At 38.3% G+C, this 144179-nt stretch overlaps 1 protein-coding gene across 1 annotated transcript; it reads right to left on the bottom strand.

Moving 5' to 3' along the window:
* Positions 1–56611: 56611 nt before the first annotated feature.
* SPINK5 (serine peptidase inhibitor Kazal type 5) lies at positions 56612–124962 on the bottom strand. Its single transcript, XM_068979646.1, has 28 exons — positions 124908–124962; positions 123607–123632; positions 119744–119871; positions 117841–117913; positions 107709–107836; positions 105560–105623; positions 104332–104459; positions 102521–102587; positions 96052–96179; positions 94348–94429; positions 92889–93016; positions 91612–91693; positions 90393–90520; positions 89872–89953; positions 89412–89539; positions 85889–85937; positions 72497–72624; positions 70770–70854; positions 69776–69903; positions 69127–69190; positions 66725–66852; positions 65087–65183; positions 63489–63616; positions 61760–61832; positions 60663–60790; positions 60440–60518; positions 57496–57623; positions 56612–56696 (listed from the first exon to the last, which is right to left on the bottom strand). The coding sequence occupies exons 1-28, from the start codon at positions 124960–124962 to the stop codon at positions 56612–56614; spliced, it is 2727 nt and encodes a 908-aa protein (XP_068835747.1).
* Positions 124963–144179: the final 19217 nt, after the last annotated feature.

Raw genomic sequence — 144179 nt, 5'->3', positions numbered from 1 at the left:
AGAATACTGGAGTGGGTTGCCATTTCCTTCTCCAGGGGATCTTCCCAACCCAGGGATTGAACCCAGGTCTCCCACATTGCAGGCAGACGCTTTAACCTCTGAGCCACCAGGGAAGAACCATCTCCATTACTACCCTGCAAATAGGCTCATCAGTACCATCTTTATAGATTCCATATACATGTGTTAATGTACGATATTTGCTTTTCTCTTTCTGACTTATTTCACTCTCTCTAATAGGCTCTGGGTTCATCACTTCATTAGAACTGACTCAGATGCATTTCTTTTAATGACTGAGTAGTATTCTGTTGTGTGTACACACACACACACACATACATACATACATACATATGTATACATATATACATATATATATATATATACCACAGCTTCTTTATCCATTCATCTGTCAAGGGGCATTTAGGTTCCTTCCATGTTCTAGCTGCTGTAAATAATAGTGCTACAGTGAACACTGAGGTACATTTGTCTTTTTCCGTTTTGGTTTCCTCAAGGCATATGCCTAGAAGTGGTCTTACTGGGTTGTATGGTGATTCTATCCCTAGATTATTTTAAAAAGAATCTCCATACTGTCTTCTATAGTGACTGTATCAATTCACATTCCCACCAGCAGTGTAGGAATGTTCCCTTTTCTCCACACCCTCTCCAGTACTTGTTCTTTGTGGATTTTTTAAATGATGGCCATTCTGGCCAATGTGAAGTGATATCTCACTGTAGTTTTGATTTGTATTTCTCTAATAATGTGTGATGTTGACCATCTCATGTGTATATTAGCCATCTCTGTGTCTTCTTTGGAGAAATGTCTGTTTAGGTTTTTTGCCACTTTTCGATTGAGTTGTTTGTTTTTCTGGCATTGTATGAACTGCTTGTATATTTTGGAAGTTAATCCTTTGTCAGTTGTTTCATTTGCTAATATTTTCTCCCATTCTGAGAGTTGTCTTTTCACCTTGCTTATAGCTTCCTTTGCTGTGCAAAAGCTTTTAAGTTTAATTAGGTCCCACTTGTTTATCTTTGTTTTTATTTCTATTATTCTAGGAGGTGGGTCATAAAGAACCTTGCTATGATTTATATCATACAGTGTTCTGCCTATATTTTCATCTAAGAGTTTTATAGTTTCTGGTCTTATGTTTAGGTCTTTAATCCATTTCAAGTTTATCTTTGTGTGTGATATTAGGAAATTTCAAGAAATGCTGGAATTTTAAAGAGATCTTTTAACCCCTTCCCATTATCTTATAAATTGCCCAAGAATTCATGACAGATATGGGAAAAAACTAAGCTCTTCAATCCTTGAAGCCAGATTTCCCCACATGACTTCTCTAAAAAGGACACAAAAGTTAATTACCCACTCAAATATATGGCAAAAAATTTTTGTTAAAAGTTCTGAATTTTTGTGGTGCACCGTGGTGAAGGCTTATTGCCAGTCATTTTCACATGTTATTTCACCCAGTCATCCACACACGTCATCCCTATGAATTAGGTCTCATAATTTGCATTAACAGATGGGCAAGTTAAGGCCCCTGCCCTTTGGCTCAGGGCCTTTTTTATTTTTTTTAATCACACTTCATTGTATCTTTCTCTATAGACACAGATATATAAACATAGTAAAATGAAACACTTAAATAAAAATGTAAGTAAGAATTTCAAAGCATTCTCTTTCAGATTATAATGTCAGAGTCCAGCAATCAACCTTATTACATCCTTGCGCAAAACAGCTGCCTTACTTACCAGAAGGTAACGCCAAATATATTGGGATAAAGAACAGTTGTGAGCAGAGTACTCCAAAGGGTATGGCCATTTTCCCTCCTGGCATGTCCTCAAAGTGATGCTCTGAGATATTGTTTCAGGATGTTGTTACCTTTTGATGTAGTCACCAAAGAAGGGGTTATCAGGATATTGAGACCACTTTTGAAGTGAATATTCATCTCCAGTCTACCCATTGCATGCTACTTCCCCAAGGACAAATGCTCATGAAAAGTTGAACTTTGATGAGTCATAAATAAATATAGAGCTCTCAGTGACAGATCTGTGACTCCTTAGAAGTAAATGAGAGGATACTGTTTGGGAATAATTGTATTATTTTAGTGTGGAGATATTTTAAGCGTCTTGAACAGGCATCTTACCTGACGATTCTCTCTCTCTCTCTCTCTCTCTCTCTTTTTTTTTTTTTTTTTGTTGTTTGAGAGGATACAAAGAAAATGATGAGGCTGCTAGAAGCTTCTGGAGAACAAGAGCTTCTCAATAGAGGAAGCAGATCTGTACTCAGTCATAAAGCAGAGATTGCCTTTTGGGATTAACACAGGGATTTGTAATACAGCAAATCTAGGCCTACTTGGCTGTGCTGAGAATCTTCTGGCTTGGAAAGCTAAACTTTCCTGGAGCATTCTGAGAGTGCATAGGGAGAAAAAAAGAATTATTCACATGGGAGTTCCAGAGCTATTTTCCTCCATACACAGCAAGGGAGAATGCAGTGAGCAAATCCTCCCTTGGGGTTTCCTGTCTTTGTAGCAGCCTTTCCAACCCTAGAGAATGGTGTATGGAGGTTCCAGGGTTGACTAAGGACCACACTGAACTCTCCCCATCTTCCTAATTCTGCAAAAGTGAGCTAGTCCTCCCTACTGTCCCAGAGGCCTTAATCTCTGCTTTGTAGCATATGCTGATTATATAATTTACATAAACTCTTTGCCTTTATGTTACGGTGTGATATTTGTTATCAAATATCACTGAAATGTCTCTGAAGTACTCCACTCTCAAGGGTGGCTGAAGGCTCTCGGCACTGTGTCCAGAGCTGTCTACTCGGCCTGCTTCTGAGTCAGCCTGTGACTCCATGTTTTGCTTAAGTGGACCCCCATCTCTTCCTGACGTCTTCCCTGGCTTCCTTCAGGAGTGGAGCTTCACAGTGGAAGATCCAGGTGCACTAGAACACAATGCCCACTCTCCCTACAGCGTGTACCCAGGTTGACTTACCTCAGAAAGGAAGAGAGATGTAATGTGCTCCTTTGTGGCTGATGCCTCTCCTTTGAGGAACACATGTTAGAGCCTCGAGAGGGGGATAGCTTAGCTGCGTAGGAGAGAGATGCACTGATGCATTGTGTGCTGGGCTGAGCAGACCCTGGGAGGCCAAACACTTAGTGTGAGTTAAAGGCAAACTCAGCAGGAGGTACTGGGAAGGGAGCACTGAGACGTGTATAAGACTTGGCCAAATGGGAGTGGGGGGTGGGGGGGAGGAGGTAAGAACAGATCACTGACCAAGGTAGCCCTGGGCAGGCAATCCAAAGAGGCAGGAGCAGAAGGAACGTACCACAGAAAGAAGAAGCATAGCAGAAAAAATATAGGATGTTCCACAGAAAAAACGTAGGAACAGTTGAGAAAGAGAGGAGGTTGTGTGACAGATTAGGTCTGTGGATACCATCTGCAGTGGGTCCAGCCATGTCCTGCAACATTCCAGATCTTTGCAGCTTTGTAACAGGGAAGATACCTTGTCATGGTGGGTTTCCTCCTGCTTTCTGAACTTCTTGCCCTTTTGTTACATTTTGTAAAAAAGCAATACTTCTTATATCAAGGAAATGCAAGTTTATTCTAGAAAAGTCAGAAAGCAAAAATAATGGAATAGAACTAAAAGACAAGAAACCTCAACACCCATAAATAACTGTGAAACATACACTGCATTGAATTGTATCATTCCAGTTTTGTAAAAAAAAATGTATATATGCATACACAGAGATCCACATGTATACATGATCTTGTCATATTTAATCAGATTTTTGTAGTATACTTTATTTTCTGCTTTTTTGACTTAGAAATGTCTTGATGTTCAAATACATATAGAACATGTCATCATATAGAACATGAATTTAGATGCCTAGTATTGTGTTCTGTCATATATATGGATTTTTATTATTTTAAAATTCTGCTATAGTTGCTCAACTAGTTTGATTCCAATTTCATTATTATTAGCAATGCTGGGATGAACAAATTTTTATTTACCCAAGTTTATTTGTCTCATTGTTTCAAGAAAGCCTAACAACCTACCGGAAATTTCCAGAAAGGATTGGGGTCAAGAATATGAAAGAAGTGGTTTTCATCCAACCTGTAGGCTCTGTACTTGTAAGTCTAATAGGGAACATTTGGATATACCCTGTCACTTTCCTAAGTAAGTCATGCATCTTGCAGTACACAGAGGTAGAGGCACTCCATTGTTGAGAAAGAATTCTGGACTTAAAAGCTGAAAATTAAGTTACAGTATTTTGTCACCTTGAAAACTTAATTTCTCCTCTCTGAACAGAATTTTCTCATTTGCACAATGGGTTAATCAAAGCTTCCCTAAGAAACTCTTTGGAGGTTTAAGTGAGCTAACATTTAAACAACCTGAAAACTGCCTGCCTCAGGCTACTGATATGGGCACAGATTCATTGCATTGTATGCATTTTCAAAAGTAATAATCAGTGTGAAATTACTTCCCACCTGATAATAATAAATAATTTCCATTTTCAGCTTTGCTTTGTCACAGATTTTTTTGATTTTTATAAAATTTCTTTATCTTAATGTTAGCTTTTGTTTATTATTTTGTTTAATTATTTATTTTTAGCTGCATTGGGCCTCAGTTGTGGTGCAAGGGCTCTTCATTGCAATGTGTACGATTCTCTATAGTTGAGGCTCAGTAGCTTTGGCATGCAGGCTTAGTTGCTCCACGGCATGTGGAATCTTCCTGGACCAAGAATCAAATTCAAGTCCCCTGCATTGGAAGGCAGATTCTTAACCACTGGACCACCATGGAAGTCCCAGGTCACAGATTTGTTATTAGTAGAACATCACTGGTTAAATGAGTTCCTGCAGGCCTTTTGCTGTCCAAGATTCTGGTTTCTCAGGAGTTGTATGGGCATAGTACTTCCCTGGTGGCTCAGCGATGGAGACTTTGCCTGCAATGCAGGAGACACTGGTTCGCTCCCAGGGTTGGGAAGATCTCCTGGAGAAGGAAATGGCAACCCACTCCAGTATATCTAGATATACACTCCAATATCTGTCTCCATCTGACAGACAGAATGGAAGCCACAATTACAGAAAATCAACCAAACTGATCACTTGGATCAAGGCCTTGTCTTACTCAATGAAACTATGAGCCATGCCATATAGGCCCACCTAAGATAGACAGGGCATGGTGGAAGTTCTGACAAAACGTGGGCCACTGGAGAAGAGAATGGCAAACCACTTCATTATTCTTGCATTGAGAACCCCTTGAACAGTATGAAAAGGCAAAAAGATAGGACACTGAAAGATGAACTCCCCAAATCAGTAGATGCCCAATATGCTACTGGAGAAGAGTGGAGAAATAGCTCCAGAAGCAGTGATGAGGCTCAGCCAAAGCGAAAACAGTGCCCAGTTGTGGATATGACTGGTGATGGATGTAAAGTCTGATGCTGTAAAGAACAGTACTGTATAGGAACCTGGAATATTAAGTCAAAGAATAAAGATAAATTGGAAGTGGTCAAACAGGAGATGGCAAGAGTGAACATTAGCATTTTAGGAAGTAATAAACTAAAATGGACTGAAATGGGCCAATTTGATTCAGATGACCATTATATCTACTATTGTGGGCAAGAATTTCTTAGAAGAAATAGAGTGGCCCTCATACTCAACAAAAGAGTATGAAATACAGTACTTGGGTGCAGTCTCAAAAACCACAGAATGATCTCAGTTCATTTCCAAGGCAAGCCATTCAGCATCACAGTAATCCAAGTCTTTGCCAAGCCACTAATGCTGAAAAAACTGAAGTTGAATGGTTCTATGAGACCTTCAAGACATTCTAGCACTAATGCCAAAAAAGATGTCCCTTTCATTATAGAGGACTGGAATGCAAAAGTAGGAATTCAAGAGATACTTGGAGTAACAGGAAAGTTTGCCCTTGGAGCAGGACAAAAGCTAACAGAGTTTTGCCAAGAGAGTGCACTAGCCATAGAAAACACCCTCTTCCAAGAACACAAGAGACAACTCTACACATGGACATTACCAGGTGTTCAGTACTGGAATCAGATTGATTATATTCTTTGCAGCCAAAAGTGGAGAAGCTTTATACAGTCAACAAGAACAGGAGCTGACTGTGGCTCAGATCATCAACTTATTGCCAAATTCAGACTTAAAGTGAAGAAAGTAGGAAAACTGCTAGGCCATTCAGGTATTTTCTAAATCAAATCCCTTACAATTATACAGGGGAAGTAAGAAATAGATTCAAGGGATTAGATCTGATAGAGTGCCTAAAGAACTATGGATGGATGTTCATAGCATTATGCAGGAAGCAGGGATCAAGACCATCCCCAAGAAAAATAAATTCAAAAAGGCAAAATGGTTGTCTGAGGAGATCTTACAAATAGCTGAGAAAAGAAGATAAGAGAAATGCAAAGAAGAAAAGTAAAGAGGTATCTATCTGATTGAGGAGTTTCAAAGAATAGCAAGGAGAGAAAAGCCTTCCTAAGTGATCAATGCGAAGAAAGAGGTAAAACAGTAGAATGAGAAAGACTAGAAATCTCTTCAAGAAAATTAGAGATACCAAGGAACCACAGCCTTGTCTAACTCAATGAAACTATGAGCCATGCTGTGTAGGGCCACCCAAGATGGATGGGTCATGGTGTAGAGTTCTGACAAAACGTGGTCCACTGGAGAAGGGAATGGCAAACCACTTCAGTATTTTTACCTTGAGAACCCCATGAACAGAATGAAAAGGCAAAAAGATAGGACACTGAAAGATGAAGTCCCCAGGTTGGTAGGTGCCCAGTATGCTACTGGAGATCAGTGGAGAAATAACTCCAGAAAGAATGAAGAGATGGAGCCAAAGCAAAAACAACACCCAGTTGTGGATTTGGCTGATGATAGAAGCAAAGTTCGATGCTGTAAAGAGCAATATTGCCTAGGAAATAGAAATGTTTAGTACATGTATCAAGGCAAATTGGAAGTGATCAAACAGGAGATGGCAATAGTAAATGTCGACATTTTAGGAATCAGCGAACTAAAATGGACTGGAATGGGTGAATTTAACTCAGATGACCGTTATATCTACTACTGTGGGAAAGAATCCCTTAGGAGAAATGGAGTAGCCATCATGGTCAACAAAAGAGTCCAAAAATGCAATCTCAAAAATGACAGAATGATCTCAGGTCATTTCCAAGGCAAACCATTCAATATCACGGTAATCCCAAGACTATGCCCCGACCAGTAATATTGAAGAAGCTGAAGTTGAACAATTCTCTGAAGACCTACAAGACCTTCTAGAATTAACACCCAAAAAAAGATGTTCTTTTCATTATAAAGGACTGGAATACAAAAGTAGGATGTCAAGAAATACCTGGAGTAACAGGCAAATTTGCCTTGGAGTACAAAATGAAGCAGGGCAAAGGCTAACAGAGTTTCACCAAGAGAACACACTGATCATAGCAAACACCCTCTTCCAACAACACAAGAGAACTCTACACGTGGGCATCACCAGATGGCCAGCACCAAAATCATATTGATTATATTCTTTGCAGCCAAAGACAGAGAACTCTATACAGTCAGCAAAAACAAGATCTGGCTCAGATTATCAACTCCTTATTGCCAAATTCAGACTTCAATTGAAGAAAGTAAAAACCACTAGACCATTCAGGTATGACCTAAATCAAATCCCTTATGATTATACAGTGGAAGTGAGAAATAGATTCAAGAGATTAGATCTGATAGAGTGCCTGAAGAACGATGGGTGGAGGTTTATGACATTGTACAGGAGGCAGGGATCAAGACCATTCCCCAAAAAAAGAAATGCAAAAAGGCAAAATGGTTGTCTGAGGAGGCCTTACAAATAGCTGTGAAAGAAGAGAAGTGAAAGGCAAAGGAGAAAAGGAAAGATATACCCATTTGAATGCAGAGTTCCAAAGAATAGGAAGGAGAGTTAAGAAAGCCTTCCTCAGCGATCAATGCAAAGAAATAGAGGAAAGCAATAGAATGGGAAAGACTAGAGATCTCTTGAAGAAAATTAGAGATATGAAGGGAACATTTCATGCAAAGATGGGCACAATAAAGGACAGAAATGGTATGGACCTATCAGAAGAAGATATTAAGAAGAAGTGACAAGAATACACAGAAGAACTATACAAAAGAGATCTTCACAACCCAGATAACCACAATATGTGATTGCTCACCTAGAGCCAGACATCCTGGAATGTGAAGTCAATTGGGCCTTAGGAAGCATCACTACAAAGAAAGCTAGTGGAGGTGATGGAATTCCAGTTGAGCTATTCAAATCCTAAAGATGATGCTGTGAAAGTGCTGCAATCAATATGCCAACAAATTTTGGAAAACTCAGCAGGGGCCACAGGACTGGAAAAGGTCAGTTTTCATTCCAGTCCCTAAGAAAGGCAATGCCAAAGAATGCTCAATCTACCAAACAATTGTACTCATCTCACATGCTAATAAAGTAATGCTCAAAATTCTCCAAGTCAGGCTTCAACAGTATGTGAACTGTGAACCTCCAGATGTTCAAGCAGTATTTAGAAAAGGCAGAGGAACCAGAGATCAAATTGCCAACATCGAAAAAGCAAGAGAGTTCCAGAAAGGCATCTACTTCTGCTTTATTGACTATGCCAAACCCTTTGACTGTGTGGATCACAACAAGCTGTGGAAAATTTTGAAAGATATGGGAATAGCAGACCTTCTGACCTGCCTCTTGAGAAATCTGCATGCAGTTCAGGAAGCAACAGTTACAACTGGACACCGAACAACAGACTGGTTCCAAATAGGGAAAGGAGTAAGGTCAAGGCTGTATATTGTCACCCTGCTTATTTAACTTATATGCAGAGTACATCATGAGAAACACTGGGCTGGAGGAAGCACAAGCTGGAATCAAGATTGCTGGGAGTAATATCAGTAACCTCAGATATGTAGATAACACCACCCTTATGGTAGAAAGTAAGGAAGAACTAAAGAGCCTCTTGATGAAAGTGAAAGAGGAAAGTGAAAAAGTTGCCTTAAAACTCAACATTTAGAAAATTAAAATCATGGCATCTGGTCGCATCACTTCATGGGAAATAGATGAGGAAACAGTGGAAACAGTGATAGACCTTTATTTTTGGGAGTTCCCAAATCACTGCAGATAAAGTAACTACCGCCCTGAAGTTAAAAGATGCTTGCTCCTTGGAAGAAAAGTTATGACTCACCTAGACAGCATATTAAAAAGCAGAGACATTACTTTGCCAACAAAGTTTTGTCTAGTCAAAGCTATGGTTTTTCCAGTAGTCATGTATAGATATGAGAATTGGACCATAAAGAAAGCTGAGTGCCGAAGAATTAATGCTTTTGAACTGTGGTGTTGAAGAAGTCTCTTGAGAGTCCCTTGGACTGCAAGGAGATCTAACCAGTCCATTATAAAGGAAATCAGTCCTGAATATTCATTGAAAGGACTGATGATGAAGCTGAAACTCCAATACTTTGGGGCCACCTGATGCGAAGAACTGACTCATTTGAAAAGGCCCTTCTGCTGGGTGAGATTGAAGGTGGGAGGAGAAAGGGATGACAGAGGATGAGATGGTTGGATGGCCTCACTGACTCAAAGGACATGAGTTTGAGGAAACTCTGGAAGTTGATGGTGGACAAAGCGGCGTGGCATGCTGCAGACCATGGGGTCACAAAGAGTCAGACATGACTCAGCGAGTGAACTGAAGGGAACACCATGCAAAGATGGGCACAATAAAGGACAGAAATGGTATGGACCTATCAGAAGCAGAAATTATTAAGAAGAGGTGGCAAGAATACACAGAAGAACTATACAAAAAAGATCTTCATGAGCCAGATAACCACAATGGTGTGATCACTCACCTAAAGCAAGACATCCTGGAGTGTGATGTCATATGGGCCTTAGGAAGCATCACTACGAACAAAGCTATTGGAGATGATGGAATTCCAGCTGAACTATTTCAAATCCTAGAAGATGATTCTGTGAAAGTGCTGCACTTAATATGCCAACAAGTCTGGAAAACTCAGCAGTGGCCACAGAAATGGAAAAGATTCATTTTCGTGCCAATCCCAAAAAAAGGCAATGCTGAAAAATGTTCAAACTAGCACGCAATTGCACTCATCTCACCCACTAGCAAAGTAATGCTGAAAATTCTCCAGGCTAGGTTTCCATAGTATGTGAACTGAAAACTTTCAGATGTTTAAGCTGAATTTAGAAAAGGCAGAAATACCAGAGATCAAATTGCCAGCATCTGTTGGATAATAGAAAAGGCAAGAGAATTCCAGAAAAATATCTGCTTCTGCTTCATTGGCTTTGCTAAAGCCTTTGACTGTGTGAATAGCAATAAACTGTGGAAAATTCTTCAAGAGATGAGAATACTGGACCACCTTACCTGCTTCCTGACAAATCTGTATGCAGGTCAAGAAGCAACAGTTAGAACCAGACATGGAACACCCTACTGGTTCCAGATTGGGAAAGGAGTGCGTCAAGGCTGTATATTGTCACCTTGCATATTTAACTTATATGCAGAGTACTTCATGCGAAATGCCAAATTGGATGAAGTATAGGCTGTAATCAAGATTGCCAGGAGAAGTATCAATAACCTCAGATACTCAGATGACCCTACCCTTATGGCAGAAAGTGAAGAGGAACTAAAGAGTCTCTTGATAAAGTAAAAGAGGAGAGTGAAAAAGGTGGCTTAAAACTCAATATTCAAAAACTAAGATCATGGTATCTGGTCCTGTGACATCCTGGCAAATAGATGAGGAAGCAGTGGAAACAGTAACAGACTTGATTTTCTTGGGCTCCAAAATCACTCCAGATGGTGCCTGCAGCTATGAAATTAAATGATGCTTGCTCCTTGGAAGAAAAGCTATGACACACCTAGACAGCATATTGAAAAGCAGAGACATTACTTTGCCAACAAAGGTCTGTCTAGTCAAAACTATGGATTTTCCAGTAGTCATGTATAGATGTGATATTTGGAAAGAAAAGATAGATATAAAGAAAGGTGAGTGCTGATGAATTGATGCTTTTGACCTGTGGCATTAAAGACTCTTGAGAGTCCCTTGGACATCAAGGAGATCAAACCAATCAATCCTAAAGGAAATCAGTCCTGAATATTCATTGGAAGGACTGAAGCTGAAGCTGAAGCTCCAATACTTTGGCCACTTGGTGCGAAAAGCCGAGTCATTTGAAAAGACCCTGATGATAGGAAAGATTGAAGGCAGGAAGAGAAGGGAATGACAGAGGATGAGATGATTGGATGGCATCATTGACTCAATGTACATGACTTTGAGCAAGCTCAGGGTGTTGTTGATGGATAGGGAAGACTGGTATGCTTCAGTCTATGAAGTCCAAAGAGTCAGACACGACTGAGCAACTTAACTGTGCTGTATTGGCTTTGAAAGAACAGCGGTGAAAAAGAATGGCATCTTCTTTACCATAATGGAGCTTATACCTTGGCAGGAGAATATCATTAAACAAATAATCACTCCTGGAAGGCAGATTTGAAGAAGAAAATGTAATATTTGAGGTTCCTGAATTTTGTAACATTCCAGTAATAATCATCACCCCTCAGACTCTCATCCATATCAGCACTGATAAATCAGCACTGAATTCCACAGTAACACAACATTGTAAGCCATTATACTCCAGTTAAAAAAATAAATCCCACAAGTCTAATACATTGATTAGGTAAAAGTGAAGCAAACTTTCCTGATAAAAATGAAAGTTTCTCAATCGTGTCCAACTCTTTAAGACCCCATGGACTATACAGTTAAATAAAAGGAATTGGGGTTGCAATGGTATTCTCCTGCCAAGGTATAAATTCCATTAGGGTAAAGAAGATGCCATTCTTTTTCACTGCTGTACTTTCAATGCCAATACAGTACAGTTCAGTCTCTCAGTCATATCTGACTCTTTGCAACCCCATGTTAAATAAAAGGAATTGCATGTTATCACCGTGTGACTCTGTTTAATAGATGCAAAAATAAGATAGAAAGGTCTACAAACAGTATTTAAACCTAAAGCTCATAGAAGAAAAAGTAAAACATAGGAAAGAAATCAGACTGAGATATTTTTAGTTTTTTCAATGACTGCCAAATTCCAGTTGAACTAACATTACTAGTCAAAGAATCCTTAGTCTGTGACTTCTTCACCTTCTGTCATACCCATGGTTTACTTCCAGAAGCCACAATTTGGGGCTTTGTCCCTGGATGTCAGGCCCCTATTCGTAGCTAGGAAATCATTCAGTTTGTTTGTTCCAATATCACCTCAAATGAATACTTTAAAAAACTAACTCCTCACTCACTCTGTAGTCCAAAGCAGAGTCTTTTTTTTTTTTTCCACTGAAGTATAGTTGATTTACAATGTTGTGCTAGTTTCAGGTATACAGCTAAGTGATTCAATCATATATCTATCTATATATATCTGTATCTATATAATAGAATACATAGAATATATATATATACATTCTTTTTCAGATTTTTTCCATTATAGATTATTAGATGATATTGAATATAGTGTGTATCTGTTAGTCTGAATCTCCTATTTTATCCCTCCCTCCTCCTTCCCCTTTGGTAACAGTAACTTTGTTTTCTACATCTGTCTGTTCAGTTGTTTTAAATAAGTTCATTTGTATATATTTTTAAGTTTTCACATAGGAGTGATAGTATATTGATCTGATAGTTATCTTTCACTATCTGGCCTGCTTCTTTTAGTATGATAATCTCTAAGTACATCCATGTGGCTTTCAGTTCAGTTCAGTTCAGTCGCTTAGTCCTGTCCAACTCTTTGCGACCCCATGAATCACAGCATGCCAGGCCTCCCTGTCCATCACCAACTCCCGGAGTTCACTCAGACTCACATCCATCGAGTCGGTGATGCCATCCAGCCATCTCATCCTGGGTTGTCCCCTTCTCCTCCTGCCCCCAATCCCTCCTAGCATCAGAGTGTTTTCCAATGAGTCAACTCTTTGCATGTGGTGTCCAAAGTACTGGAGCTTCAGCTTTAGCATCATTCCTTCCAAAGAAATCCCAGGGCTGACCTCCAGAATGTGGCTATAAGTGGTGTTATTGCGCTGCTTTCCGTGTTAATGTAGGCTGCGCAGGATTCCTTTGCATGCGTGTGCCACACCTTCTTTATTCACTCCTCTGTCAGTGGGCGTCCAGATTGTTTCCATGTTTGGGCTACTGTGAATAGTGCTGCTGTGAACATAGAGGTGCATATGTCTTTCTGAATTATAGTTTTTTCCAGATGGATGTTCAAAACTGGGATTGCTAGATCATATGATCGATGTATTTTTAGTTTTTTAAAGAGTCTCCATATTGTTCTCTATGGTGACTGCGTCAGTTTGCACCCCCACCAACAGTGTAAGTGTGTTGTTGTTGTTTCTTCCGCTCCATCTCCAGAGTTTTCAATGATGGCCATTCTGTCTGGTGTGCAGTATAGAGTTTTTAACGATGGCTATTCTGACTGGTGTGAGGTGATGGCTCATTGTAGTTCTGATTAATTTGTATTTTTTCTAATGATTAGCAGTGTTGAGCATCTTTTTATGTGCCTGTTGGCTGGTCTATTTATGTCTTCTGCCCATATTTTGGCTTAGTTGTTTGAGTTTTTAAAATTATTATTAAGCTGTATGAACAGTGTGTATTTTGGAAATTAATCCATTGTCAGTTGCATCATTTGCAAATATTTTCCTCCATTCTGCAGGTTGTCTTTTCATTTTGTTGGTGCTTTTCTTTCCTGTGCAAAAGCTTTTAAGTTTACTTAGGTCGCATTTGTTTATTTTTGCTTTTAATTCTGTAGCTCTAGAAGAAGGGTCCAAAAAAATATTGCTGAGGTTTATGTCAAAGAGTGTTCTGCCTATGTTTTCCTCTATGAGTTTTATAATATCCAGTCTTACATTTAGGTCTTTAATCCATTTGGGGTTTATTTTTATACATGATGTTAGAGAATGTTCTAATTTCATAATTTTACACATAGCTGTCCAATTTTCCCACTTAATGAAGCAGTTGTCTTTTTCCATTGTACATTCTTGCCTCCTTTGTTAAAGATTAATTGACCAGATGTGTGTGGCCAAAGCAGATTCTTACTACCTTTAGGGATGTAAAAATCCTTCATAGTATTTAACCTAAGATTCCATGTTCTCCAGTAGAAAGGAAAGTCTCGATTTCCTCTGTCTAAACCATAGAATTGTCACAATCTAGCCCATTCTCTAGTCAGTTATAACACCACTGCAATACTAAGCTGCCTTCCTTTAGGTCCCCAGAGGTTTTCCTCCCATCAGAGAAAAGGCACCACATAAGTAATCAGTCTCACTCTGGGCTGTAGGGTAAAGGCTTTCCCTTCTCAAGTGTTTTATGGAAGCCACAGGACAACATTGTCCAGACTTGCATATCTGCCTAGGAAAATTTTGTTTAGACAAAAACAGAGTTTATGTAAGTAAACTCACTTTTTCAGCTTATAGATTAAAAAAGAAAATTATGTAACTATTTTATAATTGTTGTTTTAAAACATAAGTAATGCACTCTATAGTCTATCTACCATATACTACACTCTACAATATGTTGTTGTTCAGTCACCAAGTCATGTCCGACTCTCTGCGACCCCATGAGCTGCAGCATGCCAGGCTTCCCTGTCCTTCAACATCTCCCTGCATTTGCTCAAATTCATGTAAATTGACTCGGTAGTGCCATCCAACCATCTTATGCTCTGTCACCCCCTCTCCTCTTGCCTTAAGTCTTTCCCAGCATCAGGGTGTTTTCAGTGAGTTGGCTCTTCGCATCAGGTGGCCAGAGTATTGGAGTTTCAGCTTCAGCATCAGTCCCTCCAATGAACATTTAGGGTTGATTTCCTTTAGGATTGACTGATTTGATCTCCTTGCTGTCCAAAGGACTCTCAAGAGTCTTCTCCAGCACCACAGTTCAAAAGCATCAATTCTTTGGCGCTCAGCCTTTTTTATTGTCCAGCTCTCACATTCATACGTGACTACTGGAAAAACTATAACTTTGACCCTATGGACCTTTATTGGGAAAATGATGTCTCTGATTTTTAATATGCTCTCTAGGCTTGTCATAGCTTTTCTTCCAAGGAGCAAGTGTCTTTTAATTTCATTTTGTGGCTGTAATCACCGTCTGCACTGATTTTGGAGCCCCCCACCACTAAAAAAAAATCTGTCACCATTTCCAGTTTCTCGCCATCTGTTTGCCATGAAGTGATGGGACCAGATACCATGATCTTAGTTTTTGAATGCTGAGTTTTAAGCAAGCTTTTTCACTCTTCTTTTTCACCTTCATCAAAAACTTCTTTAGCTCTTCACTTTATGCCATTAAAGTGGTATCATCTGCATATCTGAGACTGTTGGTATATTTCCTGGCAATCTTGATCCCAGCTTGTGATTCATCCAGCTCAGTATTTCACATGGTGTACTCTGCATATAAATTAAATAAACAGGGGGATATACAGCCTTGACATACTCCTTTCCCAATTTTGAACCAGTCTGTTGTTCCATGTCCAGTTCTGACTATTGCTTCCTGTCCGGCATGCGAAGGCAGGTAATGTGGTCTGGTATTCATATCTCTTTTAGAATATTTCACAGTTTGTCATGATCCACACAGTCAAAGCCTTTAGCATAGTCAATGAAGCAGATTTTTTTTTTGAATTCCCTTGTTTTCTATGATCCAGCTTATGTTGGTAATTGATCTCTGGATCCTCTGTCTTTCCTAAATCCAATCTGGAAGTTCTTGGTTCACGTACTGGTGAAACCTAGCTTGGAGAATTTTGAGCATGTGAAATGAGTGCAATTGTGTGATAGTTTGAACATTCCTTGGCATCGCCTTTCTTTGGGATTGGAATGGGAACTGACCTTTTCCAGTCCTGTGGCCACTGCTGAATTTTCCAGATTTGCTGACATATTGAGTGTAGCACTTTCACAGAATTTGAAATAGTTCAACTGGATTTCCATCACCTCTTCTAGCTTTGTTCTAGTGATGCTTCCTAAGGCCCACTTGACTTCACACTCCAGGATGCCTGGCTCTAGGTGAGTGACCACACCATTGTGGTTATCTGGGTCATTAAGTAGAAAGGAAAGTTTTGTGGGGCTTTTTTTTAGTTTCTTAAGAACTTTTTTTGTACAGTTCTGTGTATTCTTGCCACCTCTTCTTAATCTCTTCTGCTTCTATTAGGTCCTTGCCGTTTCTGTCCTTTATTGTGCCCAAGTGCCAAAGTCACTCAGTCATGTCTGACTCTTTGACACCCCTTGGATTATATGGACTGTACAGTCCATGGAATTCTCCAGGACAGAATGCTAGAATGGGTAGCCTTTCCCTTCTCCAGGGGATCTTCCCAATGCAGGGATTGAACCCAGGTCTCCTGCATTGCAGGAGGCTCATTACCAACTGAGCCACAAAGGAACCCCTTATTGTGACCATCTTTGCATGAAATGTTCCCTTGGTATCTCTAATTTCCTTGAAGAGATCTCTGGTCTTTCCCATTCTATTGTTTTTCTCTATTTCTTTGCATTGTTTGCTTAAGAAGGCTTTCTTATCTCTCCTTGCTCTTCTTTGGAACATTGCATTCAGTTGGGTGTATCTTTCCCTTTCTCCTTTGTCTTTGCTTTTCTTTTCTCAGCTATTTTTAAGGACTCTTCAGACAACCACTTCGCCTTCTTGCATTTCTTTTTTTGGGGATGGTTTTGTTCACCTACAAACCTCTGTCCATAGTTCTTCAGGCACTCTATCAGATCTAATCCCTTGAATCTATTCATCACCTCCACTGTATAATCATAAGGGATTTGATGCTGGGAAAGATTAAAGGTGGGAGGAGAAAGGGACAACAGAGGGTGAGATGGTTGGATGGCATCACCAACTCGATGGACATGAGTTTGAGTAAGCTCCAGGAGTTGGTGATGGACAGGGAAGCCTGGCATGCTGCAGTCCATGGGGTCGCAAAGAGTCGGACACGACTGAGTGACTGAACTAAACTGATACCTGAATGGCCTAGTGGTTTTCCCTACTTTCATCAATTTGAGCCTGAATTTTGCAGTAAGAAGCTGATGATCTGAGACACAGTCAGCTCAAGGTCTTGTTTTTGCTGACTAAATAGAGCTTCTCCAGCTTGGGCAGCAAAGAGTATAATTGATCTGATTTCAGTATTGACAATCTGGTAATGTCTATGTGTAGAGTCGTCTCTTCTGTTGTTGAAAGAGGGTGTTTGCTATGACCAGTGCATTCTCTTGGCAAAACTCTGTTAACCTTTTTCTGCTTCATTGTGTACTCTAAGGCCAAACTTCCCTGTTATTCCAGGTATGTCTTGCGTTTGCATTCCAGTCCCCTGTGGAGACTCTTGCATTCCAGTCTCTGTGATGAAAAGGACATCATTTTTTGGTGTTAGTGCTAGAAGGTCTTGTAGGTCTTCACAGAACCGTTCAGCTTCAGCTTCTTTGGCATTAGTTGTTGGGGCATAGACTTGGATTACTGTGATGTTGAATGGTTTGCCTTTGAAACAAATGGATATCATTCTGTGGTTTTTGAGACTGCACCCAAGTACTGCATTTTGGACTCTTTTTTTTGACTATGATGGCTACTCCATTTCTTCTAAGGGATTCTTACATGCAGTAGTAGATATAATAGTCATCTGAATTACATTTGCCATTCCCATCCATTCACTGTTTCCTAAAATGTCAGTGTTCACTCTTGCCATCTCCTGTTTGATCACATCCAATTTACCTTGATTCATGGACCTAACATTCCAGGTTCCTATGCAATATTATTCTTTACAGCATCGGACTTTATTTTCACCACCTGATACATCCACACCTGGGTGTCCTTTCTGCTTTGGCTCAGCCTCTTCATTGCTTCGGGAGCTATCTTTCCCCTCTTCTCCAGTAGCGTATTAGACACCTACTGACCTGGGCGACTCATCTTTCAGTGTCTTATCTTTCTGCCTTTTCATGCTGTTTATGGGGTTCTCAAGGCAAGAACACTGAAGTGGTTTGCCATTCCCTTCTCCAGTGGACCACATTTTGTCAGGACCTAACTACCAGAGAGTGCCCTTCAGCTGCTTCACTTAGGTGGAAGACATGCCCAGTGCCCTGTTGCTCCCACTGCTGGTCCTCTTGGGTCTGTAAAGCTTCACGGGCCGCCAGGTGTTGGTCAACATGCGGCCCAGGGTCCAGGGCAAAGGCCCTGCTGCTGATGTTGGCTGAAGCTGATTGAAGTTGGAGGTTGCCCAGGGACAGAGGGCTCTCTGGCCTGACCATTGCCATTGGCTTCCCTGGGGCTGATCCGCCTCCCAGGAGCCTACAATATGTAGACTTTGTCTTATTGTTGTTATCAGTTAGGTCAATTACTTATTCTTATAGGCTCAACCCCCATGTACCCACCATTCCAGTCATGACCTAGAATGCCCATCAACCTTTAAGTCTCCCGTGTGTTACTGCCTGAATGTTTGTGTCTGCCCCGGCCCCCCTCTCCAGCTCCAAATTCATATGTTGAAGCCTAATCCTCAGTGTGATGGTGTTAGGAGGTAGAACTGTTGGGGGATGGTTAGGTCATGAAGGCACAGCTCTCATGAATGGAATTAGAGGCCTGGTGAAACAGTCTAGAGATCACCGTTACCCCTTCTACCACAAGAAGACAGTGGCCTGTGAATCTGGAAGTGGGCTCTTGCCTGACACCAAACCTTCTGTGCCTTAATCTTGGACTTCCCTGTTTCTAGAACTGTGAGAATATAAATTCCTATTGTTTAAGCCACTCAATCTCTGCTATAGACAGCTTCTTAACAATTTTTTGACTTTATGGTGATGTGAAAGCAATACACATTTAGTAGAAACTTTACTTTGAACTTTTATATTTTCCTGAGCTAGTGATAAGTTGGAGGAGGTGATGGCACCCCACTCCAGTACTGTTGCCTAGAGAACCCCATGGACGGAGGAGCCTGGTGGGCTGCAGTCCATGGGGCTGTGACTGAGCAACTTCACTTTCACTTTTCACTTTCATGCATTGGAGAAGGAAATGGCAACCCACTCCAGTGTCCTTGCCTGGAGAATCTCAGGGACGGGGGAGCCTGGTGGGCTGCCGTCTATGGGGTCGCACAGAGTTGGACACGACTGAAGCGACTTAGCAGGAGCAGCAGTGATAAGTAGTATAGTATTCTCTTGTGATGCTGGGCAGTGAGCTTCAGTGCCTATTCAGCCAGCCAGCCAATCAATCACCAGGGTAAACAGCTCATATGCTGACAAACATTCTGTACCCACACAGCCATTCTGTTTTTCACTTTTGCAGGATTCAGTAAAGTACATGAGATATTCAGTGTTGTTGTTTAGTCACTAAGTCATGTCTGAGTCTGCAACCCTATGGATTGTAGCCCACCAGGCCTCTCTGTCCATGGGATTTCCCAGACAAGAATACTGGGATCTTCCTGACCCAGGGCTCGAACCTGTATCTCTTGCATTGGCATGTGGATTCTTAATTTCTGAGCCACCAGGAAAAAGATATTCTATACCTTATTATAAAATAGGCTTTGTGTTATATAACTTTCTCCAACTGTAAGCTGATATAAATATTCTGAGCACATTTAAGGTAGGTGAGGCTGGTAGGTATGGTGTATTTTCAATGTATGACATTTCCAATTTATGATGGGTTTATCAGGATGTAACCCCATCCTAAGTGGAGGGAGATCTGTATTTTGTTATGGCTTCTTGGGCATACTAATATACAAGCTTATTGTGTGATTAAGACTGTCCCCCACCCCTTCAGTTCTTACTGGAATTTTATTAATTCTGAAGTATACTGTTTTTATCTTTAGTAATCAGCTCTTTACAAAGTCTATCTCTTTGACTAGCCTACAAGTTCCTTAATGCCATGCATGCTTCTCTTTGCCTCGTTGTATTCCCTCTCCCCACAAAACGCATTGCTTGACCTCTAGTGACCTTTCTATATGTGGTGTTAGAAAAGTCACACAAATATTTACAGCATAGCTGGCAAGTGTTTAACCACTCCTTGCTAAAAATACATTGTGCTTTGGAAACATGAACTAATAGGGCATCACTGTGTGCTTATTTGCAGACTCGCTATTAGAAAATTCTTTACCAAGTTAAATATTTATCTCTGCACACTGTATTCAGCTGAGTACTCTGTGGAGACACAGCCATGAGAAAGTTCTTATATCTCTACTTCCTGAGAGTCCAGCACATAGCCTCATATTTCTCAGGCTTTGTTAGTGATTTCACCATTTAGAGTATATAGAATCTCTTCCCCAACATAAGGTACCTTCCTTTGCAGATGCCCACATGTGACTAAGTTCTGTTTAGATGGTGATACATAAAGTATTATGTTATTCCTAGCCTGTTCTGATTCTTTCATAGTGTTAAGGATTCTCACTCTATCTTTCTCCAAATCTGGATTTTCCACTTTTCATTAGTGTAGCTAAAGCTAATGTAATAGTAATGGTCAGATACACACTTTGATCCATGTTTACTTAAAAAAAAATATTTTTTAAATGGGATGCTGAGAGCAGATTCTTTTTTCACCATTGTGTATATAATCTTTTCTAGCTTCCACCTTGAATAGAAATAGAGGAAATATTTCTGTATGACTTATCGTTTAGGGAAAGGACCATAGGTATGAGAAGAACTACATCCACAGAGATAAGCCTGACAATTTTTCTGCTGAGAATCTTTTATTGAAGAATCAAGTTCCATATACTTGTCCCCATGGCCATCCTAGAGAAACTGGTTCACTGCCAAAGGAAACTTGGTACCATCGAACATCAGGGAGACTCAGAGCATGGTCCATATTTTACAAAATAAAGTGTGCCATGGCTCATCCTACAAGAAAAATAATACATTTAAAAGGGGGGCTCTGGAAATCTTAAGTTGAAAGTTACATCATCTTAGATCAAGCCAGCCTGATGAATACATAACATGAATGCTGAACAATTAATTACCAAGCTTCAGCATGGCGGAAAAAGGGAATTCAGTGTACCAGTAAAAGCCAGTGTTAGGAGCCAAAAATTCTGTAAGTTTCTCTTTTATCTGCCACTGAATAATATTATGATGATGATCAAGTGTCTCTTTCCCTAACTTCAATTCTTATTCTTAAGCATTTTCTTTCTCTTTCATTTTCTCTCTTTTTCCTTCTTTTTGTAAAATATTATGATTTTCAGTCAGCTATCTCTTAGGCTTCATAGCAGCAGCTGACTTATGTAGCTAAGATGGTTTCTGGTTCTGTGTGTACAAATAAAATACTGAATTAAGCACTTACACAACAGCATTGCAAAATAAACATCTGTTGCCATATACTCTCCCATTAGATCCACAGTGAGGTATGTACTCCATGGTGCATATTTCTGAATATGTGGTGCACTCAACCTCCCTCTGTTCAAAAAAAAAACAACAACAAACAAACATTAAATCATAGAAAAGAAACTCTTTTAAAGCCTTGAGAGGATCATTAGTTCAGAATCCCACTTGCAGAAATATGTATTTTCTGCAGTTTACATAGCCTGACCCAACATTGGAGAGAATACCATCACAGCAAGAGATTGCTCAGCCCAAGTTCAAGGCTGCCCTCTCTCTCATTCCCCAGTGTAGCTAATGAACAGAATCCATCCTGTGGATTATGAATAAAGGAGTATAAATAAAGTTTCTGAAGTTTTCTGGGTCAAGAAATTATATTTCAGATTTTCTGTTTAGGCTGGCCAGGTGTGTTACCTGTGACTACTCATAATCGTAGATAATTTGTAGAATAAATATCTTAAAACAGTTGTTATTGATGAAAGGGAGGAATTGTTGAAACATTTTATATTAAGGATATGTAAAATTTTTGTGAATACTTACGCATTCATTATCATGAAGTTTCCTGAGTTGAGATCCTTTATCTCTGAAAAAGAAGATTTTACTGAATGTGTAATTCAGTAATTTGATATTTCTTAATCTACAGAGTAAAACATGATCATATGTCATTCTCTGTTGTCTGACCTGAACTAAGTTCTGGTTAATATTCTTCCCAAGTTAGTTAATATTTGTCATTAACATCTTTGATAAATGATCATTTTGCGAACAAATTAAAATATAAAAAAATAAGATCAACACTAAAAAGGAGAGTAGATTGAGCATTTTTAAAATAGTCCATGAATACACAGATGGAAATCAAAGGTATAATAAAGTATGTGGATATTTTTGCAGTTTTAAAATAGTCACATATCCATATCTGGCACTTATAGTATGTGTAATTTTGTTATACACTTCTCCTTTCTAAGTATTAGATCTCCTCCTTCTAAAAAGACATGAGATAATATAATCAATCCCATCTCAGTGTTTAGTCTCTGGCATTGCATATTCTGAGGGGTTTTATTTGAATAACACTTGCTATTATATTTGACTAACACTTGCTATTATATTTGACTATGAAATTTCAGAAAGGCTAGAAAAGAATGAGGAAAATGATTAAAAGGAAGAAGAGCCCATTTCTGAGTATTCACTGCGTCAGCTGCTTAGTTAAGATTTGACGTGTTTTCTCACAATGAATCCTAAACACTATTATAACTTCTGCTTTACTGAATACAGAAGTACATAGCAGAATGGGTATTTATTTGCCTAATGTCACAGATCTACTAAGTGAAGCCTGGATTCTAATCCAGATGTCTGACACAAAAGTCCATGATTTTAACTGCTAGTCAGAAAGCAGTGAGTTCAAGTTGCTGGAGTGACTGGTAATAATCATTATTATAAAGTCTCCTAGAAGCTGAGATGTTGTTCATAGTGAGAACTTAATATTTAATGTGTGGGCGTGGTGGTGGTGAGGATTCCAACTAATTACAACTATCCGTTTGTATTTCCATCCTCTTCCCTAGACTTTTCCAGACAATCAGAGAAGCAACATGATTTTCCTTTGGGGTGTGAAGGGTAGATCAAAGTGTTACAGCTGTGTCCATGGCTTTCAGCCCAAGTAGCAACAGCTCTCTTCTGAGTTTCCATTAGCTGATAAGAAAGATGTAACATAGAAGATTCATGAAAGTTTAACCAAGAATAGGTTTCCTGCCTGAGACCCAGTTTCCTTAAATGTAATATGGGAATAAAAATGTCTGTATGTAACAGCTAATGCCTGAGGGATACCGTGTAATATAGTATACATGAGAATTTGGCCGGATAGCAAAGAAATATACATAATATATATCCCTAATATAACTAGTTTTTGTTTTTGTTTAAAAAAAAAACAAAGCAATGTCCACAGAGTAGTAGAGGAACATGACAAAAGGTAAGATGTCAAACCATGTTTTCAAAAGCTGAGTAGATTTTGGCCAATGTGACTTTTGTGATTGTAAAGCAAAACAAAACTGGGCTCCAAATTGAGTATAATACTTACCTATTTAGGAAACAGAACATACATTCATTACTGTAAGTTTTCTGATCTATGCCACATACTGGTCTCCATTCCTTTGTGCACGCAATCCCGGCACCGTTTAAGTTGTATTTGGTGCAGTTCACCTGTAATTGGAACAAAATAATACTCTGCATTCTGTTCCTTCAATTCTGTTATCATTCTTATATCTAGATGGTGAAGAGTGAGAAGAGAGTAGGAAGAGTCCCTCCTCAGCTTTTCAGCAAACATGTCTAGAATGCCTTTTGTGGACCAGGTGCTGTGCTGCAAAAATAAATCAGACCTAGAACAGTCTTTAAATGAGAATTAGCAGTTTAAGCAGGAAATATTAGTCTCTCTCTCTCTCTCTTTTTTTCTTTAGGGTTATCATGAGAGTCCAGTTGAATAATGAATGTGAAAAATACTGAGAAAAGTTTAAAATACTACCTAAAAGTAAGAGCTTCCTTTATCTCCTATTCTCCTTTTGCACAGAGATTCATTTAAAGAAACACCATTAGAAAAGTAGAGTAGAAACAGTGTTTACCTCCCACGGAATTATTTCAGCCCACTGTGAGTCAATTCAGATACCTTCACTACTCATTTACACTTTGCCCTGATTTCATTTTTACAAAGAGCATGCCAAAAAGGTACTCACCTCTATCCCTATTTCTTGATCACCAGAAGAGACTACGACGAGATGCATTTAGAGAGAAGGAATTAGAGAAATAGTAAATTCTACAGTTAGAAATGCAAAGCTGAATTCATTGTTCACAGTAACTAAAATCCATTTCCCAACATCCCTTGCCCAGACCAGACCGAAAAGAGGTCACTTCTTTAGTCAGGCCAGCTAAGGGTGAAGTCAGAGAAATATGATCCTAACCCCCTGCCCCCACCAAAAAAAAAAAAAAAAAGTGAGGTTGGGGGTGGGAATCTCTTATCACTGGAGAAGGAACCGTAGAGGAATCCAGGAGATCCAGTGGGCATGCCCAGGGAGAGTTGGACTTATGGTCTCAGAGTTGCCTAGTTGATTTCTAAAAGGGCAAGTCAGAAACCTGAGAGATCTAATAAGGAACTGAGCAGGAAGTTCTCAGTCCTCTTCTTCTCAGTCTCTCTTCCTCTTCCTGAAGGTCTGATTTACCCCTATTCTGTTGATCAGACCAATCTAAATAAATGCCTACTAAATTTTCTTTTGACTTTAACATTCTATGGGCTTCCCTTGTGGCTCAGCTGGTAAAGAATCCACCTGCAATGTGGAAGAGCTGGGTTTGATCCCTGTGGTTGGGAAGATCCCCTGGAGAAGGGAAAGGCTACCCACTCCAGTATTTCACTTTCACTTACTATTCTATAATTACTGAAGGCCAAATATACTGCAGTTAACATAAGAGAATGAATATTGAAAAGGAATCCTAACTCACCAGGTGGAGTGACAGCCCATGCCGTGGCTGCCAGAGCAAGGATGGCAAAAGTAGTGATGCTATTCATAGTGATGATGAATGAGGGTATTTGAGAGCTGCTGCCCCGAGTCAAGAAGTTCAGAGAGAGACAGACAAAAAGCAGTCTGACAGATGCATGTATATATACACTCAGAGCCCTACCCTCATTAAAATTGGTCGTTGTAATGATTGGCTGTTAATCCAAGCAAGGTTGTTTCTTTTCATTTGTCAAACAAAGCTTCCTTATTATTTTGAGTTACAGACAGTTGGAATAGTTATATCCTGATACCAACTACCAGATGTTTTCCATAATAATCCTTTGATCTCTCAGCAGATATAATGGCATGGCTATATTTGAGGACAAATAAAGTCATAGGTGAAGTGAATAGCAAATTGACTTTTAAATGACATGTAAAAGGATTTTACGGTTATGTGAAATGCAATGATGTTGAAATCAGAGAAGCGATGAGGACATTTCTTTAAAATGTGCTGTAGTAGACAACATTAATAGCACCATAAACCTTGCTTTTCTAGAGTATGAACACACTTTACAACATTCTGTGAAGGCTTGTTAAATGATTAACCTTATGAAATGTGAAGAAGAGTATTACTGCTATTTTGCAAATAAAATAACAAAATCAGAAAGATTAAGTATATTCCTTTTAGTCACATTCTTAACAGTTAGGAGAGCTGGTCCCTTCCACTTCTAGGCCTATACTTTAAAAAACAAAACACAAAAAACTAGGATATACTACTTCGGTCACTAAAGCTGAAGCTCCAGTACTTTGAACACCTCATGCGAAGAGTTGACTCATTGGAAAAGACTCTGACTCTGGGAGGGATTGGGGGCAGGAGGAGAAGGGGACGACCCAGGATGAGATGGCTGGATGGCATCACGGACTCGATGGACGTGAGTCTGAGTGAACTCCGGGAGATGGTGATGGACAGGGAGGCCTGGCGTGCTGTGATTCACGGGGTCGCAAAGAGTCAGACACGACTGAGCGACTGAACTGAACTGATAATGAAAACCCATACTTCAACATATTATCTCATGCCTTTTAAGATCATATCATGTTGATGTATGGCAAAACCAATACAATATTGTAAAGTAATTAACCAATTAAAATAAATAAATTTATATTAAAAAAAAGATCATACCATGATATTGTGTGGGACCCATTCTCCTGCATCCATACCTATAAATATTCTGTTTATGCACATTACCAGTATTTTTTCAATAACACAGGCCCAATAATTTCCAATTATTTAGCATTTTCACCTCTAGTATCCCTTGTGGTCTTCACATCAGCTCTCCAGAAGACAGAGTTAATATAAAGGAAAAATTCATTCACAAAAGACAGATTCAGAGATTGGAGGAGGTAAGCAAATTCCCTAAAATAGACAGCTATTGTGATCTTCACTGAAACCAGATCTTCCAGTTTTAGATCTTACTATCTTCCAGTAATGACTATATTTGTTTCTAATTTTTTAAGATATGTTTCTCTCATTCATACTTTCCATTTTCCAATAGCACCTCTTCTCTCCAAATTCTACAGTTTTCAGTTCAGTTCAGTTCAGTCGCTCAGTCGTGTTCGACTCGTTGCGACCCCATGAATCGCAGCATGCCAGGCCTCCCTGTCCATCACCAACACCCGGAGTTCACTCAGACTCATGTCCAACAAATCGGTGATGCTATCCAGCCATCTCATCCTCGGTCGTCCCCTTCTCCTCCTGCCCCCAATCTCTCCCAGCATCAGACTCTTTTCCAATGAGTCAACTCTTCACATGAAGTGGCCAAAGTACTGGAGTTTCAGCTTTAGCATCATTCCTTCCAAAGAAATCCCAGGGCTGATCTTCAGAATGGACTGGTTGGATCTCCTTGCAGTCCAAGGGACTCGCAAGAGTCTTCTCCAACACCACAGTTCAAACGCGTCAATTCTTCGGCGCTCAGCTTTCTTCACAGTCCAACTCTCATATCCATACATGACTACTGGAAAAACCATAGCCTTGAGTAGACAGACCCTTGTTGGCAAAGTAATATCTCTGCTTTTGAATATGCTATTTAGGTTGGTCATAACTTTTCTTCCAAGGAGTAAGTGTCTTTTAATTTCATGGCTGCAGTCACCATCTGCAGTGATTTTGGAGCCCAAAAACATAAAGTCTGACACTGTTTCCACTGTTTCCCCATCTATTTCCCATGAAGTGATGGGACCAGATGCCATGATCTTCGTTTTCTGAATGTTGAGCTTTAAGCCAACTTTTTCACTCTCCTCTTTCACTTTCATCAAGAGGCTTTTTAGTTCCTCTTTAGTGCCATAAGGGTGGTGTCATCTGCATAACTGAGGTTATTGATATTTCTCTTGGCAAACTTGATTCCAGCTTGTGTTTCTTCCAGTCCAGCGTTTCTCATGATGTACTCTGCATATAAGTTAAATAAGCAGGGTGACAATATACAGCCTTGATGTACTCCTTTTCCTATTTGGAACCAGTCTGTTGTTCCATGTCCACTTCTAACTGTTGCTTCCTGACCTGCATACAGATTTCTCAAGAGGCAGGTCAGGTGGTTTGGTATTCCCATCTCTCAGAATTTTCCACAGTTTATTGTGATCCACACAGTCAAAGGTTTTGGCATAGTCAATAAAGCAGAAATAGATGTTTTTCTGGAACTCTCTTGCTTTTTCCATGATCCAGTGGATGTTGGCAATTTGATCTCTGGTTCCTCTGCCTTTTCTAAAACCAGCTTGAACATCTGGAAGTTATTTTTTTTCAACTTTGTTTCATTGATTCATTCCTTTAAATCCAGAGTTTAAGAAGAATGACCTATATATCTCTCTCTCATGTTCTCTTCCTGGAAATCTTCATAGAAAAAATGAATCTGCTCAAACTAATAAGACTCCATTTCTCTTTCTTCCTTTATCTATTCGGTAACTAAGGATCTAAAAATAGTATGTAGAATTACACTAAACTCAACATCCTCATAATACATTGCCCATATCAAAAAACCCATCAGTAAATCCACACCTATTTCTATTACCAGTTCCTTAACAGGCACAAGTTTTTGTTTCAAAACTGCTAGGTTGGCTGTGATTCTGAGGTAGCCAGGCCTTGATGCAGACATGCACTGCATGTGAATTCCTAGCAATCCCCAACATGGTTCCACAGAGTAGGTGTCAGTTTTGATTAGTAAATGTAGATATATAATACTGTCTATCTTTTTCTGTAAATAAAATTACAGAATTCTGGGCTCTTCATTCTGCTTGGATTTGAGTAGATTTAGTCTCATTCATTATTGGAGTTTGTGAGGATCTGAAATGCATAAGCAGTGCATGGGAAATGCAAGCAGGCCCTCTTATCTCTGGGCAGGCATGGTTGCCACCTGCATCTCAGCCGTACATGCCAGCCTTAAATGGCTCCCTTCACTGAGGCAGCTCCCTATTCCATGCCACACAGGAGACAGGGTGATTTTTGACTGAGATTGAGAAACACCTGAGTCTAGGGTTCAGCAGATCCTTTGTATAGGCAGGCACTCAGCAGTCTCTTGCCTCTTCAGGAAGCAGCCAGCAGCAGTCTTGGTCAGTGTTAGAACTGAATCCTTTTGATTTCTCTTGAAAATTTAATTTCTTCTGTTTTTGCGTTCCTTTCTAAAGTACTCAAGCCACTAATGTTACCACCCAAATCTTGGCTTTCTCTGCCCTCTGATGCCAAATAAATAACACAGAGACAAAGTCTGGAGGAAATAGAAAGGCCGTTTTGATCCTCAGCTGGCCTAGCGGAGAGAGAACGCAGCAGGCTGGTGTCTCAAGAACCATGGTTCTCCTCCTACCCTACCCCCACCTCCCCACATGGGGAATCTGAGGGGATCCTATAGATGGGGCTCCAAGTCTGGGGTAAGTGATAAAGAACAAAGCAGTGAGTCTTGCATGTTCATCCTACTGGGCCTACTTTCTGAAATGCGGAAAGCTACAAGGTCTGCTTGTATTCATTGTATTTATTACATTCATTGGAAGGACTGATGCTGAACCTGAAACTCCAATACTTTGGCCACCTGATGCAAAAAACTGATTCATTTGTAAAGACCCTGATGCTGAGAATGATTGAAGGCAGGAGGAGATGTGATGGTTGGATGGCATCACCGACTTAATGGACATGAGTTTGAGTAGGCTGTAGGAGTTGGTGATGGACAGGGAAGCCTGGTGTGCTGCAGTCCACGGGGTTGCAAAGAGGCAGAAACGACTGAGCTACTGAACTGCTTGACAAGGTCTGCAAAGGGAGTGCCAGGAAGGAAAGCACCAGGTACAGGATGTAATTTGCCTAGAGTTAAGGAGTGGTAGGTCTGAGATGTAATTTACATAGTGTCAGGTTAGTTTTGTGAAATAGAGACTACAGGTTAGTAACAGTTAAAGTAAAACTTAAAAAAAATTTTCAATAGGGCAGTCAAGAAAAAAGCATTTTTAGTGAAATTTTCATACTTTGTGTTGGCATTTCCTACTGTGCTTATAATATCTTGTCTTTTTTATATAATATCAATTTTTCAATAATATTTTTACCTCATCCTATGATTTTTCTTCAAGGTCGATCATGAATATTTAATAAGAATATACTTTCAGTCACGGTAAAAATAAAGCAGCATTTTACTAAACAAATTTTTTTCTTTTAAATAACTAAAAGAAAAAAAATAAAACTAGGTGTTATTAACTCTTTCACACCCATTTATGTTTCTTCTTTAGTCTGTTCTTTGTTCCCTTTACTTTCCCCGTTCTCAGGAGAGGAAAAACTCCATTTCTATTTTTGCTGCAACACAAGGAGTAATACTTTACCTATTTTTATGTTTTTGTCCAGTTTATTTTCAAATATCCTCTAAGGCAAAAATTCATATCATTTTTTGCAAGCTTTGTGCTAGACGGTGAAGGAAAGATACAAAGAAAACTAGTTAATAGCTCTTAACTACTGCTTGAGTTGTTGATGCTGTTTTACTGTTTCTTATTTGACATACTGGCATTAAAATGACTGTATCACGATCCCATTTTCTTTAGAGTCTTATCTTGTGCTTCTAAGTAAGTGCTAATATTGGCGGGGGGTGGGGCGGGGGAGGTTGGGGTGGGGAAAGAGCTCTACCAGAAATTCTTCAATGGGCAATTATAACTGGAGGTTATCCAACTGCCTACATATCTTCTGAGCGCCTGGCACAGCGTCTGGGAAGAGACGGATGTGGCATTTCCTGCTTGATTCATCAATGCCTGTCTTGTGACCAGAGGCTGGGACTTGAGCAAATATCCTTTGCAAGCACAATTGTCAACAGCTCATTTTAGAGACTTCTGCAATGGAGTTTTGGCAACTTTTCTCACTTAAAATTTTAGGAGCAAAAAGAATTGAAATGAGAATATGCTAGCTGGCAGTTTTCTGTTTCATTACTATTCCAAGCACTTCTTTTGTGTTAAGTCATTAGAATTTACTTTTCATTGTTAATTCTGTCACTCTTGGCTAACAAATCTGCAAGTGTACTTTCTCCTGCCACATACCCCATAGATTTGTAATTCAAGTATTCCACCAATGAACAGAAGTGACATTTCTGTAGGTAATGAACAGTTTTCTAGGATCACTGGATATAAACGCCACCCTTTTGTCTGAAAACATAATCAGATGGATAGTTATTTTCATGAAAAGTGTAAAACTGTGGTTCATGAGGCCAGAGGGAGTGGTTTAAGGGACATGAAATTAAAAACCATTTACTTGAATTTATATCTCATTTACTCCCATCTGGGTAAGCTCAGAAAATCACTTCCTCTCTTTTAGCTTTAAGATTCCTATATATTAAACATGCTGGATAAATCATGGGTAGTTTTATTCTAGCTCTGTCAATCTAGGAGTTTATCAACCTGAAATAAAATAATTGAGATTTTCTTTATCACTATGTAGCATATATTTAGCTGATTAAGAGCAGTTAATTAGTTGAAATTAAGGTTAATTATAACAATATACTTCATAGTTTATTTATTTATATTTTTCTGGGCTCCTACTGTTTTTGTATTCCTCTTTAGCTACAGCCTTTTCTAGTATTTCTGAGAAATACCTCCTGAATCTAGCCTTTGTCTGGGGAGGAGATATATTTCATAAGTTCGTATTTTCATTTCACTAGCTTGTTTCCAACCATCATTGCCAGTAGTTTTTTAAAAGAAAAGTCCTCGTAGGTATTGACAGTAACTAAGAGGCCTGTTCTAAATTTCCTTTTAAAACTCTAAACGAGTATAGCTTTATCCAACAACTTTAATAATAGCTCCAAGTTAAGTATCACAGTCTGTATGAACTAGAAAGAGAAGCAAGAATATTAAACCATCTCTTCTTCTCTTAAAGCAGTCACAGTCTGGTCAGAGAGACAGACTTGTAAATAAGCAACCAGGAAACAGAGACAGCTGGTAATCTGGGTGTAGGGAGATGAGGTTGTGGGAGCTCAAGAGAGGGATAATTAATTCACATTCAGAGGGGAAAGAAGTTGTGGAAGGTTGCTAGAAAAAAAGCCGCACATTTAATGAGGTGAGACTAAATTTATCCTTGAGTTTAAAGGAATGAACCTTATGAGATGGAAGGAAAAAATGGGAGAAGGACCAGAGATGAATAAAGAGGGTATGTTAGGAGGAGAGGACATATATAAGTAAATCCCAGGAACTTATTCAAGGGTAGAAGGTAAAGAGGATAATATAAGAGCTGAGACTAAAGATGTAGACAGAGGCCTTGCGTCTCAGAGGGAGTCTGGTTATTCATCTTGGGGTCTAGAGAAATCACTTAAAGCTTTTATGCATAATACTACCAAATTTGGATTTCAGATCAGTACTCTGCAGGGAGATCATGTATAAAGTTGTTACAGTCAGTCATAAAAGGATGATGGCTTAAACCAAAGAGTTAAATTTAGTGGTAACTGAATAGAGGAAAAAATGGAGTAGGGGAGACAGTGCCTTGGTTTCAGGTTTGTCTTGCTTTACTGTGTTTTAGTGCACCCTGGGTGCTTAGTAGGAATTTTTCAAAAAACAAACACATTTTTTAAACTGGGGAATTAAGCAGATCTGTGTTTCAAAGAGGTCATTGGAAGATTTTTTTTAAAAAAGAGAGGGCTGTAAAGGATGGCGACAAGCACGTCTGTTAGGCCATTGAAAAAGTCCACTGAAAAGATAGAAGGTCTAAAATTCATTAAAGAAAAAAAGTTTAAAAGTAAATTGTCTTTAGCCTTGAAAGATATTTACAAAGGACAGAGTGTATAGAACAGCCTGGAGGAAGACAGCACATCATCCCTCAAAATAATCTGCAAGGAACTGCCATCTTGTGAAAAGTCCCTCAAGGATGACTAATGTTTTATTAGATTTTTTTCCCCTATGACTGATTTTCAGATGACCAAGTCTTTCTCTCTGTTCTCCCTTCATGCTTGAAGAGTGACTTATGATCATATATTATTTATGTTGAACTTTAATTACAGTATTGGAAATAAAAAGGTATTTCTGTGCCAGGGAAAGAATAAGATGTCTTGTTATGCTCTTTACTATGAGGGAAACAAATATTATCCATTGCTGGTAAAGATCACAGGGAGTGTTATTTGAGGGTACATTCACTTCATTTACCATAATCTGTGTTATATATGAGACTGGCCTTGGTCAAAGTCAACCAGCAAGGCAACAAAGAGTGTTGGATTGGGGTACAAATGTGAGTCTGACTATGTGCTTGTCTCAGTTTTAGGCACATATTAAATGTTTAAATGTCAATATTTGTTACTTTTTATTATTATTTTCATTGAATAAGAAGTGTGGTTTGTATGTAAATATATAGAAAAGAGCAAAGAGAAGACAACTACTAATAACTTACAAAGAAGGACAAGAGATTCCTTTTTAAAAAAATAGAAATGTAGTTAATGTACAATATTGCATTAGTTTCGGGTATATAGCAAAGTGGCTTGGTTATCTATCTATATAGACATATATTTTTCAGGCTATTTTTCATTATAGGTTACAGTAAGACATTGAATATAGTGCCCTGAACTACAGTAAATCCTTGTTGCTTGTCTATATTATGTAAAGTGAGTGTGTGTGTCTGTGTGTTCAGTTGCTCAGTCGTGTCTGACTCTGTGGTAGACTGTAGCCCCCAGGCTCCTCATGGAATTTTTTAGGCAAGAATACTGGAGTGGGTTGCCATTGTCCTCCTCCAGGGGATCTTCCCAACCCAGGGGTTGAAACCCTGTCTCTTGCATCTCCTGCATTGGCAGGCAGATTCTTTACCACTGCGCCACCTGAGAAAGCCCTTATGTACAGTAGTCTGTATCTGTTAATCTTGTATCCTCATTTATCCCTCCACCCCTTCCTTTCACCTTTGGTAATTATAATTTTCTTTTCTGTCTGTGTGTCTGTTTCTGTTTTGTATGTAGATTTACTTACATTCTTTTTTAGACCTCACATACAAGTGATATCATATAATACTTTCTTTGTCTGACTTTACTTAGTATGATGTTCTCTAGGTCCCTTCATGTTGCTGAAAATGGCAGTATTTCATTCTTTTGTGGCTGAGTAATATTCCGTTATATATATATATATATATAAGTTACATCTTCTTAAACCAATCATCTATTGATATATACTTAGGTTGCTTCTATGTCTTGGCAATTGCAAAATAGTGCAGCTGTGAACATTGGGGGTGCATGTATCTTTTTGAATTAGCATTTTTGTCTTTTCTAGCCATATACCAAGGAGTGAAATTGCTGAATCATATGGTAGTTCTATTTTTAGTTTTTAAGGAACCTGCATATTCTTCTCCATAGTGGTTGAGCCAGTTTACATTCCCACCAACAGTGTACAGGTGTTCCCTTTTCTCCATATCCTTGCCAACATTTTTTGTTTGTATGCTTTTCAGTAATAGCCGTTCTGGTCAGTGTGAGGTGATAATTCATCCTGATTTTGATTTGCATGTCCCTAATGATTAGTGATGTTGAACATCTTTTCTTGTGCCTGTTGACCATCTGTGTGCCTTTGATAAAATGTCTGCTTAGATCTTCTGCCCATCTTTTGATTGGGTTTGTTCTTTAATGAGATGTTTGTATATTTTGGAAACTCCTTGTCAGTCACAAAGTATCCAAATATATTCTCTTGTTCCCTAGGTGGTCTTTTTATTTTGTTGACATTACCTTTGCTGTGCAAAAACATTTAAGTTTAGTTATGTCCCATTTTTCTTTCTTTTCCTTGGGGGACTGATGTAAGAAAATACTTCTGATTTATGTCAGAAAATGTTTTGCCTATGTTATCCTCTAGGAATTTTATGGTGTTATATTTATGTCTTTAAACCATCGTGAGTTTATTTTTGTGTATGGTATGAGGGAGTTTTCTAATGTCATTGATTTACATGTAGCTAAAGAGACTGATTCTTAACCATTACTGAGCTACAGCCCACAGGTCAAACTTGGCCCACCACCTGTTTTTGTAAATACAGGTTTATTGGAACACAGCTATGCATATGATCTTACATAATGTAAATTCATATATTTCTACAACAGCAGCATTGAGTGGCTGTGACAGAGATTGTATGTCTCACAAGGTCTGTCTGGCTCTTCAGAGGAAAAGTTTGTTGGCCTGTAGTCTACACAAGTGCCCTCTGTACTTGTTTCTGAAGCCTTGAGAGAGAGAGGGAGACTTCAGGTGAGTTCCTTAAAGGACATATAAGGAGTTTGACAGTGGTAGTTCTCTGAAAACCCACATTCTGCAAATGAAATCTGAAATATCAGTTATAGAGAAATGCGTCAGTCTGTGGTAGTGACAGGAAGAGATAATAGAAATAGTTTGGCTTTTTTTAGTTCCATTTCAGGATCATTTGTCACTTCCTGGTTTAGAAGTTTAGGGCTGGTTTGGGAAACCTCAGTGAGATGGGTCTGGTTTTCATTTGCCTCTCAAATGGATATCAAGATATAATTCAAGAACCAACCCAGAAATTAGTTTACTTAATACTTAGTGCAGCTATTTCCTTGTGACCATCTGGACACAGGTGACGTTTTATGTTTGCCTCCAGGTTGTGTCTTCAAAATAAACAGCTTTCACACGTTCACATCCTTAACCCCAGTTCCGGGGCCTCCTTGGTCCCCATTCCATTCCTGACCTCTGTATTCCTGCTTCACCCTTAACTTTCACTGGGTCCTTAGGCCTTTCTCCATTCCTGTGTCTCATCCAGTTCTAAACTACCCTCTCCTTCACCTCACAGTCTCCCTGAGCCACACTCTTTCCCTGGTGCTCAATATGGTTGTCAAAGCTTGCTTAAGTCTTTAGTGTGCAATAACATAGTATTTTGTGCATGTAACCTTATAACCGTAATTACAATAATGATCAAAGCAGTACAAGGAATTTGCTATTTTTATCTCAATAAAATATTCATAGTGATATAATAAAGTATTTCTCAAACAATTGTATATCTTGGTCAAGAAAATAGTGTTTTGGGATTTCCCAGAAATAACCAGGAAAGAGATACAATCTCATATGTTCTAGAATCTCGAAACCCATTCTGTATGTCCTGAAATTACCAAAGAAAATAGCAATGATGTTTTCTCACTTTTCCCCCCCTAAAATGGCTCTGTGTTTTCATGCTTGAAAAATGATACATAAGCCTTCTTTCTTTTTTCTTAATGATATCATAGGGGAAAAAAAAAACCATAGGGAATGATTTATCTTCACTTTAGTTAAAAAGGACAAAGATCACAAAATTTTGCTATAATTGACTTAGTGGCAACTTAGCTGAAAGAAAAATGACAGCATAATAAATACAAAATTAACTTCCCAAATCCAGGTAAGCCAACTATTCCTGTCACAGCTCTAGAGCTAAGAACAGTTTGAGGCACAGTGGGTTCCCCATAGTTTCCTCCATCTACCATCTGAGCCACCAGGGAAGCCCAAGTCCTTGCATCAGGAAGATCCCCTGGAGAAGGGAATGGCAACCCACTCCAGTATTCTTGCCTGAGAATCCGATGGATGGAGGAGCCTGGCAGGCTACAGTTCATGGGGTCGCACAGAGTTGGACACGACTGAGTGACACACTTTTACTTTCCTCCATCTATAGCGTGTTCGGCATCAGCCCAGGATCTGCATGGGAACAATACTAGGTGCAGGCTCTAGCAAGAGTCTGAGCTTGGCAGTGTTTCAGCATTGAGGCGGGAGCTCACACATTGTTCTGTCCCACTCCTGTCTAGCGCTTACTTCTCTAGTGGTTTTCTCATGTGTAATAGGTCACTAGTAGCTTCTGCCTACATGTAGCTCTTAAGCACTTGAAATGTGTCTGGTCCAAATTGCAACATGCTGGAAGTTTAAAATATATACCAATATCAAAGACTTAGTAACAACAAGTTTATATTGATTATATTATGATTATAATATTATGTATATATTTTGAAATGATAATAGTTTTGATATATTGGGCTACATAAAATATATTCCTAAAATTTATTTTACCCATTTCTTTTGTAGCTACTAGAAAATTTGAAATTACACGTGTAATTACTATCATATTTCTACTAGTCAGTGCTGCTCAGACTTGCATACATAGGTTACTCTTGTTGCATTAGTCTTCCCCAAGACTATGTATGGGTTCAAGGCTCTGATACAGGAAATTATCAAGAGGTAGCATGATTCAGTTCAGTTCAGTCGCTCAGTCGTCTCCGACTCTTTGCAACCCCATGAATCACAGGACACCAGGCCTGCCTGTCCATCATCAATTCCCAGAGTTCACGCAAACCCATGTCCATCGAGTTGGTGATACCATCCAGCCATCTCATCCTCTGTCGTCCCCTTCTCCTCCTGCCCCAAATCCTTCCCAGCATTAGGGTATTTTCCAATGAGTCAACTCTTCGCATGAGGTGGCCAAAGTATTGGAGTTTCAGCTTCAACATCAGTCTTTCCAATGAACACCCAGGACTGATCTCCTTTAGGATTGACTGGTTGGATCTCCTTGCATGATTACTATGAGAAATTGCTAATTTGTGTCCTTGGGTGAGACCCAAGTAACTGAGATAGTTATGCTATCCATGGAAATACAGAAGCTAGATAGAGGAGCTGGTAAGGTAACAGTGAAGATGAGGTTGAGTCATAGCTGGTTTTTGACTTTAGATAGCTGTTGGCTGCCTAGGAGGTGAGGTGCCTCCTCACTTCTCTTCTAAACATTTCTACCAAACTCTGAGAGCAACTAGAATTTGAGACAAGGATTAAAGAAAAAAAAGGGTATAGTTAATTTTCTTCAAAAAAAAAAATTCTATTATCCAGACAGTGACAAAAAAAATCCCAGAAATGGCATTCTGCTGGGTTTACTTTTATTGAACAAGCAGTTGAACAGACAGCATTGTGATCAGGAGGCTTCCACAGCACAAACTGGTTAAGATGTCTCTGTGCCCTTAGATCACAGAATCTAGGAGGAAAGAGATGGAATAGACTGAAAGTCAGTGAGTCCATTCCCCCAACAGTTCTGTATTGCTTTGTATAGTAAATAAGATGAGCTCTGGAGAATTCTTTGTATGTACAGATGGTGAAGGTAGGTAATTCAGAATTGGGGTATACATTTTCCCTCATGGCTTTTACCAACTTTTGCATCATTTGACCTAGACAAGAAGATGAAGGGGTTAGATGTTAGAAACTCAAAGACATTGTAGAAATGCTGGCTATACATTTATTATTGTAACATAGTCAAAGAAATCCGTAGATTCCTGCATTCTGCCAAGAATACAGTATTTCAAATCACTTTCACATTTTATTTCATTGATTCAATGAGTAATTATTGAGTATCTAGTACATTTTACCTATTGAGGTAGATGCAAAAATGACCTCTGCTCTTGATTACTTGTGACCCTCATGATAATGAAAGAAGGAAGGTGTCATTCATATCTTTTCAAAAAAGAAAGAAATTGAGCTTCAGAGAAGTTCACTGACTTGCCAAGTTCTCGCATTTGGTCAGGACTTAAGTCTAATTCCTCTACCAATTAATGCTTTACTATTATAGTTTTAGGCCATAAGCATTTAATTAGCTGTCTTCATGCCTGACTCATCCATGCATACTCTTAAAATCAACATTTAAAACATTAAGCCAGCATTTAAAGTTTTTAAAATGTAACTGCATCTTGTCTGCTGGTACAACCTGGAACACTAGCAGCATTATTATTACAAACTCAAACCTCCGTTTTAGTTCTCAGAAGGGGTGGAAAGCAGAGCAATTCCACAGGCCCAAGTCTCTTGGTGGTGAAAGTAGTTCAGTCCATAGAACTCTCCAGGCCAGAATACAGGAGTGGGTAGCCTCCTTTGATTTGAGTTGGCAACTTATGGTCTTGAATCCTTGGAAATCTTTATCATGGAATTGAGAATAGTCATTTCTTCATCTCAAAATAGTATTGATATTTTTCTTAGTATAGGAATTTCCTTCCAGTGTAGCTAATCTTTATTTAGTTCAGATAATGCCTTTTGTAGAGCCCTCGGTTTTCAGAATCTCCTGACAACTAAAGGATGGTGGCAGACCACAAGAAATGAAATCAGGTCTACAGTGGACCCAGAACTTAATTCTAATGAGCTTGTGGTAAACGGCAGGACTTCTCCCAGGCTGATTTTCTTTAAAATGGGAAAGATAACGATCCCTGCTCTAAATACAGATCTACTACGGGGATGCGAAAGGAGAGAGCACAGGGAGCTCTCTAAAGAGTTAGATAAATCTCAGAAGTTACCGAATAATGAAAACTATTTCTTAGAATAGGAAGTAAAAGTTGGGTTTTCAGTCTGTTTTTCCAGGAAAGTTGTGACTGTCAGGTCTTTTGTTCATTCTTGGGATTCTAGACTCTCTTAGAGAATCATCTACTCATGAACTAGTTTCAGGCAGTAAGTTGCAGCCTTTAGGATTTACACCCATAATAGTTATCAGAGCAATGCTGGGCCATGACCCACCCGTACCACCTTGGTGTATCCAAGATCACATAACAATCATACAGCCGGAACTGAATCCATGCCCAGGATGCCTCTTGTTCTAAAGATTTGTTCCATCAGATAAAACCGTAAGTAATATCCATTATATAACTCCAGTGGAAAGAAAACACCCTCATATGAAAGGAAGGAACTTACAAAACGTTTTGTTCTTATCTCTGGCAAGATACGTCATTATTTGAATAAAAACATCTTAGTATTATTTTATGGCAAATTCCTCATAAAGTAGTTTTCATCAGGTTGTCTACGTGAGATTACAGCAAGGCATGGTCTAAGGTGTGGTCTGTAGGACTTGCATAAAGATTATTTTTACCTTCCTGTTTTGAGATATATGTGACCAGATGTGTTTGTAAGATGAGGAGACAGTATATTCTGGCAATAAAATGAGAAGCCAACCACTAACAGTTTATACGTAGTAAGATAGCAAACACCATAGAGGGACTAGGGCAAAAGTTTAAAACCTCTCTTTGCACATGTGTAAAGGCCCAGAGTAGATAAATGACTTTTTTAACCCAGAAGAAGAAACAGCAAAGGTCTCTTCATTTCATTCCAGTCCCCTGCCTTCCAGCTGTCAGTGTAAAAGCAGAAACACCTAGCTTATAGCACTTTGGTTTTTCCACTTTCCCATATCAGTGCTTACTGAGTAGTTCTTTTGAATATGGTCTCATCTAGTGTTGCTTGAGATCCTCAAATGTGGTAGAATCATTTTTAATTCCATTATTGCCAAATGCTTAAAAGTATTTACTAAAAATTTTTAGTAACTCGGTGAGAACTTTGGTTTACATATTTATGTGATTTGCCAAAGGTCTCATACATGAAAAACACCAAAACTCCGAACTTACACTTATCTGGTAACAAAATTTTTTCTCTTATTTGAAACTTCCTAATATTTTTACCCAAGTCAAATATCCTCTTGCTTGAGGAGGAGATTACGCAAATGCCATCATCAGGGACAGTGTTAAACTCAATACAGTAGTTCTCTTTACTCCCAAGGTATACATTCCAGGACCCTCAGTGGATGCCTGAGACCATAGATACACTATGTGTAAACTGAATCTCATATATATTGTTTTTCCCTATACCTACACACTTATGATAAAGTTTAGTTTATAAGTTAGGCATAGTAAGAGATTAACAACAATAAATCTAAAACAGAACATTATGTGAATGTAGTCCCCCCCCCCTAAATATCTTATTTCACTGTACCCACCCCTTTTGTGATGATACAATATGGTGCTTGTGTAATTGAGATGATGTGAAAGAGGGAGGTTTTGTGACATAGCATTAGGCTATCCGTGACTTTCTGAATACATCAGCCAGAGGATCATCTGCTTCAAGCAATCCTGTATCATCAAACTGTGATGGTGTGCACGGCTGGAAGTCAGGAGCTGATATCCATGGTTAGGAATCTTTGATAGCAAAAGGTTTTTTTGAGGAAAACTTTTGAAAGGATATTGTAGTTAGAAGTTGTTGCTCTTTCTAACTCAAAGTGTTGCTGCAAAAGTTGCAGTCCTTTGGTGATCATATGGGTGACTTTAATGCTGGCTTCCATTCAAGGATTATACTCCGTAATTTTGCCTTAATGTTTGTGCAGCTTGAAACACTGGCAAATTTTGCTAATGTTTACATTGCTGGCTCTGCTTCAGTTTCTTCTTTGTCTTCCTCTCCCTCTGTTGATGACTCAGTAAGTTCTTCTAGCTTCTCATTCTTGGATACTTGTCGATGTATCCAATCTGTTCTTCCACTTCATCAAGCACATCAGAATATCCTTCTCCATCAACTTGTCTTGTCCTGTGAACGAATTTCCTAACTTCTCCATCAATCTCCAGGAAGCCTTTAAAATCATTCGCAACTTCACTCCATTCATTTTTCCAGCAAGCATTTACACTTTCTGGTTCTAATTTATCAATTGTAGCTTTGAGGAATGTTACAGTATCAGCATGGCCTCTGGTCCCATCACTTCATGGGAAAAAGATGGGGAAACAGTAGAAACAGTGTCAGACTTCATGTTTTGGGGCTCCAAAATCACTGCAGATGGTGACTGCAGCCATGAAATTAAAAGACGCTTACTCCTTGGAAGGAAAGTTATGATCAACCTAGATAGCATATTCAAAAGCAGAGACATTACTTTCCCAACAAAGGTCCGCCTAGTCAAGGCTATGGTTTTTCCAGTGGTCATGTATGGATGTGAGAGTTGGACTGTGAAGAAAGCTGAGTGCTGAAGAATTAATGGTTTTGAACTGTGGTATTGGAGAAGACTCTTGCAAGTCCCTTGGACTGCAAGGAGATCCAACCAATCCATTCTAAAGGAGATCAGCCCTGGTATTTCTTTGGAAGGAATGATGCTAAAGCTGAAACTCCAGTACTTTGGCCACCTCATGCGAATAGTGGACTCATTGGAAAAGACCCTGATGCTGGGAGGGATTGGGGGCAGGAGGAGAAGGGGATGACCGAGGATGAGATGGCTGGATGGCATCACCGACTCGATGGACGTGAGTCTGAGTGAACCCCGGGAGTTGGTGATGGACAGGGAGGCTGGTGTGCTGCGATTCATGGGGTCGCAAAGAGTCGGACACAACTGAGCAACTGAACTGAACTGAACCGTGTCAGCAATAGTGGATGATTTCCAGCAGTGCTTTTTGTCCAAATGAGGGTCTGCATCAATTGCTGATCAAATGCAATTAAACACCACGCAGGTGTATGTGACTTTGACAAATTGAACAATGCTCTGATCAAGGGGCTGAAGCAATGAGGTTGTATTTAGAGGCAAAAATACAATCTCAGTGTTTTTATTTCCATAGAAGATAGATTCAGGATATCCAAGTGCATTGTCTTTTATTAGTAGTACTTTAAATTCCAATCTTTCTCTTCCAAGTATTTTTTACTTCTGGGATGGAGCACTGGTGGTACTATTCCATAAATAGGATGACTGTGCCCCACACTTTCTGATTTTGTTACCAGAACATGGGCAGTTAATATTTGTTCTTCAGAGCAGGTGGGTTATTTGCTCTTCACACTTTGCCGGGCTTAATCCCCTGTGGCATTACTACATAGTAGCAGAGTTAATCTCTCCTTCGCTACTTTTATGCGGGTTCTATTGGATTTTTTTTTTTTCAGAGGAGCCCAGTCTCATTGTAATTGAAGACGTGCTTTGAATGATAGTCTTTCTCTTTAATCAACCTTTCAACTCTGCTAGAAATGTGGCAGCAGCTTCTTCATGGAAGATGCATCCACTCCACTCATTTTTATATTTTTCAGTCCAGAATCTGTGTAACCATACTTTACTTATAGTAAATGGCTTTGTGTCACTAATTCAGGGGATTCCTTGCTGAAATCTCATTGTAGTCTTAATGCTTTTTGGCCAAACACCTTGTCACCAGTCAGAACTCATTTGCTGTTCATGTCTTCCATCCAATAAATATAATGCCTTTTCCATCTTAACTAAGCACTTACAACATAATGTGTCTTTGAAGGTGAAGGTGAAGTCACTCAGTCGTGTCTGACTCTTTGTGACCCCGTGGACTGTTACCTACTAGGCTTCTCCGTCCATGGGATTCTCCAGGCAAGAATACTGGAGTGGATTGCCATTTCCTTCTCCAAGGGATCTTCCCAACCCAGGGATCAAACCCAGGTCTCCCGTATTGAAGGCAGACGCTTTAACCTCTGAGCCTAACTTTTGCCATTTGAGATGGAGCAGCAAAACTAAAATAAATTTCTTTCACCTTCTTTACAGTTTCATGGATAGAAGATTCATTTTTACAAAAGACCTGAGCAACCTCAGCACATGATTTTTTTCTTTCCTTATTAAGTTGAGAACTTCCACTTTGCACATAAAGGAATTCTTTGTCTTCTCTTTGGCATATACGAATTGCCAGTGTCACTACCCTTGCCCTCTAAGGGGCATTATTTAGCAAAATAAGGGTCTCTGGAACAAAAGACGGTGATATCACAAGAGTTGACTGATAACCTAGATAGCTACTAAGTGACTAGGAGATGGGATGTGCTAGACAGACAAAGGATGATTTCTGGGTGAGATGGAGCAGGACAGTGCAGGATTTCATCATGCTACTCAGAACAGCAAATGATTGAAAACTTATGAATTATTTTTGGAATTTCCCATTTAGTATTTGTGAATTTTGGGTAACTAAAACTATGGAAAACAAAACCTCGAATAAGGTGAGATTACCATAAGGTGTGTCAAAACATCCTTCAGTTCAGTCGCTTAGTCATGTCCAACGCTTTGCAACCCTATGGACTGCAGCACGCCAGGCTTCCCGGTCCATCACCAACTCCCAGGAGCTTGCTCAAACTCATTTCCATCAAGTTGGTGGTGCCATCCAACCATCTCATCCTCTTCTCTTTCTGCCTTGAATCTTTCCCAGCATCAGAGTCTTTTCAAATGAGTTAGTTCCTCGCATCAGGTGGCCAAAGTATTGGAGTTTCAGCTTCAGCATCAGTCTTTCCAATGAATATTCAGGACTGACTTCCTATGGGATGGACTGTTTGGATCTCCTTGCAGTCCAAGGGACTCTCAAGCATCTTCTCTAGCACCACGGTTCGAAAGTATCGATTCTTCTGTGCTCAGTTTACTTTATGGTCCAACTCTGACATCTCTACATGACTACTGGAAAAACCATAGCTTTGACTAGATGGACCTTTGTTGACAAAGTAATGTCTCTGCTTTTTAATATACTGTCTAGGTTGGTCATTGGAGAAGGAAATGGCAACCCACTCCAGTATCCTTGCCTGGAGAATCCCAGGGACAGAGGAGCCTGGTGGGCTGCCATCTATGGGGTCGCACAGAGTTGGACATGACTGAAGCAGCTTAGCAGCAGCAGCTAGGTTGGTCATAGCTTTTCTTCCAAGGAGCAAGTGTCCTTTGATTTCATGGCTGCAGTCACCATCTGCAGTGATTTTGGAGCCCAAGGAAATAAAGTTTGCCACTGTTTCCATTGTTTCCCCATCTATTTGCCATGAAGTGATGGGACCAGATGTCATGATCTTAATTTTCTGAATGTTGAGTTTCAAACCAGCTTTTTCACTTTACTCTTTCAGTTTCATCAAGAGGCTCTTCAGTTCCTCTTCTCTTTCTGCCATAAGGGTGATGTCATCTGCATATCTGAGGTTATTGATATTTCTCCCGACAATCTTGATTCCAGAAACATCCTTATAGGGACTTAAATGAAAAGGTCGTGTTTTCATGCTGGGGAACAGTTTAATGCAAAGTACAAGGATGGAAAGTTTAAGTCTGCTTCTATCCCTGTCTGACCTCTCTTGGCCTCTGTATCATAGTTCACAGAAAATAAAAGCTACTGTAAAGAAGTGTTGGTGACAGTATGTACATTGCTCATAAACAGTCTGTTATCAATCCCAGTAAACTATAAGCATTTAGAAATGTTAACTACTATATTTTTATTGCCACACATTTCAGTAATTAATTATAATTACTGAAGATAATTCTGCAGTTACCTGACCTACTATCATCTCCCTGGCCAGAGAAACATCCATCACTTAATACAAGAGAACAGCAGCCGAACCACCTGGTTCTAAGACTGTGATTCTGAAGGCCAGAGTACTCACGTCAAGAGGTGTTGTTTCTCGGATGCTGTTCTCCTCACACCTTCCTTTACTGCGTATGTGTGTATTCGTTTGGCGTATTCTAAAACGGAACAGGAAGTTTCAAAGCTGGGAAAACTCACAGTTATAATGAAAATAAAACAAAATACAACCAAGCATCAGTATGAATGACATTTGGGCATCAAATCAAAACTGAAATCAGGGGTCGGAACTGGTATCCTTTTTCTAGTAGGCATCATTCAGGTTTATTCTCCCTCTTCTGATTTAGCTCCAGATTTATGCCCCAGGCCTGGATCTATTTCATCATATTTCATTCTCCTATATACTATATATTCATGGAATTGTTGAATGTTAGAAATAAACATCATCTAACACAAAAGCCATTATTTTATAGATGAGAAAATTGGATCCCAGAGAGGAGTTTGACTTTATTTGATATCTATAATGTGACTTGGGGATTATAAAATAGGATACATTTTACAAAATAACTTTTACATAAATATATATAAATTATGTATCTATGTTATAAAACATAACTATATGGTCATTGTGAATTTTATACTTGGAAAGAATCTTAAGATATATGAATTTTAATGCCTTTCTCATAAGAAATATTATATAGCAAACATCTACTTGTCTGCTTTGGTGATAGGAGACTGTCTATCAGGACAGTTCATCTGGTCTTTGAACATTGCAAAAATTGAAATTTCTTCCCTCTAGCTTCTTCTAAGACCTCAGAAACCAGTTATGTTCCATCTTGCCTGGGACAGCCTAAATCTTCTCTTTATAACATGTGCTCTCAGTTCTTTAGCTAAGCAATCCATCTTGAGGCATCCTTTATCAGTAATTTTATCATGGGCATTTCTGTAATTTCTAAAGTTCCTTTGAATAAAGTATAACTTATTATAGGTTTAAACAGTTAATGGAATGTTTGCAGAGCGTTGGTTGGACAATTTAGGGCCTGGCATTTACAGTAAGGAGAAATGGAAGGATTTCTGGGACAGAATAAGACACATATTATAACAGATTCATGAATGGTTTTACTCATTTCTTAAATGTTTAAGACATTTAAGAATTAAGATTCCTTAGTTATTAAAACTGTCTAACATCCATGGATGGACTTCAAGGGATTTATGTGCCCACAGATATTATGCATACAGATTTTTAATGTTTCATTATTTTTTTCTTTTGTAGAAAGAGGTAACTTTCTCCATATTATCAAGGGACTCTTTGATCCCCTTTTGTTTGCCTTTGATATAATAGTAGTGTAGTAGACAGAAAAGCAAACTGTATTTAAACCCAAATCAACAAGGTTACAATCCGGTCCGTTCTATTTCCAAAGCGTTGTCATTTTAAACAGATTAACCTGGACTCTGAGCCTCAGATTAACCTTCTATACAATGAAAATAATGAACTTACACCTCTATAGTAAGTAGTGAGGTCAGTGAAACTGAGAATATTAAAGTGTTTTACTTACAGATATAACACATAAAGCACTCATATTCAAATTTTAGTCTACATATATGAACTGTGAATGTTTTTTCTTTTGTGAGTTAGTTGATTTTAAAGAAATAAATATAATTTCAAATATCTTTCCAGAATTGAAGATATCAGGCCCATCTTCATATCCTGGGCCTTGTTTATAGTGTTCTAAGAAGGACAGGATGGACATACAGGGACTGCATGTTCCTGAGGTGGGATGTGGTAGAAAAGGCAAGATTTGCCACCATGCCCTTATTTAAAGCTGGTGGAATGAAGGCTGGAAACAGGTGGAGAATGGAGGGAAATTGGTGACTAGAAGCTAGTCATAAGGTTATTAGAGATTAGAGCCTGGGCTGACTCTGTATAGCAATGGTTCTCAACTTTTTTCTCTTTATACAAAGTATAGATGATGGTCACAATCCCATGAGTGAACATGGGCTTAGAGAGATTTTCTCTAATTACATTGTAACCCCACCACTTTTTCCTTTCTCTTCCCCTCAGTAAAGTATATGAACAGTTTTATTAAAGGCATACCCATAGATATTCTCTATTTTATGCATGAACAAGATCATTCACAACATCTGAATTTTAAACTTCTATAATTAGTTGCAGTACCTTGCTTTTCCTATCAGTACTCTGCTGTGGGTCAACACTGTTGTCAAGAACCTCTACACTAGAAGATGGACTCATATACTTACAGATTTTCATGGCAGAGCATGCAGGGATTGTTGTATGTCTGGCCATCATCACCACAGACAGGCTGTAAATTCTTTGGACAAAGGTAACCCATCCTGGGTAATATTCGGTAGTGTTTGCACATCTCAGAATTCTGAGCAAACAAAACATAAAGTAGATTTGCTCAATGGCACTTAAGAGATACGGACTTGGTGAAAACCTCTAGATTTCCTCAATCATGTGTGACTGAACAGTTAGTAAAGAAACTGTAACATAGGTTATACAAACTCATATATTCATTTCACATCACTGTTAGGTAACCTCCTGGGTTTAGCTTCTTTTTCACTAAGGAAGTAGCCAAACCAAGATACAAGGAAGAACAAAGCAATTAGAAAGCAGACATCCTACAAGATAGTTCTGTGCTTTGGAGAAGGTAATGGCACCCCACTCCAATACTCTTGCCTGGAAAATCCCGTGGATGGAGGAGCCTGGTGGGCTGCTGTCTACGGGGTCACATAGAGTCGGACATGACTGAAGCGACTTAGCAGCAGCAGCAGTGCTGTGCTTAGTCGCTTCAGTCATGTCTGACTCTTTGCGACCTCCTGGACTGTGGCCCGCCAGACTCTTCTGTCCATGGGGATTCTCCAGGCAAGAATATTGGAGTGGGTTGCCATGCCCTCCTCCAGGGAAATCTTCCCAACCCAGGGGTAGAACCCAGGTCTCCAGGTTTCCTGCATTGCAGGTGGATTCTTTACCATCCGAGCCACCTAGGCACAGATAAACTGAGGTATGCCCATAGGGAGAAAACTCCCATGCAGAAAATGATACCTTTTTTTTTTTTTGGTCCTTTTAAATGAAGACATTGGTTATATACACTCTAGAAAGGAAAGACTCAAAATAAATGCTAGGTAATCACATGGATGTTTGAGTTCCAGCTCTGCCACTAACTAAAGGAGTGATTTACCTGACTTCTTTGAGCCTTGGCTTCTCATCTGAAAAACATGAATAATAATAGCTCTTGCCTCATATTGTTGTTTGAGGGAATCAAATCAGATAATGCACTTATATGCATACATAATACAGTGTTTGGCACATACTAAGTGCTCAGTATATGATAGTTGTTAGTTTCCTAAGGTTAAAAAAATACATAAATTTTTCATGTAGAAAAAGGAGCATATTTGTTCTTAGTAGTTTTTTGGAATTGTGAGTTTCATGATGATGATGATGATAATAAATTTATTAATCTTAAAAGAAGCAGGAAAAAGGAAAAAACACAGAAATTTTAAAAATAGGATTTTGGAAGACAAATTTAGCAGTGTCAAAAATTACATTAAGTATTAGTAGGACTAACTACTCCAGATTAAGAACAGAGACTCTTAGTCTGGAGAAACAAAATGACTCAACTTATAATATTTAAAAGAAGTATACTTTATATCTTTATATTTCAACTAATAGGGTGAACATGAAAGGGTGGAAAATAGATATGTACAAAACTCATCACACAAAAGGTGATATTTCTATATTAATATCACACAAAGTAGAATTTAGGATAAGAACTAATGTCAGATAAAAGAAGAGGATTTCCAATTATAGAATAATAGATTCCATAATTAACAATCTCAAACATTTATGTACCTACAGTAGAGTCTTAAGATAATGAGGCAAAAATTAGCTGAAAGGAGAAAAAGGCAAATTTATCAAACTTTATGTTTATATTTAACATACTTCTTTTTGTAATTAGTACCACAGACACAAATATCAAAATATGTATTTGAAAAACAATATAATCAGCTTTTCCTCAATGATATTTGTAAATCTCTATATCCAACAACTGCAGACTACACATTCTTCTTAAGTACACGTGAAATTGTTGCCAAAATAGACCACATTCTGGGCCATTAAGCCAGTATTGATAAATTTGAAAACTGAAGTCATAAAATGCAAGTTTTAGGATCACAGTGAAATAATATTAGTAATATATATGATAGTTATGAAGCTACTAGGTATTTAGAAGTTATGCAACATACTTCTAAATAAATCATGACTCTAAAGTAATCATAATGGAATATAGAAATGTTTTGAACTGAATGATAATGAAAATAAAAAATACTCAGTTAATTCAGTGATTTGAAGGAAAGTTTTAGGTAGATATGTAAACAGAAAAAAATCTTAAAATCAATCTAAACTTCCATTTCAAGAAGCTAGCAAATAATAGGCAAAATAAGCTCAAAGAAAATGAATAAATTTATGAAATAGAAAACAGAAGGCCAAATGGTTGTTTGAAAAGATTAATAAATTGATAAACTATTTGCAAAATTGACAAAAGTCAAGAAACACACATTACCAATATTAAAAAGTGGTGCCTTATATATAGATAGTAAAAGGATAATGTGAAAATGTTATGAATAACTGAATGTCAATAAATTTGACAACTTAAATTCCTTAAAAACTAATTTCTGAAACAGACACTGAGTAGATATTTAATAGTAGTATATCTATTGATAATAATTTCAGAGGTGTAAAGAAGTACTTGCTAATTTGTATTCTAAAATAATTCAAACATCTAAAGGGACTGCTTTAGATTGAGGTGAATTCCATATCAATAGAGATATTCAGGGAGAGTTTAAACAAGCACCTTCTGTAAGTCACTGGCAAAGGTAGGACTGAACCAAGTACATCCTTAATATTTTTCAGGTATCTGCCACTCCAAGGTTGAAAACTACCAAAATAAAGGGTGATAAAGAAGCAACAAGCAGAATTATGCCTTTCTTTTCTTACATAGTCCATCAACTCTGCACAAATTATCCACCTTCAAAATAGACCTAGGATTCAGCTACTTCTTATGACCTCCACTACTACCACCATAAACCAGCCTCTCTGGTTAGTGCTGTGGCTAACTAGCTGTCCAGCTTTTGCTCTTGCCTTCCTGCAGTGTATTTTCAGTATACCAGTTGCAGTATCCTTTTAAAACATAGATCGTGTTACTCCTCTTTTCAAAGCCTTCATTCAGACTAATAGACAACATCCTTAAAATGGTCTACACAACCTTACATAACAGGGCCTCCTGTTATTTTAATGATATCTTCCTGTATAACTCTGAGGTCACTCTGTGTCAGCTGTACTGGGCTTCTTGCTGTACTGTAAGCCCTGTCTCAAGGCTTTGCTGTTCCTCTTCCTGGAATGTTCTTCCCTTACTTACATGTATGGAATTAATCTCCCTAGGAGGTGCAAATGGCACCTTCTCAGGGAGCTCTTTTCTGTACAAGATACTTAAAATTGTATCTCAGCATTTACTATGTCATTTTTCTATTGACTCACATCGTCTTGATCTATGTTTTTCCAATATAAACTCCCTAAGTGTAGAGAGTTTTGTCTATTTTGTTTAAGGATATTGTTCACATAAGGCTTCTCTGGCGGCTCAGTGGTAAAGAATCCACCAACCAGTGCAGAAGCCTCAGGTTCAATCCCTGGGTCAGGAAGATCCCTTAGAGAAGGAAATGGCTACCCTCACTAGTATTCTTGCCTGAGAAATTCCATAGACAGAAGAGCCTGGCAGGCTACAGTCCATGGGTTGCAAAAGAGTCAGACACAACTTAGCGACTAAACCACCAGCAGCACCATTTTAATCATACACATAGTAATGCTTGGAAAATACCAAGTGCTTGATAATTATTTGTAGCATGCATAAATGATGGCTAAATGACAAACTGAATGAAGAATGTTGTTCTCTTCTCCAAGAGAAAGCTCAGCCCAAAACCAGGTTACACAGGAATAAGCACGATGGGATTTCTGGTCTGCTGGTGATACATTATTTCTTGACCTAGGTGTCAGTATCACAGATGTGATCACTTTGTAATATTGACTTGTATACTTATGATAGTACACTTTTTCTTTATGACTGTTATACTGCAGTAAAATGTTAAATAACAGATTTTATTATAGCCAAGATACACACACACAAACACACATAGAAACAATAGGATATTATTCAGACATGAGAGAGAAGAAAATCCTTTCTTTAATGACAACTTGGATGAACCCTAAGGATGCTATGCTAAGTTAAATAAGTCAGACAAAGAAAGACAAATACTGTATAATAAAGCCAATCGCATAGAGACAGAGAATAGAATGGTGATTACTAAGGGATTGGAGAAAATAAGGAGATATTGGTCAAAGGATATAAATTTTTAGATACAACTATGGCTCTCTAATATATGGTGTGATGATTATAGGCAATCAGTTCAGTTCACTCACTCAGTCATGTCCAGGGACTGCAGCATGCAGGGCCTCCCTGTCAATCATCATCTCCCAGAGTTTACTCAAACTCATGTCCATTGAGTCGGTGATGCCATCAAACCATCTCATCCTCTGTCATCCCCTTCTCCTCTCGCCCTCAATCTTTCCCAACATCAGGGTCTTTTCCAATAAGTCAGCTCTTCCCATCAGGTAGCCAAAGTATTGCAGTTTCAGCTTCAGCATAAGTCCTTCCAAAGAACATTCTGGACTGTTTTTCTTTAGAATGGACTGGTTGGATCTCCTTGCAGTCCAAGGCACTCTCAAGAGTCTTCTCCAACACCACCATTCAAAAGCATCAATTCTTCGGCACTCAGCCTTTTTTATAGTCCAACTCTCACATCCATACATGACCACAGGAAAAACCATAGCCTTGACTAGACGGACCTTTGTTGGCAAAGTAATATCTCTGCTTTTTAATATGCTGTCTAGGTTGGTCATAACGTTCCTTCCGAGGAGTAAGTGCTTTTTTATTTCATGGCTGCAGTCACCATCTGCAGTGATTTTGGAGGCCCAAAAAATAAAGTCAGCCACTGTTTCCCCATCTATTTGCCATGAAGTGATGGGAATGGATGCCATGATCTTAGTTTTCTGAATGTTGAGCTTTAAGCCAATTTTTTCACTCTCCTCTTTCACTCTCATCAAGAGGCTCTTTAGTTCTTCTTCACTTTCTGCCATAAGGGTGGTGTTATCTGCATATCTGAGGTTATTGATATTTCTCCCGGCAATCTTGATTCCAGCTTGTGCTTCTTCCAGCTCAGCGTTTCTCACAATGTACTCTGTACATAAGTTAAATAAGCATGGTGACAATATATAGCCTTAACATACTTCTTTTCCTATTTGGAGCCAGTCTGTTATTCCATGTCCAGTTCTAACTGTTGCTTCCTGACCGGCATACAGATTTGTCAAGAGGTAGGTCAGATGGTATGGGATTCCCATCTCTTTCGGAATATTCCACAGTTTATTGTGATCCACACAGTCAAAGGCTTTGGCATAGTCAATAAAGCAGAAATAGATGCTTTTCTGGAACTCTCTTGCTTTTTCGATGATCCCACAGATGTTGGCAATTTGATCTCTGGTTCCTCTGCCTTTTCTAAAACCAGCTTGAACATCTGGAAGTTCACAGTTCACATACTGTTGAAGCCTGACTTGGAGAATTTTGAGCATTACTTTGCTAGCATGTGCAATGACTGCAATTGTGCGGTAGTTTGAGCATTCTTTGGCATTGCCTTTCTTTGGGATTGGAATGAATACTGACCTTTTCCAGTCCTGTGGCTGCTGCTGAGTTTTCCAAATTTGCTGGCATGTTGAGTGCAGCACTTTCACAGCATCATCTTTTACAGTTTGAAATAGCTCAACTGGAATTCTGTCACCTCCACTAGCTTTGTTCATAGTGATGCTTTCTAAGGCCCACTTGACTTCACATTCCAGGATGTCTGGCTCTAGGTGAGTCATCACACCATCGTGATTCTCTGGGTCGTGAAGCTCTTTTTTGTACAGTTCTTCTGTGTATTCTTGCCATCTCTTCTTAATATCTTCTGCTTCTGTTAGGCCCATACCATTTCTGTCCTTTTTGAGCCCATCTTTGCCTGAAATATTCCCTTGGTATTTCTAATTTTCTGGAAGAGATCTCTAGTCTTTATAGTTCTATGTTTGTCCTCTATTTCTTTGCATTGATCTCTGAAGAAGGCTTTCTTATCTCTCCTTGCTATTCTTTGGAACTCTGCATTCAGATGGGTATATCTTTCCTTTTCTCCTTTGCTTTTAGCTTCTCTTCTTTTCACAGCTATTTGTAAGGCCTCTTCAGACAGCCATTTTGCTTTTTTGCATTTCTTTTTTTGGGGGGATGATCTTGCTCCCTGTCTCCTGTACCATGTCACGAACCTCTGTCCATAGTTCTCAGGCACTTTCTATCAGATCTAGTCCCTTAAATCTATTTCTCACTTCCACTGTATAATCATTAGGGATTTGATTTAGGTTATACCTGAATGGTCTAATGGTTTTCCCTACTTTCTTCAATTTAAGTCTTAATTTGGCAATAAGGAGTTCATGATCTGAGCCACAGTCAGAGCTCCTGATCTTGTTTTTTGCTGACTGTATAGAGCTTTTCCATCTTTGGCTGCAAAGAATATAATCAACCTGATTTCAATGTTGACCATCTGGTGATGTCCATGTGTAGAATCTTCTCTTGTGTTTTTGGAAGAGGGTGTTTGCTATGACCAGTGCCTTCTCTTGGTAGAACTCTATTAGCCTTTGTCCAGCTTCATTCTGTACTCCAAAGCCAAATTTGCCTGTTACTCCAGGTGTTTCATGACTTCCTACTTTTGCATTCCAGTCCCCTATAATGAAAAGGACATCTTTTGGGGTGTTAATTTTAGAAGGTCTTGTAGGTTTTCATAGATCCTTTCAACTTCAGCTTCTTCACCATTACTGGTTGGGGCATAGACTTGGATTACCGCGATATTGAATGGTTTGCCTTGGAGAGGAACATGAAAACTATAGGAAATAGTAATGTGTAATATACTCAGAGTCTGTGAGTAGACTTTAAATAGTCTCACCACAAAAAAAGAAATGGTAATTATATGAGGTGATGGAGATGTTAGCTAACACTATAGTGGTAATCATTTTATAATCTATGTCTATCAAATGTATATGTTGTACACAAGTTTACATAATGTTACATGTCAACATACATACAATAAGAGCTTTGCAATGGCTCAGCAGGTAAAGAATCTCCATGCAATGCAGGAGATGTGGGTTTGATCCCTGGGTCGGGAAGATCCCCTGAAGAAGGAAATGACAACCTACTCTAGTCTTCTTGCCTGAAAAATCTCATGGACAGAAGAGCCTGGCAGACTGCAGTCCAAAGGGTCGCAAAGAGTCGGATACAACTGAGCAATTAAGCACACATACACACACACACAACACAATAAAGCTGAGGGGAAATGAGCAGATTTTGTGGCTAGCACTTCTCCATGCTTAAGCATCCCTAGTCTGATTTACTAGAAATTTGTAATTAGTATTTTGTTAGTGTAACTCATCTGTTATTATACTTGCTTTGGGAAAATAATTAGATAAAATTCATGTTTGATACCTTTCTTTCTTCTTTTTTGGGTCATCAGACTAGGTGCTAAAGTCTCCCTTCTAGGGACCGATTTGAGATTGCCCTTTGTGAATGAATATACTTCATGCTCTTATATCTTCTTCTTTCTACTCCTGACCTTGACAAAGCTCTAGAAAAGCAATCCCAAATAGGGTCAATGTAAATATGTAAATATAAGTATGTCATTTTACACTTCTTATAAATGTATAATAAGTATAAATACGTTCAGCATAAATTTCCAGGTTATTGGGAAAAGCACTAGGTTTGGAAGGGGAGTAGGAAGTGGGTGAGGAGCCTTTCTGGTCTGCTGAAATTATAGGGTTGAGATTCCTAACTACTTATTTGACTGCATGTGCCAGAAGTTACATGCATTGTACACCCACTTTTTCAAATTTCAAAATAAATTCATTTAGAGCAAGACTAATAATCTCAAAGAGCACAGAATAATGCACCAGTGAGTAATCTTGAGACTCTTACTAAGCATGAACTCCATGGATTCCTTGAAAGGACTTAAGGCTGTACTGAATCAGTCTTTCCTAGGCCTTTACCTGAAATGAGGTTTATGGAGGGCAAGTGGCAACAGGACTGCCCCCTCACCCCCAGAATAAGTGAATTAAGTTAATAAGTAACTTTTTAGAAACAGCAGTTCTTACCAGAGAAGAAATGGAAGAATCTGGGCTGTCTTCCTCTTCAGAAGATCTAAAGTGGGATGGTTTTCCTTCAAGTCTTATCCTTTCCAAAGCTTCTTTTTCACTAGAAAAGAAGACAAAAGTAAATTTATGTCCACAAAGACTGGCCCCTGTAATTTCTAGTTGGGAGTTAAACATTTCTAATAAAATATGATGGAACCACAGAACATTGAATGAGAAAGTGTCCAGGAAGACATGTTAAGAAAAGTACACAGCTGGGAGCTGGCTTGGCACTCCCTTCACTTAACAGATGTGTGACCTTGGACAAGTTGTTTAGAGTATTCCTTTCTCCAGGGTATCTTCCTGATCCAGGGATCAAACCTGGGTCTCCTGCATTGAGCCACCAGGGAAGTCCCGGACTGCAGCCTACCAGGCCCCTCCATCTATGGGACTCTCCAGGCAAGAGTACTTTTTATTCTCTGATAAAAAAAATGATAGTTTCGGTAATTCCTTCCTCAAGGAATGTACTATGAGGAGCTAATATATACACATATATATATCATATATATAATATATATTATGGTCATGTTCATCGTGTTTTTTCAGAACCATCATCATCTAGCTTGTTCATAGGTCCCCAAATATAGTTGTTCATCAGAATAAACTAGAAACCCTTTCTAAAAAACAAATTCCTTAGCCTTGGAGACTCTAACTTATTTTGAAGGACTAATCTGTGTGTGTGTGTGTGTGTGTGTGTGCATGTGTGTATTTAAGACCTCTCTTAAGTGTGATCTAGTTATAGAACAGATTTGGAATAATTTCTTATAACTATGATACTAAGGGTTGGAAAACTTTTTTTTTTAAGTGACATAGCTAGTAAATATCATGATTAGAACTTCCATCTGGATTTCCTGTCTTCGAGTCCAACTGTTCTTTCTCCTGTACTGGCTGTTGTCAGCTTAAAAGCGTTGCATCTAAAGACTTGGTTTAAAGCCCGCATGGATTCATGAGCACATGAGTATTTAACCAACAGTCTCTAAAAATGCAGTCCCCGCACTAGCTGAACGGGGTACAGGATCCTGTTACTCACAAGATACTTCTGCACATGTAGCACTTGTTTTTGTATAACTTTCCATCAGCACCAAGCACAGGGTCATTCTCTCTAGTGCACATGAGCTCATCATTCCACACATGCTGCCGAAAGTTACTGCACTCATCCTAGAAAATAAGAAAAGCGAAGTGGGCGTGGCCTTTTCCCTTTGTGACTTGGTTACTTTCTTAAACTTGGTTTTAGGAATTCCTCTCTTGGCTCTGGTCTCAGACTCACTGCACTTATCCTGGCAATGGAGGCCAAGGAACGCCCAGACTCTCTAAACTTCCCATCCTCCGCTTCATTCCGAACCTCTCTGCACTGGTCCTGGAAATATAGGGAAACATAAAACAATACTTGAAAGACCTCCTCGTCTTGCTCGCCCTTTCCATCAGTCTTTTCTTTCCTCTACTTTTCATGGGAGAGACACTCTTGACCAGAGGACAATCCCACAGTTGTCTAACTATGAATGTCATTATCATCACTGGTAAAAGACTGATTGCAGATGTCTTCTTTGTGATCTTGAAAAGCAAATAGAAAAGGCAGCACCATGCACGTGCACTATTGATTCACTGATGCTCAGAAGACCCTCTGGAGAAAATGGGAAAGGCATCAAGGAGAGACGCTAAAAGAGAGACTGAGACTAGTTTATTTCACATAAATTGTTAAAATCAGTGTCAACAAGCAACATGAAGCCTCATTTCACATTTAAAGTGGCAGACATAAGCATGCAATTGAGGTGGTAAAGAAAGAATTTTACCCACTATTTTTCAGTCCACAATTCTCCCAAAGAGGAGAGACCAGAGCAATAATCGATACACACTGCAGGAGAATTCTCTATAAAATTGAGAAAAAACATTAAACTTCAAAGCCAGGAGATAAATCTTATTATAACCCAACATGACAATATTGGCAAAATCAATTTTCTTTGAAGCAGAAGATTAGCGACTTTATTATCCAAAAAGTGAAGGGGAAGACAAGAATCTGAGGATGAAAAGTAAAATAGTTATCTTCAGATCTTAAAAAATAACCTTTGCATCATTTGAGGGCTTGGCTCTTGATTGTTCTTCTTTATTCTTTTTTCTTTCTTTAGCTTCTCGCTCACTGAAAAATTTTATGAAAGAGACAGAGTAGTTTTCCCAGAGTCATTATTGAATTGTTTAACCAAATATGTCTCCAGTTCTAAACATTAGAATATATAACACTGTTTTCTAGTATCTAAAAAATACATAAGATACTTTTTAAGCAAATAAGTTCTGATCATTAGGGTTTTCATAATGTATTTGTGACAGTGCTGTCAACTTTCATAAACCTAGTTTCTATACTATCATCTAGAGTGATATACATCTGAAGGGTCATTACATTTTTTCCTAATAGGATTATTTATGACTGTCAGGTAGAGAGTTGCTTCATTTCTCCTTTTTATTTTCTTATTGAATTACAATAAAACTCTCCTGTATTGATTGTTCTTTATATTGCTATTATGCTTTAAAGTTTATAAACATTTTAAAAATATTATCTCCTTGAATCCCTACCAAAACTCTACTGTGTAGTTATTATTCTCTTTATATACAGGAGGAACTGAGGCTCTGCAGAGTAAATGGGCCTGTCCCATGTCACTTATCTGAGACACCTCCTCTTTGAAGGTCAGTGATGTTGGCATGATACAACAGGGTGTTCTCCTATCCCAGCTGCTCCTGCTATGATTATGCTTCTCATAATATTCAAAATAGAAATTTCTTATGGAATCTACTTTGGAAACTTACTGTCCTCTTCTAAACTGAGGAGCTAGTAGTATATATATTTTAATGTGTGATGCCAAACACCATAAGTTTTAAATCAAAAGGAACTGATTTCTGGGAAGCAGACACAGCATGTCAAACTCATAAACGTCTCTACTCACAAGATGCTCTGACACATAGCACACTTGTTGGCATACGTCTTGCCATTTGGGCCTCGAACAGGGTTGTTTTCTTTGGTGCAAATAAGCTTTCCGTCTCTCACCATGTTCCGGAACTCATGACACTGATCCTGCCAATAAGAACAACAAAAAAAAGAGGTTTCTACAATCATCTGATCTTTAAAACAGAAAATATGAATGGTTGGTTATATGTAAATTCATAACTCTTGAGGAGGAAAATAAAAATCTAGAGAAAATAAAATTTTAGAGATGAAATATATTTTAAAGCAGCAGTTCCCAACTTCTTTGGCACCAGGGGCCAGTTTGTGGAAGATAGTTTTTCCATGGACTGGGGCTCGAGGGATGGTTTGGGGATGATTCAAGCACATTACATCTATTGTGCACTTTATTTCTGTTATTATTACATTAGCTCCACCTCAGATCATCAGGCATTAGATCCTGGAGGCTGGGGACCCATTTTACGGGCACTATGTTCAGTATCTGCTTAAGAAGTCTGAATCCTCTCCACAGCATCCCTTTCAAGTACTTGTCAGCCCCAGTGGAATTTCACTACCACCTAAGGCAGCCTGTGCCATTTTTATATAGTTTCATTGGGTTGAACCCCAAACCTGTTGCACTGCACCTCAACTCATTACTTCACACATTAAAAAGCCCTAGAATGAATTGAAAGACATCCTTTGGAAAGGCTGCATATAAACATCTAAAGTTTTAGCTTTGTTCCTCAAGAACAATTTTTTTTAATTGTTTCATCAAATCTGTATTCTATTTTTAGCATTTTGTTGTGCGTGGTAATGGATTTCTTTTGGTTGTCATTTAAAAATCTGTAAGATAAGCACACATTATCCCCATTTTACAGATGAGAGAAAAAAAGTTCACAGATATTAAGTGATAAAATCAGTGTTGGAACAGAGGTCAGAAACCTATTAATAACCAGGCTATAGATTCCTTGCCTTCTTTGCCTTTACATGGCAGAAGATAAGACTCCTGGTACATCTCTAAGACATGGAGCTAGCTGCCGTCTTTACCCCTTGAAAAATAAGAACCTTAAAAAGAAAGCAGTGGAACTGTGCCCACAGGATTTGACCCTTGTTGAAACTTTTTAGCATCCATAGACGTTTGTCTTAAACATTTTTTTTTAAGCCCAAAGAGTTACAGTTTATGGGAAAATTATCTTTAAAAATACTATCAGTAACCTAGATTGGAGTTACCTTTCTTTAAATTGTGGTACCATGAACAACTCCAGACCTACTTTTCTCTGTTTAATAGCATTTTAACTATTCTCTGGAATTGAATACCTGATCAGCATATGAAATGTCTCATAGCCATCATTTTTAAATTTGCTAGAATTTTTTTTTCCTCTTAGTACCTAAAATGCCACATACATCTGTGTTTATGATAGCACCCATGTGAGTATATTGCAGCCTTTGCTCTTTGGGTGCAAATCTCTAGCTCTTCTATTTGTTATCTGTGGGTAGTTAACGTCTCTGAATTTTTTCCTCAGCTGTAAAATTGGAACACCACCACCTACTGCATTGATTGTGGGCAGATTTAAATATGATGGTGCCTGTACTTTGTAAAGTTTATTTTCGTTTACATTTGTAGATAAGACTGTAGCTTTCTTTTTGCCACAGGCACAAAAAATATCTAGGTATTTTCTATACGTACATATAGGTGTTTTCCTTGTTTGAAATTCTTGAAATAGATATTTTTAAACTTGAAAGAAATTTACCAATCTAGAATAGATGTCCAGTAGAGATCATTTGAAGTTGTACAATAAAGTATTTTCTCAAAGCCATTGATCTACCAACATATGGGTAACAGATATTCCCAATATATTTTTCAAAAATGACCATTACTAATGTTTAATTTTGCTTAGTCAGTATAAAACTAATGAAAAGTTGCCTCTTTAATGGGAAAACTTTCCTGGGGAAATTTCATGGTTTTTCTTTTCTCAGGCCATAGATGGATTAGAAGAGGCTGCACTGTGTCATCGTCTATGTGCTGGTGTTGTAAAGCATTGAACCTTATTTTTAAAACCGCAAATTGAACACAAGATGGCACTAGAGTGCCAAGTCAAGAATTTACCAGCTGGAGCTCCAAGCTTTAGATCTCCTTGGGTGTAAATTTGGCATCTATTTGCATAATTGTTTTTAAACTTTAGGGGGGAGATCAAGTTGATAATAACAATAATTTGACAATTGCCATTGTTCCTATAATGTGTGTTAACTGCAGCAGAGTTGCTCTTAGGACAATTAAATTCCATGCTATTTCTTTGAATATCTGGTCATGTCTTTCTTGTTTATCATCATGTTCACAACAACTGGGACAGAGTATGCATTCTATAATATGCATTCTGTTTATTTGTTGAATAAACCAAGCTTGCAACCACTCATCCAAATTTAAGTATAAGCATGCTCTGCTGCTGCTCCTAAGTTGCTTCAGTCGTGTCCGACTCTGTGTGACCCCATAGAGGGAAGCCCACCAGGTTCCTCCGTCCCTGGGATTCTCCAGGCAAGAACACTGGAGTGGGTTGCCATTTCCTTCTCCAATGCAGGAAAGTGAAAAGTGAAAGGGAAGTCGCTCAGTCGTGTCCGACTGTTCACAACCCCATGGACTGCGTCCTCCATCCATGGGATTTTCCAGGCAAGCGTACTGGAGTGGGGTGCCATTACCTTCTCCGAGAAGCATGGCCAGGTGGCACTATAAATAGTAAAGAATCCACTTGCCAATACAGGGGATGCAAGAGATGTGGGTTTGATTCCTGAGTCAAGAAGATCACCTGGAGAAGAAAATGGCAACCCACTCCACTATTTTTGCTTGGGAAATCCCACAGACAAGAGAGGAGCCTGGAGGGCTGCAGTCCATGAGGTTGCAAAGAGTCAGATGTGACAGCAACTGAGCACAAGATATGTCTAACGTATATTACCTGTTTTTCATTGTCCTTTCCGGTTGTGCTTCTCATGTATTCCTCCTCTTCCTTTTTCTTTTCAGCTGCTTCCCTTTCCCTTAAAGAGAAAAATGAGAAGAAACGTTTCAACCAAAATGAAGAAACACCTCAGGTATGCTTTAAAAAAAATTGTCTTGAACGGATGAGTGATTATTTACTTTAAGACTCAACAATTAAAAGCTCATTTTTGAAAAATACTCACAGCTTTTCCTTACACATAGCACACTGGTTACCATGTGTCTTTCCATTTGGACCTCGTACAGGGTCACTTTCTCGGGTACAAATAAGCTTTCCATTTTTCATTTGACTTCTAAACTCATCACATACATCCTGAAAAGAAGGAAAAATTATATTGGAGATGGCTATCTTCACATAGTATTTGACTGAGCTTGAAAATTTTGAAGATTTTGACTCAGGAGTTGGGCAGCCACCTAATCTTGCTGTGGGAGGCTCTTTACTGGACCACAGAGGTATCCAAGTGGTAATTTCTGAAGATGAATTCCATCTTCAACTTTAATTCCTGCTTGCCATGTAAGGCTGCATACTCCAGAAATGATCACTTGGACGCCTCTGCGGTCCAGTGTAGAGCTCCCACACAGCAAGGTTAGGTGGCTTTATAACCAAGTTACTTTAGAATGGGAAGATTATGCTGGATTATCTGGGTGGGCCCAGTGTAATCAAAAAAATTCTTATGAGTGAAACAGGAAGGCAGGAAAACCAGAGTCAGAATGATACAACATTGAAAAAAAAAAAAAAGAATCTACTGGCCCCTGCTGATTTTAAAGATGACCACAAACCAAGGAATGCAGGCACTTCTAGAAGTTAAAAAAAAAAAAAAGATCTTCCCCAGAACCTCCACCAAGGAAAGCAGCCTTTCTCTGACACCTTGGCTTTAACACAGTAAGACCTGTTTAGGACTTCTGAACTCCAGAAATGTATGATGCTGAATCAGGGTTATTTTAAGCTATTGTTGGTAATAATTTGTTATAGCAGCCAAACCTCATTTTCCCCATCTATAAAATGAGATAGGGAAAATCTTAGTTGACTAGGCTATTGAGATAATTAAATAAACTACTCTTTATACAAGTGTTTTATAAAGTGTTACGCTGGAAGATTTCCATTTGGTGTTAAATTTCCACACTGAACAAGTTATCAGTGAAATTCACATTCATGATGACTTCTGAGCTTCTAAGCATAAGATCTTGACTGCCAACACTGGAGTGCTCTTTCCACATTTTTGATAGTCAAGTAATGACTTACAGAAAGACCATTCTTGCCAAAACCTAGTTAATGATTTACCTTTCCTGATGCTGAATCAGTCCCATTTGATCTGTAGACAGATTGCTTGTTTTTTTCCTCTGCTTCTCTTTGCCTAAAAAAGAAAAGATTTCAGTAGTCGTGTTGTTAACACATATCCAGGTTTGGAAGAGGCCTAAGAGTTTCTGTATTCTAATTCACCTTTTTCATAGAGAATCTCTCTCCACCTCTCAGACATGGACAGTCACCTTGGGTATTAAGAAGCCCCCCATTACAAGACAGATATTCTAGCAAGATCAGCTCAGTTAATCTCAAAGTCTCCTTTATGTATGTCCAAATTAATCTCCTGGTAGCTTTCATCCTTACTTGACATCCTCAGGAAAGCATGGAACAAGCCTGCTAAATCCATTATCTCTTCCTGATATTAATCCTTCAGATATTTGAAAGCAAGCTTCAGATCTCTAAGTCCAGCTTCCGCAGTTCTTTCACCTTTTTTTCATCAGTTGTAGTTTTAATTCCTTACCAATTCACCATTCTTATTCCTTGTTCCTAAGCTTCCCTGGTGGCTCAGATGGTAAAGAATCTGCCTGTAATGCAGGAGACCCAAGTTTGATCCCTGGGTTGGCAAGGTCTCCTGGAGAAGGAAATGGCAATCCTCTCCAGTATTCTTGCCTGAAGAATTCCATGATCAGAAGAGCCTGGTAGGCTATAATCCATGGGGTCACAAAGAATTGGACATGACTGAGTGACTAGCACTAATATTTCAATTTATCTAGGTTATCATTGGATCCTAAGATAGAAGACAAGTGATATAGGAAGTACCTTAGGATTATGGTTTTGGGGGGTTTTCTTTAATCTTTTACCTTTCTGATAAAATATTTATGCTAGTGGTTCCTACGTTTTCATGTACATTAAGAATGACCTGTGAGATTTTAAAAGTCGGTTTCACTGTCAATCCCAACAGTTTTACTGAGAGGATCTACATTGAGATTCAGTAATCTGACTTTTAATAACCCAGGTGATTCTGATCCAAGATCCAAACAGTACAGAACTCTGGTATGTGTATATCTCTTTCAGAGTTTCATTTGGCTTTATGCTTGAAAGAAATGTGTATGAATATATATAACATGAATATCTGTGTGTGTGTATTTTAGGGAGCTCCCTTTTCATATGTAAGAAATAGGTTGTTATATGACTCAGAGAACTCAAACCGGGGCTCAGTTTGAGTTTCATTTCTTTCAAACAACCTAGAGGGATGGGATGGGGAGGGAGGTGGGAGGAATGTTCAAGTGGAAGGGGACATGGGTAAACCTATGGCTGATTGATATGTTTGGTAGAAACCAACACAGTACTGTAAAGCAATTATCCTTCAGTTGAAAATAAAATAAAAATAGGGAAGTGGTAGTCAACGTAACCTGAAGATTCAAACAAACATTAAGTCATGGAACCTTAACAAAATACTAGGAAAAAGAGACTACTTGTAATGATTCAGTCTGGTGGAATTCAGTTTACAGTCACAGATCTGATAAAAAATCTCCCGTGGCTAGAGTTCACAGAATTATGATACAAAATAGAGTAGGAATGAGCCACTGGTTAGCTGCCCTTGCTTGGGCTCATTGTTCCTTAGGGGATGCAAGAGAAGGAGATAATATTTGAGAATTAACAGAGAGGGTAGTTTTCATGAAAGAAACTACAGGCAAATGAGAAACAGCAATTAATTCAGGAGGAATATGTGGCTGTCTTTTAGACAAAGGTTGAGAAAAGCACTTACAGTATCTCTTTACACATGGCACACTTGTTGTTGTATGATTTTCCATCTGCGTCACGGACAGGGTCACTCTCGCGAGTGCAGCTGAGTTTTCCATCTTTCATTTTTTCCCGATACTCAGCACATTGGTCCTGAAAAGGGAAAAGAGAGCAGGCCCCCTGGATGACTTGGTCTGTTGTATGTTTATTAAGTTTGTTAAATAATCTGAGTCCGAAGTTCTTATCTATCTCCTCTTATACAGCATGTAACACCTAGGATTGCTGTCAACAGAAGAGGGGCTGGAATCATCCATATTCTAAGAGGTCAGCTGTCATGGGTAATGTTGCTTTTAAGGTTTTACACAAGGAAATTATAAAGCTGGCTGGGATCTAATCGCATAGATCAAGGGTCAGCAGACTATAGCCTACAACACTAATCTGTCCTGCTGTCTGTTCTTATATAGGAAGTTTTATATATAAAACTTGAAGCACACCTTCACTCATTCATTTAAGTATTATTTATGGCTGATTTCTCGTAGATGTGGCAGAGTTGAATAGTTGTAACAGAAAGTGTGTAACTTGCAATACCTAAAATATTTGCTATCTGGCCTTTTACAGAAAAGAAAAAAAAATGCTGACCTCTAATATAGATAGAAGAGAGAAAGAAGTGCTAGGAGAAAGCATAAAATCATGCAAAATGCCAAAGACAGGCTTGAGTAAATTATAGACAAGATAGGCAAAGAGTCTTAACAAGTCTATACCTGAAAGTAAGAACTCAACCTCCTACAGGAGAAGATATGCACAAACAGAAAAGCCAAAATTTTTCAAAGGCAAACACTGGGCCTGTCAGATCTGGAGGCAAACAGAGAGTCTTGACATCCCCAGGTCATATGACTAGAGATAAGATGGCTGTCACCAGGTCATACGACCAAAGACAAGGTGTCTGTGATCTTAGCAATTGTGTTCACATGCCTGAGGAGTGGGCTTGTATGCAACATTGTCATAGTGACATTTAAAACATCTCAGGAAATGTGTCAACCCTCACCTAAGTTACTGTATCCCTATAGGAGTACTGCTAAGTAAGAGAAACTATAGAGTTGAGTGAGATGAAGTGATTTATTCAGTGCTTTGCAAATCCAGGTGACAAAGGGAGGCTCATAGCCTAAACCATCTGACTCAAAAACCTATGTTCTTTCACCATATTATCCTGTCTTGGAACAATAGCAAATATACCTCCCAAAAGTGGCTCCAGTCAGAGAGAGCACATAATGAAAGGACCTGAAGAGCACGTGATGTGAAACATCATTACATTTATGCCACTTCCTCTCCTAGGATCATGTATTGGCTTCAAAGCTAGACGACAGAAAGAGGAGTCAGGAGACTGGAATCAGGTCATCATGTTAATTATTTTCAAGTTCAGAGAAGTCAGAGTGAGCCCTAGAAAAACTAAAAATTGCTTGGATATTACTCTGCAGTCATAAGGGGGAAATCCCCTGTCCTTCCAAGGATGCTCTCCAGCTCAGCACTGTGTGCACTTGTAGCCTTTGACTACAGGCTCTGCCATGACCCCAGTGCCACTGAGTTGAGCCCACTCTGGTTATGGAATTTAGAGGCAGCTCTCACCTTAGCTTTCCCTCTTCCACCACCACTGGAACCATGGCCCGCAGCATTCCGCTGATCTTCCTCTTCTTTTCTCTTTCTTTCTTCATCTTCTTTCTGGCTGAAAATTAGAAAGTGGGAGGTAGGGAATAATAGATTACAGAGAGGTGGAATGCATTTCTATGAGTTTCTCATCCTATGACCAAATTAGATTTTTATAGAATTCACCAGCATTTATTGAACATCTGTTACATTGCAGGCCCTCTTATTTGAAAATAGAAAAATGCATTATGTTGCATCCTTTTGCCTGGAAGAGTCTTATTGCAGTAGAAGAAAACCAGCATTTACGGAACCACAAGCAAGACTTGGTGAGCAATTAATTAGCATTTTGTAAATGCTCATATGAATCTCCAGAGCAATTTCTCTAAAACAACTCATATTAAAGAGGTGTTTAATTATTTACATAATTATCTCCTCTACCAAATGTGCTCTTCCTCCTGAATTCTCCTTCAGAAAGAACAAAACACTGGAGCCATCCCTAACTGCTCCCTCTTCTTTAGCTCACCTAGCTGCTTACATTGGTTTCACTTTCCCGCATCTCCCGTGTTGATGTACTCACCCTCTATTCTAGCTCTGTGTTCTGGTTACCTCTTGCTGGATTACTGTCATTCCCTACTACCACCAACAGTATTCTGAGTTTTGGTACCTTGCTTTTCTTTTTACTGCTAACATATGAATCTTCCAAAAAGGAACCACATTTATGCCACTTATTCTCCTAGCTGAAAAATTTTAGCAGCTTGCCGCTATATATAGAATTGGCTTCAAAATCCATGATCTGGCATTCAAAGCTGGTGAAGTGGATAAGTTCTAACTAAAATGACTTGCTCTTTTATGTACATACGACACCTTCCTTAATTTTAGATTTTACCTATGCAGTCCCTGTTTTATCCTCATTCCTTCCTGTACTGTTCACATATTATCCAAATTACCAGGTCCAATTTTATCCCTCCATAAAGCTTTCTATTAACTCTCCCTTTCCTGAACTACCATAACACATTGTATACATCATTTTTCATTCAGCAATTACTCCTTTGTATTATATTAATTTATTCCCATGTCTAATCCTTACTGAACTATATCATTTCTGGTAATACTATTTCATTCATCTTTATATAATCATTATACACTTAAACATTCTAGATGTTCAGCAAATGACTGTTAAATGACAAATATTTCAGATGTACTTCCAAGCCTTGTGTAAAGAGCTATCTTTAATTTCCTAAAAATGTGATTTTTAAAAAAATGTAGGTAGAGGAGTTAGATTGGTAGTAAAATCTGTGTGTTCTTTCTGATGGGGATTACAAAATAATCCAGAGAAGAGATCCACCTAACAGCACAGAACTTAGAATTTTATCAAGAAAATGGTGTGATCCACTGTGAGGCGGTGCCCCGGAGCTAATGGAGAATGCAGTGGAATAACTGGGTCATCTATTGTCTGTTTCTAGAATTGCGAATCTGAGCCCCTTAAAGAAAGAGGCTCCCTCAAATGATTTACACGTGATCATTTGTTGCTTTTACAATACATGTAAGGAAAGGACCAACACTATATACTATCCTCCCAAGCTCTGCCACCCACAGCATGGACTTCATCTGCACACTCACAAGACTGCTTTGCACATGGCACACTTGTTGCCATGGGTCTTGCCATCTGGGCCACGCACGGGGTCATTTTCTCGAGTGCAGAAAAGATTTCCGTTTTGAAGAAGACTCCGAAATTCACTGCATGCATCCTAAAAGGAGGAGAAAAGGCAAGAGCTTGGGTATTTTCTTGAAAATAACTCTGCTGGGTCACTACTAAGTGCTTCCTGGGGAAAAAAAAATGAAAATGAAAATGACCTATGAATGTTTCTTTCTGGCAGTTGTTTTGTTCAATTCCTACTAAGACCACAGGACTTATAAAAGAGGTTCCTGTTTCTTTTGCCTTGAGATTTAGCTTCCAAATCCAGACTGAACCTGGCAGTCACACATAAGCAAGAATCTCGTAATAAACTGGGTTCTCAGAGGACTGGACACAGTTGTTAATCAAGACTTTATTGTCTATTATATTATAAGGCAATAAGAACACTGTATACAGCATAGAATTTTAAAGACTTAAGGTTTAGGTAGGACTTTGAAGTTCACGTGGTAATCCCCTTTATGTCATGCCTGCCAATAAGTTGTGTAATTTGCACTGGAACACCTGCAGTGATAAGGAGTTCATCACCCTCCAGATAATTCATTCCAGAATTTCTATTAGATCATTCCCACACATTAGCCATGTGCTACTTAGGAGGATCTTGGAAAGGAACTCTAATCACTCCTATAGGATCCTTATTCATAGGGTTTTATTTTCCTAAGATGTCATTACAAATAGGATGAGTATGTTCCTTCAAACCAGTAAGCAAAGTCAATATATCTTACTTCCCTCAGAAAAACCGAGGATATTTTTCTTCTTCCACACGGACTCCTTCAAATATCTGGAGAAAGTCCTCTTGTCCTCCCATAGCAAAGCACCCCCAGGTACTTCAGTCATTTTGTACCAGTCTTTTTCAGTCATTTGCACCATTTCTTATTCTGATTTCTTTCCCTTTCCTAAAGAATTTAACATAATATACCATGTGTGTCCAGACAAACCCAATGTGTTGACGGCTATTTAATATTGTTAGAATTCTAATCTGTTGCCCTGCAACCTTGGGTGAGGGGTCTTGCCCTCTCTGTGCCTCAACTGCCTTTTCTATAAAATGAAAATAATATTAATTCCACACAGTTAAAATAATAATGGCCAGTATTAAGTATTCAGTACATGTGCTGAATTGTTATGACAATAATGTGAGATAATATATTTTGACACATATCTACAATGACTGACATCTCAGAAGTACTCAGTAAATTTATGAGGAATTGAGATAGAATAAGCAAATACTCAAGACCATATAATTAATTACCAATGGCAAGTAAGATTGACTTTGTATTTTTTTCTGTAACTTTTAGTTCCAGTTGAAACTCAGTGAATACAAGAGTGACTTTTCCCAGCTCTGCTGCAAGGTTCACTGCCAGATTCCCTCACTGGTCATATTTAGCAAAAGAAATATGAGAGGATGGCTTATTGGTAGTAGCTAATGTGAAATCAGAAATCATCTGATGCTGAAGACTAGTCTCCTATTGATGTTGAAAAAAGGAAAGCATATGAGCTAATATTTAAAAACTTCAGATTCTCAATTGTGGGAAATACAGTTGTAAAACAAACCAAATCATTCAGAATTCCAAGTGATATTTCATTAGAGATTATTTTTTTAACATCAGTAGTTTTTGATGGGGGCAAGAAAATGACCACAAACCTGGAAAAATCTACCTGGAGTCAGTCCTTTTGGAACCAAGAAAATATTATTTGGGAATGTTGCTCTAATTTTTGCTCAAATGCTGGCCCCAGATATAATGAAAGCAAGGGGCCCTCCTGGTTTGACCAAATGCGTTCATCCAAAGCTCCATGTTATATGGAGCTACTGCTAGAGTTGGTGTTATGAAGTCCAAGTTTGAATTCTGTTGTTCCCATTTTTCAAGTGTGACAAATTTGGAAAAACATAAAGATTCTGATACCAATACTCTCACTACCTTTGTACGCAAGCTCTTCCTCTCTCTGGATTTTAAATCTTCACTTAAAAATAGGGCAATGGAATAAATTAGAAGTTTGCAGACTATGGCCTGTGAGCAAAACCTGGCCCACCACCTTTTTGTATAAATAAAAAAGTTACTGGAAATTTTTATTTATGCAAAATAAATACCCATTTGTTAGCATATTATCCATGGCTGCCTTAGAGCTATAGTAGTAGAGTTGAGTAGTCATGACAGAGACCAAGTAGTCACAACCTAAAATATCTACTGTCTGACTCTTTAAGAAAATTTTATCAAGGCCTGGACTAACTGAACCTTGAGTTCTCGCACATAGGCCTTCAGTGATCCCATGAGTTATTATTAAAGAGAAACTACAAAGCTTCATTGTGGTATGAAGCTTCCAGGATAACTACCTTTATAGCTTCTCTCTTAGCTTTTCTGGATTTAGCTGCTGCTTTTTCTTTTGCTTCTTGCTGGCTGTAAGAGAAAGGCAGAGGGATCAATCCATTCCCAGTATCATACCTATTATCCTAAAGGGGATCTCTCTAGATAGATATATTCCATTACTTCTACACCTCTTATTTGTAGTGTTACCTAAAGACACAGGTATTGTGCCCAACCAGTAAATAAATTTTCACTACTCTATTTCCTTTGGAAAACAAAGATGTGGTCCTTCTTCCCAGGAAGCAATGAGGATACTTAAAAAATTGATGAGACAATAGGGTACTTTCAATTTGTTAGCACCCAGTGATTACATCTTTGGATTATTCATGACAGTATGTATGCAGAACAAAAATGACCAATCCTTGTATGCCAAGGGGAAATTTCCCCTTAGTACATGGTCCCCCCTTAATAGCAATTCAAATACCTTTCAGAACACTGAGAACACACTAAAGAAATGCACTAAGTAGACAGCTTTGTAATAGTAAATCCCCAAACTCAGTGAAAAGGTCACCTTCACTGTCTGCCTCAGAGAGGAAGCCTTCAGCATGCTCTCTCTCGCCCACCACAGGCCTAGCCTCTCCAGCGCTTAGGAGGAACAGTGGCCGCAGCTCTACTCACAAGAAGGCCTCACACATGGAGCAAGTGTTGCCGTGGATTTTCCCGTCGGGGCCCTCAATGGGGTCGTTCTCTCTGGTGCACGGAAGTTGTCCATTCCTCAGGTAGTTACGATATTCACTGCACAGCTCCTGCCAAATGAGGGAGGAGTTAAGCATCAGGTAATGAAATACTGAATGCTTCCTCCACGTTACCCCTTTGAAGACTAGGATATAATGCCCCAAACATAATGGATGCATCAAGATGATGATGCAGAAGGTCGATACTAGACAAGACACTTTTCAGATGCTGAGGTCACACATTATTTGGAATAAAAGATTACTGTCACTTATCTCATTAGAAAACCTTCAACTTAATTCAAATATTATTCTGGGCTGGGCACTGTGAGAGATTAAAAACAGTAATTTATTGTCCCTTTCGTAAAGCAGTTTGTGGTTGGCAGCATATTAGCTCCTGACCCGAAATCTGTCCAAATCTTGATATCCAGGACTTGTGAACATGTTACAGAGCAGAGGCGACTTTGCAGTTGTGAATAAGTTAAGGACCTAGAGATGGGCACATTATCACGGATTATCTTAGTGTGCCCAATGAAATCACAAGGGTCAAACCTTAAAACTGGACGAGTTAAGACTGCACAGTGAGAGGGAGCTGTACCTACAGAACAACTAGAGATGCAGTGTTTAAGGGTGATGGAAAGAGCCCAAGACCCAAAGCGCATGGAAGGCCTCTAGAAGCTAGAAAAAGCAGAGAGAGAGGCCCTCCTGTAGAGATTCCAGAAAGGAACACAGCTCTGCCAACCCTATGATTTAGCCCCTTGGGTCCATGTCAGAGTTATAACCTAAACAATCATAAAGTCATAAGTTTGTAATGTTTTAAGCCAGTAAGTTTCTGGTAATTTATCAGAAAAACTATAAAAAAACTAGTACTTGGGGTCTCTCTCTTTCTTGCCCAGAGAGAATGGGGTGTTCATGCGGCTCCAAGGACCTGAAAAAGTTACCTGTGCTGCTGCTCTCTTGACTTTCTCAGTCTCGGCTTTCTCCTTTTCTTCCTTGCCAACATTTTTCTTCTCTTCTTCAAGTCTGCTGCAATAAAAAAAGAAGAAGAAGAAGATACAAACTAAATTCAGTTTTCCATTCTCTTTGGTAATATATTTTAAGAAGGAATGAGTTTTCCAGACCAAAAATCAGATTCAGTCTTCAGTACAAATTTATCCAATCAAGAGGTGCTAATACTTTGCCCAATAATGCAGATAACTTCAGTAGTTAACAATTGCCCTTAAAAATACAAAACTAGTATTTTTTTTTATCAGTATGTGACCCTTGGGTGGACTTTTTTCTATCAGTCAATCAATGATCTGAAAAAGAGCAACAATTGCTTTGATTTTTCAAAATTGCTATCTAAATAATTACAATTATAATGATGAGACTAAGGAGTGATACAATCCTATGATGGACCCATAATCAAAATAAACCATGTCTCACTATAAAATTAAAAATTTAAATATTATCTTAATGGAATTAAAATTCAATTTTGAATTCAAGTTTTAGAGTATAATAATAATTCAAGTCCAAGAAGATTTGACAGCTGATATTTTGAGGGAAATCATAAGCCTAAGATTTTGGCATTCTAGCTATTTTCTACTGACATGTGCCATTATCAGAACTGGAAAAATCCTTAGCATATCACATCTATTATAGTCATTAATACAGCACTAGCAAATCAAGTATGTGAGAGGAGAGCCCTGATTTCTTGAATCTCAGGCACTGTTTAATCTACTGGCTGCTTCTGTCAATCTCTCCTCTAAGGAACTATGTGGATATACTTATATTAGACCAAAACATATGACAGTTAAGGGGCAATAACTCTGCACCTCTTTAAACAGATATATTATTTAAGTATTTTTTTCAGCATTTATTTTAGTGTGGGGCTCACTAGAGGATTGAGAATCTAAGGAGTAGAATCAGAGGTGATAATGATTGCACTTCTACATTGTCCCACACAGTGGAGCTCTGGCCCCACTCAGGAAGACAGTAAGAGAGGAACATGGATGTTGCTTAAAAAGAAGACCGTTCAGTAAACATCTGTTATGTGGCCCTAAGACTTAAGGTTTTCAATCTTTACAGTAACTCATTTACACAAATATTTATTTCATATGGTAATAATGCATATGGTAATGCCCCTGAAAAGATAAATACAATCCATTCTATTCCATTTCTTGTTCAGGCTATTTTAGAAGTGTTTACACACTGATCCCAGAGACCTCTGTTCAGCTGGTTTTCCCTTAACCAGTATCTGAATATACTCAAGAATCATAAATTGTCAGGGGTGGGAAAAGAACCAAAGATAGAATCCCACCCAGATCATCCAATTTCTGCTTTTTGTTATGAATGATGATTATCAAGCATTAAAAACAGTTAATCTCACCCAGATCAATCATCAAACTTCTGGTCTCTTTTTGTTACAAATGATGATTGTCAGGTGTAGAAATATATTTGCACTAAATTAAGACACTCCCTATGCCTTATGTAGAAGATAGAGAGATAGCTGAATAGAGAATAACATTGTCACTGTGATTCAGTGTTACTTAATGTCTTTTCCATAGGCTTTTAAAATTGTCTAGCATCCAAGTAATAGTCTATATTCTGCACATTTATGGAGAAACTGAGACTCGGGGCTGATAAATTATAAAGAGAATGAAGGGGAGAGAAGCGCTGAGACACTCACAACAGGCTTGCACACATGGCACACTTGTTTCCATGCATTTTGCCATCCGGGCCACGGACAGGGTCATTCTCCCTGGTGCATAGGAGCATTCCATTCCTCACCTGGTTCCGAAACTCACTGCAGAGTTCCTGGAAAATGAAGAAAATATGCTCTCAGAGAGTGGTTTTCTACCCTCTCTACACTTCTGTCTGTTTTGAAGAATAACTAATGCAGAGTAAGAAGAAAAAAGAAAAGTGAATACGTGTAGCAGTAAATCAAAAGCATTTAAAAAGTTTCTATCATGGACTCAAAATTGTGCTGACTCTATAGTGGATCTGAAAATGTTTAATGTCAGCATCCTCTTGAGGGTGCTTACAACAGAGGTGCAGAGGAAGGCTGATAAAATTGGTGAAGACCAATATAAAATATACATGTTTATGATGTGTTGCACATCACAATCTGTAAAAGCTAGGAAACATCAAAAGGGAGGAGACTCAACAGGCCTAGAAGGGAAGGATTCCTAGAAAAACTTAGAATATTATTGGGCCTTCGTGAGAAAGAAGGAAATCCTGCCATTTACAATTTGGATGAAACGAATGTATTCTGTCTGACATAAATCACAGCAAGATCTTCTATGACCCACCTCCCAGAGTAATGGAAATAAAAGTAAAAATAAACAAATGGGACCTAATTAAACTTAAAAGCTTTTGCACAATGAAGGAAACTATAAGTGAGGTGGAAAGAGAGCCTTCAGAATGGGAGAAAATAATAGCAAATGAAGCAACTGACAAAGAATTAATCTCAAAAAATATACAAGCAGCTCATGCAGCTCAATACCAGAAAAATAAACGACCCAATCTAAAAATGGGCCAAAGAACTAAACAGACATTTCTCCAAAGAAGACATGCAGATGGCTAACCAACACATGAAAAGATGATTAACATCACTCATTATCAGAGAAATGCAAATCAAAACCACAATTAGGTACCATCTCACGCTGGTCAGAATGGCTGCTATCAAAAAGTCTACAAACAATAAATGCTGGAGAGGATATGGAGAAAAAGGAACCCTCTTACACTGAGGGATTACACTTAGTAGGAATGCAAGCTAGTACAGCCACTATGGAGAACAGTGTGGAGATTGCTTAAAAATGAAATAGAACTGCCATATGACCCAGTAATCCCACTACTGGGCATACACACCGAGGAAACTAGAATTTTAAGAGACACGTGTATCCCAATGTTCATTGCAGGACTGTTTGCAATAGCTAGGACATGGAAGCAACCTAGATGTCCATCAGCAGACAAATGGATAAGAAAGTTGTGGTACACATACATGGAATATTACTTAGCTATTAAAAAGAACACATTTGAATCAGGTCTAATGAGGTGGATGAAACTGGAGCCTATTATACACAGTGAAGTCAGCAAGAAAAACACCAGTACAGTATATTAACACATATATATATGGAATTTAGAAAGATGGTAACAATGACCCTATATTTGAGACAGTAAAAGAGACATAGACATAAAGAACAGACTTTGGACTCTGGGAGAAGGCAAGGGTGGGATGATTTGAGAGAATAGCCTTGAAACATGTGAAATACCTGACCAGTCCAAGTTTGATGCATGAAACAGGGCACTCAAAGCCGGTGCACTGGGACAACCCAGAGGGATGGGATGGGGAGGGAGGTGGTTCAGGATGGGGGACACATGTATACCCGTGGCGGATTCATGTCACTGTATGACAAAAACCACCACAATATTGTAAAGTAATTAGCCTCCAATTAAAATAAATAAGTTTAAAAAAATTTTTTTAAAAAAATCTCCCACCAATGCAGGAGACATGAGTTTGATCCCTTGTCTGGGAAGATCCCACATGCCACAGAGCAACTAAGCCCGTAGGTCACAACTGTGGAGCCTGTGCCCTAGAGCTTGGGAGCCATAACTACTGAGCCATATACTGCAACTGCTGCAGCCCATGTGCCCTAAAGCCTTTGCTTTGCAACAAGAGAAGCCACCACGATAGGAAGCCTGTGCACCACAACTAGAGAAAAGTCTGAGCAGCAGTGAAGACCCAGCACAGCCCCCAAAATTTAAAAACAAAATTTTTTTAAATGAGTTATGAAGCTGAAATACTATAAAATTTAGTATGCATTATAGTGTATAGCAGTAAGACTATGTGACAGTGTATTGTCCAACTGTTGGCCTTGACCTCTCTACTTTAGTCTCCTTAACTGTCAATTTATTACTATATCAATAAATATATATTAGATCAATAAATGTCATATCAGAGTCAAAAAAAAACTTGAATGTATTATGCTAAGTAAAATATGTCAGAGAAAGACAAATACTATATGGTGTCACTTATCTGTAGAATCCCCAAAAGCCAAAATTCACAGAAATAGAAAGTAATGATGGCTACATGTGTGTTTGTGTGTATGTGTGTGTGAGCAAGAGAGAAAGTGGTCAGAAGTACAAACATGCAGATATAAGATGAATACATTCTAGTTCATGGTGATTATAGTTAAGAATACTGTATTATATACTTAAAAGTTCCTAAGAGATTCCATATTCTCCATACAGAAAACAGTTGCAATTATGTGACATGATGGAACTTTTGCTAATGCTATGGTGACATTTTTCAATATATAAGTGTCCAGAGTGTACACCTTCAATTTACCCACTGTTATAATCCAATTTATCTCAATAAAGTTGGACATTTTTTAATTAAAATAATGTGCCCCCAAAATAAATATTATGACCCTTCTTTTGTCTTTAAAAGGCTGAAAAAGCAAAGACATTCCTAAGCTTAGAAATATATACCTGAAACAAAGATATGCAGAGGGAAAAATATAGGTACAATACCTAGAGAAACTGACAACTTTCTAGGAGTTTCTTGATAAAGTACAGGGATGGGAGATGCATATTTGAAACAGAAGAATACCATTGGCAATGGAGAGAAGGCAGATTGTGTTAAGACCATTTGAAAAACCTATGAGGATTTAGAAACTCTTCAGACATTATTGATAAAACACTTTCAGTTCTGAATTACTAAAAGTTGGTTCCAAGTAACAAAAAATTACTAAGAAAATGAGTCAAACTTTAGAGGCAAACTTTTAGGCTGTGTCAACTATCCCCCCACCCCCCGAAAAAAAGCAATTATTAGAATTATACTTTGGCAGCTGTTGTTAGGAAATGGAATAAAGGTAAACCTTGTGTAAGACTATGTGAGAGTAGACACAGAGTTTGCTCTGCTACTTGTAAACTGTAAAAGTATAAAATAATGTGAAGTCAATATAAAATGGTCAAGGATTACTGAATAATCGTAATTGAAGGTGGGAATACTGGTATTCCTCCATACCTGGATGATGACAAACATAAAATATGATAATATATGTGCACTTTGTTTTGTAAATTAACTAAGGTGAATGATAGGGCTCTTGTACCCTGTCTTTGAAATTAATAAGAGGGAGAACAATTAGAGATGCAGTGTTGTCAGCTTTGAAGATGATGGGAAAAGTCCAGGAATCAAGGAACAACAGCCTCCAGAAGCTAGAAAAAGCAAAGAGAGGGACCTTTCATAGAGATTCCAGGAAGGAAGCCAGCCCTATTACTTAGCCCCTTGGGATCCATGCCAGATTATAACCTAAATAATCATAAGATTGTATGTTTGTGCTGTTTTAAGCTACCCAGTTTGTGGTAATTTGTCAGAGAAACCATTAAAAAAAAAAAAAAAACACCTAGAACACAGGTTTTTGTTTCTTTGGATAAAATACATAGATGCATCTATATGTTACAATTTTTAAATGGTATAATTGAGAAATGATAGATGTTAGAGCTATTACATCTATGGAATAAATGGGGAAAATCTTTAAGAAATAGAAAATACCTAATCTGAGTCATGAGAAACGGTCAGAATTTTGACAGCTGGTGGCAATGAACACTCGTGTCTGAGCTGGAAGAAAGCCACATAGAAGGTAGAGTTCATTGTATGCACAATACTAAGGACATAATATGTGTGTAGGGCTATGCTGTTATTCTTGGGTAGGTTTCTGGGGACTCCATAAACATAATATACATAATGATAACTATATTATTATTTTATAAATGAGATGAAAATGCATAGATGTTAACTGTCTGACCTTACTGGTAGGGAGATGGAGCCAGTATTGAACCCTGACAGTCTGAGTCCAGAGTCCAGGACTCTAACCACAGTGTTCTTGAGTTCACAGGCTGGAAAGCCAGGAATCAATGCTTGGCATGTCCAGGAAGCAACCAGGTGACCAGTACGGCACTGGATAGAAGAGCAGGAAACTGGGTCTGAGAGGTGAACAGAGGTCAGATTCCATACAGCATTGTCAGTCACTAGAAGGACATTAGTTCTTACTCTGAGTGAGATGAGAAGCCACTGGGTGGCATACATAACCTGCCTTATATTTGTAAATAATTAGTCTTTCTTCAAAGTTGGAACCAAAGATGACAGCAGAAAAAACAGTCAGAAATGAGATCTTCCAAGTTAGATAAAGACAAAGGAAAGAGTGATGAAGACTGAAAGCACAGCCTTCAGAAATATCACACTTGGAGGTTGGGGGCGACATCTAAAGAGCATCATAGGCTTCAGAGCCAGAACATGTGGTTCAGCTGTTAGCTCCCAAGTTACTGTGTGTGTGTGTGTATGTATATATACACACACATATATAGTCATTAAATATATATTTCCTAACTTGTTATCTAAGCCTCCAGTTCCTTTTTTAAAAAAATACAGATAATAATATATATCTTGAATGGTTACTACAAAGATCAGTTATAAAATTGTTATACAACATGCCATACAGTAGCCACTACATAATGAATAGCCATGACCATCATCATTGTTGTCATCATCATGTGAGAGGTTATAGACTGTACACTTGAGGCTTCAAGATGCTTTTAAATAATTTTCTCAAGATCTTACAGAGGATTAACTGGGATTTTGTTTTAAACTAAACATTCGAATACAAACAATGTGGAGAAAAGTCTGAACTCTGCCTCTGTTGGTTTGCCTTCAGATACATCTTTCCCGCGATTATTATAATTCACGTGGTCAGTGGAGGAAAGGGTGGTTATCTTCTTAAATGCACAAGCACTCGATCAGATATGAGATAGATAAGCTGTGTAAAGAAGAAGGAATCTTCTTAAGTATGGGGATCCAAATATAACTCCTCAGTTTGCAGAGTCACTGAGGACAGTGGAAGCAGGAGCCTTGCCCAGAGAGAATGGAATATTTATGTGGCTCTGATGACATGAAGCAATTACCTGTACTGCTTCTCTCTTAGCTTTCGCAAACCCAGCTTTATCCTTTTCTTCCTTGCCATTATTTTTCTTCTCTTCTTCTTCAAGTTTGCTGCAATAAAATACAGAAGATACAAGCTAAATGCAATTTCTCATTCTCTTCAGTAATGTATTTTAAAAAGGAGTAAGAATCTTCCAGACCAAATGTCAGAGTTAGTCTTCAGTACAAATTTATCCAATCAAGATGTACTAATACTTTGCCCAGTAATGCAGATAAATTCAGTAGTTTACAATCATCCTTAAAAAAATAAACAGTATGCTTTTTTATCAGTATGTGAACCTTGGGTAGTATTTTTTTTTTCAGTGACTTCAGTTAATGATCCAGAAAAAAAGTCACAGTTGCCTTGATTTTCTTTTTAATTTTTTAAAAAATTTAAAATTGCTTTTTATATCTAAATAATTACCATATTAATGATGAGAGCAAGGGGTGATACCATAGCAGATGAGGGGCTCATAATGGCAATGAATCATGTTTTAATATAGAATTTAAATTTTTAATATTTTTTCATGGAATTAATATTCAAATTGAAACTCAAGTTTTAGAGTATAATAATGATTCAAGTCCAAGAAGATTCAACAACTAACATTTTGAGGTCAATCATGAGCCTAAAATTCTGACATTCTTGTTATTTTCTACTGACATATAGCATATCAGAGCTGGAAAAATCCTTAGCATTTATCACATCTAATATAGTCACCCAATACAGTACTAGCAAATCAAGCAGATAAGAGGAGAACCCTGATTTCTTGAATCTCAGGCACTTTTTATTGACTGCCCATGTTAATCTTTCCTCCAAGGAACTATGTGAATATACTTAGATTAGACCAAGACATGTGAAAGTTAAGGGGCAATAACTCTGCACTTCTTTACACAAACATTATTTAAATATTTTTCAGCATTTTAGTGTGAGGCTCACTGGAGGGTTGAGACTCTAAAGAGGAGTGAAGCAGAGGGGGTAATAATCCATCTCTGTATTGTCCTACACAATAGAGCTCTGGCTCCACTTAGAAAAACAGTGGCCCGGAAGACCCGGATGTGGCTAAAGAAGAAGACTTTTAGGAAACATCCCTCATGGGGCCTGCCTCTTACGGATTTCATTCTCTTACAGTAAGCCACTTATCAGAGTATTCATTTCACCTGCATATGTAATACCCCTGAAAAGATAAATGCAATCCGTTCTATTCCATTTCTTACTCAGGCTATTTTAGAAGTATTTACACACTGACCCCAGAGACTTCTGTTCAGCTGGTTTTCCCTTAACTGGTATCTGAGTATACTCACAGAATCATAAAACGTCAGGGGTGGGGAACAAACACTTAATCTCACCCAGATCATCAAACTTCTGGTCACTTTTTGTTACAAATGATGATTGTCAGGTGTTAAAAACATATTTGCACTAAATTTAGACTCTTCCCATGCCTTAGCTAGAAGATAGAAAGATAGCTGAATAGAGAATAATGCTGTCATTGTGCGATCCAGTGTTACTTAATGTCTTTTCCATGTGCTTTAAAATTGTCTAGCATTCAAGTCGTGGTCTATATTCTACACATTTATGGAGAAACAGACTCGGGGCTGATAAATTATAAAGAGAATGAAGGGGAGAGAAGCGCTGAGACACTCACAACAGGCTTGCACACATGGCACACTTGTTTCCATGCATTTTGCCATCCGGGCCATGGACAGGGTCATTCTCCCTGGTGCATAGGAGCATTCCGTTCCTCACCTGGTTCCGAAACTCACTGCAGAGTTCCTGGAAAATGAAGAAAATGTACTCTCAGAGTGGTTTTCTACCCTTCATACACTTCTGTCTGTTACAAGAAGAAGTAATGCAGAATTAAGAAAAAAAAATGATTACACGTAGCAGTAAATCAGTAAGCAGTTAAAAGTCTTCTATCGTGGACGCAGAATTGTACTGACTGCTTAGTGGATCTGAAAATGTTTAACGTCAGCATCCTCTTGAGGGTGCTTACAACAGAGGTGCAGAGGAAGGCTGATAAAATTGGTGGAGACCAAAATAAAATATATATGGTTATGATGTATTGCACATCACAGTCTATAAAAGCCAGGAATGATCAAAGGGGAGGAAATTCAACAGACCTAGAAGAGGAGGCTTCCTGGAAAAACTGAGAATATTACTAGGTCTTCATAAAAAAGAAGGAAATCCTGCCATTTACAACAATTTGGACAAAACTTGAGTGTATTATGCTAAGTAAGTCAGAGAAAAACAAGTACTGTATAGTATCACTTATCTGTGGAATCCCCAAAAGCCAAATTCACAGAAACTGAATTAGATGGTGTTTACTGTGTGTGTGTCTGAGAGGAGAGAGAGAGAGAAAGTAATCAAAGGATACAATCTTGCAGTTATAAGTTCTAGTTCATGGTGGTTATAGTTAACAATACTGTATTATATATGTAAAAGTTTCTTAAGAGACTAAATGTTCTCCACACAAAAGACAACTGTAATTATGTCACATGATGGAGTTGTTCACCAAAGCTTTGGTGGCAAGCATTTTCCAACTTATAAGGTACCAAATCAACAAGGTAACACCTTACCCAATGTTTTAATTCAACTGGACAATTTTAAATGAATGTGGCCCCCCTAAAGAATGTTATGAGCCTCCATTTGTCTTTAAAAGGCTGAGAAAGAAGAGAAAAAACATTCTCAAACTAAATAAAGACATATCTGAAATAAAGATTTGAGGAAAGCAAATAGGAAAGTATGGTGCCTGGAGAAACTGATTGACTTCTTTTTGAGAGGTACTTGACAGAGTCCAGGGTTGGAGGATGCATACTTGAAACAGAAGAATAACTGTGGGAGTGGCGAGAAGGAGGAATGTGTTAAGATCATTCAAAAAGCTTAGGGGATTTTAGACACTGATCAGACATTCTGGATAAAACAAATTTTCAGTTCTGAATTACTAATATTAATAAAAAGATCATTCCAGGTAACAGAGTTATTGAGAAAATTAGTCAGTATAAAGGAAAACTTTCAATTTCTGTTGACTTCTGCCCCCCCCCGCCCCACCTCGCCATCCCCCCAATCCCCCACCCCCCGCCCCACCTCCCCACCTCCCCACCTTCCGAAATTATTAGGCTTATACTTTTGCAACTCTTGTTAGGAAATAGAATAAAGATAAACTTTCTATAAGACTATTTGACTGTGGTGGTGGTGAAGACTCTTGATAGTCCCTAGGACAACAGGGAGATTCAACCAGTCAATCCTATAGGAAAGCAACCCTGAATATTCATTCGAAGGACTGATGCTGAGGCTGAAGCACCAATACTTTGGCCACCTGATGCGAAGAACTGACTCATTGGAAAGGACCTTGATGCTGGAAAAGATTGAAAGCAGGAGGAGAAGGGGATGACAGAGGTTGAAATGGTTGGATGGCATCACCAACTCGATGGAAATCGTTTGAGCAAGCTCCAGGAGTTAGTGATGGACAGGGAAGTCTGGTGTGCTGCAGTCCATGGTGTCGCAAAGACTTGGACATGACTGAGCGACTGAACTGAGCTGAGAGTAATCCAAAACAGTTTGCTCTGCTACTTGTAAAAATGTACAATTATAAAATCATGTGATGCAGATTTAAAATAAAGAGTCAAAAGATTTACTTAATAATCATAATTGAAGGTGGGAATACAAGTATTCTTCCATAGCTGGATCCTGACAAAAATCAAATATGATATTCAGTTCAGTTGCTCAGTCATGTCCGACTCTTTGTGACCCCATGAATCGAAGCACGCCAGGCCTCCCTGTCCATCACCAACTCCTGGAGTTCACCAAAACTCATGTCCATTGAGTCAGTGATTCCATCCAGCCATCTCATCCTCTGTCGTTCCCTTCTCCTCCTGCTCCCAATCCTTCCCAGCATCAGAGTCTTTTCCAATGAGTCAACTCTTCACATCAGGTGGCCCAGTATTGCAGTTTCAGCTTTAGCATTAGTCCTTCCAAGGAACACCGAGGACTGATCTCCTTTAGAATGGACTGGTTGGATCTCTTTGCAGTCCAAGGGACTCTCAAGAGTCTTCTCCAACACCACAGTTCAAAAGCATCAATTCTTCGGCACTCAGCTTTCTTCACAGTCCAACTCACACATCCATACATGACCACTGGAAAAATCATAGCTTAGACTAGATGGACCTTTGTTGGCAAAGTAATGTCTCTGCTCTTTAATATGCTATATAGGTTGGTCATAACTTTCCTTCAAGGAGTAAGCGTCTTTTAATTTCATGGCGGCAATCACCAGATCTGCAGTGATTTTGGAGCCCCAAAAAATAAAGTCTGACACTGTTTCCACTGTTTCCCCATCTATTTGCTATGAAGTGATGGGACCAGATGCCATGATCTTTGGTTTCTGAATGTTGAGCTTTAAGCCAACTTTTTCAGTCTCCTCTTTCACTTTCATCAAGAGGCTTTTTAGTTCTTCTTCACTTTCTGCCATAAGAGTGGTGTCATCTGCATGTTTGAGGTGATTAATATTTCTCCTGGCAATTCTGATTCTAGCTTGTGCTTCTTCCAGTCCAGCGTTTCTCATGATGTACTCTGCATAGAAGTTAAATAAGCAGGGTGACAATATACAGCCTTGACGTACTCCTTTTCCTATTTGGAACCAGTCTGTTGTTCCATGTCCAGTTTTAACTGTTGCTTCCTGACCTGCATACAGGTTTCTCAAGAGGCAGGTCAGGTAGTCTGGTATTCCCATCTCTTTCAGAATTTTCCACAGTTTATTGTGATCCACACAGTCAAAGGCTTTGCCATAGTCGATAAAGCAGAAGTAGATGTTTTTTTTGAACTCTCTTGCTTTTTTGATGATCCAACAGATGTTGGCAATCTGATCTCTGGTTCCTCTGCCTTTTCTAAAACCAGCTTGAACATCTGGAAGTTCATGGCTCATGTATTGCTGAAGCCTGGCTTGGAGAATTTTGAGCATTCCTTTACTAGCATGTGAGATGAGTGCAATTGTGCAGTAGTTTGAGCATTCTTTGGCATTGCCTTTCTTTGGGATTGGAATGAAAACTGACCTTTTCCAGTCCTCTGGCCACTGCTGAGTTTTCCAAATATGCTGGCATATTGAGTGCAGCACTTTAACAGCATAATCTTTTATGATTTGAAATAGCTCAACTGGAATTCCATACCCTCCACTAACATTTATTATATGTGCACTTTGTTTTATAAATTGAACTAATGTGGATAGGTGAAGTATAGTTGATTTACAATGTTACATTAGTGTACAGCAAAGTGAATCAATTATATATATTATATATATTACATACATTATGTATTTATATAAATATAAAATTTTATATATATATATATATATATATATATATAATACCAAAATCATATTGATTATATTCTTTGCAGCCAAAGATGAAAAGCTCTATACAGTCAGCATAAACAAGACTGGGAGCTGACTGTGACTCAGATCATGAACTCCTCATTGCCAAATTCAGACATAAATTGAAGAAACTAGGGAAAGCCACTGGACCATTTAGGTATGACCTAAATCAAATCCCTTACAGTGGAAGTGACAAATAGATTCAAGGGATTAGAGCTGATAAAGTGCCTGAAAAATTATGGATGGAGGTTTGTGACACTGTACAGGAGGCAGTGATCAAGACTATCCCCAAGAAAAGGAAATGCAAAAAGGCCAAATGGCTGTCTGAGGAGGCCTTACAAATAGCTGTGAAAAGGAGAGAAGCAAAAAGCAAAGGAGAAAAGGAAAGATATACCCATCTGAATGCAGAGTTCCAAAGAATAGCAAGGAGAGATAAGAAAGCCTTCCTCAGTGATCAATACAAAGAAACAGGAAAACAATAGAATGGGAAAAACTAGAAATCTCTTGAAGAAAATTAGAGATATGAAGGGAACATTTCATGCAAAGGTGGGTACAATAAAGGACAGAAATGGTATGGACCTAATAGAAGCAGAAGATATTAAGAAGAAGGGGCAAGAATACACAGAACTAAAAAAAAAAGATCTTCATGACCCAGATAATCACAATGGTATGATCCCTCACCTAGAGCCAGGCATCATGAAACGCAAAGTCAAGCGGGCCTTAGAAAGCATCATTACTAACAAAGTTAATGGAGGTGATGGAATTCCAGCTGAGCTATTTCAAATCCTAAAAGATGATCCTGTGAAAGTGCTGCACTCAATTTGCCAACAAATTTGGAAAACTCAGCAGTGGCCACAGGAATGGAAAAGGTCAGTTTTCATTCCAATCTTAAAGAAAGGCAGTGCCAAAGAATGCTCAAAGTACCACACAATTGTTCTCATCTCATGCTAGCAAAGTAATGCTCAAAATTGTCCAAGCCAGTCTTCAACAGTACGTGCACTGTGAACTTCCAGATGTCCCAGCCGGTTTTAGAAAAGGCAGAGGAACCAGAGATCAAATTGCCAACATCTGTTGGATCATCAAAAAAGCAAGAGAATTCCAGAAAAACATCTGCTTTATTGACTATGGCAAAGCCTTTGACTGTGTGGATCACAATAAACTGTGGAAAATTCTGAAAGAGATGGGAATACCAGACCACCTGACCTGCCTCTTGAGACACCTATATGCAGGTCAGGAAGCAACAGTTAGAACTGGACATGGAACAACAGACTGGTTCCAAATAGGAAAAGGAGTACGTCAAGGCTGTCTATTGTCACCCTGCTTATATGTAGAGTACACCATGTGAAATGCTGGGCTGGATGAAGCACAAGCTGGAATTAAGATTGCTGGGAGAAATATCAATAACCTCAGATATGCAGATGACACCACCCTTATGGCAGAAAGTGAAGAGGAACTAAAAAAGTAGAGAGTGAAAAAGTTGGCTTCAAGCTCAACATTCAGAAAACGAAGATCATGGCATCTGGTCCCATCACTTCATGGGAAATAGATGAGGAAACAGTGGAAACAGTGTCAGACTTTATTTTCGGGTGCTCCAAAATCACTGCAGATGGTGACTGCAGCCATGAAATCAAAAGACGCTTACTCCTTGGAAGAAAAGTTATGACCAACCTAGACAGCATATTGAAAAGCAGAGACATTACTTTGCCAACAAAGGTCCATCTGGTCAAAGCTATGGTTTTTCCAGTAATCATGTATGGATGTGAGAGTTGGACTGTGAAGAAAGCTGAACACCGAAGAATTGATGTTTTTGAACTGTGGTGTTGGAGAAGACTCTTGAGAGTTCTTTGAACTGCAATGATATCAAACCTGTCCATCCTAAAGGAAATCAGTTCTGAATATTCATTTGAAGGACTGATGCTGAAGCTGAAACTCCAATAGTTTTGCCACCTGATGCAAAGAACTGACTCATGAAAAGACCCTGATGCTGGGAAAGATTGAAGGTAGGAGGAGAAGGGGACGAAAGAGGATGAGATGGTTGGATGACATTACTGACTCAATGGACATGAGCTTGAATAAAGTCCAGGAGTTTTTTATGGACAGGGAGGCCTGGTGTGTTGCAGTCTATGAGGTCACAAAGAGTTGGACACGACTGAGTGAAGGAAGGGAACTGAAATTATATATATAGAGAGAGTTCCCTGTACTATACAGTAGGTTCCTGTTAGTTATCTATTTTATTTATAAAAGAAAAGAAAGTGAAGTCGCTCAGTCGTGTCTGATTCTTTGCGACCCCATGGACTGTAGCCTCCAGGATCCTCTATCCATGGAATTTTCTAGGCAAGACTACTGGAGTCCAGGGGATCTTCCCTACCCAAGTATCGAACCCAGGTGTCTGCATTGCTGGTAGACATTTTACTGTCTGAGCCGCCAGGGAATCCCAGTTTTTATATATAGTAAAGTGTATATGTAACACTCCCAATCTCTCAGTTTACCACCCCTCCCAACTTTGCCTCTAGGTAACTTTAAATTTGTTTTCTACATCTGTGACTCTATTTCTAGTTTTTAAATAGGTTTATTTGTACCACTTTTTTTAGAATCCACATATAAGCAATATCATATGGTATTTGTCTTTCTGTGCCCCGTAAAAATTAAACAGCGGAGCATTTATGCTAATGAGATACCTAGAGTGTTATTGTAGAGAAATCGTGTCAGGGTATAATATAAGAATTTGTGATAAAATTACCTTTGTATCTTCTCTTTTAGCCTTTGCTTTTGCTCTGTCTTCTTGCTGACTGGAAGAAACAGGAAAAAAGAGAAAAGAAATGAATCTTAATATGGTAGATTCTTAACACTCACAGGTTGATCATTCATTGCTTTCATTATTCTCAAGCAACTCCAATGATACAGTTATAGTAGGTGTCATTTTATTGGGTAATAATTAGAATGATTTATTTCATCTCAAGAGAACGGTATTCAAGAAATAATCACTTAATTAACAAGGAAACCTATTTAGCTTCTCAGCAAATAACTTGCAATAGGACTTTCTTACTTGCTGATTCTTTTGCATTTGCAAAAGGTACAAAACTCTTCATGCAAGTCAAGGTGTTAGTGGCTCAGTCATGTCTGACTTTTTGCTGCTCAATGGATTGTAGCCCACCGGCTATCTCTGTCCATGGAATTCTCCAGGCAGTTATGCTGGAGTGGGTTGCCAGTCTCTTCTCCAGGGGATTTTCCAGACCCAGGGATTGAACCTGGGTCTTCTGCATTGCAGGCAGATTCTTTACTGTCTGAGCCACCAGGGAAGTCCCCCTCCAAAAAAAACTCTTTATAAAAAGTGGTAATATTTAGTTTCTGGGAGGAGTATAGCATGATAATTAAGAAGAAAGACTCTGCAGCAAAACTGAACAAGAAACACAGAAAGTGTCAACCTGTCTGTATCTTTGTCATCTTTAAGTGCGGGAGATAGCGTGGAAGGATAGGAGAAGTAATAAGAATACTTCTCTCATAGGACTGTTGTGAGCATTACATGAGTTGATACATGCCAAGCAATTAGACTAAGTATCTGGTATATAATAAAGGGATTGAAAAAAGTTATCAATATCATCAGCATTATCAACATTATTGAAAATTAACTCTCCAAGAACAGGGATATATTTAAATGAGAGTAACAGCTCTTAGCCATTTTGGAAAAGTAACAGTGTTGTAAATTGAGTTTAATTTGCTCAGTCTAGAGCATAATTTGATCTATAATGCAGATAATTCAATCATATTATAGAGACAAAAATAAGTTTTATATGTTACAGTCACCATAAATTCTCATTGATCAAATTAAAACTTAAAAAGTTGAGAACTCTATTTGTATATGCTATTAAAGTGTGCAAGAAATGACTATGGAGGAAAGCATGATTCTTAAGAAAGGCAATAGCCTTTGCTAATATATCGTTAAAATATGAGAGAATAAACTTTAATTGAATAAAGAATTTTTACACTGATGGAAGAAACTAAAATAGCTCCAAAAGTGTGGAGTTTCTTAAACTTCATTATTTGAAAACTGTTCCAAACTTTATTACGAGTCTAAATTGTTTGTAAGATTTAACTCATTTCCCTTTTATAAAGTAGTTAGAGGAAACAGCAGAGATGACCACTAGGTGGCAGTCTTACTTCCTCATCTCTGAAACATTAATATCAAGAATAGACTGAAATAAGCCTCAGTTCAGTTCAGTTCAGTCGCTCAGTCGCTCAGTCGTCTGACTCTTTGTGACCCCATGAATCGCGGCACGCCAGGCCTCCCTGTCTATCACCAACTCCTGCAGTTGACTCAGACTCACGGCCATCGAGTCAGTGATGCCATCCAGCCATCTCATCCTCAGTCGTCCCCTTCTCCTCCTGCCCCTAATCCCTCCCAGGATCAAAGTCTTTTCCAATGAGTCAACTCTTCGCATGAGGTGGCCAAAGTACTGGAGTTTCAGCTTTAGCTGAAAGAAATCCCAGGGCTGATCTCCTTCAGAATGGACTGGTTGGATCTCCTTGCAGTCCAAGGGACTCTCAAGAGTCTTCTCCAACACCACAGTTCAAAAGCATCAATTCTTCGGCACTCAGCTTTCTCCACAGTCCAACTCTCACATCCATACATGAGCACTGGAAAAACCATAGCCTTGACTAGACAGACCTTAGTTGGCAAAGTAATGTCTCTCCTTTTCAATATGTTATCTAGGTTGGTCATAACTTTTCTTCCAAGGAGTAAGCGTCTTTTGATTTCATGGCTGCAGTCACCATCTGCAGTGATTTTGGAGCCCAAAATAATAAAGTCTGACACTGTTTCCACTGTTTTCCCATCTTTTTCCTGTGAAGTGATGGGACCAGATGCCATGATCTTCGCTTTCTGAATGTTGAGCTTTAAGCCAACTTTTTCACTCTCCACTTTCAGTTTCATCAAGAGGCTTTTTAGTTCCTCTTCACTTTCTGCCATAAGGGTGGTGTCATCTGCATATATGAGGTTATTGATATTTCTCCCAGCAATCTTGATTCCATCTTGTGCTTCTTCCAGCCCAGCGTTTCTCATGATGTACTCTGCATATAAGTTAAATAAGCAGGGTGACAATAGACAGCCTTGACGTACTCCTTTTCCTATGTGGAACCAGTCTGTTGTCCCATGTCCTGTTTTAACTGTTGCTTCCTGACCTGCATATAGGTTTCTCAAGAGGCAGGTCAGGTAGTCTGGTATTCCCATCTCTTTCAGAATTGTCCACAGTTTATTGTGATCCACACAGTCAAAGGCTTGCTGCTGCTGCTGCTGCTGCTGCTGCTAAGTCACCTCAGTCGTGTCCGACTCTGTGCAACTCATTGATGGCAGCCCACCAGGCTCCCCTGTCCCTGGGATTCTCCAGGCAAGAACACCGGAGTGGGTTGCCATTTCCTTGTCCAATGCATGAAAGTGTAAAGTGAAAGTGAAGTCACTCAGTCATGTCTGACTCTTAGCGACCCCATGGACTGCAGCCCACCAGCCTCCTCCGTCCATGGGATTTTCCAGGCAAGAGTACTGGAGTGGGTTGCCATTGCTTTCTCCTTCATAAATTTTAGGCATATAGAAAATAGAGTATCCCTTGGGACAAAGAGCAAAAGACTTAAGGAAAATCATTGACTCCAGTTTAAGAGGACATAGCACGTTGTCTATTGAGAATAGAGTCATACTTTAGTCCTTATAAATGGGTATTGAACTCCTGCACAATAAAATCATCATTCCTGAAGCAGTCCTTCTCTAACTATCACAGAGTTCATCTTCATGTTGTATCCAAATCTGTCTCCCTGTATCTCTCATCAGTTTTAATCCTGTTGCTTGTGGTCACACAGAATGAGTAGAAAGAAAAATAGTGAGCCAAAACAAAAAATTCCTAAAATCTGCTATATACCATAATGATATCAATATATATAGTCTCATGTATTTCCTCTTTCAGTTAATAATCCTTCAGAAAACTAAAATCATTTAGTGTGGTTTTCACAGAGTAGTCTCTTCTCTGAAAAAAAAGATCTTTCTGAAACGTCCTGAAATGATTCTTTGTCTCACAGAAGTTATCATCTGAAAATTCTCCATTTGTTTTTTAGTTTTGGATTTTTTTTTTGTTTTTATTTTTCGGTTCATTTAAATGTGACACAGAAAAAAAAAGGCTAGCTATGCCTAAGAGGAAAATGTGTTATTCATAATTATTTGAAAACTTCCCTTACCAGGTCCCTGTCCCCAAGCTTCAGAAGCCCTGGGCTCTACTCACAAGAAGGCCTCGCACATAGAGCAGGTGTTGCCGTGCATCTTCCCATCTGGGCCCTGGATGGGGTCGTTCTCTCGAGTACAGAGAAGCTGTCCATTCTTCCTGGATTTGCGGTATTCGCTGCACAGCTCCTGTGAAATCAAGGAGGGAAGTCTGAGCTGTTGAACACAAGTTGGATCAGATTGCAAAATATCCTGAGGTTTAGACTTTTTTTTCTCAAGTTGGGTTCATCAGTTGGTAAATTTTAGAATAACTTTGAGGACACAAGCAATTTTAAATGATTAGTTATAGACCCTCAACCTAGAAACAGTTATCTATGCACATGTATGCATGCACACATATAAACAAATACACAAACTGTATTCATGTTCCAGGCGGTTTTAGAGAATCTCTGGGTGCCCTGAATCCCACCTGTGGATCCCAGGTCCATTTGCCTCTGACTTGTTGCAGAAGGTCCTCTTACCTCAAAGGAAGGTGTAGTCTCAGTTTGTCTTTTATTTCTTGATTCACCTTCCTTCTTTTTCTTTTCTTTCTCTTCTGCTTGGCTAAAAGAGAGTCATTTAAAGAGAAATGAGTAAGAATTCTAGAATATCCAGGTTGAAAGTGATCTAAAGTACTCAAATATTTGATTATTACAGTTGATATAAATTATGAACTATGTGTGAACTGTTGGGCATATTGGTATGTTTGTTAGTGATCTGTCACATGATTTCAGATGATTTCATATCCCACTCCACAAGGCTGTGATCCTTGTTTTCAGATCATTTCCACTCCCATGGGAACTCAACCAGCAAGTGATATGTGAGAATCATTCTTGGATTATTACAGCATTGTGCTAAAATGTGCCACACACACACACACATACAAATGCCATTGACAAGAAACAGACACAATTTAAGAAAGAGAATAAAGCTCCCAAAGAGAGAGAGACGAAGCAGAAAGGACAGAACCCTCCCTCATTTTCCCAGCAGCAGCTCTACTCACAAGAAGGCCTCACACATGGAGCAGGTGTTGCCATGCATCTTCCCATCTGGGCCCTGGACGGGATCGTTCTCTCTGGTGCATGGGAGTTTCCCATTTCTCACAAACTGGCGGTATTCACTGCACACCTCCTGCCAAAATAGAGAAGGTAATCTAGAAATACATTTCATCCCCACTCAAAGCAGAAGTTCAGAGCATCTCCACTGGTAGAAACTAATCTTTTGAGTCCAGGACTTTAGTTGTGTTTCTCTCAAATATAAAATTCAATTCAAGAAGCAAAACTCATGATTTGCTAAGAGATGGAAACAAACAAGACATCAGAGGATGCATAATAAAAGAGGGAGGCAAGTAAACTCTATTAGATATAGGATGAAATAAGTACACACATACAGGTCCAAGAAAATCTGAGAGCCCAAATGTTGGGACCATGAAATCTCATTGTGGAAATCAGGGAAGATGTTTTCTGGGGATTAGAATAATTTGAGTGAGACTTTGAAGAGTAAGTAGGATTTTCCTGGTTAAGAAATAGATTGAGAAATACACATTTGAGATTGCTAAAATGAGCCGAGGGGCACATGTTGGAGACTACATGGCATTTACAGCAGCACCTGAATTTCTGAATGGCAGTACGGAGCCAAATAAGAGGGCTAAAGAGACTAAAATGCATCCTTCAGTTGACAATGAGTTATTTGTGCATTTTAAGAAGATAAGTATTACGATCTGGTTGATATTTTGAAACTTTAGTCCAGCTGTGTTAGGGAGAATGGCTGGATTAAGAAAAAAAAATTAGGGAAAATTTGACTTTTAGCATTTAAACAAGTTACAGTAACTTACATAGGGCCATGAAAATGAATATTGTAGCATTTCAAAGGAAAAACCCATGTTTTTTTCAGGTGTGCAAGGTATTTTTTAACCCAACTCAGAGGTGAAATTTCAAAAATTCACCTGTAGAAAATATACACCAAGTGTCTCTGAAAACTGAATAGCAAAAGCTAGTCCAGTCTGTTACACCATAAAAGTAGAAGTAGCACTCTTTTTTTTTTCCCCAGACTGCAAATAAGTCCTTTTCATTGTACAGAGTTAGTCTCTGAAGCAGCAAGACCATAGCATGCATCTCAATGTCATCTCTAGATTGAAGGGTTAAGGTTTTCTGGGGATTTTTTCAGGGCAGTATGCCAGCATTTAGGTTCTTTGAAGTGTGTTCAAATTATAGTCTACTCACTGCATATGAGGGTGCTTTTCCAGATTCTCTTTTACTTCTTGCTTTTGCTTCAGCCTTTTTCTTTTCTTCAGCTTCTGCTCGGCTGAATGAGGGGGTGGAAAAAGGACAGATCCATAGAACCAGACCCAGGCAATGGCTTCTCCATGTTCCTGCACTGCTAATCTGTCCTCCCTCCTTAGGAAGGAGCCACTTGGCCCCTTTATCACTACATATTAATGAGAAACAGCACACAACAGCCTCCATTGTGGTAAAGTACCATATCTTATTCATAGTTTCTGCTTAACACTGAAATAAAGATAGCAATACTTGTGGATCTGGGAGACTTGCTTTCTGAAAATTAGCTTTCTTGATCATGCTCAGAAAAGGAACATCATCAGCATTCATCAAGGAGATACCAAAACGACTAGCTTGGTGACATTATACCTGGACGCTGAAAGTGGCCTTAACAAAGCACACGGACTGGTCTGCCTGTCACAGAGACAAGGTGAAGTAGTGAGGGCTTTGCTTATAATCTCAGGATATGACCACAACTAACCAAGAGCTTTCATCTCAAGTCTGTGTTCAATCTACCACGTCATGTATACCCTAGCCTTATGAATTCAGTTTATATGTACTGCTTAGTCATGACTGTGTTCTCTGTAAGGAAATGTAGGATGGATAGAAAAGATTAATAATTGCCATACCTTGATAAGCCAAATGAGCCTGTTTGTTTTGTACCATGGAATTGTATGATATGTACAGTTAACTGATGGTATTTCAACCATACATGGTTGTCAGTCAAACAAAAGGTCAAACTAAATGTAGTGAACTACTTAATCTGAACTCAGTCAAATAAACTGAGCCCAACCCCAGATTTTAAAACCAAACTCAATTATAACTTACTGAGAAATGTCACATTATAAAAAGAAACATGTACTGCTATTTTATGAGTTCATGGATGTTTCATGTACAACTTCAGGAATCAATTTCTGCAGTTTATATGTTAATTTGGGGAAGACTAAATGCCTATAAACTTGCACAACAGGTTCATAATATGAAGCTTCGGCAGTAGGAGAATTTGATATTTGTGTAAATCAGGATGTTCCAGTGCGAAGGGATAGATGTTAGGGGAAACAGACATCTTGGCAAAAATAGCTCTAGATACTTACTCCCGCCTCTATTATTAACATTCTTTGTGTAACTTCTGTAGCTCACTCCCCAGTTCTGAAAACAAGCTAGTTCTATTAAATTACTATAGGATCCTTTTACCCCTCAACATTCTAAAAGTTTGTACTCACTAGAAGGCTTGACACATGGAACACAGGTTGCCATGCATTTTCCCATCTGGTCCACGAATAGGGTCGTTTTCTCTGGTACAGAAAAGTACTCCATTCTTGGCACGATCCTGATACTCACTGCACAGTTTCTGAATAATGGAAATCAGACAGTTTAGAGATGGTTCTTCGTTTATAAGTGTATGATATTCTTTATCAAAGGTGTTAGAAAAGAGGAATTAAGGATAAAAAATAAAACTTTTAGGGTTTGGAATTTTCCAAAATTTGTGATATTTCTCCCTAAAAGATTCATTCACTTAAGTATTCAACAAATGTATTAAGTTAGAGGGATTAAATATGAATGTGATTTGGCCCTTTTATGTTGAATGAAGATAAGGGATTACAATATAAAAAGCTAAGGGATATGGCACACGTCTAAATTAAGTGTGCACCAGCATAAAGGAAAGAATGATTCAAGGAAGTTCCCAGAAGAATTTACACATGAGTTGTATCTTTAGAATGTGTCTAGGAAAACAATGTGGCAAAAAATGTACTCCAGGAGGAATTATGATATGCAAAGCCAGAGGTGTAAAAGAACAGGTTATCTTCAGATAATCTATCACAGCCATGAGTACAATGGCTAAAGAATTATCAGGACACAAAGAGGAAGGTTTGGGAACTAGTCCAAAGGAGAATTTGATGGTAAGTCGAAAAACAGACCGCTGAACTTTGAAAAGACTTCTGCACTTTATTCATAGGAAACAGGAAAACAATATTTATAGCAGAGAAAAATCTAATCAGATTTTGGTTTTAAAAAGTTTATCCAGTCAGATGTGTGGAGGGTTTAGGTGACTGAAGACTGAAGTTAGGGAACCTATAGAAGACGAGGGAGGGAAGGAGAGGGAAGGAAGTAAAAGAGAGAAGGAAGAAATTGACAATGAAGCATAAAAGGATAGCTGGGGGGCATTTGATAGCTAAAATTAAAAGGCTTTGGTAACATAGAATTGAAGGGAGAAAGCAACTGAAACTGAGACCTTAACAATATGAGTTACGTGAAGATAGAAGGTGGACTAAGGGAGTGAGCTATTTTAAGTAGTTTCTTCATGGAGTGAAATGGCCCAGTATACTTTAAACATTAGATTTCCATAATGCCATTGGTTCGTGGATGTTTCCTACTCTGAAAACAACATGGGAGATGAATCTTGAGGATTGAGGAGGATGCTGGCTAGAAGTATAGAGACCAGGCAGGATGCCTATGCATCAGTGCAAAGGAAAGCTGGTAGGTATCTGAGCTAAGATGGTGAGTGAATGAGTGAAAGTCGCTCAGTCGTGTCCAACTCTTTGCAACCCGTGGGCTATATACAGTCCATGGAATTCTCTAGGCCAGAATATTGGAGCAGGTAGTCATTCCATTCTGGGGTAAAAGACACACACACACACACCCTGTAAACGTCATAACTAAGTTGGTCAAACTAATCCTTACCTCAGTATCTCTTTTAACTTTTTCATTAGCCTTTCTCAAGATTTCATCTGCTTTATTTTTTTCTTCTGAAAATTGCCGTTGGCTGGAGACAGAAACGAAAAGGGGAATGAATATAGATGTTTTGAATCTTCAGGCAGCAAAACAGTCATTTGGGTGCAGGTAGAAACAAACAACTAAGTGTTCCTGAGTTTTAGAACAAACATTTTCAAATCACCCTAAAGCCCTTGATTACACTGAAATCTTTACTATTTCCCCAAAGAACCCCTTTCATTTTGCCTTCAAGTTTGCTGTTTGCCATCCCATTGTAGCAATCTTTTTTTGTCATCTTCTCTATTAAATCTCCCCCAACTCAAATTCTACCTTCTTTAAGAAGACATCCCATACCTCAGAGTGGAAATGAGTTACACATCTTTTACTGTGTTTTCATATTGGATATTCTCTTATAGGATAGTTTTCATTCTCTCTGGCAGAGAGAGCGTGTGTGCGCGCACACACACGTGCACGTGTGTGCATACACATCCGTGTATTGCTGTTAGCCTTAAGCTTCTTGAGAGCAGGGATCTTTGTCCATACATTCATCCATTATTTATTCAACATTTGATTAGTAATTATTTTCTGGCAAGCATTAGATAGCACCCTGGGCATATAGTAGTTTGCAATATGACCACATATTCTATCTTCTTGGAACTTACAGACCAGTAGAGCAGAGTGATAGTACTAGAAATAATTATACAAATATAAACTATTATGATTGTCATGAAACTATTAAATGTTATAAAGATTTAATTAGTGATTTTAAGAGATCTTATCCAAGGAAGTATAATTTTGATATGAAATACACAGAAGAGACATTAGTTTAGCAACAGAAGAACTAGTTCAGAGGAAAGAGCTTATAAAGTTCAAGGATCTGAAAGTGTGATGAGACCTTTCCTGAGCCGTCTTTATATACGTCCTAATTTATGTGGTGTGGGATTTGCTCTTTTTCCAGGGCCAGATGTCCAAGATGAAAAGATAGAGTTAATCTCGTTCACATATGAACATGGATTTTTTTTGTGGGCATCCCATCTATGCTGCCACAGTGGGGTAATGTATGTATGTGTGTGCTCAGTTGCTTAGTCATGTCCAGCTCTTTTGTGACCCTAAGGGCTGTATCGCCCTCCAGGCTGCTCTGTCCATGGAATTTCCCAGGCAAGAATACTGGAGCAGATTGCCATTTCCTACTGCAGGGGGCCTTCCTGACCCAGGGAACAAATCCACGTCTCTTGTGTCTCCTGCGTTGGCAGGCAGATTCTTCACCACTGCACCACCTGGGAAGCCCTGATGAGGTGATTACTGAAGGAAAACAATCAGTCCTGGTGCCTGCTTTTAACTCTCCATCTGTACATAGGGTTGCAAAGAGTGGGACGTAACTGAGCGCACACACACACTATGACTAGCTCACAAGAAGGCTTACAGAGGTGACGGGAAGAAATGTCAACAAGTATTTTGTGATCCAGTCATCTTACTGGAAACTAGAATCTGCTTGTATTAAAAAGGAAATATTAGAGCTTGCTTGTTAGGTGGTATTATGATTTGTAGAGGATATAACAGTGCTCAGAAGTTCTCAACAGCAAATCTTCCCATAAACACTGTTCTTATCCATCATTTTAGTCAATCTTCACTTCACCTTTTGGGTCACTCCAAAGAAACCATATCTATACTTACAAAATTTCAGCACACAGGGCACATTTGTTGCCGTGTATCCTGCCATCAGGGCCACGGACAGGGTCACTTTCCCGTGTACAGAAAAGTCTTCCGTTCCTCACTTGGTTTTCATATTCCTTGCAAAGATCCTTTAAAAAAGACAAGTAATTACATTTAGCACTTTTCTGCCCTTTCACCTAGAAAAATGTACATCATGTATTTATTTTCAAAGAATGTTCTATCCAGAAGGTGTTCATAAACACATACAATATATTAAGGAGAGTTAATGAGAAAATAGAAATTATATTGTCAAATTACTTGGTACTTGTATCTACTATGTGGTTCATATACTAAAAGGTAAAAAAGCCTAGGAAAGAATAAGGCTAAGGAAATATTTTCTAAGATCAGTTACTGTTAACTTTCAAATTTGTGAAAAAAATAAAGATCTGTCATGGGGTTCCAAAAAAATAAGAACATAAAACATAGCAGCCAAGACAAAAGAAATGTTACCAATAAGCAGAATATAGAATCTGTGAGATAAGATATTTAAGAGCTACTTAATAGGAACAAGTCAAGAACAACCTGCATAATCTGCCAGGGAAAAGGAATAAGACGGTATCCAACAGCGTTATGCTTACTCTGTTTTTCACTCTGTGGGTCATTTTAATTTACTCTTCCTCCTTTATCAGTGTTCATTTCTAACACTGCAGGTGGAAACCTCAGAGAGAGAACCTAATTTTCTTCACTTTTCACTTAGAATTGTGGGCCATCAAGGCTCACCTTTATCTTTTGTTGTTGTTCAGTTGCTCAGTCAAGTCCGACTATTTGTGACCCCATGAACTACAGCACCCCAGGATTCCCTGTCCTTCACCATCTCCTAAAGCTTGCTCAAGATCATGTCCATTGAGTCAGTGATGAAAACCAACCATCTCATCCTCTGTTGTCCGCTTCTCCTCCTGCCTTCAATCTTTCCCAGCATCAGGGTCTTTTCCAATGAGTCGGCTCTTCCCATCAGCTGGCCAAAGTATTGGAGCTTCAGCTTCAGCATCAGTCCTTCCAGTGAATATTTACAATTGATTTTCTTTAGGATTGACTGGTTTGATCTCCTTCCAGTCCAAAGGACTCTCAAGAGTCTTCAGCACCACAGTTCAAAGGCATCAGTTCTATGGCGCTCAGTCTTTTTTATCATCCACCTCTCACATCCATATTTGACTACTGGAAAAACCATAGCTTTGACTAGACGGACGTTTGTAGGCAAAGTAATGTCTCTGCTTTTTAATACTCTGTCTAGGTTTGTCATAGCTTTTCTTCCAAGGAGCAAGCATCTTTTAATTTCATGGCTGCAGTCACCGTCTGCAGTGATTTTGGAGCCCAAGGAAATAAAGTCTGTCACTGTTTCCATTGTTTCCCCATCTATTTGCCATGAAGTAATGGGATGGGATGCCATGATCTTCATTTTTTGAATGTTGAGTTTTAAGCCAGCTTTTTCACTTTCCTCTTTCTCTTTCATCAAGAGGTTCTTCAGTTCTTCTTCACTTTCAGCCATAAGGGTGGTGAAATCTGCATATCTGAGGTTACTGATATTTCTCCTGGCAATCTTGATTCCAGCTTGTGCTCCATCCAGCCTGGCATTTCATATGATGTACTCTGCATATAAGTTAAATAAGCAGGGTGACCACATACAGCTTTGACATACTGAAGGATTACTGGTCCCATTTTGGAGCCAGTCTGTTGTTCCATGTCTGGTCCTAACTGCTGCTTCTTGATCTGCATACAGATTTCTCAGGAGGCAGATCAGGTGGTCTGATACTCTCATCTCTTTCAGAATTTCCCACAGTTTGTTGTGATCCACACCGTCAAAGGCTTTAGCTTAATGAATTCTCTTGCTTTTTCTATGATCCAGCAGATGTTGGCAATTTGATCTCTGTTTCCTCTGCCTTTTCTAAATCCAGCTTGTATATCTGGAAGTTCTCACTTCACGTACTGTTGAAGCCTAGCTTGAAGGATTTTGAGCATTACTTTGCTAGCATGTGATATGAGTGCAATTGTTGGTAGTTTGAATATTCTTTGGCATTGTCTTTCTTTGGGAATGAAAACTGACCTTTTCCAGTTCTGTGGCCGCTGCTGAGTTTTCCAGATTTGCTGGAATACTGAGTGCAGCACTTTCACAGCAACATTTTTTATGGTTTGAAATAGCTCAGCTGGAATTCCATCGCCTCTACTATCTTTGTAGTGATGTTCTCTAAGGCCCACTTGACTTCACACTTCAGGATGTCTGGCTCTAGGGGAGTGATCACACTATCATGGTTATCTGGGTTATTAATATCTTTTTTGTATAGTTCTTCTGTGCATTCTTCCATTCATTCTTAATTTCTTCTGCTTCCATTAGGTGCATACCATTTCTGTCCTTTATTGTGCCCATCTTTGCATGAAATGTTCCTTTGGTATCTCTAATTTTCTTGAAGAGATCTCTAGTCTTTCCTATTCTATTATTTTTCTATTCTTCTGTTTTTCTATTGTCTTTCCTATTCTATTTCTTTGCATTATTCACTTAAAAAGGCTTTCTAATCTCTCCTTGCTACTCTCTGGGACTCTGCATTCAGATGGGTATATCTTTCCTTTTCTCCTTTGCCTTTTGCTTCTCTCCTTTTCTTAGCTATTTTTAAGGCCTCCTTAGACAGCCATTTTGCCTTTTGTATTTCTTTTTCTTGGGGGTGGTTTTGATCACCACCTGTACAATGTTACTAACCTCTGTCCATAGTTCTTCAGGCACACTATCTATCAAATCTAATCCCTTGAATCTACTTGTCACTTTCACTGTATAATTGTAAAGGATTTGATTTAGGTCATATCTGAATGGCCTAGTTGTTTTCCCTAGTTTCTTCAATTTAAGCCTGAATTTGGCAATAAGATGTTCATGATCTGAGCCACAGTCAACTCCTGGTCTTGTTTTTGCTGATTGTTTAGAGCTACTCTATCTTTGGTTACAAAACATATAATCAGTCTGACTTAGGTATTGACCATCTGGTGATGTCACAGTGCAGAATTGTCTCTTGCTATTACCAGCGTGTTGTCTGGGCAAAACTCAGTTAGACTTTGTCCTGCATTATTTTGTACTCCAAGGCCAAACTTTCCTGTTATTCCAGGTATCTCTTGACTTCCTACTTTTGCTTTCCAATCCCTTATGATGAAAAGGACATCTTTTTTTTTTTTTGGTACTAGTTCTAGAAGGTCTTGTAGGTCTTCATAGAACTGTTTAACTTAAGCTTCTTCAGCATTAGTGGTTGGGGTCTATACTTAGATTACTGGGACATTGAATGGTTTGCCTTGGAAATGAACTGAGATCATTCTGTGGTTTCTGAGATTGCACCCAAGTACTGCATTTTGGACTCTTGCTGACTAAGAGGGCTATTCCGTATCTTCTAAGGGATTCTTGCCCATAGTAGTTCAGTTCAGTTCAGTCGCTCAGTCGTGTCTGACTCTTTGCGACCCCATGAATCGCAGCACACCAGGCCTCCCTGTCCATCACCAACTCCCGGAGTTCACTCAGACTCACATCCATTGAGTCAGTGATGTCATCAAGCCATCTCATCCTCTGTCGTCCCCTTCTCCTCCTGCCCCCAATCCCTCCCAGCATCAGAGAGTTTTCCAATGAGTCAACTCTTCGCATGAGGTGGCCAAAGTACTGGAGTTTCAGCTTTAGCATCATTCCTTCCAAAGAAATCCCGGGCTGATCTCCTTCAGAATGGACTGGTTGAATCTCCTTGCAGTTCAAGGGACTTTCAAGAGTCTTCTCCAAAACCACAGTTCAAAAACATAAATTCTTTGGCACTCAGCCTTCTTCACAGTCCAACTCTCACATCCATACATGACCACTGGAAAAACCACAGTAGTAGATATATCTATATAGAAAACCTAAGAAGGTTGTGACTTAATCCCAAAATTCGGAAAAAGTCTATATCTACAAATTTCCTGATTGATGCTTTCAGTATTTTAAAGTTTCTCTCTGTTTTCAAAATTCTATTAGATGAGGGCCACATATGTATACACATAAATATATATATGTGTGTGTATATATATATGTGTACATATATATATAATTTTATTTGATGAGGGCATATATATGTATATATGAATAATGATATATATAAGTAATGTTTTGGAATAAATATATATTTTAAACTTTTTATATATTTATAATATATGTAATTAAATAAAACTATTTTGGCATAGTATATATCAAATCACTATGATGCATACCTGAAACTAATGTGATACTGTATGTTAATTATATTTCAATAAAAAACCTTATTTAATAAAAGAGTGTGATTTGGAGTCAGAAGTGAAATTAAATTGTGGCTCTAACTCACTGGGAAACCATAGCAAAGTCCCATCAACTTTGAAACTTCAGTCTCACTACCAACACGAAAGAGGTTTTCAGAACAGCTGCTTTTTAGGACCTTTCCTAGATCTAGTATTCTCTAATTAAAAAAAAAAAACCAAAAACTCACATTTCACTAGGATACTTTAAAAGAGAATCTAATGAGAAGATACTTGTTTTTGGAGGAGTAATGGGTATGCTCTCAACTTCCTGATTGTAACAATCTAGGAATACAGACCGGAGAAGGCAATGGCACCCCACTCCAGTACTCTTGCCTGGAAAATCCCATGGACAGAGGAGCCTGATAGGCTGCTGTCTATGGGGTCTCACAGAGGTGGACACGCCTGAAGCGACTTAGCAGCAGCAGCAGCAGCAGGAATACAGACACAGAAGACTGTCACATGATAATCATAGCATGGTAATAAAATTAATGCTTAATGGTTCCCATAAAACAAACAATGATAATTTCAGTTTATAAATTATGATTCATCCAAGGAGATTCTAGGGAAATATTGTGTGATCAACCCACTGACAGGTTAATCATGGGGTAAATATTGAGCCATCACTCTAATGCAGTCCCATTCAACAAAATCACATCTAATGACCCCATCAAAACAATGACCCCAGCCATTGAGAACAAAAGAAGGAAAAGTAGCTGAGACAGGATGAAAGACAAGGGGAAAGAAACTGTTGATGAAGTAATAAAACATTGATCTCACAAGATGACCCAAAGTGTTAAACTGAAATTTAACAACCACCACAAAAGAAGTGTTTTTGAAATCTCAGTGAGTGTTGAACAAAGTATTCATAATTATGAGTGTTCTGTATTTCTTAAACACTGAGTGCCCTATTTAGGGTGGGACATTTGAATCATTGAATTGCATTATGAAGTGGAAGTTCAGCTCTTAACTACCAAGAATTGGACCTGCGTGTCCCTTTAGGAAAATACTAGGCCCTACAATCCACAAAAATAGTATCCTTATATTAGCACAAAAGAGCGCAAGACACAGAATCGGAATCCAACAGGAGGGTGTGATTGAAATCATTTACCCAGCCTCCATATTTTACTAATAAGAAAATTGAGATATGGACAGAAGAAATGAATTGCTCAGTTTCACACACTCAGAGCAGGACTAAAACTCAAGTGTCCTCATTTTTCAGCAAAAGACTTTCTTGTTGTTTAGTCACTCAGTCGTGTCTGACTCTTTGTGACCCCGTGGGCTGTAGCCTGCCAGGCTCCTCTGTCCATGGGAATTCTCCAGGCAAGAATACTGGAGTAGGTTTGCCATTTCCTTCTCCAGGGGATTGAACTCATGTCTTCCGCATTGGCAGGTGGCTTCTTTACCACTGAGCCACCAGGGAACTTATTACCAAAATAACTACTATCGTTTTCATTGACAGTAAGGTTTAATAACCTGGGTGATTTAAGAAATCCAGGCTACGTTACCTACAATGAGTATTCAGTTAACAAAAGGAATAATTTTTTATACTAGATTGAAAAGCTAAATCATTGAATAATTTGAAAAAACCTTAATTATAAAGGTATTTGTAAAACCACAGTATCAGTATTTGAAGTTTTTGTTTAATTAGAAGCATGACCTTTATAAATGCAAGCCTCTCTGAACATAATAACCATAATGGAAACATGAATAACTAACTTGCATTAGTAGAATTATACATGAAATACACCAGTGAATATACTGTTTAAGAGACTCTGGAATTGTTTTAAAGTTATTTCTGTCAAATGTATATTATATTGCTTTTAAACTAACCTAGTCAAAGCAAAAGTAATTTAAGCCAAAGAGAAGACTAGCAGAAAAGAACTGGTATTTAATTTGCATAAATTTTGTCTTTTTTTTTTAAGCAAGGAGAGAAACTGCACGTTTTGAGCTTTAGGTGGGAAAAGCTATTTTAATGTTGACTCTAATGATTAATAAACTAGGAAGATTATTCTAGGAGTAGTATAGTAGGAATTAAACTTGGGGAACTTTGAGGAAAAAAGCTCAATATAATAATGGACAGTGACATTACTGAATTACCTTAAAGGTTCAAATATAAGTTGTTAATATTTATGTCACAGGAACTGAATTATGTTGACGAGAAGTTTACCTTTTCGGCACTACGTCGAATTCTAGTTTCATTTTCTCGCTTGGCATTTTCTTCAGCTTCTTTTAAGCTGTTAGGAAAATAGTTGATTGATTTATGACTGTATCAGATTTTCAATGTCCAGTTCTGTGCTAAGCAGTTCTATACCCTGTGCTCTAGCTTGCTAAACCCATCCACGTACATGAGACAAGCTTTCCCCTGTCTTGAATGTTTGAGCCAGAAAATTGCCAGAGATAAGGGTGGGTGTGAAACTGACTCACTGACAGTCAATTAGAAGCTTTGTTCTGTAAAACTGGATGGGTGTGACTACTTGATTGACAAACATAAGATTGTCAGGAAAACTTGCTTTAACAGGCAGAACCAAGAGCTTTCAAACAATACTGTGACAAGGGTGAAACCAAACTAAGCATCTGAAGTACATGTTGTCACACACACCCTTATGTATAGCTTTTTATACCTTGTAAAGTATTTGTCTTCATGTAGAAGCACCCTTGTCACTAAAAAGTTACATTGAACAAAGCTTGGAAATCCTTTCAGATCTATTATATAATTGCAGTCTCATCTTAGAAATAGGCATGACTATCTTAGTTAGTTCTATGGAGCAAGAAACCAACCAGGAGTCAAGGAGGTCAAATTCTCTTTTTTAGCTAGGGAATGAAAAGAAACACAAAATCACAGAATTAGGGCAGGTTTGAGCACTGAAAGTGCATGCCTTGTAGATAAGAACGTGGAAATGAGGCTGATTTCCTGTCTGGAAACCAGTTAGTCTCTGCTTTGTAAACCTGAGAGGACATGCCCTTGAAATCCACAATGTGCTGTACTTAGTTGCTCAGTCGTGTCCGACTCTTTGCGACCCCATGGACTGTAGCCCATCAGGCTCCTCTGTCCATGGGGATTCTCCAGGCAAGACTACTGGAGTGGGTTGCCATGCCCTCCTCCAGGGGATCTTCCCGACCCAAGGATCGAACCCAGGTCTCCTGCATTGCAGGCAGATTCTTTACAGTCTGAGCCACCAGGGATACTCAAGAATACTGGAGTGGATAGCCTATCCCTTCCCCAGGGGATCTTCTTGGCGCAGTAATTGAACCTGGGTCTCCTGAGTTGCAGGCAGATTCTTTACCAACTGAGCTACCAGGGAAGGCCTGAATTCTACAATAGCATACTGTGATTTTCAAAGACAGGTGCAAAGTTCTTTAATCTGTTGAATCTTTCTCTGTCCTGATTTTTGCTTTGTTTAACAGCCAGAGTATTAAAGACTAACTGGATTTTATTCATATCCGGGGCTCAGTGCTCAGGGTAGCATCAGGCACTGAGAGAAAGATTAACCCAAGAGTTCTTCCCTTTCATAAAGCCCACCCCACCTTTTATACAACTAATAGACATTTAGGCACACGACATAATTATTTTCAACTGCCGTTTTCAGAAAGAGTATCTATACATGCCTGAATAAAGCAGGGCATGTCAAATGACTTATTTAGGTTACTCCAGAAGAGAGCACCTTTTAAATTTTGAAATATTGTGCCTTAAACAACACTATGCATTTAAGTCATTATAATTAAACAAATTAACAGTCTTGAATTAGATACCTAGTACAACCACTCTATCCACTCCTTTTAAGAAACATTATCAGATAATATGAATTATAAAGAGAAGAAGACACTGTGGGAGCAGGAACCATTTCACCCTATAAAGACCAAGAATAACATGCTTCAGGAAAAGGACTTTCTTGCTCTGTGGGGTGGTTCTCAGAACAGCAACCAAGTGCATGCTCAACAGACTCACCTGGGAGCCTGCGAGGGGGTGAGGATACTTACAAAAGCTCCGCGCACATTGCACACTTGTTGCCGTGCGTCCTTCCGTCAGGACCACGAACTGGGTCATTTTCCCTTGTGCATCCAAGTCTTCCATCCTTCACATAAGGCCGAAAATCACTACATATATCCTGAAGAGCAGAGAAAGGAACTTGACATTTGCCATCCTGACAGTAATGCTTACAACACTGTCTTCAGAAACTGTATAGAGCCCAGTGGCCCTCTCTGCCCAGGACACACTAGCTACCTGGAGCAGTGCCAGTGTGTAGAAGCAGGTCATTAAGTGCTGTGTAATTCACATGGTTAACTACAGAGCTCATGTACTTGTTTATTCATTTGTTAGTAAACGTGGATAACCTGTGATGTGCTAGAACCAAGGTAGAACACAGTCCTTGCCCTGAACTCATTCACAATCTACTGGGTGATACAAAGAGACTTTTAAAATACAATGTGCTGCAGAGAACTGTATTGAGTATCCTATGATAAACCGTAATGGAAAAGAATATTAAAAAGAGTGTGTGTGTGTGTGTGTGTGTGTGTATCTGAATCACTTTGGTGTACATGATATATTGTAAATGAACTGTACTTCAATTTTTAAAATAACAAAAATATAGTTTAAATGAATCTGAAAAAAAAAATACAATGTCTTAAATGTCTCGGTGGAGGTAACCTCAGGTGCTGTATTTGCATATTGGAAAGTCACCAAACTTTGACTTGGGAAAATCATCCAACTATAAAAAATCAAGTGTGATGTGTAAGAGACACTCACTCACTTCCTCTATTATCACAGGCTCACAGAATTTTAGCATCAAAAGAAGGTACGTGGTCCAATTCTCACTGAAGATACGGAAACACTGGTAAAGTGTGGTTGAGTAATCTGCTTGAGATCCTGACTATCAGTGACAGGGGTTTCTACTCAGGTTCAGTAGCTGAAGTAGATCCCTTTGTACAACACATGTAGCTTCCTTTCTTTCCCTCCTTCCCTCCTCTTCTTTTTTCTTTTCTTCATAGAAAGCAGAAATAGAGATGAAAGGTTTAACTACCAAAGTAATCCACTCCAGTTTCAGGAACTATCGGTTGCTTTTCATCTAAATGAGCAGTATTCTATTTCAGGTGCAGCAAGAATTCTTTCTTTCCAAACACCTCCATCAAAGAAGGAAGAAGAGAGCATCTTCTTTCTTTTCAAAGTCAGTCTCCCAGTGTTTCCCCCAATTCTGACATTTGTCCTCACCTGTTCTGGCTTGTTGTTCTCACATTCTCCTTCGCTTTTTATGCCAACTTGAGCTCTGGTTTCACTGGAATTCAAAGTTAGTAGACACAGCAGTTTAATATCATGGAACTTCTCAGCATATGTAGTTTCTTTTCATCGTATTTTGATCCTCCTTTGCTTTTGAAAATAGGTATCACATTGCATTCTTTACTTACTCTTTATAATGAAATCCCATTTCTATAAATTACAAAGAAATTTGGAGAGCATGTTTGAGGTAAGATTCAGACTTGTAAGTATTATTTCCAGATTTTTTTTTCCTGTTTCCAGAGAGGATCCATACAGAAGAATAGTTAAGAAATAAATCTTGTAACTAGACATTAGATGCCACCTAAGGAATTTTATTGTTGATGATGATGTTATTTTAAATAATCAAATTCAAGTGTATATTATCCAGCATAAATTACCATTCTTTATTGGAGTTATGATAATATTTTGTTTTTCATGGAAAATACATAAGGCCCTAATTAATATTGTTCTGTCTAACAGAGCATTAAAAGCATGCCTGAGAACATAGTAGCACAAATATAAGATACATTTTCTATTCTAAAAAGATCTGTAGCATCTATATACCTATAAAAATATGATAAAAATAAAAGAAAAAAAAACTAAGTAGTTAAAACAGATAGGAAAAAGAATTATACCAAAAGGTATCAGCTGAAGGAAAATATAAAAATTGAATTCCAGTGGCATTACAGAGTTTCTTAGCAGACAGAACTAAGAAGGAAATGCAGTGAGCAAGATGATTCTCATTGTATAATTAAAAAGTCATATACCAGAAATGAGAGGCTTAAATAAGCTCTCCACACAAAACATGGTAAGATTCCCCACATAAAACAAGGTCAGAACTAATACACAGTGTGGTCATAGTGGTGTTACAAATGCACTCCTAACAACAACTTGTTCTTTCTGTGCCTATTTTTGCTTTCTGTTTCTTTATGTTGACCCTTGGTGAAAGTTGAAGATACAGTTTTAGTGTGTATTTCTGAAAATGCAATCATGTGAGAGATCAGAGTGATTTAATTCAGTTGTGCTTGGTAAAGATATTTATTACAAGGAGGGACAAAGCTTGTAGACCTCAAGACTGAATATTTATCAGCATCTCTAATTAACCTTCTCAAACATTGGTTGCTGTATTGGCTAAAACTGAAGAGCAGCCAATTCGAGACGGAGATCATAAGCCAGAACCTGCAAAGCAGGTGTGCCATCCTGTTGGCTGAAGACAGCTGATAGCCAAACCCAGCACTGTGGGCGGAGAAAGAATTGAACAAGGACAAAATGCAGGGCAGTGAGATGCTTTAGCTATATATGGTGAACACTGAATAGATGGGTGGAGTTAAGCATTAAGCCCCATTACCCTAATATGATAAATTACTGAGAATGTAGTAAGTATCTTTTGATGATTAAATCATTCTCTGTGAATAAAAGATATACCTAAATAGGTAGGTAGAAAGAAACCAGATAGATAGATGTGTATATGTATGAAGTGAAGTGAAGTGCAAGTTGCTCAGTCATGTTCGACTCTTTGCGACCCCATGGACTATACAGTCCATGGGATTCTCTAGGCCAGAATACTGGAGTGGGTAGCCTTTCCCTTCTCTAGGGGATCTTCCCAACCCAGGGATCCAACCTAGGTCTCCCGCATTGGAGGCGGATTCTTTACCAGCTGAGCCACAAGGGAAGTCCAAGAATAACAGAGTGGTTAGCCTATCCCTTCTCCAGCATATCTTCCCGACCCAGGAATCGAACCAGGGTCTCCTGCATTGCAGGTGGATTCAGTACCAACTGAGCTATCAGGGAAGCCTGTGTATATGTATATATAAATATATATTTGTGTGTGTATGTGTATACAGATACAGATATATCAGATATCTGTCTACTTCACAGAAAGTGTTAACCATCTGATAAATTGCACACAAGTGTGCTCTGTTAAATATAGAGTGTCATATTGCATACATATTTTTTCTCTTAAGAATAGTAAAAGAATTGATCCTAATAATTTATAGATGGCTAACTCCCACAAGATAAATTGTTACCTTAAAGATGTACAAAAAGTGTGTCATAATTATACAGGGAACATGCTTCAGGGAGAAAACCTTCGAAGAATACTCACGCATTCATAGCACACAGCGCACATCTGTTACTGTATGTTTTCCCATCTGTGCCACAGACAGCTGTACCACCAAGGGTACAGATAAAATCCCCAGCCCTTTCTCCTTGCTTGAAATCATCACAATTCAACTGCAAGAGACATAATCAAGGAACATCAAAATGTAAGAGAGAAGATATTCCTCAGATACATAAATCAATTAATATTTTAAGCCCACAACAGTATAATACAGTGGAAAAGGAAAATATAATAAGGAGGTTACAGTGAGCTAACAAAATCATGAATAATAAAACATGGTCCAAGAACAGAGATATAGTCTAATTTCAAAGGAAATTATTTCAGTAAGATTTCAGACACCTGCTATCTGGGTGAGGTGAGCCAAGTCACTTCTCTGATATTTAGCAAACTGTTTGTCAAAATCTGCCTGCCTTCGCTACAGAGTAGTCATAAGGTCCAGTAGACAGTGATATGAAAGCTCTCTGTTAACTATAAGCTCCAGTAAAGTTTTTAGAGTATTATAGATTAGAGTAATGATCAAGAGCCAGATTGCTGGGTTCATAATTCTAAATCCGCCACTACTAGTTGTGTGATTTGGGACAGTTACTTAACCACTCTATGCTGTAGTGACCTCATTTGTAAAATGCATATATTACCAGATTCTCAGGATTATAAAGATATTTAAATGTATTGACACACATACAGCTCTTAGAACAGTACCAAACATATCCTGGCCATTTATTATTGCTGTTGCTGTTCTTATTTTAAATGTTTTCTGTACTGATAAGCCAACAAAGCTAAACACCTTTTAGAGATGATGAGAGAAATTCCAAAATCTCTGCTCTAATAATATGACGTATACAAAGCAACAAACCTGTTTGGTGAGGAAATCAACCACACTAGGTAACAACCGAAGACTAGTATTCAGATCTCAGATTGGCCACCTACTCACTTCACCTCTTTGAACTTTACTTCCCTAATCTGAAAAATGGGAATTCACATCCAATCCACATTACAGGCTTGTGGTGGGAAAGAAAGAAATAGTTGTGAAACATTATTTGGCAACTCGTTATTGTGACATAAGCTAGCTAAAGAACACACAGAGTTAACTTGTATTTAATCTCTATCTAAAACCAAAGAATATGATACCACATTTATAAAAAAAAATTGTTGCCATTATTGTCATGATAAAATGTTTTAAGTATAGATTTGAAAACTTAGAATATGGTCCTATGACCTAGCATGCCACACAATACCAAAGATAAAAGTAGCACAGACACAAATGTAAAATACATTTGTGAACCAGAAGATTACACAGAGGGAACTCTCCTAGAAGACAATTAAAAAGGAAAAAGAATTTAAACTAGAAAAGAAAATCTTTAAAACATAGCCTACTCTTCATGTCATATGTTTAGGAAGAAGTTAAAAATAGAGAGAGAACAGGATAAGCCGTGGCCATATGTGCTATGTTATTCGTTTGGTTGTTCATTTATTCCTCAAAACCCATTATATATTTACTAGTCTCCAGGTATTCCACTAGACTATGACCCTAGCACAGCCAAAAAGAGAAATGGAATACAGACTCCAAGGGGTTTGCATTCTAGTGGGACAAGATAGACAGTAAACACAACTTTAAATGATATTAAGTGCTATGAAATATAGCACCCAGATGGTGGCTATTTTAAATATAGTGTTGAGACAGATCTTTCTGCAAAGGCAACATTTACTATGAGATGAGACTAATGAGGAGGAGCCAGGCATTAAAGATCCGTGGGAAGAACATTCCAGGAATGGAGAATTGCAAAAGGACTGGGGATAGGAACTAGATTCTCCTGCTTAAGGAACAGAGAGGAGAAGTGTTGCTGGAGCATAAGGAAAAAGCGGCAGCATGAAGAAAAGCTGCTGATTTTCTCTCACAAATTATTTCTGGAGAAACTGCAGAAGCAAGGGGATAAGGATCCAAGCAATTAACTTGGGGCCATCCCTCTTCTGCCTCTTCACCGGTGAACTCAACAGCAGCTACTAAGTCACAGGTGTTGGCAGGGTGATTGGCAGATGAAAAGCCCAGGTGGGAGGTGGTGAGAACAGGTGCAAGCATTTACTACTCCACCTCCACCTCCTCTTCCAAACTCCAAGGGCTAGTGGATCACAGCCCACAGAGAACACCTCTTCCTGATGCTGACAATTTCTGAGAGCTTACAAATGGATTCCTGACCTGGTCAAGAGGCAGCAAACTAGAGTTAGCAACACTGGTTCTAGAACCTTCAGCTCTGGTACTTATCCCTTGTTCTCTCCTGACACTCACCAGGAGAGGCAGAGGCTGAAGCTTGGCCTTGAATATTTTCTAGCTCACTTTAGCAGAAAAAAAATTACTAAACAAAGTTAAAGTTGAAAAATACACAAATATAACAGGATAAGAAAAGTAACAGAGCAGATGCAACAATAATAATACTTAATATATAGAATTCAGTCTAAATGCATCATAGGTAACAAAGAAGGACATTACATAAGGGAAGAAAATAACAATGCATGATAATCATGAGCATATATTCAATAATATAGGTTCTAAATATGTCAAACAATAAGCAATAGAATGTAATCATTACATAAATCAATAACTGATACTAGAGGTTTTAACACATACTTCTTAGAAACAGACATATCAAAGGAAAAAATTAAGATGCTTGAAATTAAGATGCTTAAGTTATTAGATTTTAATAGAAAACTACATCCAAGAAACAGGAAATAAACAATTTTTTCAGAATATAGAAAACATTTATAAAAGCAGAATATTTATCAGGCCACAAAGTTTTATGAAATTCCAGAGGATCAATGTCAAATGGCCTATGTGCTTTGAACAGAATTCAATAACGTTAAAGGTTAATTTTAAATGGAAAAGTTATCACATATTTGAAAATCAAATAATGTATTACTAACTAACTTTGGGAGGGAGGAAAATTAAGAAATGATTGGCAAAGAATGACACATGAAAACACTTCAGGAGCAAATCTGAGGTAGATAATCACTGATACCTTCAAATACCCTTGTCACGAAACTTTAAAAATGAACATTTAAAGACCAAAGTATGGCTCAATTCATTGTAAAATGAGCAGCAGAGCAGCCATAAATAGGAATGAATGACATAAAGGACAGAAACTATAGAGAAAATTAATATAGAAGCTAATGTTGGGCTTCTCTGGCGGCTCCGTAGTAAACTACTAAAGCACATGTAACCTAGCGCCTACGCGCTGCGACTAAAGGGCAAGCCCGTGCTCAGTGCAGCTAGAGAAAAGTCCACACAGCGGTGAAGACCCAGCGTAGCCAAAAGCAAATTAACACTCTTTTAAAAATCTAAGGTTATAGTTTCTAGTACAGCTGATGAAAGAGAAGATAATAGTTTAAGAATAGCAACTTAGCACCCATGCACAATGATACTAGAAATAATTGTATCAACATTGAGAAACACAGTTGAAGCATACTGTGAATATCTGTGTGGATATCAAAATGGAGACATGGCTACAAAAATCATATGAAATATCTACACTGGGGTAATAAGCAGGAGGAAAGTTGAACAGACGAATAAATATCAACTGATATATTAATCTGAGATATTCTCTCCCCAAAATGCCCCAGTTCAAATAGCTTTAAAATCCACTTTTCTAAAACTTTGAATTCAAGGAGTATGTACTAGAGGCACAGTTGCTTTCTTTCCTTAGCATATAACAATGTCAGCCTTTTGATTGGGATGTCAAAACCATTTCACTTAATTATTCATAGGATAGTATCTATATATGCTATGTTTCTATTTGTTTTCAATACACTCTCATTTTTTTACTTCTTTATTCTTCTACTACTGCCTTATTTGGGGTTAAATATTACTAGTGTGTCTCTTTTATTCTCATGTTGATTTTATGTATTTATTATACATGTCATTTCTTTTTTTAATTTATTTTTAATTGGAGGTATACATGTCACTTCTGATTGGCTACTCTGGTGATTATAATAAGCATCCTAACTGATCACAATTTACTACCAATTAATACTTAATTTTAGTAAAATATAGAAACTTTGCCCTAATTGTAGCTCTATTTTCTCTATTGCTTTTTGTACTATAACTATTATATATGTTATATATTATTTGTATACCCCATAAAACAGCATTATAATCATTGCTGTATATAATATCTTCAAAAGAAGCTAGGTGAAAATAAGCAACATATATGTATAGAGTATACCATATTTACCATTTCTAGTGCTTTTTATTTCCTTGTATAATTCCAGGTTATCATCTGGTGGTCATTCCTTTCAACTAAAGAACTATATCATTACTTGTAAGATCTGTAGGCAACAAAGTCTCTCAGATTTCATTGATATGGGAATATCTTTATTTTGCCTTAATTTTACAGGATAATTTTTGTGGATATAGAATATTGGTTAACATTTTTTTCTTTCAGCACTTTGAGCATCTCATTCCATTGCCTTCTGAACCTCATTATTTTAAATGACAGGTGAAGTGAAGTCGCTCAGTCGTGTCCAACTCTGCGACCCCATGGACTGTAGCCTACCAGGCTCCTCTCTCCATGGGATTCTCCAGGAGAGTGTACTGGAGTGGGTTGCCATTTCCTTCTCCAGGGGATCTTCCCAACTCAGGGGTCGAACCTGGGTCTCCTGCATTGCAAGCAGACTCTTTACCATCTGAGCCACCAGGGAAGTCTATTTAAATGACAAGCCAGTCATCAATTATAACCTGTATATATAATGCATTGTTTTTTCTTTTGCTGCTTTTAAAATTCTTTCTTGATCTCAGCATTTTCATCATGAGGAGCCTAGGTGGTGGTGGAGGTATTGTTTAATCATAAGTCATATCTGAGTCTTTCGTGACCCCATGGACTGTAGCTGTCCTGGGTCCTCTGTCCATGGAATTTTCCAGCAAGAATACTGAATTGAGTTGCATTTCCTTCTCCAGGGGATCTTCCCAACCTGGGGATGGAGCTCAAATCTCCTGTATAGGCAGGCAGATTATTTACCACTGAGCCACCAGGGAAGCCTGAGCCTAGCTGTAAATCTCCTTTATCCTATTTAGAATTTGTTGAAATCCTTGAATTTGTTGAAATCCTATAAAGATTAATTTTTTCATCCAATTTGATACATGAAAGTGAAAGTCACTCAGTCGTGTCCAGCTCTTTGCAACCCCATGGACTACACAGTTCATGGAATTCTCCAGGCCAGAATACTGGAGTGGATAGCCTTTCCCTTCTCCAGGGGATCTTCCCAACCCAGGATCTAATGCAGGTCTCCCACATTGTAGGTGGATTCTTCACCAGCTGAGCCACAAGGGAAACCCAAGAATACTGGAGTGGGTAGCCTGTCCCTTCTCCAGGGGATCTTCCCAACCCAGGAATCGAACCAGTGTCTCCTGCATTGCAGGCAGATTCTTTATCAACTGAACTCACAGAGAAGCCCAGTAATTTGATACATTTTAAGCCATTTTTTTCTTCAAATAACTTTTCTATCCAGTCTCCCTCTTTTATTTCTGACATCCCTGTTTCACATGTATTGATATACTTGTCTCAAGGACTCTGCAACTCTGTACAATTTTGTCAATATTTTTTTCCTTCTGTACTACTTCTGTTAAACTTTATTAAGCTATCTTCAAGTTTCCTAATTTTTTAACAGTTGCTTTTATTTATTTATTTGGCTGTGCCCAGTCCCAGCTGGAGCACACAGGATCTTCAATCTTCATAGCAGCATGAGGATCTTTAGCTGTGGTACGCGGACTCCTACTTTCAGCATGAGGATTCTTGGTCGCAGCATACAGACTCTCAGCCACGGCAGGTGGGATGTAGCTCCCAGACCAGGGATTGAACCAGGGCCCCTGGCACTAGGAGCACAGATTCCCAGCCACTGGACCACCAGAGAAGTCTCCTACTAATTCTTTTTTAATGCAGTCTCAGAGCTGCTTCTCCCTAGATCTGTGTAACTTAGCAGAAGGCCAGTGATTGGACACAGATTATGAACAAACTTCTCAAAGCCAGTAAAGTTTTCATCCTCCACAGAAGGACCTATGTATGTATGGGAGAATATTAAAAACTCAGGCTATTTTTATATCTGCCTCAGCATTTGCTTTTCTTGGGGATATTCTTGTGTCTTTTAAGTGCTTGCACATAGCTTCATGATTGGCCAGAACTTTGAGAACTGCTTAGTTCCTTTTTGCCTCTGCTGCCCCTTATGAAGACTTAGCCAGAAATATGCTTACTGCTACAACCCTAAGATCATTCTCCTTACTGGAATAACCAAAAATATCTCTGGATATGAGAGTTGCCCACAACTCCAAATTAAATAAACCCCTTTCAACATTGGCGATGCAGTTACTGATCCATATAGTCTTCTTTGGTAGACTCTTCATATCAACCAAGCCACGGGGGTAAGATGTGACTATCATTAAGCAAGAGGACCATAGACTCCCATCATTCTTAACCAAGGTTCAACAGTTTTTCAAGCATAATTGATTATCAGATTAACATAGGCTGCTGGTCAATTTCTAGAGTGCTAAAGTGGTTCTTTTACTCAATTTTGTGTAGCATTATTGTTGTTCCTTGGGGAGGGAATTTGCTGAACCCCTGATTCAGCAATAGTTTGAAGTGCCACCCCTCAGGGTAATTTTACATTGATTCCCAACTATGTGAGAATAATTAAAAGGGAAAAGTAGAGAATTCTTTCACTTATAAAAAAAATAGCTTCAAATTTTCTAAATATTAACAATGCAAATTCAACAGTGTACTAAAAATACAATGTGATTAGTATGATTTACTCTGAGAAAATAATGATTTAGCATTAGTGTGGTTATCCAGAAATGTATTATATTAATTGATTGAAAGAGAAAATTGTAAAATTATTTCCATAGTTGCCAAGAAGGCATGTGATAATGATTAAAACATATTCAGAAGAATAAAAACAGAAAGGAACTTCTAAACTTACTAAAGTTTACAGAAAAAAATACCTATGGCTTCCCTGGTGGCTCAGACGGTAAAGCATCTGCCTGCAATGTGGGAAACCTGGGTTCAATCCCTGGGTTGGGAAGATCCCCTGGAGAAGGAAATGGCAACCCACTCCAGTACTCTTGCCTGGAAAATTCCATGGACTGAGGAGCCTGGTAGGCTACAGTCCATGGGATTGCAAAGGGTCAGACACTACTGAGCAACTTCAGTAAGTAAACTTATTAAAGTTTACAGAAAAAAATACCTATAGTAAACATTATATATAATGGAGAAACTTTATAGATATATGGCATTTAAGACAGGCCAATAAAGGACAGTTTGAAGGTCATTATCATTGCTACTATTGAACTACTGTATGAACTTTAGATTGTTGCCAATATATAAGGAAAGAAAAAGAAGTAAAGTAACAAAATTGAAAAGTTATAGAACTTCTATTATTTTCAGATAATGTGATCAACTTCCAAGAAAAATACAAGAAAATTAACATGTAAAAAATAATAAATAACAAGGTATCATACAGCCTTTTAATATAAGATCAACTTATAGAAATCAATAGAATTTGTCTATGCCAACAATAATCAGGTATAAATACCATAAACAACAAAAATACCACTCAAAAGAGCAGTAAAATTGCCAATTTTCTAGGTCTTAGCAAAAACATAAAAATACCTGTGGAGAATATTTTATGGATCTCATAAAGTGAAGTTGCTCAGTCATGTCCGACTCTGCAACCCCATGGACTATAGCCTACCAGGCTCCTCCCTCCATGGGATTCTCCAGGCAAGAATACTGGAGTGGGTTGCCATTTCCTTCTCCAGGGGATCTTCCTGATCCAGGGATCGAACTTGAGTCTCCCACATTGCAGGCAGACACTTTAACCTCTGAGGCACCAGGGAAGCCATAAAAATTACATGAATGAATGATATGATATTCTATGCCTTTAGCATAGGAAAGTTACTATTGTAAAAAGTCAATTTTATGCAAATTAATTTATAAATTCTCTGTATCCTGAACTACATTGAGTTCCCAAACTCAAGTTTGATTTTTTTATAAACTTAGTAAATTTTTTAATTTCAAATATTTATGTGGAAAATATATTACCTGTGCATAGGTAAGTGAACTTTGAAAAAGTGAGAAAGAGGAATTGCTTTATTAGTTATTAAAGAAATGAATTAATATGAACAAATGAGAAACTTAGAAACACATACATGTAACCCTACTTAATATACTAGAAAGCTGGCAACCTAAATCAATGAGAAATACTGAAAGAATAAACTGATCAATTATAAAACAAAAGTTTCTGCATAAACCAAAGATGTTAGTGATTAGAAATTATGGAAGTTCAGAAAACTTGGGTGGTAGGAATGGAAATCATGAAAGGAGTCAAACTGAAAAATTATTTGGAGGCAAAACCAACAAGTTTTGTTGATGGAATGGATATCAGAATTATAAAGTTAAAGAATGACAGATACACTAATGAAGAATAAATTGATGATGTAAGAGAGAGGATATCCGTAGGAGAAACTTTCTTGAACGAGTAGAGCATCTTATTCTGAGAGTAAGAGGCAGGGTTAATTTTTGATGGGAGAAATCTAAACAGAGAGAGTACATTGTTTTCTTTTATAGTAAGGAGAAAAATAACAACAATAAAATTGTATAGTTGCATTAATCTATTCACAGACATGTAAAAATCTACACAGAAATTACTTTAAGACACACAGCCAAATATTAACTGCTTTAATTTATAAGTAAATCATTTCCTAGGTAGCAAAATATGTAACCATAAGAAATTTATTGAAAAGTCAAAATTATAATTCAGGCATAAAATGATAACAGAGAAGTATAATCTCAATATTCTAGAATTTTCTTAAAAATCTTATTTTAAAATTCAGCAAATATATATCTATATATGAAAACATATCACTAGTAATGTTTTTAAACAATAGTATTTAAAATGATATGTGTGTGTGTGTGTGTGTGTGTGTGGTGTGTTTGGGGGATTTTTGCCACTTACTTGTATTTTGTATTTTTTTAAGCACCATTGATATATAGGCTTTTCATGATGGAAAAAGAGGAGGAGAAGGAGGAGGAGAATGGATTTTACATTATAAGCCTATCTCTAAATGTGACAAAGAAAGGCAGATTTGAAAAATCAAGTAAACTTTTCTGACCCTCACAGATTTGGGAAGCATATAAGCAGCCCCCTTTTCCTCAGAGTTTGTAGTTATTGATCAGTTGCATGGTGACTGTGTTATTGTTTTAAAAGTGAGACCGTTTGAGCCCAGGCAAAGACTTTGGTTGACTAGGTCTATTGTGGAAGCTGAGGTGCTCAGACAGTCCTGAGTAACACTGACAAGGAAGATGTTAGCTTGGTTAGACCAGGGATATTAAGGTAATTTGGGTGTACCTTCCTTGACTGATCATTTTAGTTATGTGTCAGAGGCACGAGAGGAGGAAGAGAAAGAAGATATTGGAGAAGAAGCTACATAGGAGACCTGGAATAATATGACTAGTTGTCAGAATACCTTATGATAGCCCCAGCTTCGTCAATACCTTATTGTGAGATGTTGTAGGCCAGCCAGAGACGTTGCCCAATCAGGGCTTAGAATTTTTATTTTTTTAAACAAATAAAAATCTTTGTATAATGAAAAAATTATGTATAAAGGGAAGTGGTTGTGTATTGGGTTGCATCTGTATAGCTTTTTTATTTTACACTGTAGCTGACCTTTTAAATTTAGATTCTCTTTTGATCCATGTTCTGTATCAAAAGTGAATAAACTGAGGCTCAGAGATGCATAAATTGTCCAAATTCTGAGACTTAAACTTAGTTCTGTAGTCCCATGAAGGCCTTGTGGGAACCAAGACAGGATAGTAGGAATGAGAAATGACCGTGCCAGGCAGTCATCACACTGGTTTACTCTTAGCATCTGTTAGTGCCCAGAATGTTTTCAGAGTTGGGTCATGGGTTGGGCCTATGGACAAGCTGTACCAGATATTTAGCCCACCCCTGGACTAAGCCCTGTTCACTCCCTTCTAAGTAGCTGGCTTCACAACCTAGTAATTAGGAAATAAACAGATCTGAATAGAGTTGAATGTGATCTCCAAAGCAAATATGACAAGTTGACTCAAAATAGTCTCACCTTTCCTGGGGCAGTAGCCCTGGAGGCTCTTGTTAAAAGCCTAGACCTTTTCTGGAATCTTGCTTCTTTTTCCCTGGAAGATAGCAAAGAATAGAATAGCTCAGACATGCTTGCCCAATTTTTAGGACTAACATCATACATGGTAAACTGAATTTTGGCTGTTCTCAGCCCAGTCTAACTTGTCAGAAATGGAAGAATGTCCAGAAATGACCACAGCTAGCACAAACTTCTTAGTACTGAAATACATCCATCTTAAATGTATTCCTATTGAAGGCAACAATCTCTTTTGTTAACTGCACAACACACTGCTGCTGCGGAGTCTCTTCTGTCGTGTCCGAATCTGTGCAACCCCATAGACGGCAGCCCACCAGGCTCCCCTGTTGTCCCTGGGATTCTCCAGGCAAGAGAATTACTTCTCTTGCATTCCTTCTCCAATGCATGAAAGTGAAAAGTGAAAGTGAAGTCGCTCAGTCATGTCTGACTCTTAGCGACCCCATGGACTGCAGCCCACCAAGCTCCTCCATCCATGGGATTTTCTAGGCAAGAGTACTGGAGTCGGGTGCCATTGCCTTCTCCAGCACAAGACACTACCCACCTCAAATACTGCCAAGATCCAGGTGGTCACCAGCTCTAAAAGCCATTTGTGCCATTTTTAGAATGCTCTCTTTGAAAACATCAACCCCAAAGCTGCTCGCCTGTCTGGTCTTAGGCTTCAGCCTCTTAAGGACCCACAGAGCAAACTGAGCAATTTAAAGAAAACCTTAATGCCTCATGCAGGCTCCTTCTTTCTAGGTTAAGAAACCAAGTTTATCTCAATATAATTTACATAAGTAACATAATAATTGACTGAGTGACTTCAAAGTGATAAATAACTTGCCTTGCATATGTAAAGGCATTGTATTTTTGTTTTATTTTTCAATAAATTTATTCTACTCATAGTTTCAGTCTCCTATCAAAACATCCTATGTTAACAAGTAGAAAACTCCTTAGTAAGTAATACACCTACTGGTTTACATTCAGCTTTCAAAAGACTAAGGGTTCTTCAGCTTTCCCTGGGAGTCTCCCCTCCCTAAATTTTGCCCTGCCTTCCTTCATCTTCCAAAATGTCTTCATTAGAAGTGTATGTGATCAGAGCTTTGTTATCCCAATATTAATAACTATGTCAGATAAAATCCCTTGACACATTAGCAGTAATAACATAATTATCTTCGATGGGTTAGCTTAGTGTTGTCTTGGTACCAGAGTTGAAGTTTTGATGGTCAGAAACTGAGAATGAATTCCCTGTTCAAAAGTAAATTAAGTTTCTTTGATTTGAGGATTTTCCTTTTCCAACCCAAACTTTTTTTGGGTGTCACTGGAGAGAAGGAAATCAAGTTAGGAAGCATTGCAAAGATGTCAGTAAACTTCCAGGATGTTAATTCTGTGTTACAGGCAGTTGGAAGCCACGATAGATTCTAGAGTCCTTTCATGCTAGCATGATCCTAGATGTCTAAAGCCCTACTGCAGCTCCCAAAGTCAGGGTATATCCTACTTCTCCTGGTTGGCTCTCACATCATTCTCAGGGGTACAACAGTGTCAGGTCTTAACAGGCCCAAGAATCCTTTTTTCCCAAGGTGAGAAAACTCAACTTGGAACTACATCCTCAAAAGACTACTAAGTACTACATAAGGTATTGATACTGAGCCCTCTGGGATATTTTGGAACACCATGAGTGATTATTAAAATCTTTGTGGGTGAGTGGCATTTATCCAACTTTACCTGACAAAAGGTATCATCTGCTGAGCATTATTATTTACCAACTTAGATTCAGAAAAATATACGTGACAGAAAATAAAGATAGTATATTGAGTTCACAGAATAGTGGTAATTCAAACCACTTGAAAGAAAGATAAACTTTACTCACAATATCATTTTGCACATAGCACATTTGTTGACAAACATTATTCCATCAGGACTTTGAAAAGGTTTTTTATCTTGGGAACAGAACAGTTTTCCATTTTTCATCAATGCTCGATATTCACTGCATGTTTCCTTAGGAAAAATATGAAAAAAGTGTTTACAGAAACCTCATCACAGCAAATTTTACCTTCTAAGAAGAGTGTTATTTCATAACCACTTCCCTCTTTGTATGGAAGACATTCACTCAACTTGATACAGATAATACAAATAAAAATAATGAATCTGGATTGTCTGTTGGAGACTGAAAATTCACCTAAAAGCATTTATCTAAAACCATATTAGCAAAATGGAAAGAACAGAAACTTGGAGTCAAAAAATCTGAGCCTATATGACAGGGTTCTCATTTATAAGTCCAGTAGTCATGGCAAATGAAATTCTCAAAGGCCCACTTATAAGTATACATGCTTCATAAGTTTTGTGTGGATTAAATATCATAAGCATGTAAATCCCTCAAAGAGGGCCTGATACTTTGTGGATATTCAATAATTAGGTTCTCTACCTCACTTCTTCTTCCTGCTTAGTATAGTTGTTGTTGCCATGCTTATTATTGGAATATGCTAAGCTTATACATATAAAAATGTCTAATATCATAGTTCAATAATAACTGTCATTGAAAGGCATATGGAAAGGTTGCTGAGAAGGTTAATTCAATATATTTAATGAAGGCCTGCTACATGACACTCAGTTTTTTTCTAGGAGCTTAGTATTAATGGTGCATTTGCACTACCTACTAAAGCACTGATTTTAAATATTACATTACCTATTAGTTTAAGAAATTCACTGGTCTATATTTTGTTCTGTTTTTATTTTGAAGAAAGGCTTCAATATCCTTGTAACAGAAAAAATAAGTAATTAAATCAAGCCTTTGATCCAATGCTGACAAATGCACCTCTTCCAAAGGATTGATTATAGAATTCTATTCAACCTCCTATATCTTTATAGTAATCATTCAGTCAGTCAACAAACACTGTGAGGATACTATACTCTTCTAGGTATCATGGATATAGCAGTAAATAAGGCAGAAGGATCCTTGGCCTAAATGATGTTTACCATCTAATGGATAATGATGTACCTAACCCAGCATCCTACACTTGGGAGGCAAGTGATAGCATTTGCAGAATGAAGAATGATTAATGGTGAAGAAGAATACATAATTTCAGAGACCAGCCCTGGGAAATTTTGCTAAGGCTAACCTACTAAGAAATCTCTAAGATTATGATCACCAACCAGTGATTTTATCTGAGTGGCACAACAACAATTTATGGCAGCAGACTGACAGCTAGGTCTCTTGAGATCCATGTCTGGTCTCTGATTCTGTAGTATTTTATGCCGATATTGCAAGTTACTCCTTAACTGGCCGGATATAACTGAACTTACAAAGTCAAGATAAAAAACCTGTCATGGAATGAGAGAAGAGCCTGGTATCTTTGTAATAGAAATATATTTCTTGTGAGGCAGGTCTTAAAGAACATACTAAAAACAAAAATTCATGAAGAATGAAGCTTTAAATAGTTTCAACTGAAACTACTGGTCAACTGAAAAAGAACATTATCAACCAAAATAATTCCTGAATTGGATTTCTCCAATATCACAATTAGATAAATTCCTAAATCTGAGAAAGATCCTCTTCTCTCTCTCTCTTTTTTTTTTCACACAAATGGACAACAGAGTCCCAGAGAATAGGTTTAGACATTTGTTCACAGTTTGTAATCAGTACAGATGGAACTCAGTGCTATTTTTCTGAGTTATGAGGTTATCCAGTGTATTCTCTTGGGCAAGAGGAAAAGTCCATAAAAATGGAAAGAAACAGTTTCATTTTTCTCTGGGAAAAGTGAAATAGCTTCCCAATGACCATAATAGAGAGGGCTGAAACAGGAACAGGTCTGGACCATAACGGGTCCTGAGGTGGCGAGATGACTTCTCTGCAACTGTTTACTCATGATATAATTTCCAGTCTTTGGCTCAATTTTGTTTTGTTTGTTGCTTTCTGTGTTTTCTCCACTTATTTCAGAAAAACTGGAGCCCTGTAGGGCCAAGCTCTTTCCGTTTTCTTTCACTGGCTGTGATATCCATCTCATTGTCTTCCACTGTTCCTCCCCAGGCATCAAAATAACCCCCCAGGAGCTGGCATCACCCCTGCTCTATGTTAAAGCACCAACAAGGTTGATGTGGCTTCGTAATTACCCTTCTGGGATGACAAATGTAAGCATTTGGTAAAGATCCTTGTAGATCACTCTGGTGCTTTTCTGTGCTGCTCCGGCTCGTGTTTGTAACATTCAACATGTTTTTATGGTACTAGAAAGACCTCAAGCTACCGAACTCGGAAAATAAAAAAATCCAGCATTTGTAAGGAAGACCAAATCAATAGTTTTCATTTCTGACAAAATATTCAGACTATGATCTGAATTATTTCCAGATAAATAATCACTTTTCATATTCTTTTTGCTTTTGCCAACATAGGAGGCTAAATTTCTGTTTTTAAAATGCTTTTCAGTGAAATAAGAATTTAACAGTATGCGAAATATCAGTGCAAAATTTGAAGTATGCACTAGAAACTACCACCCATTATCATAGACTCTGAAAAAAAACCGTATTTCTTCATGCATAGTGAGATTTACACAATACCCTTCTTTGCTGAGTATAACACATCCAAACAAGCATGCTCTTTGAGTCTCAAAAGTCCAGTCTTTTTTCCTACCCTATCATCCCACCCTACTTATGCAATAGAAGTTTCTGAACCTCTTTAATCAGCAAACTTTAATGAAATAATAGAGACTATAATGGAATTCTCTAGAATATTCCTGTAATGGTTCTTTAAAAAAATAGTTAATAAAATACAGCAAGAGTATTTTAATCATGTTTATGGGTTTTGGTGTAGAAAACAATCTTTGTACTATTTTATTCTTTTAATGTTCATGATCTTTGAGAGACATAGTAAATATGTGCCACGTAACCAGAAATATTTTAAATCTGAAATAATGGCACAGTTGTGCATGCCTGTGTGTATAATTGGCTCTCTCAATGTGGCTTTCAAATATATTAAAAAATGTTTAAACACAGGTGCTTCTGCTCAGTCTGCCGTGAGCTGCAAGTATCTTCATGATTCACTCCCTCTGCATCTTATGCTACCCTTGTTCCAAGGCTATCTTCTCAGAGGAAACTTACCTGACTATTGAGAAGAACTGGTACCATTTCCATCCACAGAAATTCCTATCTTCTATCCTTCTAGCACTAATCATTATTTAATGTACTGTATATTTTGCTAAGTTACTTATTAACTTGTCTGTTTTCTTTCCTTACAATGTAAGCTCCATGATGGCAGGATTCTTTTTTGTTTTTATATTCCCGGCACCTTAAACAGGATCTGACATACAAAAGATGCTCAGTAAATATGTACTGAATGAACCATATACACTGAATATATACAAGATATAGACAACTCCGTTCTGCATAGTGATCACAAGAAAACTTAGTTCAGCTTCCTGTTTGTGTCATGACTTTTTCAGCTGTTAAGCTGAACAAGAATAATTCACTAATGTGTTTGTCTGTGGAATTGTAAAGCATTCCTTTAGTGTGATAGACAACCTCTTGCCAACCTCTGTTATCATTAATGCATTGACACGTGTGTGTGCGTGTGTGTGATTTATGCCTTGATTCATAAAGACCTGTTTCTGTGTTTTTTTAACAAAGCCATTAGTGCCCATCAGTATAATATGTCTGCATTATTAATATGAAGGTGTTGGTCACAGAACATTTTTCTTCAGGGATCTTGGAATGAATTCAATGAACAGAAAAAGCAGGACTAACCTGATTTACATCTTCACTGGCAGCATCTGGGATAAAAATACAGAAACCAAAGTTAAGGGATTGTACGACATTTAATAAGTGAAACGAACAATCCACTGAGTGTAGTATCTTGCTTATTTTAACAACAATATATTTTAAAACCACAAATTGATTTGAATACGTTAAAATGCACCATGGCAAATAAAGTGAGGGTGTTGCACCAGCAGTATATACAATAACAAAGATCTCTCATTCATAAAGTGCCACTTTCTTTGAAAAATAATATTCGTATACTTTTGGACCCCCTCAAAATATCTAACTTCTTTAAAAATCCTTTCAGAACAAAGTAGTGTAGGCTTCTTTTAAAATTATAACACATATATCCAATGTATCAATCACAGTTTTAAGGAATAATGTAGCATAAAGTTTATATCCTATATACATAAAATTAAATTTTCTGGATTCTGGTAATACTGTCTCCTCATCACAGCCACAAAATTTAGAGAACTGGTAAATATTATGATTAATTAAAATCACAGACCAATATGCTCTCTCATTAACAGATTGGTACCAAGACACTCATTTTAGGAAAGTGGGTATCATTTGTGTTAATAGTCTCCTCACTCTCCATCTCTGAAGTTTCCTTTTAAAATTTGTAAACACTTCATAGAAAGTTAAGTCTAGGTAATCTGTGTTCCCTTCAAATTCAGATAGCAAAAGCAAACACCTATATCCTGGCACTCATAGAAGACCCTTACCATGTAGAAGAAATACTTTCAATTCATTTAGGATTTGAAAGCACAAAAATAAAATTTGCTAGAAAGCATACTGGTTTAAAACCAGATGATTGAATTTGATTTTTTAATGTTTATTTATAAGTAGAGTATTAAAGTATATATATTAAGTACATCTAAGTTTTAAATATCTGTTGTATACATAATTCATATAATTATGTTTCATACATTTAATGTTCTAAATATGTATAATATATATATAATTCATATCACTATGAACTTATATGTTTGGTGAGGGGAATATAGAGAAGACTCTATTAGCTTTTCAGGATTAATGTTGAATTAATGGAAGAATTTCTGATGGATAAAAATTCAGATTATCTCAAATTACATGTCCTTTTTAAAGATACCCTATTTAGAAAGTTGCATATGTAATTCTTCAAAACTCTATGTCTGGCAAGATAGTTCAGGGTTTTGTATACACATGCACGCACACACACACACTGAGGAGGGAGGAAGGGAGAGAAGTCCCTGCCTAGAGTTTTGGGATATGTGGCAAGAGGCTTAGATTACAGGCAAATTCCTCACCTTGTATGAGACAAACAGCCAGGGTCAGAAGCATTGGCACTGTGGTTATCCTCATGTTGAATGATGATGTAAGTTGGTTACCAGCCTGCTCCTTGCATTGCTCACCAGCTGGTGCTCTAAGACTGAAGCTGTGGAGATGCAGCTCACTTTTATAATATAACTGTGGGTAACACCCACAACAGCCAACACTGCAAAACCAGTTGTTCCAGGTCATGCTAAACTTAATATAACACATCAATTTAGTTTCCATCTTTTAGGATCCTGTCAAGGTGGCAGATTTGCACAAAAGCTATTTCTAAAGTAGTTCTAATGTGTTTTCAAGATATCTGCCCTAGAAGGCAAGAGATTATGTCCAAAACTCAGAAGTTTAGCACTCCAGAGTCCAATATGAGAGCTGAATTTCTCACCAACCCTAGACACATTTCCTCATGCACAAACGTGTTTCTAATTCAGCTCCCTTCATAAGTGAGAAGGGAGGGGAAAATAAGGCAGATGGGTTGTCCTACAAGTCAGGTAAAGATTTAAAGACATCTGGAGAATGCTGCTGATAGCAAGAGCACCTAGGATTCCTTTGGCTTCCATCTGCATCTGTCCTAGAGTGTTTCAGTTCAGTGTCACAGACTCATATATAAGTTATAAAATGACCCTAAGGGATAACTATCAAAACTCAAACGCTGAAGACATGGGGAAACAGAAACTAACAGAAGAAGCTATGAGTTTCCCAAAAGCACACCATTGAGATGGAAGAGAAGACCACAATGTCAACATTTTTTCAACTCCATATGCTGCTTCACCACTATACATTAGTAAAGGCAGAAAGATGTGAAATCGAAACTTGTGCATAGCTACTCACATTCTCCACAAAAAAAAAAAAAGCTTGCACACAGCTACTTTTAAAGTTTTTCAATCTGAAAGACATTTTAAATGTGCAAGCCTTGTCTGTAGTCTAGCCAAACATCATAATCATAAACATTAGAAATGCACGGTTTAACTTTCCACAGTCCAATAAGTCAGTTCAGTTGCTCAGTCGTGTCCAACTCTGCGACCCCATGAATCACAGCACCCCAGGCCTCCCTGTCCATCACCAACTCCCGGAGTTCTCTCAAACTCATGTCCATCAAGTCGGTGATGCCATCCAGCCATCTCATCCTCGGTCGTCCCCTTCTCCTCCTGCCCCCAATCTCTCCCAGCATCAGAGTCTTTTCCAATGAGTCAACTCTTTGCATGAGGTGGCCAAAGTACTGGAGCTTCAGCTTTAGCATCATTCCCTCCAAAAAACACCCAGGGCTGATCTCCTTCAGAATGGACTGGTTGGATCTCCTTGCAGTCCAAGGGACTCTCAAGAGTCTTCTCCAACACCACAGTTCAAAAGCATCAATTCTTTGGCGCTCAGCTTTCTTCACAGTCCAACTCTCACATCCATACAGGACCACAGGAAAAACCATAGCCTTGACTAGACAGACCTTTGTTAACAAAGTAATATCTCTGCTTTTCAATATGCTATCTAGGTTGGTCATAACTTTTCTTCCAAGGAGTAAGCGTCTTTTAATTTCATGGCTGCAGTCACCATCTGCAGTGATTTTGGAGCCCAAAAAATAAAGTCTGACACCGTTTCCACTGTTTCCCCATCTATTTCCCATGAAGTGATGGGACCAGATGCCATGATCTTCATTTTCTGAATGTTGAGCTTTAAGCCAACTTTTTCACTCTCCTCTTTCACTTTCATCAAGAGGCTTTTTAGTTCCACAGTCCATCATTTTCCAAATTACTGTTTGGAAATTTTCACTTAAATCAGTTTTAGATTAAGTTTACTCCTGTAATACTTCATTATTTAGTTTCCCAAGAAGTAAAGAAGAAGCAAAATATTTAAAAGTATAGATAACTTTTCCAGAGAAAGTATCTTCTCCTTAGTTCCTTCTTCCGTTCTACAAGTAATGCCTTTTGTCTACTGGTTTATTTTACTCCATTCAATAAAGCACCTGGAGAATTATGCAAAGGTGACTGAAATTTGAAAGCCAAATGATTGGATTCTGGTATTCTACACATTTCCAAATCTATAGAAAGGAAATTTTGGATTCAATGGGATCAAAGCCATTTTAAAGATTGTTCCAGAAAACTGATCTAAGGCTAGCCAATGCTGAGGTCGTGTCAATATTCTGAATATACCCTCAAAGCCAGACTATTTCTTTTTCTTTCTTTCATGAAATAATTTCTTTCCTATAAAATATAATCATTGGTCTCAAAGTCTGTGCTGTATTTCTGTATTTCTTTCCAACAGTTTAGTAAAATTAGTGATCATAGAAAGCAAGTTCAGATTGCATTACTATTACAGGTTAGAAAATTGATATCTGTCATAGCTTAATGGAAAGAGAATGGGACAGGGAATCAGAAAAATTTTCAATTTCTGTCTTTGCAACTATACAGTGTAATGGAAATGAACATGGCTTTGGCTCATAGCAAACCTGGGTTCAAATCTTGATCATGAGTTACCAGCCATGTTGCCTTGGGCAAATCACTTATTTTCTTTCAGCCTGTTTCCTAATATGTAAAGCAGGGATAGTAAAACTATATTGTACAATTGTTATAAAGAGTTAGAGGTAAATTGTGTGTGTGTGTATGTGTATGTAATGTTCAGGAAAATTCCAAGTACATGTGATAAGCTTTATAGTTGATAGCTGGTCTTGCATTTTCATCTCATTATAATGATGTGGCTTCCTAGGTAATTTCTAAGATTTCAAGAAAAGTCAACATCTCTTAGACGTGGTCCATAATGACAGACTTAAGTTTGCTCAGGATAGAAATAACAATCCCACAACATTCTGAAGTAAAATCAAAAAGTCAAGATACAAGCTCTCTTTTTCATCCTATCATTGTGTTCTCAACCATGATACCTAAAACAAACCAAAGTATTAGCCATTTAAATTTGCCAAAGCTGTTGCTAGATTTTGGTCATCATTGATTCCTGTAAAATCTTCTTCTGTATAACGACATGCCAATACTAATATTTTAATCTTCCATTTGCTCTGGTAGAACATATGAAATGTGTCCTAATCATACACTCTTACTGATGGTGTGTGCGTGGGTGTGTGGTCAGTCATGTCCGACTCTTTGCAACCCCATGCACTGTAGCCTTTCAGGCTCCTCTGTCCATAAGATTTCCAGAATACTGGAGTGGGTTGCCATTTTCTTCTCCAGGGCATCTTCCTGACCCAGGGATTGAACCCATGTCTACTACACTGGCAGGCAGATTCTTTACCCCTGAGCCACCAGGGAAGCCCATTATTGATGGGAGGAAAGTTAAATGCCTTACAGTTGAATTGGTGACTGTGCAATATGCAATGATGAAAATCAAACCTAGCCCAGATGGACAGTCTTCCCAGGAGTGGAAGTGGTCAGAGGGTGTAACAAAGAACCGAAAGATGATTGTGTCTCTAAAGTATCCCAGCTATGAGGAAGGATGGAAGGAGTTAGTTCCCCTTCTTACTGGAGAAGAGTTCCTCACTGACACCCAGAACCTTATGAAACGATGCATAAGAGGATTGAAACTCATAGCCTCTTCCAGGAGAATAAAATTGCCAAGAGAAGATTCAGCAAGCACTGCAATACCAGAAGCATGTGTCAGCTGGCTCTTGTCATCAAAGCTACTTCTCCACTTCATTTTAGACATGTAAATCCAGAGGTGATTGATCACACACTCTGTTAATCACTTCTTACTTCAAAAACCATAGACTTGAAATTCGAATGAAAGGAACCGAGGTTTTAGAGAGCTGGGTTAATAGAGTACTTTTGTATTAGATTGTCAGAATACTTTCCTTAAATTCTAAATTTTTTTTTTCCAGCTGTTTTAGTTTTTCATAAAATATGCACAACCCTTTTCCTTCCCATTAAAAAGGAATGGAGTTAGGTTGCAGAAAGTATAGACTTTACAATTCAACACAGGTATCAAGTGGCCCAGAATCTGAATTCTCATCAAGTATATTCACACAGGGGGAAGAGATGAGAAAACTAGGAAGGAAGCAAGACTTGACAGATCAGCAGTGTTACTAAAGACAAAGGTTACTTCTGAAATCCAAAGTTAGCAGATCACTGCTCAGATATTCTCTTTTTCTATGCTGAGATTTCCTTGATGATTACATCAGTTTAATAAATAACTATAATCCCTTACAGTTAAACCACCTTCTGCATCTTTCCAAACAGTCTGTCTTCCATGAGCTCTCTTGATTTGTTTATTCGATGCTGTGAGGCAGCAGAGCAGGTGTCATTGTCCTTTCCTTACCTGCCAAAAATGGTGCCATTCATAAACCTCAGAGTAGGAACTGGCCTCAGTGGTAGTCCCAGCCTTGCCACTTTCTTATTTTTTACACCCTACATTGCTAGTGCATAGATTTTCAGGCAGTTCAAGAGAATCTGGATGTTACAGTGCTTTCAACTAGGTACAATGTTCTATTGCTAACATAGTCCTTTCTAACTATTGCCTGCTCTCACATATTCATACATACACACAACCAGAAACCCATAATGAAAAAAAGAAGCATGCTGTGACCAAAATTGACAAAGTATATAACCTAATAGTTCTTAGAAGATGAATTAGTTTTTTATTTACTTAATTCTTTGTTTCCTTTCCTAAGAGTCTCATGTTTTTCCTGACTAACAAGTCTGTATTCTCCCTTTTTGAAGATACTAACTGGAAAACAGCCTTTACCGCCCCCCCACCTTCTTTTTTTTGAAAGTCCTATTAACAGGTATTGAAACCAATTGTGCTTTTTTCTGGGGCTCTGAAGAGCTCTGTTACCACAGTCCTTTATGTTTCAGTGCAGAGAAGAATTCAGTGTGAGCAAAGTGATAGATAAGCAGTGATTTTTTTAGAATAGGATTCTTGCAAAGTTTACAAGTGGGCAAGTGAGAAATGCCATGCCCTGAGAACTGATGCAGCTACAGTTTTATAATCAAAGGAAAAGTGGGGAGAGGGAGAAGACCGTCTTTGTCTTTCTTAAGTAGATGTCATGCTTCCATCATCAGCTCCTCCTCCAGGTTGAGCAAGGGATTTTTCTTGCCCCTACATGGTCAAGCTAGGTGCACAAATTATTGTTTTTATGTGTGCAGAGAGATGTCCTGGAGATCATTAACTTACTGAGTTCACTGGGCGGGATGGGGATCTCCTGTCACCACTGGTTTTTTGTTTTGGGGTCTGTCTCGTGCTTCTTGCACGGTTTTATTGCTAAGTAAACCTGCTTTCTTGAGAAATCCATTAACTTGTAGGGGTCTCCCATATTTTTTTCTACTTACAATTCCTTATAATGAATAATGAAGTCACCAGTCATGTCCGGCTCTTTGAGACTCCATGGACTGTAGTCTACCAGGCTCCTCTGTCCATGGGATTTTCCAGGCAAGGGTACCAGAGTGGGTTGCCATTTCCTTCTCCAGGGGTTCTTACTAACCCAGGGATTGAACCTGGGTCTCCCACATTGCAGGCAGATGCTATACTATCTGAGCCTCTAGGGAAGCCTACAATCCCTTACTGGGATTATCTATTTAATCACCTCTTTGTACCTTCACTCCCTCTATGAGAATTTCTTTCTGTTTGTCTAGAAAGGCTAAGAGACTATAGAGATAAGCATATCATTTTATCTAAGATCAAGATGAGATGGGTGCTGTTTGATCACTAAGCATACAGACTTTACTATTTATAGGTATAATTGTTGCTTTTGTTAGATTAGGATTAAGAAAACAGAATGATTCAATACCTAATGTTTAACCATATTAAATTGGTTCTTAAATACAATATCCAGCTTCTCCTACCATTGATACTACTGAGACCCCTGTTCCATGAAACTATACTATCCATTACCTGGGTATTCTGTATGTTCTGAAGTCTCCTAGAATTTATTCTGACTGTAGAAAACAGGTTTCTGGAACTGTAGTCCTTTGGGGGAAAATTACAATGGCTTAATTCTGAAGTAGCTAGTATACTGAATTTAGGTAAAAGAGTAATGCATATTTTATACTGAAATATTTTATGTACATACTTACAATAAGAAAATTTGTAGGTAAAATTAGGAAAATATCTTTCAGTTCAGTTCAGTTCAGTTCAGTTCAGTCGTTCAGTCATGTCCGACTATTTGCGACCCCATGAATCACAGCACGACAGGCCTCCCTGTCCATCACCAACTCCTGGAGTTCACTCAGACTCGTGATTGAGTCAGTGATGCCATCCAGCCATCTCATCCACTGTCGTCCCCTTCTCCTCCTGCCCCCAATCCCTCCCAGCATCAGGGGCTTTCCCAATGAACCAACTCCTCGCATGAGGTGGCCAAAGTATTGGAGTTTCAGCTTTAGCATCAGTCCTTCCAATGAACACCCAGGACTGATCTCCTTTAGGATGGACTGGTTAGATATCCTTGCAGTCCAAGGGACTCTCAAGAGTCTTCTCGAACACCATAGTTCAAAAGCATCAATTATTCAGTGCTCAGCTTTCTTTATTCAATTGTTTGCAAAGAAACAAAATTTGCTATCATTTATGGTACGTCATTTTGTGTACCATAATGTACATTATTACATAAAGTATATACATAAAGTACATCTTTAAGGTGTACTTACTAAGTGACAGGGACAACAATAAGGAGTAAGTATCATTTTGTTCTGTTTTTACAGGTTAAAAAATAGAGGTTTCAAAACCAATACAGTACTGTAAAGTAAAACAAAGTAAAAGTAAAAATAAAAAAAAAATAGAGGTTTCAGTTCAGTCACTCATTTGAGTCCGACTCTTTGCCACCCCATGAACTGCAGCACACGAGGCCTCCCTGTCCATCACCAACTCCCAGAGTCCAGGCAAACCCACATCCATTTTCTCGATGATGCCAACAAACCATCTCATCCTCTGTCATCCCCTGCCCTCAGTCTTTTCCAGCATCAGGGTCTTTTCAAATGAGTCAGATCTTTGCATTGCTACTGCTACTGCTAAGTCGCTTCAGTCCAAAAAATTGAAGTTTCAGCTTCAGCATCAGTCCTTCCAGTGACACCCAGGACTGATCTCCTTTAGGATGGACTGGTTGGATCTCCTTGCAGTCCAAGGACTCTCAACAGTTTTCTCCAACACCACAGTTCAAAGGCATCAATTCTTTGGCACTCAGCTTTCTTTATAGTCCAACTCTCACATCCATACTTGACCACTAGGAAAACCATAACCTTGACTAGACAGACCTTTGTTGGCAAAGTAATATCTCTGCTTTTCAATATGCTGTCTAGGTTGGTCATAACTTTCCTTCCAAGGAGTAAGCGTCGTTTAATTTCATGGCTGCAATCACCATCTGCAGTGAATTTGGAGACCCAAAAAATAGTCAGCCAGTTTCCACTGTTTCCCAGTCTATTTGCCATGAAATGATGGGACCAGATGCCATGATCTCAGTTTTCTGAATGTTGAGCTTTAAGCCAACTTTTTCAGTCTCCTCTTTCACTTTCATCAAGAGGCTCTTTAGTTCTTCTTCACTTCCTGCCATAAGGGCGGTAACATCTGCATATCTGAGGTGATTGATATTTCTCCTGGCAATCTTGATTCCAGCTTGTGCTTCCTCCAGCCCAGCGTTTCTCATGATGTACTCTGCATATAAGTTAAATAAGCAAGGTGACAATATACAACCTTGACATACTCCTTTTCCTATTTGGAACCAGTCTGTTGTTCCATGTCCAGTTCTAACTGTTGCTTCCTGACCTGCATACATCAAGAGGCAGGTCAGGAGCTCTGGTATTCCCATCTCTTTCAGAATTTTCCTGTTTATTGTGATCTACACAGCAAAGGCTTTGGCATAGTCAATAAAGCAGAAATAGATGTTTTTCTGGAACTCTCTTGCTTTTTCAATGATCCAGCGGATGTTGGCAATTTGATCTCTGGTTCCTCTGTCTTTTCTAAAACCAGTTTGAACATCAGGGAGTTCATGGTTCACGTATTGCTGAAGCCTGGCTTGGAGAATTTCAAGCATAGTAAAATACACTAGCGTGTGAGATGAGTGCAATTGTGCAGTAGTTTGAACATTCTTTGGCATTACCTTTCTTTGGGATTGGGATGAAAACTGACCTTTTCCAGTCCTGTGGCCACTGCTAAGTTTTCCAAAAAATGCTGGCATATTAACTGCAGGACTTTCACAGCATCATCTTTCAGGATTTGAAATAACTCAACTGGAATTCCGTCACCTCCACTAGCTTTGTTCATAGTGATACTTCCTAAGGCCCACTTGACTTCACATTCCAGGATATCTGGCTCTAGGTGAGTGATCACACCATCATGATTATATGGGTCGTGAAGATCTTTTATTGTACAGTTTTTCTGTGTATTCTTGCCACCTCTTCTTAATATCTTCTGCTTCTGTTAGGTCCCTACCATTTCTGTCCTTTATTGAGCCCATCTTTGCATGAAATGTTTCCTTGGTATCTCCAATTTTCTTGAAGAGATCTCTAATCTTTCCCATTCTATTGTTTTCCTCTATTTCTTTTCACTAATCACTGAGGATGGCTTTCTTATTTCTCCTTTCTATTCTTTGGAACTCTGCATTCAAATGGATATATCTTTCCTTTTTTCCTTTGCTCTTCACTTCCCTTCTGTTCAAAGCTATTTGTAAGGCCTCCTCAGACAGACATTTTGCTTTTTTGCATTTTCTTTTTCTGGGGGGATGATCTTGCTCCCTGTCTCCTGTACAATGTCACAAACCTCCATCCATCGTTCTTCAGGCACTCTATCAGATCTAATTCCTTGAATCTGTTTGTCACTTTTACTGTATAATTATAAGGTTTTGATTTAGGTCATACCTAAATGGTCTAGTGGTTTTCCTCACTTTCTTCAGTTTAAGTCTGAATTTGGCAATAAGGAGTTCATGATCTGAGCCACAGTCAGCTCCTGGTCTTGTTTTTGCTGACTGTATAGAACTTCTCCATCTTTAGCTGCAAAGAATATAATCAATCTGATTTTGGTGTCGACCATCTGGTGATGTGAGGTTTGGTGAGACTCTATTACTTTTCCAAAGTCATATAGCCTGTAAGCAGTGGTTGTTGCAAATGCTAACAGTCAGTACTAATGGAGGCAGTTAAATCCAGAGCCCAAACTCCAAACTACCACACACTGTAGTGACCATACTATCTACACCTATAACTAACTTATCTCAGACACTCGCTGCAATAGACTGAACCATGTCCCTCCAAAATTCATATTTTTATGTCTTAATCAACCCCTAGTATCTCAGAATATGACTGTATTTAAGAAAAAAAATCCTTTCAAAGGTGATCAAGTTAAAATGAGGCCATTAGGGTTGAGCCCTAACCCAACTGATTGGTGCCCTTATAAGAAGAAATTTGGACACAGACTCTAGGGATGCCTGTGCACAGGGACTTACCCCAGGCGACATGGTTTGTTCATGGTCAAGATGGAGCTCATGTCTAGGTTTTAAGACTTAAAATTTTGTTCTAAAAGCAGCAAGTTAAATAGCACCAACCATTGTGTCATATCATAATTCTGATTCATTAGACATAAAAAAGGATTAATAAATTAGAAAATTATCAAGTATGGGACTAAATTACCAAATTGTGGTTTTAAAAAGTTTTAAATGTAAGTCCAAAGTTAGGTGTTATGGTATTCCAATAGATTCCATAATATTGCCCACATGAATATAACACATATTCACTCAGGTCAGTTCAGTCACTCAGTCATGTCCGACTCTTTGCGATCCTATGAATCACAGCACGCCAGGCCTCTCTGTCCATCACCAACTCCCGGAGTTCACTCAAACTCATGTCCATCGAGTCAGTGATGCCATCCAGCCATCTAATCCTCTGTTGTCCCCTTCTCCTCCTGCCCCCAATCCCTCCCAGCATCAGAGTCTTTTCCAATGAGTCAACTCCTCACATGAGGTGCCCAAAGTATTGGAGTTTCAGCTTTAGCATCAGTCCTTCCAATGAACACCCAGGGCTGATCTCCTTTAGGATGGACTGGTTGGACCTCATGCAGTCCAAGGGACTCTCAAGAGTCTTCTCCAACACCACAGTTCAAAAGCATCAATTCTTCGGCACTCAATTTCTTCACAGTCCAACTCTCATATCCATACATGACCACTGGAAAAACGATAGCCTTGACTAGACAGACCTTTGTTGGCAAAGTATTGTCTCTGATTTTCAATATGCTATCTAAGTTGGTCATAACTTTCCTTCCAAGGAGTATGTGTCTTTTAATTTCATGGCTGCAATCACCATCTGCAGTGATTTTGAAGACCCAAAAAACCAAAGTCTGACACTGTTTCCATTGTTTCCCCATCTATTTCCCATGAAGTGATGGGACTGGATGCCATGATCTTAGTTTTCCGAATGTTGAGCTTTAAGCCAACTTTTTCACTCTCCTCTTTCACTTTCATCAAGAGACTTTTTAGTTCCTCTTCACTTTCTGCCATAAGGGTGGTGTCATCTGCATATCTGAGGTGATTGATATTTCTCCTGGCAATCTCGATTCCAGCTTGTGTTTCTTCCAGTCCAGCGTTTCTCATGATGTACTCTGTGTATAAGTTAAATAAGCAGGGTGACAATGTACAGCCTTGATGTACTCCTTTTCCTATTTGGAACCAGTCTGTTCCATGTCCAGTTCGAACTGTTGCTTCCTGACCTGCATACAGGTTTCTCAAGAGGCAGGTCAGGTGGTCTGATATTTTCATCTCTTTAAGAATAAATGCCTACATTTATTTGATATCATGTGAGAGCCCAGTGTTATACTTGTTAATAAAAGATATGGTCTCTAATCTCTAAGAAAATATAGTCTAATTGAAGAAGTAGAAAATAATCATACAAACAATTGTTTTCCTGAATCTGCAAAAATCTTTTTAAAAAGATGTCCGTCAAGTCCAACTAGCATAAAATAAGATATCTGACCTCTAGAAGGGGGTTCCCTGATGATAATCTCAATTCTAAAAAAATAAGCTGGAGTTAAAAAGGCATATAGACTTCATCCACATGAAAAATTCAGTAAATCAAAATGGATCATTCCTTGTAAAAAAAATAAATAAATAAACTTATGGTTATTAGAGAGTAAGGGGCAAGGAGGGAAAATTGGGAGACTGAGATCAACATAAACACACTACTACATATAAAATAGATAACTCATAAGGACAAAGTGTATAGAATAGAGAACTGTACTCAATACTCTGTAATGGCCTATCTGGAAAAGGCATCTTAAAAATGAGTGGTTATTTGTATATGTATAAATGATTCACTTTGCTGTTCACTTAAAATTAATAGAACATTGTAAATCAACTATACTCCAATATTTTTTTGTTTTAAATCATGAATCACTCCTTAAATAATTAAGAAAACCAAAAATTTGCTTTAGTAAATCTTTTTTCTGAATTTGATGCTTTTGAACTGTGGTGTTGGAGAAGACTCGAGAGTCCCTTGGACTGCACGAGGTCCAACCAGTCCATCCTAAAGGAGATCAGCCCTGGATGTTCATTGGAAGGACTGATGCTAAAGCTGAAACTCCAATACTTTGGGCACCTCATGCGAAGAGCTGACTCATTGGAAAAGACTCTGATGCTGGGAGGGATTGGGGGCAGGAGGAGAAGGGGACGACCGAGGATGAGATGGCTGGATGGCATCACGGACTCGATGGACTTGATTCTGAGTGAACTCTGGGAGATGGTGGTGGACAGGGAGGCCTGGCGTGCTGCGATTCATGGGGTCACAAAGAGTCGGACGTGACTGAACAACTGAACTGAACTGAAATCACTAACAAACACTAAAAGTGTTAGCTAACGAACAGTATTTTGGGGCAGGAGTTGAATCTAAACATGAATGTAGAAATTATTTTGCATTTAGTGGGGTTTTGTGTCTTTTGAGTGACACCTCCTGCATGATGTTAATGCATTGCATCACCAAGTCCTTACTATAAAACACCTCTATTTAAGAAAACATTTTCCAGAAAGTAATTTTAATATTTCTGAGCAAGAAGTTGTATGTAGTGAACATTTATCTACATAAACAGCCTTGGAAAATGCATTAATCAGCTTTAGCCTACGGTATAAGAGAAAATTATTTTTCTTTCACTTCTAGACAGAAAATACTACTTATGCTTCTGAGAAGTATTATAAAAGTGTATATGAAATTATTTGAGAACTCAATCCACTTACTAGCATTAATAAAGGCATTTACATTATTGTACTTACAGAGTAATTTTGTATAAGATTTATTTTATAATATAATAATATTTATAAAATAATACAGTACAAAAAGGATGTTGCCAGGTGACTCAGTGGTAAAGAATCCATCTGCCAAGTAGGAAATGTAGGTTCAATGCCTGCATCAGGAAGTTTCCATGGAGGAGGAAACGGCAACCCAATCTGGTATTCTTGCCTGGGAAATCCCATGGACAGAGGAGCCTGGCATGCTACAGCCCATGGGTCACAAAGAGTCGGACATGACTCAGAGACTAAACAACAACAATAGTACAATACCAATTTGTACATAATATGTATATATAGAAATATTTATATACTGTCTATATTTTATATACCTGATCCTCACATTAACTCTTTCAGATAAGCAGATAATGTCTTATTTCCATTCATAGTCAGTAACACTGAAAATCAGCCCAGTTGAATGATTTCCTTCATGTCTATTAGCCATAAATGGAACCACTGTCAGGAATTCAAGTCTCCTAATATCCATATATATACACACAAATACGTGTATATATATACATTCTGATATATATTTTTTATACTCTCCCATGAGGTCTAAACACCAATTCAGTGAGATTAGGATAAGAAAGAAGAAAACATGAAAAGAGTACAAAAGTATTCAGAAAGATAATAAAGAGAACAGAAGGACACCAAGTACACTGAAAGAGAGAAATAATTAAATTTGAACCAATCTTGGTGATGAAGGACAAATATTACCATGTTAAATGCTTTCCAAATTACAATTTTTAAAGATTTTTTTGATACGGACCATTTTGAAGGTCCTCATTGTTACGACATTGCTTCTATTTTACGTTTCTGGGTGTGTGTTTTTTTTGCCACTCGGCATGTGGGATCTTAGCTCCCTGGCCAGGGACTGAACCTGCACCCCTACATTGAAAGGTGAAGTCCCAACCACTGGACCACCAGAGAAGTCCCACAGATTAAAAATTTGAATACGTATTCTCATCTGGGCCTCAAGATCAGCTTTTGAACAGGCTGGACGTACATTATTGTTAACATTCTCATTTTAGTGAAACTTAGAGATATAGTAACTTTCTCAAAGATACAAACATAAGTGGTGAAAGCTGGAGTTCAACAGAAGTCTGTTCAATCAAGATTCCATTGCCTTTTTCCCTATGCCCTTAGGTTTTTCTAACACTGAGAAAGATGCTTGAAAGTACCGCTTTCATACTTTCATTAGAAAGGAAATGATGAGAAGGCAAATAAGAGAACTAAAATACCTATTTTATTCTCTGAAAAGAGAAACAAAAAATTGGTATGTGTGCTAAGAGATGCGTACTAAGTCATTCAGTCATATCCAACTCTTTGGGACCCTATGGATGGTAGCTCACCGGGCCCTTTTGTTCATGGGATTCTCCAGGCACAAATACTGGAGTGGGTTGCCATTTCCTCTTCCAGGGAATCTTCCCAACCCATGGATCAAACCCATGTCACTTACGTCTCCTGCATTGGCATGCATGCTCCTTACCATTAGCACCACTTGGGAAGCTCATGTTAAAGGGTACACCAGGGTTTTTGTTTGTTTATTTTGTTTTAATGATAAGATTTCTGTTTCTGGCCAAGATACAGGGACAAGGAAAGGAGATTTTCTCCCCCTGAAAAAAATTTTTTTAATTAGGATAAAAACTACATTAAACCAGAGTTTTCTGATACTGGACATTAGATAATGCAGGCCATGATTCCTGGGAGTGGGAATAAAACCCCAGTTAGATCTTCATTGCCACAGTTTACTGTCTATAGGCTGTTGCATAGAGAGAGAAAACACAGGTAGAGCACAACAGTCTCCCTGAGATGAGGACACAAAGCTGCGAGTTGGGGAGACCAAGAGAACTAAAATTTACGTGTCATGGTACCAAGAGGAGAGAACTTCGAGGAGAGATTTGTAGCAAATTATCCACCTAGAGTCTTCAAATGCGTGATAATAAATAATTCTACATGAGAAAACTACTCAAGGCTGGGGGAAAAAATCACCTTAAGAAGCAGAGGAAATAATATTCGAGTTTAAACAGGAAAGGAGATGGCTTGTGCTCCCACCAATAAAATGGGGGGAAAATATCTGTCATTCGGTTAGAAATCTGAGAAGGTATTTCTCTATTAGGGGGACAAAATAATCCATAAAAGGCTGCTCTGGTTCCACCTAACAAAGCTTAAAAGCAACGCTAGAAATTATCTACGTATTTTCAAGTAACTTTACTGTGTTCCAGAACAAACTTCAAGGACATTTAGAGGAAAGAAAAATATGCATCACCTAACAAAGTAAACAGAAAATGACTAGCATACAATCCAAAATTACCACAGACAAACCAAGAAACAGGAGATGGAATTCATGTTAAGAAGGAAAAATCAATCCAAAGAACTGGCTGGACTCGTGATTCCAGCTAAGTAATAGGAACTGGAGATACACTTCTGCAGTACTGCGGAACTTACCACACTTCTGTAGGAAGTAAACAGATAAAAACAAACACATAAAATATATGAAACAATGGTTTTCAAGATACTGAACAGTCGTCTCTTGAAAGGGAGACAAGTGACCCATGATAAACAGTAAACAAACAAGGTGAACCTTAAAATTGCCCCAGCTTACTGTCCTTAGAACATTTACAGGTCACAGAGAATAGAGGAGAAGCTCAGGTACAGCCATGCAGACCCTGTGTCAAGGAGACAGCTGAGATTCCAGGAAGGTAAAGGCAGTTGAAATTTATCAAAACAGGATATTGGAGATGAGAGAGCTGATCAGTGGAAACCCTAGAAATATGAATAACCCTTAAGCATTCTGCAGAGTACTGATCACCAAACACATATGAGTAACTACTCAAGATCAAAGAAAGGTCCATCTGAAATGATTAAAGAGAACAGTACCCTATGTTTATACAGGATCAGGACTAGTACCTGTTCCTATCAACCGCACTGGAAAAATCTCAAATTCATAAGGCAACTCATCCATACTGGACAGAATACTCAAAAGGGCTGTGTCACAGTAGTAGGTGATAATTAGCTATAGTGTGAATATTTCTCCCCTCTTACCTAACAAATGGTAATAGCAAGATGTAAAAGAATTCAGTTTTCAATGAACAGAATTGTATCTGAGAACAAAATTAAAAATTATTTACAGAAATAAAAAATCATTCACTACTCAATAATATAAAACAATGTCTGGTATTCAATAAAAAATACCAAGCATGCTAAAGAAGCAAGAAAATAGTGAGGAGAAAAGTAAATCAATTAAAACTAACTCAAAACTGTCACAGATGTTGTAATTATCAGACAAGGACAACAAAACAGTTATAACCATGCTCCATATGTTTGAAAATATAAAGAAGAGACATGGAAGATACAAATTACAAAAAATAAAAATTGGACCTTGGAGTACAAAATTTAAGATATACTACATATGATTAATGGTAAATTGGATGTCATCAAAAAAGATTAATTAATATAAAGACATATGACATAAATAATACAAAATAAAACACAGAGGAAAAAGATAAGAGCATCAGTGGTCTGTGGGACAACTAATATAAGACTGATATAAATGTAACTAGAGTTCTCAAAATTTGGTCTGGGAAAGCAGAAAAGATATTTGAAGTAATAATGGCCCCCAATTTTCCACACTATAAACCAACAGGTCAAGGATCTCAATGAACTCTAAATATAAGAAATAGAAAGAACCCATACCAAGGCATATCATTATCAAGTTGCTCAAAAACAGTGAGGAAGTCTTTATAGCAACTACAGGGCCAGAGGGTGGGTGTAGAAAGGCTCTGTTATATATAGAATAATAAAGACTAGGAGAACGACAGTTTTTCTCTTTGGAAATAGCACAACTAAAAACACAGCGAAGCAACATCTTTAAAGATCTTTAAAGCATGAAAGAAAATACTGTCAATCTAGGACTCTGTGCCCAATAAAAACATCTTTTAAAAATGATGGTGAAATAAAGACTTTTTCACATATATAAAAGTTGAAAGAATTCATCCCTTACTGCATACCTTTACTAAAAGAAATGTTAAAGGTAGATTTTCAGGCAAGAAAAAAATACATATCACATGAAAATATGGATCTACACAAAGGAAAGAATATCATTAGAAAGAGTAACTACATGGGGAAAAATATAAGAATTTTTCTTATTATTTACAACTTTTTTAAAAACAACTGCTTTAATAATAAAAAACTAAAAATCTATACATGATAATAAATTAACACAGGGGATGCAATGAAATCATAAAATACTTGGTTTATCCAAAAGCAGAAAAAAGGATAAAGGTAGTAAGAAAACAGATGGGACCAATAGGAAACATAAACATGGCAGACTCAATATATTTAAATCTATATATTTTATGAAAAATGTATATTAAATGTAAATATGTTTTATGTAAAATTTCAAGGAGATCAAATGAGTCAATCCTAAAGTAAATCAACTCTGAATATTCACGGGAAGGACTGTTGCTGAAGCTCCAATACTATGGCCACCTGATGCAAAGAGCTGACTCATTGGAAGAGACCCAGATGCTGGGATGGACTGACGGCAGGAGGAGAAGAGGGTGGCAGAGGATGAGATGGTTAGATAGCATCACCAACTCAACAGACATGAATTTGAACAATCTCCCGGAGATAGAGAAGGACAAGAAAGCCTGGTGTGCCGCAGACCACGGAGTTACAAAGAGTAGGAGACGACTTAGTGACTGAACAACAAAAGTGTCTTAGACATAAAGTATGTGTGTTATATGTAAATGTGTAAATTGAAAGATTGTCAAAGTAGATGAAAAAGGAAAATCCAACCATTTGCTGCTTTCAAGAAACGCACTTTAAATATAAAGATAGAAATAGGTTAAAAGTAAAAGATGTAACATTAATTAAAAGTAACATTAATTAAAAGAAAGCTTGACTGGCTATATGAATATCAGAAAATGTACATTTCAGAGCAAAGACTATTACCAGGGATAAGGAGAATCATTTCATGATGACAAAGAGATCAGTTTACCAAGACGACTCTCTTACCACTCTTAATATTTGTACCCAACAAATGAGACCTAGACTTATAAAAACTACAGGAGAGAATATTTCTTATTGTTTCATTAAATGAAAACTATTCATATGTTTATAAATCATAGTATCTGTTTATAACTCACTTTAAGCCAGAATTATTACCCACTGGCATTTTGAATACTTAGGAAAGTCTTGAAATTCCTTATGATCAAGTAGAAAAAAAAAAAAAAGTTTACTCCATGTAACCCAAGAGAGTAAAGCTAGAATCTGACCAAAGTTAGAGGCTGTTATGACTCAACTGAAAGGGGAAGCTCTCTAGCAATGAAATCTGTCCAGAAATAAAGCAGGTGGTTGTCTTAGAGAGATTGTCTTTTACACCTCCAGAGATGGCAGGAAAACCACAACTAACGCTTAGGAGATCACATGCACGGGCTGCTACTATTTGAGCCTGGGTAGAATAAGTGGATTTTAAACTATAAAATTTGAATGCTATATAGAAACCTATGTAGAAATTAACTAGAAACAGTGAGGTTGGTATAGGATTAAGAAAGCATTCAACACAGAGATTTGAAATTAAGCATTATTCTCTTGGATCCTTATATATAAGGATGCTAATGCCAACCAAAAATTTAGATCAATATCAATTTGTAGGCATCATGTTGAATTTTATTAATTGAAAGCCTGAAAATCATAGTTGCTGGAAGTAACAATAAAAAAATTTTTTTTTAATTTTTCTGCATTAAGGAATCTATACTTGCCTCAGAAATGATTCAACAGAACATAAAATATTAACATGTCATAAAATAAGTACAAGTGAAGTGTCCAGGAAATATATATTATTTCTCTCTGGAAGATAGCAGTGGGCCTTGAGGATTAAGAATATTTGAACATGTGGGGATGGTAATATAACTGATTTTTCAACAGAATGACACACACAAAATTCCAGGAGGAAAATAATGTGGGGTCTCTATAAAAGAATGCGTAGTACTCCTTTTGACTGTGTTGATATATGAGAAAGGAAAGAGCAGGAAGTAATTTTAGAAGAGTGGGATGCCAGAATGACTGAAACAGTAGTGACCATAGAGTGCTGGCAAGTATTTGGAGAAAGCAGATCTCTCATATGTTTCTGGCAGGAATGTAAAATGGTGCGGCCACTCTGGAAAGTAAGTTGGCAGCTGCTTACAAAACTAAACATATACTAATTATACTACCCAGTAATTGCACTCCTGGGCAATTATCCCAGAAAAATGGAAACTCACATCCACACAAAAACCTGCAGTAGCTGTATTTATATCTCCAAATTGGAAACAACTTCAATGTCCCTCAATAGGTGAATGGTTAAACAAACTGTGGACTTCCTTGGTAGCTCAGTGATAAAGAATTTGTCTGCCAATGCAGGAGACGCAAATCTGATTCCTGGGTCAGTTGAAAAGATCCCCTGGAGGAGGGAATGGCAACCCACTCCAGTATTCTTGCCTGGGAAATCCCATGGACAGAGGAGCCTGGCGGGCTGCAGTCCATGCGGTTGCAACAAGTTGGATCCAACTAAAGCGACTGAACATCTAAACAAATTTTAGTACACTAAGCCCTGGAATCCTATTCAGCAATAAAAAGGAATCAATTATGTATACATGTAACCATTTGGATGGATTTCCAGGGTATTATTCTAAGTGAAGGAAGGCTCTCTCCAAAATGCATATACTATAGGTCAATTTATATAACACCCAAAATTACAGACATGGAAAACAAATTGCCAGAGGTTGAGGATGGCTGTTCAAGAGGGAATGGAGGATATGGCTGTGACTCTACTGAAGCAGCATGGGGGAAATCTTTGTGGTGATGGAAAATCCTACATCCTGATTGATGACAAAACTATGCATTCAATAAAATAACACGGAAGCACTCACACACATTTCATGAAAATAAAGTTCCTAGTTTTGCTTTTATACTACAATTATATAAGATTTCATTATGGGGGAAACTGGGTAAAGAATATACAGGACTTCTTCGTATGGTACTATCTTAGCAAAATTCCAAAAAAAAAAAGGTTTTAAAACATGTA

Source organism: Capricornis sumatraensis, chromosome 9 (genome assembly GCF_032405125.1).
Source record: "Capricornis sumatraensis isolate serow.1 chromosome 9, serow.2, whole genome shotgun sequence".
NCBI lineage: Eukaryota > Metazoa > Chordata > Mammalia > Artiodactyla > Bovidae > Capricornis > Capricornis sumatraensis.
This window is presented reverse-complemented; position numbering and strand designations above follow the sequence as displayed.

Coding starts and splice junctions, on each gene's coding strand:
- SPINK5 (XM_068979646.1), bottom strand. CDS start 124,962: ATGAGGATAACCACAGTGCCAATGCTTCTGACCCTGGCTGTTTGTCTC. Junction 102,588..104,331: donor GCAATGTGCGCGGAGCTTTT/GTAAGTATCCTC, acceptor TTTTCCTAACAG/CTTAAAAGAAGCTGAAGAAA. Junction 63,617..65,086: donor GTGGAAGAGGGAAAGCTAAG/GTGAGAGCTGCC, acceptor TTCCCTTTTCAG/GACCAATGTGCTGAGTATCG.